At 35.0% G+C, this 116,160-nt stretch overlaps 3 protein-coding genes across 3 annotated transcripts; 1 reads left to right on the top strand and 2 right to left on the bottom strand.

Moving 5' to 3' along the window:
• Positions 1-1,071: 1,071 nt before the first annotated feature.
• Positions 1,072-10,575, bottom strand: LOC127876552 (lysosomal Pro-X carboxypeptidase-like). The gene is made up of 9 exons (XM_052421876.1): positions 10,365-10,575; positions 9,790-9,930; positions 8,336-8,437; positions 7,587-7,768; positions 6,924-7,081; positions 6,236-6,408; positions 3,205-3,366; positions 2,372-2,559; positions 1,072-1,747 (listed from the first exon to the last, which is right to left on the bottom strand). Exons 1-9 carry the CDS (start codon positions 10,497-10,499, stop codon positions 1,555-1,557), a joined length of 1,434 nt encoding a protein of 477 aa, XP_052277836.1. The 5' UTR covers positions 10,500-10,575; the 3' UTR covers positions 1,072-1,554.
• An 88-nt stretch (positions 10,576-10,663) lies between these two features.
• Positions 10,664-22,531, top strand: LOC127876566 (signal peptidase complex subunit 3-like). The gene is made up of 5 exons (XM_052421892.1): positions 10,664-10,858; positions 16,016-16,089; positions 16,543-16,619; positions 18,019-18,134; positions 20,196-22,531. The coding sequence occupies exons 1-5, from the start codon at positions 10,716-10,718 to the stop codon at positions 20,326-20,328; spliced, it is 543 nt and encodes a 180-aa protein (XP_052277852.1). The 5' UTR covers positions 10,664-10,715; the 3' UTR covers positions 20,329-22,531.
• Positions 22,532-25,686: 3,155 nt separating this feature from the next.
• On the bottom strand, positions 25,687-115,107 carry LOC127876532 (cadherin-related tumor suppressor-like). The gene is made up of 19 exons (XM_052421823.1): positions 109,495-115,107; positions 77,178-77,373; positions 75,919-76,262; positions 69,963-70,167; positions 52,622-52,806; positions 51,400-52,318; positions 43,383-43,569; positions 41,987-42,237; positions 41,603-41,784; positions 40,489-41,106; positions 39,272-40,050; positions 38,501-38,592; positions 36,513-37,883; positions 34,483-36,221; positions 34,152-34,261; positions 30,983-31,290; positions 30,429-30,640; positions 29,646-29,763; positions 25,687-29,367 (listed from the first exon to the last, which is right to left on the bottom strand). Exons 1-19 carry the CDS (start codon positions 114,655-114,657, stop codon positions 27,527-27,529), a joined length of 14,820 nt encoding a protein of 4,939 aa, XP_052277783.1. The 5' UTR covers positions 114,658-115,107; the 3' UTR covers positions 25,687-27,526.
• Between the last annotated feature and the right edge of the window lie 1,053 nt (positions 115,108-116,160).

Here is a 116,160-nt window from a genome sequence, read left to right on the forward strand (position 1 = left end):
TGCACACTTCACTGCCGAGGCTTGTGTCTAAACAGTTTGAATTGTCAAATAATGTACACAAGGAGTCGAACAGTGCATTCTCATGATCAGTTCCCCTGGATTGACAGGCTCATGTTGGGCGGTGGGACCTGTCCCTGCTGCGACACATGGTTTCAGTATGGTGATCACGCTTACAGTGTTCGCAATTGTGGCAAAATGCTGGGCATTGAGTACGGCGAATATGTGCTTTACTTTGCTTCCCGTGTCCTCGTTTACCACAATTTGAGCAAACCTCTAAGTCAGACTGTCCCGATACTTTCTGTGTTTTCTTGTAGGTGCGTGCAACATTGACCGTCTCTCGATCTTACAGGCGAGATGCAGAGCGTTTGCCTGCTTCCTTAGCCTCCACAAACTGAAAAATGTCCTCAAGGCTCATGTCCTGGTTTTTATCACCGAGGAGATCCATTTGGATTTCAGGATCTGCGAGTCCTCTGCTTAACACATCGGGCATAATGGCTTCTGTATAACTAATGTCAATATCACACCCAGGGCATTTGATTAAATACTTGCATATGTTTGCTTGACCCTGCAACCTAGCGCCCAAACCTTGCACAGTCTTGTCCCGATCTTGACGCATATTATGTAGCGTGACGTGTGCCACCATCATGTTTTCCTCGCGGATTGCCAGTTTACGAATTGCAGCAAGTACCTGAACCTCTGTTTTATCGGTGAGGCTTCCACTGGCTCTTGTGATGTCCTAACGTAGAGGTTTGTCAAAACACTCAAGGAGTTGTATAACCTTGTCTCTACCGGTAACCTTTGTAGCATCGACATAGTCTTTCCAACGGCTTTAAAAATATGACCAATCCTCACATGTACCTGCGGTGGAGATGGTTGGTCGTCGTACGCGTTCAATTTTTGCAACAGCTTCATGGACAGCTGGTGGTGCAGAAGGATGTGCTGCGCTGTGTGCTGTTATGAGTGCTACTACGATCAGTGGATCGACATCTGGAGTCTTGTATTCACAACCTGGGAATGGACACTGTACCTCTGGCATGGTTTTAGTATCTTGATCATAAATAAGAATACGTCTATTTGTTCGATGAACTTTAATGGTCTCTATCAACAATGATCAAAATCTGAAATGATAGGAAATAGCAATAATAGTATAAAACCCTCTAGTAAGGTCTTGGAAAAGCTTGCTTCATTGCAACACAAAGATTTTAAACTTACCTCGCCCCAGTTAATCAAAGGTGTATTGGCAGCGTCCACCAAAACATAATATCTTCCAAACAAAACAACTACGGATTTGTAAAAATTGCATTAAAAACATATTAAATAACACCTTCAGGAAACAAAAAAACAACAATTTAACTAGTGTGGTATATGAGTTCTGGATTATTTCCTGAATACTTTTAACAATTGTCATTGACGTTATGGAGTTGGGTAGAATTCCTCAATGCAGTTACTAGGAAACAGACTAAATGGGTTACAATTATAGCACTATGAACGTTGCCAAAGTCAATCAACCAAAGGGTCACAGCTGTAGTCCTTCCTGACCACACTCTGATCTGGTCACAGCTGACCGAGCCACATTTTGATGAGGTTCTTCTCCTGGATGCGGGCGGCCACCACGGCGGCTGTGTCCAGGGGGTTGGAGGCCCGCAGGTCCAGGTGGTGGGCCCCATCTGGGATCACAATGGGTATGAGGGTCAGCGCTGGGCTCTCCAGGACCCCACCCGATGACCATGGGTCAAGAAGCCCGTTGCTGGAATGTGCAATAATTTGATGTGAAAGCTGCATCAATTATGAATAGCAATTTTGGAGTTATGCAACATAAACAACAAAGTTATGTGTGACGGTATGAAGATATTTTTTCATATTTTAGGCATACTTTTGTTACTAAAAATGTTGGCAAATATTTTCTGAGACAAAATTCTTACATGGGCAAAATGTCGAGTTGATGCCTGAAAATATTAACCCATTCATGCCAAGTGGACTCTCCCATCCTTCTAAATTGGATCAATTTATTTACAAAATTAGGGATGTCTACCATATTTATTTCTATATTTAGAATATTGCATATAGAAATTCCTTTAAGCAAACAGCGCAGACCCAGATGAGACGCCGCATTATGCGGCGTCTCATCTGGGTCTACGCTGTTTTCAATGTCCTTTTTTCAGGACGCTAGGCATAAATGGGTTAAATGTATTGACTTATACCAATGTTCATTGAAGTTAAAATCTAGGATTGAACATGTTTCACACATGGTAGTCTTTATTTACTTGGAACATAGGCAAGTATGAAGTAAGCAATGAGTACTTATTTCACAAATAACAGTTTAATTAAACATCAATTATTAACCTGCAACATTACAAGTACAGTAACTCACCTAAATATAATGTTGCTAGCATACTGGAGTTGTTTCCCCCAGTATTCCGTTGTGATCCAGTTTTCCTGTGGCCTGGTCTTCCATTGCTTGTAACACTGCTCACTGAAATCTGTGAAGTTCCAGGATTTAGGCTCAAACATGTCTGACTCACCGTCCGCACACATGGGCATCACCATTTCTGTACAGCTCTGAAATAGTAACCATAGTAACACATGCTGAGTTGTGGCTTCATTGTCATATAAATTTATTGTAGGAAAAGGGAATCAGCTTTATATAAGCCCTCGCGGTAATGATGTGCTACTTGTTGTGTTAGATGCCTAGCCATAGTCATACAGGGATTGGGTACTCCCGAACAGTATGTTATAATCATTGACCACTTGGTAGCTCAGCTCCACCCAGCCCCACACAACCCTACCCTATGACCAAGGGGCTGTCTCTGGATCCTTGTCAGACTTTCAATCTGATTATTTACGATAATTTTACTATTTAGTTCTTTGAAATACTAATGTGGACACATATACAACAAAAAACACAAGATATTCAATGTGAATAATCATAAAACTCTAGTAAATATACACATATGGAACCAAATGTATGAGTAATTTGTTGCAAAATACCAGAATACCAGGCAGTTTGATTAAGTTTTTGTCATAGAAATGTTTGAATATTAATAACTTTAGTAAATTGTCTTTAGATGATTATACATTTATCAACATGCTGCACAATAACAAAAAATATAGTGTGGGAAACAACCTCAACTGTGAAACCACCTCTGATAAACAAGTATGCACAAAGTATGTCAGATATAATGATGCATAATTATGCATGTTCACCTGATATCCCCAACCAAGGTCCCCCAGGTTGCCAGTTGCCTGCTGTGACGTGTTGAGACAGGTAGAGTCACCTGTGTAGTTAAAGTAGATGTTGGCCGCGTCTGCAACATACTGCACCAGTGCCTCTCCCTCGGCAGGCAAGGACAATTTGTTGCATACTGCCTGAAAGCCCATAAATGTACATACACTCAAGCCACGCTCTCTCTAGCAAAATGGGTTTAATGCATGTGTGTAAAGTGTCGACTCATATTAGCCTCACATTAGCCTGAGCAGTCTGCAGAGGTAATTAACCCTTTGCATGCTGGGAAATTTGTCGTCTGCTAAAATGTCGTCTGTTGAATTTCTAAAATTAGCATTTTCTTCGATTTTTTTTCAAAGAATACTATCAGAATAGCAAACAGTTTGGATCCTGATGAGACGCCACATTCTGTGGCGTCTCATCTGGATCCAAACTGTTTGCACAGGCCTTCAAAATTCGGTTCCCGCACTGAAAGGGTTAAGGGACAACAATTTCCTCCTAGACTAGATTTACATTTAGAAGAAACTACTTTTAACGTAAAAATTCCATAAAAGCAGAGTGTTGTGCCCTTTATTAGCCTGTGCGAACTGCACAAGCAAATCTCAGATGGCACCTAACTTAAGCCCAGTTTTTTATCAGAACAAGGAACAGATTGTGCTAGCTAGAATAATATATTAAAATAGGCCTGTTTCTAAACAAATAACAATATATAATAATTTTAGTTGATCTTTTTCAAATTTAATCACTCAAGAATGCAGGCTTATTCAGTTGTCATCCTTACATCAACAATAATATTAAACGCCCCCACGAAACAAAACATTTTGGCCAAGTTGAAAAAATTTATGTACGTGAACTAACTAGAACTCTGTCATAAAGTGACTTATATCTCCTTCCCCTTCTAGAGTGTTAACAAGGTTTTACTATAGCTAAATAAGGAAAAATGCCACGCCCCTTGGCGGCCATGTTTTTCAACCAACCGGCATCATTTTTGAAGTCGTCAAAGATATTATTGAGATGAATCTTCTGACCAAGTTTCGTGAAGATTGGACAATAAATGTGGCCTCTAGAGTGTTAACAAGATTTTACTTTAGCCATATATAGCCATATATGGAAAATTTCCCCGCCCCTTGGCAGCCATGTTTTTCAAGCAAACGTAACCATTTTCAAACTCATCCAAGATATCATTGAGACCAATCTTCTTACCAAATTTCATGAAGATTGGACAATAAATGTGGCCTCTAGAGTTTTAACAATGTTTTACTATAGCCATATAAGGAAAAATGCCCCACCCCTTGGCAGCCATGTTTTTCAAGCAAACGTAACCATTTTCATACTCATCCAAGATATCAATGAGACCATTCTCCTGACCAAATTAATTATTTTCATGAAGATTGGACAATAAATGTGGCCTCTGGAGTGTTAACAAGGCAAATGTTGACGGCGCACGACGGACGACAGACAAAAGGCGATCACAAAAGCTCACCATGAGCACGTTGTGCTCAGGTGAGCTAAAAATGAGTGAAAATCTCTGACCCGGCCCCACCCCAACCCCCATAACTTTTGACCCAAGGGTCAGATCAAAATTCCAAATAGTGCACTGTGGAACATATGCTTATAGCTACCATGCGTGTAAGTTTCAAGGTTCTAGTGCTAATAGTGTAGGAGGAGATAGTGGCCAGGACAGACGGACGGACAGATGGCGGAGATAACCACATAATATATTTCAAAATCTAAACACGGACCCTTAGTTTAAGGTCAGGTCACAGGGATAAAAAATTGTATGCCCATGGAAAGGTCTCGTCCAGATACACATGCGTACCAAATATGAAAGCAATATCTTTAGGGACACAGACGTTATGAGCTTTTTTTGAATCGCTGTCGCAGATTTCGAAACCTGAACGCGGACCCCCAAGTTAAAAAATTTCATGCGCATGGAAAGGTGTTGTGCAGATACACATGCGTACCAAATATGAAAGTAATATCTTAAGGGACACAGTAAGTATGAGCCTTTTTCGAATCCCGGTTGCAGATTTCGAAACCTGAATGCTGACATCAAGTTCAAGGTCAAGGTCACAGGAGTAAAATTTTTTATGCGCATGAAAAACAGTTGTCCAGATACGCATGCATACCAAATATGATAGCAATATCTGAAGGGGCACAGTAGTTATGAGCCTTTTTCAAATCGCTGTCCCAGATTTCGAAACCTTAACGCTGACCTCAAGGTCAAGGTCACAGGGGTAAAAAATTGTATGCGCATGGAAAGGTGTTGTCTAGATACACATGCATACCAAATATGAAAGCAATATTTGAAGGGACACAGTAGTTATGAGCCTTTTTCAAATCGCGGTCACAGGAAAATCTCTGACCTGACCCCACCCCAACCCCCATAACGTTTGACCCAGGGGTCAGATAAAAATTCCAAATAGTGCACCGTCGCACATATACTCACAGCTACCATGTGTGTAAGTTTCAAGGTTCTTAGAAGTCTGATAGTGTAGGAGGAGATAGTGGCAAGGACGGATGGACAGACGGCGGAGATAACCACATAACCCCCACTTTTTCTCCGAAAAGCGTGGGGATAATTATTAATTTAATTGCATACAAAATGTGGAAGTATTTTGCTCCACTGTCTTGTAACATGATATGTGTAAAAAACTAACCAACAAACCTATTCACATAGACTCCCAGTCTGTTGAGCATAAATGATCTGTTTCATGCAAAAATGGTTCTTATGTCATATACAGCCTGCATACCGGGTAGTCTGGTACGTGTACCAGCCTGTGCATTTGCATGGTCTGGTCAGGACCTGGGCTGACTGCAAATGAGACCAAGAACCTTGCATGTTTCTATGGCAGACAGGGTAGCTCCTGACGACACTTAGCCTGCAGGTTTGGAGCTACATTGGCCATATATGACGTAATACCAATATCTGCATAATGCGACTCAAATATACATAGCAGTGTATACAAATCACATCTTAAAAAACATGAGCAAAATAATTTGAGCAGCAACCTTCACTGGCCATGCAGGTAAGTTTTCCAGGAAGTTTGCAGGGTATGGGTAGTTGACCATTGCCAGGTCTGTCCAGGCATCGGTCAGCCATGCCTTGAGGTCATCAACGTCAGACTGATGAGACATTGGCTTGCACAGGTTGAATACGCTGCTGAGGAATTTCCGCCCTGAAGCTGTGATGAGTAGGCACAAATAACATTGACATGTTATTTTATAGTGTAATGAATATGAATTTTTAAATTTCATCTTTCAATGGAAACAAGAGATGTGTTAACTGTTTGTCAGAAACACAATGCACCCTAATGCGCTGCTTTAAATTTAAATTTACCTTTGACCTTGAAGGTTGACCTTGACCTTTCACCACTCAAAAGGTGCAGCTCCATGAGATACACATGCATGCCAAATATCAAGTTGCTGTCTTCAATATTGCAAAAGTTATGACCAAGGTTAAAATTTTGAGACAGACACACAAACACACACACACATACAAGTACAGACAGACCGGCCCAAAACAATATATCCCCGATCGTTCGATCTGGGGGCATAAAAAAACGTAATAATTCATTATATAGGTCAACATTTCGGCAAAGCTTTATTGAGGTTTGCAAACTATCACTGTTCTTACTATAGATAAACCATATAAGTATTCATATGATGATGTATTTCATTCGTATACAACAAGACTGACTAGTTCCTCCGATGCTAGTGATAGTGGCCCAGGAGTTGCGTACATTCTCCACACAGATCTGCGACGCCTGTTTGAAAGCGTTGGTAAGAACTTGGTTGAATGCCTCACAGGGAGTTATACCAGTAAACTGCCAGATAGGGGCAGACGCTGCTAGGGCACTGAAACCAGTAATTATTTTACATTTAATTATGTTTTCACAACAAAAGCTCTCACTAAGTTGAACATGTACCACTAAAATTCATGTTCTACATCGGCTTTTGACAGCTTTCTAACTTTTGAACAACATGTTTGCAATTATATCAATTCATCAACTGAACAGAAGAAAAGAATTACATGCATATGCTTATTAACTTTAACTGGTAAATGAATGGCAACTAATACAGAAGTACTTCTTGTAAAACATGTACTTATTTTAAACCATATGGCAGGACTGGGGTTTACTAAGTTCAAACGCCAGTAAACAAAAGTTCCAGCAAGTAAAAAGGTTTTTGAAATTACTTTTGCCATGGATAAATCAGCAGTTGGGAGGAACATTCACAATATCATACCTATGTTTGCAGAACACGAGAAAGACATTTATAATCATATGTTATTAAAGGGGAGAAAACAGGGAAAAAAACAGGTCCTGAAAGGCATGCAATTCAAAAGCCAGGTCGGTCTTACCCAACAATCACATTGGGATACTTGATCCTCATCCAGGCAGATAGCATGCCTCCATAGGAACCCCCGAAGGCCACCACAGAGCTATTTGCAGCCCCGGGCAGTGACCGCTTCAGCTGACCAATCAGAACAGCAAAGTCTGCAAGGGCCTGCTCTGAGGTAAGGTAGTTAAGGTGGGTGTGTGACTGGAAATATCACATTGATGACTTTTAAAAAACAACATTTAAATACATATGTTGTTGAAATATTTAGTAAGTAAAACTGTAGATTTGTCACCAACGTGAGTAAGACCTCCATTGCTTTGTCAGATATGTTAAGTGCATCTCTGCTCAGTGATAATCATATGCAGATCAATTTAGATTTTTCGTATTCACTTTTCAAAAGGTTGCACCTAGATCTGGCACGTGAGAGCTGCACACTCCTCGGTCAATCATAAATCCAGTGTGCAGCCCCAAAGCTTGATAGCAAGAGATCAATTGGGTTGAAAAAAGTGTCTTGCACATCAACAATGGTGATGACATATTATACGTTTAAATATAGTCACTGAGAAATATTGAAGAGATTTTTTTAACAAACGTTTAGCATTATATAATATACCCTCTCCCTGTGGGGGTATAAATATTCATGAGAACTATAGACCTTGATAAAGTAACATGATTTAAAAAAAAAAGAAATTTGACTTTTATTTAGAGCAGAAATAGGACAGAATTTGTGAGACTAGTATCAACACCTAGAATCTGAATGAACAGTACCTTGAATGTGTCTGGCCCATAAGGTAAAGATTCCCCATAGTAACGGTGTTCAGCAAACACCAGCAGTGCTTTAAACTCTGCAGCTATGTCCCACATGAATCCCTGAAAATACAAACAAAAATTTACAAACTATCTATATAATTTCACAAGTAGGACATCCTTATCAATTAAGAAATTATTACGCTTCAACTCCCGCTCGGCTGGTGGTAACTCTGAAAGAATCCAGAGATGATATGATCAGGAAAGCTGGCATAGAGACAAGAACAGTAAGAAAGTGGCCAGCCAGCCAGGCAGTAACCCAGGCAGAAAGCAGACTGAGGCAGAAGGACATTGTTGGAACAACCACTAGTGGGCACCAAGGCCTTGGAGTCTCAACATGTCCCAGATGGAGCCAAGCAGCCAGCGGAGAAAAAAGAAAAATGGTAGTTGATGAAGTGCAGAAGATGGAAGAAGAGGAGAGAAGATCTAGAGATGTAGCCATGGGTTCCCAGGGAGCATGGACAAAATGGGACACCACACCGAGAAAGATGACATGGGACCAGATCTGGAAGTATGAGCCTTTGCGAATCAGCTTCTTACTGCGGACGGTATATGATCTGCTACATTCACCAGCTAACCTACACAGATGGGGAATACAAGACAGCCCATCATGTAAACTGTGTAACGGAACTGGAAGCATGGAGCACATACTATCTTCATGCAGAACAGCACTCACGCAAGGCAGATATAGATGGCGCCATGACCAAGTACTTCGCGAATGTCATTATGACCAAGTACTTCGAGATATGGCAGACATTCTTGAAAGACAGCAAGGCAAAAGAACAACATCTTCAGTACTGGACGAAGCTGACAATTGGAATATGGCTTTTGACCTACAGAAGCTTGTCTTTCCAGAGGTAGTGCAAACCAATATCAGACCCGACATTGTCATCTGGTCCAACACTTTCAAAGCACCTGGTGATGATTGAATTGACAATCCCATGGGAAACAAGGTGGGAAGAAGCCTTTGAAAGGAAGAAAACCAAGTACTCTGATCTCATGGACCAATGCAGACAACAAGGATGGAGAACATGGCTGTTCCCTGTTGTAATAGGAGCAAGGGGTTTCCCAGCCAATTCACTATGGAAGATGCTGGGCGCCATGGGACTCAACGGCCATGAGAGAAGGACTGCTAAAGGCAGACTAGAGCGATCAGCTGAAAGGGCATCTAGTTGCCTATGGTCTCGAAGAGGTGAGAGGAGCTGGAAGCCAGTCACCAAATCCTACCCAATAAAAGCACAACAATTTTATACTTATTTAAATATATGGTCTAACTTACATATGTATAAGATGTTGACTCATATAACTATTTACAGATGATTAGCAGATTGATTTTCTTTCATCAACCTTAGCATCAATAACATCCAAACTCAATATGAAAATTTATATTAACACACATGTACAAAGTAACATACTGTGTTGTTGCAAAACCATGTGATATCCCCTTCATTCCCCGTGTAGAAGAAGATGGGACCTCCGTTGGCATTCCAGTACTGATCAGCAATTAGATACCGCTGTTTGTATGTATCTAAATTGGCAAACCCAAAATGGTCAATCTGGAATCAACAAAGTAAATTCTCATTAAAAAACTGGGGTGAACTTACAGAATATAATATGACGTGTTAAGCGTATGCAATTTGCTAAAGAGGTTTGACCCTTCAGCACAAATTAAATGAGGATTTTTGTATGTTTTTCTTAAAGCTAGTTTGACAAAGTGTTCCATGAATAGCAAATCATTTGTTACACTAAAGTAAGGTCATTCTGAATCTGATCTTAAAGACATGTACTGTCTGTCATAATTAGACATTTGTACAATTAAAAAAATCAATCACGGACATATTAAACATTAATTGAGAAGTAGTTGAAATTAAATGGTTAATACGGGGGACCTATACAAACACAACGTAACATATCAATTTTTGTATAGATCCCTGGTTAATATTTTTTTTTAATGATAAAGTATAAGGTATAAACATTATAAAACATTTACCTGTTGTACGAAATATTCTGTTTTATACTCATAATCTGATGCGGTATTTTTATTTTTGAAAGATTTTGGGATGATAGACATGCGACCATATACACCGCATAGCATAACAGTTAATAGAAAGCAAAAATAAATCATTTTCTGTTTAAGTGCTTTGCTGTGCTAAATGACAAGTCACATGTATGTCACGTGACGATGATAACTCCAAATCGTAAAGCGATTTTTGTAAAGCGTTAACTGATTTAGATTAGACTGGTTTACATTATTTAAGTTTAGTTATATTATTTTAAAGATATACTTCATTTGAAAATTACCAGTCAATAGACACGTACACTTCCTGTTCAAGAGGAAAACATGAACACAGCACTGTCGAGATTAAATACAATATTTGCCTTCACGCTTAGCGTGATGGCAGGTTTGACATTTCTCTGCTTTCTATCAACGTTTTTTAACGAACATAAAGCAGACGTTGCAATCAACACTGGCAAAGTTATTGTGTAAGTGCTTTATATATTTTAGCCATATGCCAAGATTGTAGTTGCAATAATACAACTCCCAGCTATTGACCCTCAGGGTCGCTGGGAGTTGCAACTGACAACCCGATTTTCCATAGAAACTCGCCGCCCAAAATCCGGGCGGCAGTTTAATCTGAAATATTAGCCACATCAACTATTTTCTGGCATTAATAAACACAAATAGATCATAAATATATCCATAATACCCCAATAAAAACAACTTACATGATATGTAATGCTTGCATAATATTGATATAAATCCAAAGTTTCAAACACATCAACGGTTCTTATAAATGTATGTTTTTGCAGTAGACAAAGCCGGGCAATTCTGAATTAAAAAATACGCTATAGACTATCTCCGGAATCCTCGGCGAGATAGATCTCATGTCTAATCTACCAATCGTAATATACCTACTATCACCAGACCATCCATAAGATAGATCGAAATGGCAATTCAAAACTTCGGCTTTCGGTTTGATAACGGTTTTTGTATAAAGTTTTTGTTTTGAGTATTTCTCGACAATTCACTCGCAAATTGATATCGATAATATTAATATATTGTGTTTGTTGCAATGTATTAGGTTGATTGAACTCGATTTTATAGACATACGTGAGATATAATTTTTTTACATGAAAAAATGGGTTAACAAGAAGAACTCTGAGCTGTACGTATGAACTTATAAAAGCTCAGAGCATTCAAGAAGAACTAGCCAAGATTGCAACTTTACTCTTACATTTGTCTTACTTTGTAGAGTATAGTCTATTTGATACCACAAAGGTTTGCCGTAAAGGGTTGGGGTTAGGTATCGATTTGGTCTCCATTATATGCCAATTTATTAGGTATCACAACCCCCTTACTCAGTCCATATGAACAAACATTCAGGGGTACCGGACTTTGAGAGCCTTTGATAATTTTTGCTTTGAAAACTCTATTTGAACCCCTTCATAAACAAAACTGCAGTTTTCTGCAGCTGATCAGTGCGCATCCCTAAACTGACGTCGATCATGACAAATTGAGTTAAGCAATTAATAATCTTCAAAAACACATACAATTTACCTTTATGGCACCTACAGACGTTATCCTTTGCATGCACTATAAAAAAAAAACATAATGATGTTTCAACACACTATTTTTGTTGACATTTTCATGATGAAATTTGGAACCATATAAAATGTTTAGCATCTTTATCGACTTAGGCTACATCACAATTCAAAAGATTGATGCACTGCTACCTGACCAATAGCTACACTTTAAGCCGGCAACATTGCTACATTTTTTTACTATGCTGAATAGAGAGTACAAAAGAAAAACAAAGTATAGTAAAAGCAATTATTTTGTGCGTTAATAATACCATTTGCATGGGCATGTGGTATAAACAAGTAAACATTGATATGTTTTTGCAATTTTAATGTCTCTTAGCCCTTTGGAAAATAGATGGTTCATTGCAACTCAAATCAATCCTTTGGGTTATAAAGCTGAGAGTTGAATTATTGCAACTTTTTTACTGTAGACTCTAGTTTCAATAATCCAACTCCCAGCTACTGACCCTCTGAACTGGGAATTGCAACTCCCAAAAGCTGTTTTTATTGTGAACCATCTGTCACAAAACTTTTTAAGGCTATATCTCAGAAACTTTATTAGATATCACCATGCAACATCATAGGTGTATAAATATCAAAGAAGAACAGTGCCATGCGCAAAAACCATAACCAACACTTTCTTTATTTATATTAAGATGAAATTTATTGGCCTTTTTTTTTTTATGATGGAACTTTTTAGGGCTTTATTTCAGATTTGATACAATAGTACCAGGTTAACTTATTAGTAATACATTTCATCAAGCATCAATCATTCTTTTAACAAAGCTTTGAGAGTTGCATGGATAATGTCTTTGAACAATATCAATTCACACCCACATCATCTAACCTCATTTTGACCTCAATATTGGCTTGCTTTTGTACTTGTAACAGGGTGATACTAGCATATTACCTCCCTGTATGTTAGGGGAATTTCATCCCTTTAAAATGTTCATTCTTAGATTAATTATACTTATTGTTTATATATAATGTTGGTGTGAACAACATTATACTTATTTTCTAATTGGGTAACTATTTGAAGTATATTGTTGTAGTTAAATAAAGATTATATTTTATTATATTATCTTTATATAAAAATGTAAATTTAGGTCGGCCTTCCCACCAGTTGGGCAAGGTAATCAGGTTAATTCTAATGAATAGTTCTCTGTACTCATAGTACAGCTATATTTTACATGATTACATACTCTGATATTAAGTATAGTTATAAGAGTTGAAATAAATGAGTTAAAACAACTATTTACAATTTATAACAACCTTCTTTCTGGATAATTTTATAAATACTTTTGCAATATTGAAGATAGCAACTTGATATTTGGCATGCATGTGCATCTCATGGAGCTGCACATTTTGAGTGGTGAAAGGTCAAGGTCATCCTTCAAGGTCAGAGGTCAAATATATGTGGCCCAAATCGCTTATTTTATGAATACTTTTGCAATATTGAAGATAGCAACTTGATATTTGGCATGCATGTGTATCTCATAGAGCTGCACATTTTGAGCGGTGAAAGGTCAAGGTCAAGGTCATCCTTCACAAGGTCAAGGTCATCCTTCAAGGTCAAACATCATATAGGGGGACATTGTGTTTCACAAACACATCTTGTTTGGATATGTGTTGATTTTTTATGCTGGCACTTTGTAAATATCGGTGTATACCAACATCATATGGATAAAGGAGTAGACACAATTAGTACCAACATGCAGTACAGTTTTTATTTGTAAGCTCGACTATTATATATGAAATATATACAGTGAAGCTTTCCTACTCACCCCGGCGTCGGCGTGTGCGTGCAAATGTTAAAGTTTGCGTACCACCCCAAATATTTCCTATGTCCCTTGACATATTGCTTTAATATTTTGCACACTTCTTTACCAACATGACACCAACCTATAAACAAGAGCAGACAACTGTATCAAACATTTTGTAAGAATTATGGCCCTTTTTTCACGTAGAATATGCATATCAAGTATTTTTTAAGAATTATGGCCCTTCTTCCATTTAGAATATGCATATTATTGATAAATCTATGTTAAACTTTGCGTACCACCTCAAATATTGTCAATGTCCCTTGACATATTGCTTTCATATTTTGCAAACTTCTTTACCAACATGACCCAAATCTATAAACAAAAGCAGACAACTGTATCAAGCATTTTGTAAGAATCATGGCCCTTTTTGTCTTAGTAACTGAATATTTTGTTAACTTTTGTGTTTAGATCCACTTGACTTCTAAAGTATCAAAGCTATTGCTTTCAAGCTTCAAATATTTTCTTACTATCATGAGGGTTCTGTACCTTGCAAGTTCAATTTGACCTTGACCTTTGAATGACCTTGACTCAAGGTCAAGAGAATAAATTTTAGATAAATTGCCATAATTTCTTTATTTATGATCAGATTTTATTAAAACTTTGACAAAACAACACTTACCTAAATACCACAATGGATTCCACCCAAACAATACCCCACGCCACAACCCAGAATCCCTGCTCCCCCACCCCATTTTTTTCTTTTTTTTTTTCCTTTTTTATTTTTGAAAGATTGTCTAATAAATGACCCCACCCCACATTATATCCCCCTCTCATCCCCCCCTACCCAACCCAAAAAGAATATTTTTAACCAGGTTTTCCGAAGGAAAAAACTGGTTATTAGATTGGCGAATGCGGGCGGGCTGGCTGGCTGGCGGGCTGGCTGGCTGGCGGGCTGGCGGAATAAGCTTGTCCGGGCCATAACTATGTCGTTCATTGTCAGATTTTAAAATCATTTGGCACATTTGTTCACCATCATTGGACGGTGTGTCGCGCGAAATAATTACGTCGATATCTCCAAGGTCAAGGTCACACTTTGAGTTCAAAGGTCAAAAATGGCCATAAATGAGCTTGTCCGAGCCATAACTATGTCGTTCATCGTCAGATTTTAAAATCATTTGGCACATTTGTTCACCATCATTGGACGGTGTGTCGCGCGAAATAATTACGTCGATATCTCCAAGGTCAAGGTCACACTTTGAGTTCAAAGGTCAAAAATGGCCATAAATGAGCTTGTCCGAGCCATAACTATGTCTTCATCGTCAGATTTTAAAATCATTTGGCACATTTGTTCACCATCATTGGACGGTGTGTCCCACGAAAGAATCACGTCAATATCTCCAATGTCAAGGTCGCCACGACTAAAAATAGATTTAAAAAAAAAAAAAAACTTACAAAGGGGGTTAATTTTTTTTGGTCATTTCAAAAGTTCAGTTTGAGTTTTCTCCCTTTATCAGATTTTTTTTTCACAATGAAAACCTGGTTTTGTGACAATTTTGTCCCTTGTTTTCTTTGAAACATGGTTAAAAACAAACAAACAAATATTTATTTATTTTATTTTTGAAGGACCATCCAAACTTCCCACCAATGGTATTGCTATCATTGTTTTATGTGACTGTCTTTACAAATGTTCAATAGATTGTGGAAAATATACCTGAACTATTACCTTGACCTTATGGAATAATTTGAACAATTTCCCCATGATGGCTTACGTTATACTGTCAAGCACTTGAATAGTCGAGCGCGATGTCCTCTGACAGCTCTTGTTTTGACAAACTGTTAATTAAAAAACAAGAATTGAAAAGTAATGGACTGGGACATCATGGATTTGTTCCCACATAAACAGTTTCCTTATTTCCAAAGACTGTAACTACTCACATAGGTGGAATGTGTCCTTCCTATGTTTATGTCCACATTTCAATAAAAATTTCCCTATTATATAATATATGCAAAGGTTGCCAATGATGCAACTGCTTGCAACCTCTATCTAGATTTTTATAGTAATTGTTCTTGTATTGGTTTGCCTGTGAACATGGAATAAATTTCCACAATTTAAAAGATCAATTTAAACTTGTTAAATAAAAATCCAGAATTTATGTTTTGTCAATACTGTTATTCTTGATATATTTAATCCTAATCATTCTTAGCCTTATTGTAAATATCCCACATAATTTGATACTTTTCCCTCTTTCGACAATTAATCCTTATATGAATGAACATATATTTTGTATAATTTCAGAAAGAATGTTCCAGACTACAGTGCAGGCAGGGAAAAGAATGATCTTGGCTTTGTTGTCTTTGATCTCCAAACTGATATCCTTTTTTTAGACTGCCCATGGCTTTTGACTACATTTTGTTTCTAATGATTGAACTGAGTGAATATTGTTATATCTCTTCAGGATACTCTCAAATATTGTAAACTTTAAGAAGATAACTTGTTTGATGTTGGCAATCACTGGGTTCCACATCAGACTCAGGACTGTGTTTAACCTTTTCCCGCTCAAAAGCAAAGTGAAACCAGCTACCAGACTAAAGACAGAACAGCCTGCGAGGAACTCTCGGGCTGTTTAGGTTTAATGCTGTTTGCTGCTCATCAGTACCTCAGGGTCGGAATTGAATCTTTTAAAACTTGAATCTAGAAAGAAAGGTCTTAAATTTAATTCAATTTTCTTAGGGACTACAAATGAGTCAAAGTGCTTAACTTAGTGTTAAAGGGTTAATTAGTACACACATAATAGCTGTTGATGGTTCCTTGACTGCATGCACATCTCTCAGGAATCTTCAACTGGAATGTCAAGCAGCTGTTCCTGTATCTGTTTGCCGAGTACGAGACTGAGGACCATGTACGTATTGTATGCTTGTAACCAACGCATGCGAAAGTTAAACAAAATCCTACAGGACATGAAGTCCGAAGTCCGGTAACATTTGAAATTTACAGGACCTCACCAGATTTGACCCTACCTCATTCTACGAAATACAGTAAAACTTAATTAAGATAAGTTCTTCTATAACTTGTCATTATGGCGAAATTTAAATTATTTTAAAGTAAATAAAGTTTTGTAATTTTTACGCCCCGGATCGAATGATCGGGGGTATATTGTTTTTGGCATGTCTGTCTGTCATTTTATATGTCTGTCTGTCCCAAAAAAAATTAACCATGTTCATAACTTTTTATGCCCCCCGGATCGAATGATAGGGGGTATATTGTTTTTTCGGCCTGTCTGTCTGTCATTGTATGTGTCTGTCTGTCTGTCCCAAAACTTTAACCTTGGACATAACTTTTGCAATATTGAAGATAGCAAATTGATATTTGGCATGCATGTGTATCTCATGGAACTTCACATTTTGAGTCGTGAAAGGTCAAGGGCATCCTTCAAGGTCAAAGGTCATTTTTTTCTATAATAGCTGCCGTGCTGCTTCAAAGCCCCGCAGTAGGGGGGCATTGTGTTTCACAAACACAGCTCTTCTTTATATAAACTATTTAGTATAGTATAGTATAGTTATAAAGTATTTTTTGGACAGCAATATTAAACCCTATAGGACTTGGTGAAACTTAACAGCAGTTTTAAATGCTTAGTTCCAAGGTCCAACGTTTTTCGCATGGGTTTCTTGTAACATTATGATCTCATACAATAAGTCAATCAACACAATTTGATCTAACAGAGTGAGAAAAAATGCTGTATGACGTAATGAAAACTGTTAGTCAGTGGGAGAATCTGTATGGAAAGGCGGAAGCTCTACAGAAAACGACTGATTGACATAGCTACAGGTCCAGAAGAAGAATAAATGATCCATATTCTGAGTGAAATTCTCAGCTGCTTACTTTAGTGTTACATTATGTAATGTCCTCCCTTACTCTGATTCACATAAGGCAGTTGTCCGTTGCTGTGTGCACCAAGTATTGGCTTAGCTGTCTCAGGAATAATATGACTGACATAGTGTTTAGCACTGCAGAAAATCCAAGTAAAAAAAACACTTAAAAATAACAGTGAACTGGGCTCATACTTTTTTGTATCCATTCAAAGTGAAAACGTTATTCTTGAAACAAATTAAATGTTACCAAAAAACTCATTTTCTGGCTGTTTCATAATTTATATTTAAATGTGTAAATGAAAGTTTCCCTTTTAAACATAAGCGTGAAATGTCCCATTTTTTAATTTAATCGGCTTTGATACCGTAGTGCATTTAAGTGTGTTTCTTTAAAGATAAAATCTAACAATTTCACATTCTCGACTTTTGCAGAAGTTGAACCAAGTTGTGATATGGGACAAGATCATTAAGAGAGGAGAGAACTCAGTCCTTGACTACAAGAAAGCCAACACCAAGTACTACTTCTGGGACTTTGGCAATGGTCTGAGGTAACACTGTGACCGGTAGCAGGCATTGGTACCATTTAAAAATGTATGAAGAGCATAATGTGGGCTTATTGCATGTTTGGTACAATACACTGTAACTCCAATATAACGTGGATAATGGGATCCAAGTCTCAAGACAGCGATATAAACGGATTCACGTTATAAGTTCTGAGCATTCATAAATAATTGCAAGGTTGTGTTGTCATTTGCCAATACATGCATATAAACCCTAGAGTATAGATAACTGTATATACACCGCTTTTCTAATGTGCGTATATCCGATTATCCTATATAATACTACATCAATTTAAAAATAAATATTCTGACCATTTATGACGATAAATGTGTTTAAGAATTTCATAAACACAAACATACGCCATTTTTCAGAAGTGTAAAGTGAACGATTTAATTTTATACAATCAATGGACGAGTGAGTTTTAATTAGATTGAATGCAATAGGAATTAGGATAGAAAGAAATGTTTTATTGAGTCATACTCAGTCATGAAAACTACGTGCTTCTCTGGGATTTCCTGAAAATCGCGCTAAAATGAAAGTGAATTTCTGTAAACAATTACCCCACGTTTGGATGAAACTAATCGTCTTGATTGCTTATTTAATTTCTATTTGCCTGTTACGTTTTCAATTGCATTTTAGCACACAATATTTAAATTTATATTGTATACAAATAAGAATGATTTGAAACATGTATCGTAAAACTTGTCAAAGCTGTCAGTTATTAAAAAGATTGATAGCACATACACAAAACACTAGCTATTTTCACACCTTGATTGCACCAAACAATAGATAATCACGCTTAAACTGTAACATTTTCCAGTAATTGTTAGTCGCTTATCAATTAAAATTTAGCCATTATACAATAAACACATTGGACGCCAAACGCTCTAGGCCGAAATGGAAAGTTGGAGAAAAAAACGAGATCCAAGACCCACCCATGTCATATTGGACTCAGCGTTATAATGGAGCGCATTATATTGAAGTTACAGTGTATGCGTTCCTTGAACTAAGAGATAGTGAAGTGTTGTCCTTGATAAGTATGAGCAGACTGCACAGGCTGATGAAGGAAGAGGACGTATTGATTCCAACTCTCTTCCTTACCAGTATCAGATATAATTTTCATTATTTGATGTTAACTGTACATTATTTCCGTAGCTTGTTTTCCATCTTTCATCAAATCTGGCTTTGCTGAGGCAACTTTTCGTATGGTATATGCATTTTATCATTAAAAACAAAGATTGTTGGGGGTATACTGGTATCAGGCATTTTGTTTAGTCAGTTTGGTATGTCTGTTTGTCGGAAGGTTGGTCTCTAACTCTGAACATGTGTGCTTCGTGTCATGAGTTTCTCTCGCAGTCTCTCAGTTAAATCTTTCCCACTTAGATATGTATTTTGACGCATTTGTAGTCCCTAAGAAAGTTACATTTAATTGAAGACCTTTCTTACTAGATTCAAGTTTTAAAGGCTGTATTCCAACCCTTAGATACTGATGAGCAGCAAACAGCATAAAACCTGAACAGACTGCGTGTAACTCGCAGGCTGTTCTTGTTTAATGCAGTTTGCACATAGCCATTTTCACTTTGTTTCTGAGTGGGCAAGGGTTAAATATGTAGATGTAATGCTTTCAAATTTAATAATTTCATCGTTTAAAGTCTTTGCACATTTTATTGCCAGATTGCTTAATTGACTATTTGTATATGCATTAATTTTAGTGTTTGTGTAAACTTGCCTTAACCCATTTATGCCCAGTGGACTCTCCCATCCTTGTGAATTGGATCAATTTATTTCCAAAATAAGGGATGTCTAGTATATTTATTTCTATATTTAGAATATTACTTACTACAATTCCTTTAAGCAAACAGCGTAGACCCAGATGAGACGCCGCATCATGCGGCGTCTCATCTGGGTCTACGCTGTTTGCAATGTCCTTTTTTCAGGACGCTAGGCATGAATGGGTTAATTGTTGCTTTATCTTTTCACCATCTTAACCAAGGTATAAATAATAAAGTAATGCATAATTTGTTTAAAATAACATACTTATTTTTCAGGTCGAATAAAAATGTGACTCTTTCCTTGTCATGGAACGTGATACCAAATGCTGGCACTCTTCCAAAGATTCAGGGGGTAGGACAACACAAGATAGAGTTCCCAAGTGAATACAGTCCCAACAGATTCCAATGATAGCTCAATTCATCTATAGTTAGGATGACTTGATTTTTTCTAATTACATTTTACATCTCTGTATAATACATTTCCAATCCAAAATGCAATGTTTGAACAGCAAATGTGTTTTTGTGGTAGGCTTGGGTAGGAAACACAATGATAGCTTGATTATGATGAAGGCCACAGAAAGTGACAAATATCTGCAATATGTACATTGCGTTTTAAAATTTGAAGTATGTTTTAAACAACAGTTACTTGTGAACTATAGCAGATGAGAACCCTCTGTGATCCATCTGTAGGCAAATTTAAATTTATTTTAAATGTTTAATTTAAGAGCCAAATCATGCGAAATTGGGTCTTATGTCATATGCGGCCAGCATTAGCCCAGTCTGGTAAGGAGCCACCCTGTCCACTAATGAGACTAAGAAACCTTTTGTTACTCCTGAATGAGATTGAGCAGACTGGGCTTGAGCTATGCTGGTTGCATATGGCATTAGACGAATTTTGGGATGACAAATAATTTTTTCCTAAAAGAGCCGATATAAATTGTTTCAAAGCGCAACAACTGTTTTGTGATTGAGTATTCAGCTTACCTTGAGTTTATTTATGAATCTTTCATGGCAGTAAGGCCATAAATGATTTTCTCTTTCATACATTCTGTTGACAGCATGCACCTAGATCTGATGGTCTTGTACATTAAACATTATTGTCTTAACTTGATTGGAAATATATCAGTAAATGTTATCTGTGAAAGAACCACATCATTTAACTTCATGTTTTGAGGTTTGAAAGAAAGATGCAATTTGATGAATGTTGATTTCTCTTTAACACTTTTGCATGTTGCCTGCTCATTTATCTTTATTTATTTGATGAATTACCATTGTTTTATAATATCTGATACTTGTATTATTTTTTTAATTCACTGCTGGTTGCATAAGCACTTCATGAAATGATAGCTTGATTGATAATTGAAATTTATAGTAACAGATCAAGTGAAACAAAATTTTGCAAACGCCATTTGTTAAGATCTTAGGAAATTCAGACACCACAAACCGAAGAGATTACACAGAAATAAATAAAGACCGTGCTATATTAGTTAAAACATTTTTAGTGCCTGTCAGGCACAGATTTTGCATCAAGTATCTTAAATCAGGTACAAAAATAATGTCAATTCTGGGTGCTTTTTCTTATTTTTATCATCTCATTTTACGTGAAGTAGACATCGAGTACCGTAATTACTCTTAGGTTTTCAGACTATAAAAAATAAGAATTTTTCTCTTGTCTGAAAATTTAGATACGGAAAATTATTTTTTGAAGACAATGTCCGAAAATGTATAGGCACCCTGATAATATACAATTAGCATTGATGTTCAGATATCCATGTGTTTAGAAGCAACCAGATTATCTTAATTGGCACAAATTGATATGAGAAAGTTGTTCCTTAAATGATACAAAAAAACATGGTTCTTACTACCATCATTCTAACTGAAGCCATGGGTGAAACTATAGTCTGTAATCGGTACAGATTCCTATTAACTCAAATTTAGAAAATGCAATTGTCCACAAACTCTTGATTTCTTCTTCCAGGTTTTTTTTTACGGTTGTCTAAGTGTAATATGTCCCCAGACTAACCAAAATTGGTAGAATTTTGATAAAATGCATCTTTCCAAAAATGTGTAGTGATTTAAGTTTCTGAAATCTTTGAGTAGCTATGATATGTTTATATTCTTGTTGAGGAAGGATGTATGTTACTCATCAATTCAGTTCTTATGCAATAAAGCATACCCATTATGATTAGTTGTAACATGTGTTTACTTCAAGGGACTGAATTCAGTACTTGTGCAATTATCAGTTATAACATTTGTTTACTGCTATGATGTTTCAGAAAAACAACAGTTATATAATTGTTTCTAGTTAGAGTATGTGAATTGTTTTGTATTTGATAAATGTTGTTCATTTAAAATATCAGTAGCGGTTTAAAAAAGTAAGCATTTGTTTTTATGGTGTTGCTAATTTGAGAAATCTCTGTGCATGTGGGTAAAATGTGTTTGAAGCATTTTGAATGTTAAAAGATGATTGTATTATTTTCATGATGTTCTTAATTATTAAAATTGAATGTTGTTGGAATTATGCAGGTTCCATTTCGAAAACTGAACATTGTTTCATGAAATTGTAGATACCAATAATATTTAAGTAATAAATTGATGTGAAACTTTCAAAATCTTTTTTTTATGTAATGTTGTTTCGAACCATGCACTAACAAGTACAGGGTTCTTGCAGGAATTGGGCATCTCTTATAACTTGCTCTTTCCCCCCGTCACCCAACTATCAAGTCTTCACAGGCTCACTGGGGACGACACTTTTCACCTAAACTGGATTTCTGTTTAGAAGAGACTTCCTTTAAACAAAAAAATCCATAAAAATGAAGTGTCGTCCCTTACTAGCCTGTGTAATCAATCTTGGATGACACTACGCACATGTATTGCGTCCGAGTTTCCCAGTGACGCTCTTATTGTGGAAATCCTGTGCACAATAGCTGCAGAGACAGAATGTACACCTGGCTGAATAATGTCCAGTGTGAGGTCATTGTGTATAAATGACTTAGAGAGGGGATATTTTGGAGTCGCTGGCAGCTTGTCGGTAGTTTTCCGTTTAACCCTGTCAGCTCTGGAACCGAATTTTAAAGGCCTTTGCAAACAGTTTGGATCCAGATGAGACGCCATAGAACGTGGCGTCTCATCAGAATCCAAACTGTTTGCTATTCTTTTAGTATTCTTTGAAAAAAATCGAAGAAAATGCTAATTTTAGAAATTCAGCAGATGACATTTTAGCAGACAACAAATTTCCCAGCATGCAAAGGGTTAAATGATATAAGTTTGTGGAGTAAACTGCTTTCACATTTCTCATGCAATTAAATTGAAACTTCACATCATCACCATAAAGTGTAGATGTGCAAAGCTCTTTTCATGTCATGTGATTCTTGCATTCTGGGAATATTTGCCCATTCACAAAGCAGGGTTTGGGCATTAATAAGTTTTGTGTCATAGCTCAGGATTGTGATGATGCGATTGTATGGTTTTCGTGTTATCTAATCTTTTTGCTTTTTCTGGTATTTTCAAAATGAATACACAAATGATAGGACAAGTAGGATACCTAGTAAATGTTGATAACCACTCAACAACCACTTTAGCCAGGGATCTGTTCTCCCTTGCTGCAAAATTAAACTATATAATATACTCGCCTAATATCCTCTATTTATCACACGCCATACCCTGTTTCACATGTAATATAACCATTACATATTTTTATGCCCCCTTTCGAAGAAAAGGGGGCATATAGTGATCTGACTGTTCGTCTGTCTGTCTGACCGTCTTTCCATCACACTTTATGTTTAGGTTTCGAAAAATGCTCATTACTTCTATGTCCCTTGAGATATAACCTTCAGATTTGGTATGCATGTGTTTATGAACAGGGCCTTTCCATACGCACAAAAATGTTTACCCTTGTGACCTTGAAATTAGGGTCTGCGTTTATGTTTCGAAATCTGCGTTTAGGTTTCAAAAAATGCTCATAACTTATATGTCGCTTGAGATATAGCCTTCATATTTGGTATGCATGTGTTTATGAACAGGGCCTTTCCATACGCACACAATTTTTTACCCCTGTGACCTTGAACTTAGGGTCCGCGTTTAGGTTTCGAAATCTGCATTTAGGTTTCGAAAAATGCTCATAACTTCTATGTCCCTTGAGATATAACCTTCATATTTGGTATGCATGTGCATATGGACAAGGCCTTTCCATACGCACACAAATTTTTACCCCTGTGACCTTAACCTTAGGGTCCGCGTTTAGGTTTCGAAATCTGCGTTTAGGTTTCGAAAAATGCTCATAACTTCTATGTCCCTTGAGATATAACCTTCATATTTGGTATGCATGTGCATATGGACAAGGCCTTTCCATACGCACACAATTTTTTACCCCTGTGACCTTGAACTTAGGGTCCGCGTTTAGGTTTCGAAATCTGCATTTAGGTTTCGAAAAATGCTTATAACTTCTATGTCCCTTGAGATATAACCTTCATATTTGGTATGCATGTGTATATGGACAAGGCCTTTCCATACGCACACAATTTTTTACCCCTGTGACCTTGACCTTGAAGTTAGGGTCCGCGTTTAAGTTTCGAAATCTGCGTTTAGGTTTTGAAAAATGCTCATCATTTCTATGTCCCTTGAGATATAACCTTCATATTTGGTATGTATGTGTATATGGACAAGGCCTTTCCATACGCACACAAATTTTTACCCCTGTGACCTTAACCTTGAACTTAGGGTCCTCGTTCAGGTTTCGAAATCTGCGTTTAGGTTTCAAAAAATTCTCATTACTTCTATGTCCCTTGAGATATAACCTTCATATTTGGTATGCATGTGTATATGGACAAGGCCTTTCCATACGCACACAATTTTTTACCCCTGTGACCTTGACCTTAAACTTAGGGTCCCCGTTTAGGTTTCGAAATCAGCGTGTAAGTTTCAAAAAATGCTCATAACTTCTATGTCCCTTGGGATAGTCTTCCTATTTGGTATGCATGTGTATATGGACAAGGCCTTTCCATACGCACACAAATTTTGACCCCTGTGACCTTGACCTTGAACTTAGGGTTCGCGTTTCGGTTTCAAAATCTGCGTTTAGGTTTCGAAAAATGCTCATAACTTCTTTGTCCCTTGAGATATAACCTTCATATTTGGTTTGCATGTGTATATGGACAAGGCCTTTCCATATGCACAACAATTTTTACCCGTGACCTTGACCTTGAACTTAGGGTCCGCGTTTAGGTTTCAAAATCTGCATTTAGGTTTTGAAAAATGCTCATAACTTCTATGTCCCTTCAGATATAACCTTCATATTTGGTATGCATGTGTATTTTTACCCCTGTGACCTTGAACTTAGGGTCCGCGTTTAGGTTTCGAAATCTGCATTTTGGTTTTGAAAAAAGCTCATAACTTCTATCAAGCGTTTTTAGGGGGCATAAGTCATCCTATGGTGACAGCTCTTGTTTTTGCTTATTTCAGTACATGTTTATAGAGAATTTTATAAGTGAAAGAAAAGTCAAAACAACCTAATACTACGCAAGTGTATAACATATCTTTGTATTATGGTACTTAAAGCTATAAACATTTATAGAACATTGGTTACTTTTGGTGCATGATCAAATATTTATTTCACTCTTGTCCATAAAAAAGTATATTTTCACTAGAAGATCTGCCACAGGTAAAAATATTTTTTCTTTAACCACTCAAATTGATCATTCAATTAAATCAACAAATATCGTGTATTTATTTGTCATAAAAATTAACACTAAATAACACAACTAGACAGTTATTTTGCAAAATTTTATTTTTATTTGTATTTTTCAAATTAACATATTTAAATGATAATTGTTCCATATTACAGAACAGTAGACAAAATATAATTAAATAAACATATTCAGATCTATATAACAATACATAGTGACATTTTGAATGACAAATGGGTGAAGGAAAATTGTGAAGTGAAACGATGACACAATATGATCAAAAGATGGATTTGAAAAAAAGAGGCATTGCAGTTATTGCATAGTTTTCTTACCTGAAAATTAAACAGAACTGACAAATTGACATTTTAATATAATCAATAAAAATACATAACACTTTATTTGTCCTCTTTCATTACATATATTCATTTCATTTTAGCATTGCTCTGTGAAAAGGGGGTTTAATGTATATGCGTTAAGTGTCGTCCCAGAGACTGCAAGGGGGTTTAATGTATATGTGTTAAGTGTCGTCCAAGAGACTGCAAGGCTATTCAGGTATGAAACTTAGAAAATATTATAAAAGCGGAAAGTGTCGTCCCTGATTGGCATGTGCAAACTGCACAGGCTAATCTGGTACGACACTATGAACATGCATTAAATCCCTTTTTCACAGAGCACGGCCCATTTATTTGAGTTTCTATCCACTATTTATTACTTAAATCCTTTATAACAAGCCAATACAATGAATTATGACATCATTTCACAGTCAACAAATATTAAAATGGAATGTCTTAAAATAAGAGGGTAGCACAAATTAATCAACAATAGTTTTGTTTTGTGTTCCTCACCCACAGAAACATAAACAAGTTAATAACAATACATTTTCACTTTCAGCATGTCAAAAATCAATCTCATGTAAAATAACCCCTTCAGCTTTCATTGTTTAAGGAAATATCACTAACAAATATGGTACAAATATGATTCAAACGCTGAAAGCATATTAATACCTCCTCACAATGAGCTAGTTTTCCCTATCTAAAATAATGCTCATATAAAATGATCTCGCCACCAAACCTGCTTGGCAGGACATTATATACAACTGCCTATGTACAACAAAGACAACGGTGGTACTAAATGATTATGCTAGTGAATAAGTTACATAAACAGCAAGTAATACTGGTTAACACAACAACATTAATACGCCAATAACAAGATGCATAACACATTCAATCGAAAGATCTTTTGAACATGAACTTTGATTGACATTATCAAAAAATTTCTAAAAGACAAATTATTGTGTTCCAATTTTTTTTTCAAACAATTACTTGTGTTGAATTCTATAAAATGGCAAATGGTTGGTTTTTACAAAAAAATCTAAATATTTGTTTTTTTTTATACTTAATTTATTAATAATGCGCTAGGAAATTTTAATGTTTCTATAGAATAAAGCACTTATATAAGTTAATATTATACAACTAGCATTTATAACAATATACTGCATATTGTTATGATATTGCTGCATTTTTTTTCATTATTATAACAATTGGCAAAAGAAAATATTTACAATTTTGATATATATGATACAAATTCTGAATTAAAACTTTATTTACATTGTTATCCACAAAGCCTTGCAGATGCATCTCCATTACAATTGCTAACAATCTTAACTTATCAAAATTTTTGTACAAAATAATTGCATCAAATGTGTTCTTTCCTGAGCATATATTTAATTATAATGAAAACTATTAAAATACAAAATTAGAAAAATTCAGTGGAAAAAGTATTACTGAAATGATTAAAAAATCATAACCTGGTACAAAATTAATTACAAATTTACTAGAATTTCATTTTTAAAACAGCAAAATCAAGACTGAAAGTATCACATAATATAAAAAAATTATAATAACATAAAAAAGTCAACAAATATTAGACATATTCCTCCCGGTCTGTGGATTTCCCTTCGACTTCACTGAAGTCGGCACTTTCTGCATCTGGTAACATTGCAATATCTGTGAACACGCCCACCAACTTTTCAAACTTAGGCCCCCAGTTCAATAAATCATCCCAACTGAATGGGTTGCTGACACTCTTCCCAGTACTCTGTCCTAGGGTATTTTCCTCAGGTGGCCTTTCAGTGCTGGAAAACGAGTTACCCCCAGAATCCAAACCATCGGATTTAAAGTTTTTGTTATGATAAGCACCATCTTCATGTTCATTTTCTTCCTTGATTTTGGAGAATATTTTTGCATCAAAATCATTTCTTGGTTTATCATTCTCATATTCAAATTCTGAGCAAGTGAAGGAATCATTAGCACTGCCATCAGAACTCGACTCTGGTGGTTCTAACAGAACATTTGTATCTTGATAATGTTTCAACGGCTTTTTCATTTGACGAGTATTATTTTCACTGGAGGTCGAAAAAGCCTCCATGAGACTAGCAGGACTTTGCCTGGGTCTTGCATTAAGTCTGTCCACTTCTTCTTTAGTTAAAAATTTACTATTTTCATAATTGGGGTTCAATAAATTACCATTTGGCTGTCCATTAGGCAGCATTTGACGACGAGGTTTGTTGGGGGTGGAGTTCGATGCTTTACTCCTATGACTAGCAACGCTGTGCTCAGATGTTGTTCGACTGCCGCCGTTCAAATCTGTGACAGGCATATTGTGACCTCGCACCATGTTTACGTGAGTGAACGGACTCTGGCGCACATTTGGACTGGTTCGGGACAGCTGGTTGATCGGACTGTTGCGCGACACGGGGCTGTCCCTGGCAAGATTGTTCATAAACGGAACACTGGAGATGTTCGGACTGTCTCTAGCTACTCCGTGGGAATGATGACTGTGGTTACTATGATTACTTTGACTTACATGCTTGGAAGAATGCTTTGAATGATGGGAATGATCTGAATGAGCCTTGTTTTTCCGGCGTTGTCTGCCGCCGTTGTCATGGAAGTGTCTATAATGATCAACAATGTCTATATCTGACGGAGCTATGCTACTTGCATTATCTAGGTCATACAGCACCGGCATTTCACTGTTCAGGTCCCTTAGATGGGTCACATCACTGGCATTGTCAATTATCACAGTTCCATCCTCTAAATCCAGAGGCATTGGAGTTCGCCCTATTTCTGAGTTAATGATATCAGGCTGCACCAGATGACCATTCATGTGTCTCTGATAACCACTGCTAGCCAATTCCTGATTGATGTGGTTTCGGATGATAAGCTGATCAATGTTATTCTCACCATAGCCAGAATCTTGATTGCTATGCCCACTGCTGTTTGCCCCTTTACCCAGGGATCCGTTCTGCCTGGCTGCCTTTGTCCCCTTCAAACACTGCGCTCCCCTTTTCCTGAACACCACCAACAGGATCACTATGACTACAGAAATGACCGAAAAGAACACAATCACCACTATGATCCCAACAGTTAATGGCGCATCTGCTTTGGGTGCGCAGGCTATTGCCTCCCCTTGTATCGTGCATTCTCCATCACAGGCATTGGTACAGAGGTCAGAGCATCCATTGTCGATTGATTCAGAGGCCGTTATCACATAGTTTGCAGTCTCCCCAATTAATGGCAGCTGTTGACCATCAAGTTCAAATGCAGACAGGCACCCTGGGAAGTCCTTGAGGTTCTGGTTTTCGACCGTGATTGTGGACGGAGCGCCACCCAGCGTGAGGGTCTCCACATCAGGGGAAGTAAATGCGAACATGTCAATGGGAGACTTACTGGAGCTGCCATCCAGGGACAGGTTTACTTCCCCTCCTGTTGAAAATAGAGGAAAAAACATTTGATACAATTATTTATAATCTCACTTAAATCTACACACAATTGGAGAGCATCTTGAGCAAAATAATAAAATTAATTGCTTACTTAAACAGGTGTATCAGTATATGACATTCATTTCCCTTGACTAAATTAATAAGACAGGTTTCATTACCTGACTTCATTGAATTTATGATTGTATTTTTTTTTGTAAGCAATATTTTTTCCGTTTTTTCTGTCAGGTACTTTCTTAATTTCGTTCATCTATGGTTACTTACCATTCAATACAACTGTAGCATTTCTCCACTTTCCATCTGACACCGATACGTCATCTACAGTTATGGATTTGGAGCCACCATATTGAGTCACTGTGAACTTAAGTTTGCCATCAAAGACCTGGAAGCAAAGTTATAATATGGTCCTAAAGTTTTGTCGAGAGTATTACTTTATTTAAAAGACATTCAAACCAAAAACTTCATCTCCCATTATTCATTAAAATATGTTCTTAATAAGTGTTCTACAAAGTAGATAAAATATTGAGAATGTCATGCCGATTAAATATAGAGAAAAAGACTAGTGTTCTTTCGTCTACAATCCTTTTATTGATAAGTTTGTTGAAGTCATAAAAAAACAAGATGCTGCATTTAAAAATACATTGGCCTCCAGTCGAAGCCTTTTCAGTATTGATTCATTTGCCCATTTGAATATGTCAAAGTTCAACAGTTAGTCATATCAAGGTGAAAACTATCCATTCAAGAATAAAAGCTTTGAAGCATGTGATATTTATGTTATAACAAGTGTATCATTTTGGGTAAACCAATAATTTGGTACTTCTGAATTAAGTCCAAAATCCAAAAGCATAATGGATGTTATAAAAACATATCATCATGGGTTTATCTCTTGTTAACAAAAGAATGCAAGAATGAAAGAACAAAAGGGCAGGACAATTTCTATAGCCTCTTGGCGACTAAGATGTTGGTGGCATACAAATCAACAAAATATTTCTGATTTTTTTGGAAATGTCCCAAAAATTACAAACTCAGAACATCTCTGACACTTACAGACAAAACACATAATCGTCGGCCAGCGAATGTGTTTGCATATAGGAGCAACCCATTTTTTGCCATGGTGCGGAAGCGAATCTTTACACTTGAGGTGGTTAGGGCCCGTCGGCGTCGGTTGCCGTCGCTGTCCAGGAGGGCATCACGCCTGGCTCCCTCACGCATCCTTACAGTTATGAAGGTATCAGGGCCCACTCCTATAGGCTTAAGTGCTGTTAAATATAACATTTTACTTTTTAATACATTAGACTTTTCACTTAAATATTTATTTTATTTACTTTGAAGATTTTTTGTTAGAAATGGATCCATTAGCTGTTGGCAGCTGAATCTAACAAACATATCAGTGAAATTGATGGATACTCCCAATGAGAGGTTTGTAAATATATCTGAAAGTTTCACTATACAAAGATAATTATATACAAACTAATTAAATTCGTTTTAAAATGGACAAATATTGTCAAACTGTTTAATATAGAAACATGTTCAATGCTGAATACTAGTATTCCAGAGCTTTAATGATGCCATATGGCGCAGAGCTTCTTGCGTACACTTACCTGTCTCACAGCGTGAGCCCATGAACGCCGGGGAGCACTGACACACTGGTCCTGTCCACTCAGGCACGCACTGACCCCCATTCTGGCAGCTGAAACCCTGGCAAACATCGGTGGCGCTGGTTCGTGGGCACGTCTGTTTTATCCCATTCTCTCTCAGGCTCTTCAGCTTCAGGAGATTTTCACCATTTATGCTCATGGACTTGAGGCAGCCTATGAAATCGTGCGTGGATACTTGTCCAGTTCGGTTCAGAATCGTCTGAATGGACTGCACGCCGCCAATCATCAATGTGTGGCTACCGGATGCAGACCTGTGGATTTAAAAATATATTAACATTTTTATGCAATAATTAAGTAACAGGTATAGAAATTATTACTATATAAATTATTATATGTAAAAAATGGTTGACGGTTGTAATTTGATATCCTAAAACAACTCAATTCCCTACAGAAAATAAATTAAACACTGAACATAAATGAACGTCATACAATAGACAATAGGTTTATATTGACACTCTTTCTGGAATATTTTTATGTATCTTTATTTTTAGAGCAATCATGGTGTTTTGAAGATTTTTTGTCTACCCTAATTTTAAACATAATTAGATTTTCAGACAAAAAACCAGCTAGATAACAAAACTATTCCAGTTCAATGCATTATTATATTGACATAGGATTTTCCATAACGTTTATGCCTAAAGATGCACAAATATTAATTGTATCATATTATCTATGGAGTAATCACACCAGAAATTGTTTCCTCTCTTACAAAGTATTTTATCTAACAATTTTGATCGTTAGGGATAAAACAATAAATATAACAGTAAAAAACAATAACATGCAAGACTTCAATAATTATCCATTAATACTGAACATCTGTTAACCAAGACAGATATTTAATGGCTGTGTCAAACACATGAACATAATTTGTTTCAACAAAACAAGGACCTTAATCAAAATACATCAATTTATTACAACTACTGTTTAAGATGTGACATGTTTAAATAGTCTGAACAAATTTCTATCATTCAACCACAAAACTTGGCTATTATCTATAATGTCTTTCAAAGCACACCTTCAGTCCAGCTTAATCCTTAAATATACCCTGTGCTCTAAACCCAAGTCTGAGAAGTAACCAAAATGGATTTAACTCACAAAAACACTGAGATAAATGTTCACTGAATCACACATGTCATAACCATATGGATCAAAGGTGAAACAAAACATTTTGATGCTATGAATCCACAGCAAGTCTTAAACAAACAGAGTGGATTGTAACCTAACTACTGAGGAATTTTGGGGAACTCATGTGACATTGGAGTACTGTGACGGCTTGTATTTTTGCATCATTTTTAACTTCACAAGTGCCATTTACTGCAGAAGAATGTCTAACAATAGTCTGAAGATGGGGATGGAATGTTAGAAACTTACATGTAAAACTGGGCTATTATGAGTATTGCTTGTCATTTCTACGTATTTATACTACTAGTGTCAACTGAAGTTTTCCAGTAAATATTTGTGTTGCCAATCATTTAAATAACATATCACAGAACTTTTCTTGTTATGTTTTTTAACTTTTCATGTGGATAGTCTGAATTTTTACAAAACTTGTACATTTAATGCTAAGAACAAATGTTGTGCTAAGTATTGTGGCACTGTTGAATTTAAAAGTAAAGATCACCTGCAAAGACATTCTAAAAAGATGCATGCATTTTTTTCTATAGATTGTGTAACAAAGGCCAACATCTAATTTAAATCTGCAATCAGCAACTTTCAACAAAAGTTATTACCATTACTGCCAAAAATTATGTTAAAATTTCAATAATATTTAATTTTAGTTGTAATTTGTAGCAACTAAACAAGAGCAAGCAAATTCGTTGAATTGATATCCCCCGCCAACATGCTTCTGGAAACAAAAGTGTTGTATTTGACACTTGGCTAAAAAAACATTTTTTAAAGATACAAAGGGCCATAACTCCGTTATTAACAGATGGTGTACAATGCAATTTGGCGTGCATCATCCTCTTATCCATATATATACTCATACCAAGTTTCAATGAAATCCGCCAAAGCACTTCCAAGATATGGCTCCGACACAAAAGTGCCGGATGGAAAGACAGACGGACGGACAACGCCAACACAATATCCCTCCGCCTATGGCGGGGATAATTAGCATCAAAACCGTATATAGCAGTTTAATAATTATAAGTAACAAGATGCGTTTGTGAAACACAATGTCCCCCTATATCACGTTTGACCTTGAAGGATGACCTTGACCTTGTGAAGGATGACCTTGACCTTTCACCACTCAAAATGTGCAGCTCCATGAGATACACATGCATGCCAAATATCAAGTTGCTATCTTCAATATTGCAAAAGTATTCATAAAATAAGCTATTTGGGCCACATATATTTGACCTCTGACCTTGAAGGATGACCTTGACCTTTCACCACTCAAAATGTGCAGCTCCATGAGATGCACATGCATGCCAAATATCAAGTTGCTATCTTCAATATTGCAAAAGTATTTATAAAATAAGTGATTTGGGCCACATATATTTGACCTCTGACCTTGAAGGATGACCTTGACCTTGACCTTTCACCACTCAAAATGTGCAGCTCCATGAGATACACATGCATGCCAAATATCAAGTTGCTATCTTCAATATTGCAAAAGTATTCATAAAATGAGCGATTTTGGCAACATATATTTGACCTCTGACCTTGAAGGATGACCTTGACCTTGACCTTTCACCACTCAAAATGTGCAGCTCCATGAGATACACATGCATGCCAAATATCAAGTTGATATATTCAATATAGCAAAAGTTATTGCAAAATGTTAAAGTTGGCGCAAACAGACCAACCAACAGACCAACAGACCAACCAACCAACCAACAGACAGGGCAAAAACAATATGTCCCCCACTACTATAGTGGGGGACATAATTAAAAATAACAAAACCTAAAAAACAACTCAAATCAATTTGTTTTTAATGAATAAACGGACAAAGATCATGCCAAGAGAGATTTCACCTTCCATGGCGATTGTGGAAGATATTTTATAGCAGGAGGCTCCAGTCTGGCATTCATATCATAGACAGTTTCCATCTAACATGGACTGGTTGTGGAGGATATGTTATAGCAATATGAACAGGACTGTTTCCACCTACCATGGATGGGCTGCTGAAGACATGTTGTAGCAGGAGGATCCAGTCTGGCATTCATCACAGGCCACCCGGTCTTCAGGGCAATTGTCCACCCACATTCGCACTGTCTGAAACTGAAAATCATTTGTTATATTAACGCAGTTGTCAGCAAAGAATATAATTAGACCTAACATAGTGCACATTAAAAAAAAACAACTTAATATTTGATGGATCTGTGTACTTAAATATCATGATTTTTTTCGTTAATGCGATCCAAATTGCAGAGCTTCAATAACTGGATAATTGCGTAACTGGACATAATTGCAAGATATGAAGTGTTAAATTGCCAACTTACCTCTGAATTCACCGTGATTCTGACCCTGAACCAGCCTCCAGTGCTGGTGTCCTTGGTCACAGACAGACGTAGGGGCTGGGAAGCCCCTGCAGCTCTGTAGGAAAAGACAACCATGTCCCTGATAATTTCCAGAGCCAGGAACTGAGCTGACTCAGTGTTTGCATACTGGTACAGCAGAAGGGAACGACTGCTCTTTGTTGCAAAGTCCACCATGATGGAGGAGAGTGACTTGATGGACAGGTATTCCATGTAGGAGCTCTCATAGAAACCTAGGCTGGAGCTGTCACAGGTGTCGCCGTAGAAGCCATAGTTGCACAGGCACACAAATTTGTCTGGCTGGTTCAGACACTTGCCATTTTTGCATGGACTGGATTTGCAGAAATTATCCCCATCTTGGCATTGCTTTCCAAAATAACCCTCCGCACACTTGCATATGAATCCTCCAATGGTGTTCATGCATGTCCCACCATTTTTGCAGAAGCCGGGAGTCCTGCATTCGTTGACGTCTTGGTCACACTTCGAACCAGTCCATGTCAATGGACAGCTGCAGACTGGTTTGTTTAGAGACGAATTGCAGACGCCACCATTCTGACAGAAGATATCGCCGCATGGGCTTGCTGGCTGGCTACAATCTGGACCTGTGAACTCTGGCACACATTTGCAGTAGTACTCCTGCTGGAAAGCAGGGTTTGAAAATACAAAAAAATCTGAATCTGCGATGTGATTTGCTTCTTGCACAGTGATGTGGCCAGCACACACGCCATTGTTCTTGCAGTAGTTACTTCGGCAACCTGTGTAATCAAGACTAGCAATAAATTTCTGTATTTCGGACTCAATGAAAGCCTTTGAATTTTGCAATTTTCCAATTGCTTCTTCTTTATTGTACAAATCTTTATCAATTTCATTGGAAATAACCATGTAAATGAGGACTCCCTCAGACTCCAGACCAGTCAGACCAATGATGTCAACCTTATCTTGGGGTTCTAGGTTGCTCTTCAGGGCGGCCACAAATTTTGTGTAATATGACTTCATAAAATCTTTTGGTGTTACATCAACAATGTGCATTATGGTTGAGTGCTCCAGTGTGTTATTACTGAACTTGTTTACAGCGACATTTACATCGTAGGTGACCGCACCATTTACACCGTCCCCACCACTGATTTTAAGATGGTATTCCGCTTCATTTGGCTGCCCGTTAATCATCAAGTTACAAGCACTTGGAATGGTAAAAATGTCCGCATTACTGTTGCCATCAAATGTGCAAGAGTATGTCCCAACTTCATCATCATCCAGGGGGCGAACATCAGCGACAGCATTAGTGGGCAGCAGGCCTTCATACATTGATAAGTAAAGATAGAAAAAACGTGGTTTCGGAGGAACGTCGTTAACATCTTGGACAACAACCTTGAATGTCAAGGTAGAAGTCATCTGACCGGCATCACTGACCAGGACAGGAATGGTAAACTGGTTGTCGAGTGATTCTCTGTCTAGCATTTTCTTTGTTTTGACGTCACCATTTGGAGCAATTGTGAAAAAATTGTAGGCGTTGTCACCCCCTGGTTTTGTGCTGTATGTATATGGTCCCTGGTTGCTAGGGCTGTCAGCATCACGAGTGTACTGGGTTAAGGTCGTTACTAAGAAGGACGGGGGCTGGTTTTCCAATACACCAGCAGTGAATTCCACAAAGTATGGCCCATTGTCGTTGATATCCTGGATGTTCACTTGTACTGTGGCTGATCCTGCAAGAAACAACACAGAAAAATATGTTTAAAAGATTTGGTCACATTATTATTCAATGCTACATCAAACTTTCAAATATTATAAGCCAGGCATCTCATCTGGATCATGTTTACTAACCAGTAATGCAATAATATATTACAAAAACAAACAATTCCTGATCTTTATTACATATTCTTATTGAATAGTTCATGACTTTATAATAAAATAATCAAGTACACCCAAACATTACAATAATTTTTTTTTACACAAAAGGCATATACTAGAGCAGAACGCCAGATGCAAATACTTGCCTGTTTCTGGCGGTGAGCCTGTGTCAACTGCTCCCACTGTCAGGTTGTATATGGCCACAGTCTCTCGGTCAAGGTTGACAGCAGAAGTCGTTGAAATCACCCCGCTATTGGCTCCAATCTTAAACATTCCTCCGACATTACCAGCCAGAATCCTGTAACTGAACTTCTTGTCGGCTATGTCAAAGTCTGAATCTGTGGCAGACACGGTGGTAATCGTAACATCAGCACTTTTAGTGTCTTCAGGTATATAGGCTTGGTAGATGGTCTGCGTAAACCGTGGGGGATCGTTCGCATCCTGCACCATGATTTCCACCGAGCAAGTATCTGTGTCATTGCCTTTTACGCTGCCCCAGTTTTTAGCCAACACTTTCAAAGTGATTTTCGGTGAGGACTCGTAGTCAGGCTTGCCGGAAACCAGAATGTCACCATTTCGTGGATCAACTCTGAAGCCCTTTGTGTTACTGTCCCCAATGAGAAAATAGTTGACCACGCCATCGAGCCCTGCATCAGTATCCTCCGCCCTAACACGTCCGACAGATGTGCTGACCACTGCAGATTCACTGATTGTAAAGTGGTACACATCTTGAGTGAAATGCGGTACGTCTTCGTTGACGCCTTCCACGTTGATATCTAGAGTCATGGTGCTCTTGTGAATTGCATCGCGATTGGACGCCATTATCGTCAGCGTGTACCTCTGTTTGGTTTCATAATCAAGATCTCCTTTAGTGGTGATGATTCCGGTCGTAGAGTCTATCTGGAAAGTATTTTGATTAACAGGTTCCACAATCGCATATTCGATATAAGCATTTCCCCCAGTGTCAGCATCCACTGCCTTAGCCTGGTACACAGATTTACCGCGGGGAGAGTTTTCTTCTACATAAGCAAGGTCCATTGATAAAGCAAACAGCGGGTCATTATCATTTACATCTTCAAGCTTCACCAGATAATCAATAGGTGTTACTAAAGGAATCAACCCCTTGTCTTTTGCTGTAATCACAAGCTGATAATCCTTCTTCTTTTCATAATCCAATTTATTCTTTACTCTAAGATCACCTGAAGATGGGTGCAGTTCAAACAGATCGTCTCCATTTCCCTGTGATATGTAATACTCGACCTCACCATTCAATCCCAGATCATTATCTCGCGCCTGAAAGGTTTCTATCAAGGAGCCGACAGTTTTGTTCTCAGGAATGCTGATCTGACGGCTGACTGGGGCCACAAACTGGGGATTGTAGAGGTTTGTGTCCGTAACAACAAGATTAACCGGTACCACAGCAGAAAGGGGCGTGGCACCTTTGTCCTGGGCCTTCACCACAATCTGGTACTCTCGGTTCTTGTTGCCTGACAGGCTGCTGTTCACGGATACAATACCTGTAAAAGGAAGGAAAAACAGTCCAATGAACTGCTTCATGGGAAAATGGTCTTTTTGGTCGTATGTGGCAAATCGTAGCTCAAGACCAACCTTCGTAATCGCACAGTCTGGTAGTGGAGCTACCATGTCTTCTTTTGAGACAACAAAACCTTGCCTGACTTTGTAATGGACAGTGAAGCTCAAGATCAGACAGAGCTCATGTTGGTCTGGAGCTACGCTAGGCCCATACAGCATACAACAGATTATTGCAGGTCAAATTTTGTTCTTTTAGAAATACTCAGTTAGCTACTTAAGTCTACACTATGCTGCTATATTGAAGATCAGTTTATTTCAAAGTAAACCAGTTTTATCAAAAATATGTTTTCTTCTTTTTCTTTTCTGCATACTAAAAAAATATCAATATCTCTTCGATGGCTACTAAACAGAATATCCATTTACAGAAAAGTCTTTTTTTTTTACAAAATCCTTTTCAGTAACCTGCTTGTATGGCAAGAAAGTATTTCTGTAATATATTTCACTATATACCAATATATACTAAAAGCTATAAAACTAGAACACCATAATTTATAACCAACATAATTCACAACAATACAGCTGTAGCTAGTGAGTTACTTACCAGAGACTCTGTCAATGGAGAAGAGGCCAGTTCCATTGCCGGACTGAATGTAGTACTCCAACTGGGCATTCACCCCATAGTCAAGCTCATCTCTGCAACAATAAATAGATGAATAGATGCAACAAGTGTCAGGTCACTTCATGGAAAAAAAACTCACAAATTTTAGGTGTTGACAAAGGGAAATGAGAAACATTCGTTTTTAATAACTACACACACCCAATGAGTTTACAATTTTGTTTACAGGATTATTTTTTCCACCGTCAGAAAATTAAGTGTTAAGAGATGAACAGCCTGTTAAACATTTCGGTTCCTTGCAATGCATCAATCTCAATATTCTTAAGGATTGATATTCGAAAAAAATTCACAAAATAATTACATTCTTTAAATTCAATATCAAGAAGTTTGTTATCTTCGAAGGTTCGGACTGTTAACCCTTTAACACTCAAGACACTCTGAAAATGGCTTTATGCAACCAGCATAAAACCTGAACAGCCTGCGAGTTACTCGTAGCCTGTTAAGATCGTATGCTGTTTGCTGCTAATCAGTATCTAAGGGTTGGACATGAAGCATTAAAAGCTTGAATCAATTAAGAGGTCTTTTATTTAATTTGATCTTTTAATAGACTACAAACAATGTAAAATATGCATATGTGGTTAGACGTGCATGGGCCTAAACTGTTGTCCCATATTATCAGAGGGTTATAAGAGACGACACTTTCCGTTTTAGAAGGATAGGACTGCTAAGTGTTACAAGGAGGCACCGAGTCAATACCTGGCCTTCACAGTGATGATGCTGTTCCCAATGGCTGTTGACTCCGGAACTGCACTGCGATACCTGGGCTGATCAAATACCGGAGCGTGATCATTGAAGTCCATCACATTGATGAATATAAGCTGCTCTGAAGACCTCACAGGCGTCCCTAAGTCCTGGACAATCACTATCAGCTTATGTCTGTTTGGCGGCTCTGTGAGGTCATACGTGGGGTCAAAGGTCAAGACCTCTCGGGAGGTCAACAGCCCGGATGTACTGTTCAGGTTGAAATAACTGGAAGACAGCTTCAGCGAAAAGTATGAAAGGTTGTTTGGGGAGCTGATGTCCGCGTCCGAAGCCTTCAGATAACCTATCTGGGAACCCACTGGCATCATTTCACTGAAGCTGAATGAGTAAGGAGGCTGAAAGACGGGGCTATTGTCGTTGACGTCCGCAATATCAACCTGGACATTACCCAGGACATCATGGGCACTGTCAGTGGCCCTTACACGGAGTGTGTAGGTGGAGACGGTTTCAGCGTCCAAGGGTTTCAGCAGGGTTATGTTGCCACTGGGACCGTCGATAGCAAACATCCCGTTGGTGCTGTTTGGCAGGGAGTAGGTGGCCACGGCATTCTCACCAATATCATTGTCTGTGGACGTCACCCGTATTACAAAGCTGCCGACTGGCATGTTCTCTGGGATCTTTACTCGGAAATGCTCAGCAAATGATGGATTTTCATCGTTTTCATCCAGAACGGTGATTCTCACAGAGGTTGTTGAAGACCTTGCAGGGTTTCCCTAAAAAAACACAATAGCGCGGATGTATGAGCGTTGTTCTGGGACATTATTTTTTGTTTAAAGAATGTCTTTACTAAGTGAAAATTCAGTTTAGGCAGAAAGAGTTGTCCCTGATTAGCCTGTGCAGACTCACATTCATTAAGCCCAGTTCTTCCAGAACAAGCTTGTACAATGAAACATTGTCATCCTCTTTTTAGTGCTTTTCTTACAAGTATTGCTCACAAAATATTATCAACAATTGAACGAGAAATCACCTAAATAAAGGATATTTGGTTTTAATAAAATTACATCCCCATTAAGTCCCAATAACAATATGTATCAGAAAATGTTTGCATCAAAATTGTGTTTCAATCAATTTTAAAGAAAGCTTTTAATATGCTTTTTACATGAAGATATTTATATATACTGGAATCTCATGAGTTGGAATAGACATCTCACCTGGTCTGTAGCAATCACTAAAAAGCTGTACTTGTCCACTTTTTCTCTGTCAATGGTTGTATATGTTCTTATCTGCCCAGAAGATGTGACTTTGAAGTACTGAGCATCTGTGCCTGATAAAATGTAGTTTATATTGCCATTGACTCCAGAATCTGCATCAGTGGCACTGACAGTATAAATAGAGGTACCGAAACCCCGATTTTCCATCACATCAATGTCATACTGTGTGGACGAGAAAACGGGGCTGTTGTCGTTTGTATCTTCAATCTTTATCATGACTTTTGCAAAAGCTGTTGCTGGGGTATTCCCATCCTGACGTGCCTCAATCCAAAGATGATATTCCTGGAGAAGTTCATAGTCAATGGTTCCTGCCGAGTAAATACGCCCTGTTGAGCGTTCGATTCCAAACGCGTCATTTATGTTCCCTCCAGCGATCGCATAGTTTATTGTGGCGCCGTTTGATGACTGAGCAGTGACCATGGTGACAGTTTGGTTAGATGACACATTTTCTGTCACGTTGATGCCAGTTGCGATTGTGTTGAACGTGGGAGGGGTAACACTTGAGGAGCTCGAGACTGTCACAGTCACTTGGGCAGTCGCTGACAAGGGCTGAATAGCCTGTAAAGACAAGGGACGATATACGTACTGTGATCATATTGAGAGAAGTTCAATGCAAGTATTTTTACTGCAAATAGTTTATTAGAAATATGTAATGCTTGATTGTATCATGTAATTTTTTCTATAAACAGCAGTTAATAAGTTACATTAAAAAATTCTACTTGACCAAAAAAAGATACCTCAGGTATATTACCAATACTGATCATATATGAAAATTATATTAAGTAAACTAATTGGTATTTCCAGTCATTGAAATAAAAGGTTCAACTAAACACTATTAAAATTATTACTTGACACTATATGAGCTTCATAAAATTCAAAAATTTGTCTCAGGCCATATGCATTCTCACATTCTGGTCAGGAGCTATCCAGTCCACTAGACCTTGCATGCGTTTATAGCGGACAGGGCAGCTTCTGACCAGAATGCGCAAGCTCTAGCTACACTGGCCATATATGGCATAAGACTTCTTTTTGCATTTCATATTAGTTTTCTTACCATGTCACTGGCTATCACATTCATGTTGTAGGTGCCAGCACTGAGGGTTTGTTTCGCGGTGATCACTCCTGTCTTATTGTCTATATTGAAGTTCCCTGCATCAGGTAAGGCTAGTGAATATCTGAGCAGTCTGTTGTTGCCAATATCAGCATCTGTCGCTGTTACACCAACAATGAAGGCTCCTGAAAAATTAAGAAAGGATTAGAATGTTAGCATATAGGATAAAATACTATATCACACAAATTTTAGTTTAATTGATTATAGACAGAAACATATATTTCGTAAATTGACTCTACATTATGATAAAACATAAAAATAATACACAAAACTTCAGGTCTAAGCATGAGAAATTGTAATTGAGAAAGTGAAAGACAATGAACGTACCAGTGTTAACAGGAAGTGCCAACGTTCGAGAGTAGTTCTGCTGTCCGAACAATGGACTGTTGTCGTTCACATCCTCCACATACACACGGACCGTTGTTGTACTGGACAGGGGTAGAAGACTGGTATCCATGGCAACCACCTCCAGCGTGTAGTCAGGCACCTGCTCCCTGTCTAGCACTGCCTGGGTTGCTATGCGACCCGTGTTTGGAAATATCACAAATTTCCCGTTCATTGTGTCCTTCAAGCTGTACCTGTAAGACGTGCATAGAAACATATTAAGTATGGCAATTTATTTTATGATAAATAGTGCATTTAATCATTTATCTTTTCACATGTTTACATGTTTCATTCAATGTGCTGCAATGCTTCCCCACCCCACCCACCCCCCAAAAGCAGTAACATTAAAACTGTGTTTGATTTCACATAAACCCATGACCTTTGCAATGAACAAGACAGTTTGTTTAAAAGCTTACTACAAGGACTTCAAAGCTAAAACCCAGCCCTTATTTCATCAATTCGCATTCACCAATTTTTGCAACAACAAAAACGTCTGAAACAAGGCTGGGCCAAGTTCTTATTTAGAAAGATAACTCATTGGGATCTAACATATTTCTGTCACTTTGACAGGAAACAGATACAGTTTAGTATAATATATTGTCTGAAAATGTACATATCAAGACAAATTTACACAGCACTGTAAATCTTCACCTGTTTTTCACCGAACAAATTTGCCAACCACTTTAAACATTGAACGTTTTCAAGCACCATAAGCTGCAATAGGGCTGGCAGTTAGATGGTGATCAAATATCGGGGCAAATAAAAACGAAATATCAAATTTGAGTGTCTCCAAATGCACTAAACAAATACATTTAAATTGAAACTTAATCTGACAGGAGGCTATTGAGTAGAAATCAGTTCATCTTGTGCAAATAAAGTAAACATGAGCTATGCTGTAAATATGCTTTGTCATTCCATATAAATTCATAGAAGTCTGGTAGGGTACAATAAGTGTATAGGTGCAATCTCTACACATACGATTCTTTTAACTGGGACAGAGAAAATATCTATGTAATGTGCCAGTTCTACACCTTGAACTGAGTCAAGCATTGCCCCCATCTAAAACACAGCAACAGACTTTATGTCTTAAAGAAGCCCATATGTCTCTAGTATTTATAAATTATTTGTGAAAACTTCTGTGCGCAAACATAGATTATTTTATAGATTTATACAAAACTAAAAAAAAAAAAAAGCAATCATGTTAATGTCTTAAAAGATACTAAATCCCCACTAAGGTATATATCAGGGGGCGGGTATTAACCATTGTTTCTGATAGACAATTATATGGCAGAGTCGTCAACTCACAGACCTCAAAAGAGTGTTTGCCATTCCCACTTACACTATCTGCTTGTTGACCCCCTCGTCCAAATCCGAAGCATGCACCGTGACCACGGTTGCATTTTGTGGAAGATTTTCGCTGACGCGGGCCACATATGAACTAGTTCCATCGAACACTGGAGGATTGTCGTTCACATCCTCAACGAAAATCGTCACTGTGCATGTGCCTGTATTGCCGCGGCCATTACCTATAAAGGGAAACAACTATGAATAGAACCTTTCATAAAGACTACATTTGAAAATATTTTTTTAGATAATTTTATTTTTCGTGCTTGAATTTTACAAAGGTAATTAATTGTATTTTACTGATGAAAAATAAACACATTTAAATATATTCTGGGTGGTCTGTAAACTTGGTTCTTTAATTTCTTTTTTTTTTCTGAACAATATTCAAATTTCTTAAAATCTCACCTATTATTAAAACTATAAATGAAATACTAAAATGTATTGTATTTTGGGGCATTTAACAATACACAAACTACTGCGGATGACATCTCTACATTTCTAAAGACTTTTTTTCTACACACTACATAATAATAACTTGTTTACACAATCTTTATACAGACAGTGGGATTTCTGGCTACACAATTTGGGACATCTGCACTTGCCACTACACACATATATCATACATGATAAATAAACAAGAGGACCTTGGTGGGTCTTTAAAGCTCACCTGATTTAACAGACACCCACCGAGTTGAATACTTGACCTGGGGATCTAGGTTTTGACCCCACTTGACCCAGATTCAGACATAGCCTTCACATGGTCAAAGTAAAAATTCTGACCAAGTTTCATCAAGAATGAGTCATAAATGTGGTCTCTAAAGGGGCAAAGAGACAGCAGTTAACCCTTTGCATGCTGGGAAATTTGTCGTCTGCTAAAATGTCGTCTGCTGAATTTATAAAATTAGCATTTTCTTTGATTTTTTTCAAAAAATACTATCAGAATAGCAAACAGTTTGGATCCTTATGAGACGCCATGTTATGTGGCGTCTCATCTGGATCCAAACTGTTTGCAAAGGCCTTCAAAATTCGGTTCCCTCACTGAAAGGGTTAAAGAGGAGCTCAAACAACCAGCTTCAGAATCTAAGTACGAATGTACAGATGGACAGACAAACTGACTGACAGGTATGCTTAATACCTCAAAATCCATTAAGGCATAAAATGATACCCCTGGAAGGGATGCTAACTAAAGGTTGACGACCCACACCAAATGACAACAGAAGCCGGAAATAGTGTGATCACAACAGCTCACTTTGAGCACTATGTGCTAAGGTGAGCTAAAAAGTACTAGAAGATTTCATAATAAAAACGAAGCTTATACATTTAAAATTGGCATATGCTGTTCTGATAATTTTAACTGAATTGTGATTATAATTGGCCAACAATAAGACAACAGCAAAGATGGTCTAATTTATGTTTTGATATATAATTTTTTAAATCCAAAATATTTAATACCCGGTATGATAAAAAAAAACAAAAAAACTAACAAACATAATTATAATCAATGTAAATATTAGTAGATTTTTAAAATAAGAGAAACAAAATCACAAATAAAGTTTGAGTAGTTATAATGAATGATTTTATGATCTGATGACTGAATTAAATTATAGCAAAATTTAATAGATTTCCTTACAGAGTTATTTCTCTTTCACTGCTGAGTTAGTTACTGACCTATAGAGATATATATGGGATATTCCTACATATTTACAATATTCAATGACATAAAAAGAAAACAAATCTATTAAATGTAATTCTCATTTGAAAAAAACTATTAACCATAAGTAAAATATTTTACAATCTAATCTCAAAGGTTTAGACGAAAATCTAGATTTTTGACACTTTATATCCCTATATTTGCACAGAATAATGGTTTATTTGATTTGTTCAAATGCAGATGACTTGCACTATTTCCATGTTCATATTTGTGTTTAAAGATTTTTTTAATAATCAGTAACATTTTTAATAAAGACAAGCAGATGTGAAAAAAAGCAAGTCAATATGTGTCAAACACAGAAGAAAAGTCTTTGATCCCAAAAACTATTATAGCTAATTTCTGAGGGGTTTTCTCAAAATTAATAAAACAGTGTCTAATAGTGGCGTTAAGGAAATAGAAGAGATTGACAGATCGAGATTGCAAAGAAGCTTTAAAGAGATCTGAATTAACACCTTACCATCTGCATACATTTGTTGTAAAAGAAGAAACAGAATATTAGTGTGTTTGTTCAATGACGAAATAAATATTTCACAAAAATCAATTAATTTGAGCATATAATCACACACAAAACCCTATCAGTCCATACTGATATTTCAGGCAGTCATTATCTGCACAGATTTCCTCATTCAAATAAAACTTGCAGACAATATTTGCTTAAGAAACGGTCTGTATAGGCCCAATAAAAATGTTTAAAGTAATACAAACAATATCTTGGCAATTTATCATGTCTGCAGAGCTCCATATCTACACTCAAGATTCCAATTATTTACTGAGCTGTGTAACATTTAAATACTCAAGTAAATATATAAATGATACGGTGACCAAGAATGGACTCTGAGCTATCAAAAACTATCAAGTTCCAAACAAAGGCCTGTTATGCAATACTCAGGTGTTCATGCTCTCCAGTTTTTACAAGTAATTATAGTAATTTTCATCAGAAAATGCACAAAATTAACCATTTTGTATTTACTATTTCAAACTTCAAGAACTTTGAAAAACATTTTCATCAAAAAGGTGTAAATATATAATTATTACAAGGGCTAAAACATTAGTAGACATTTTTATCACAATTTTGGATGCCAATTACATGTAATTACACATTTAAATGTCATTTTAGAAACATCACAGGTCAGGTTTTAAAAAGATTTACTCAACAAATACCAAGCTTTATACTTTATATTTCAAAAGTTTGTGTATCAAAATAAAATAATATATCAGGACAACATTAATATTAAAATTATTCAAGATTGCTGAAATGTTAAATATTTTGTCAGAAAGATCATATATCTAATTAATTTATAGGAATACCATGAAATCCCGATTATTTGTCCACTTTCGGAATAAATAGCCAATATTATATTAACCTCATTAAAATGGTCATGGAAATCTTCCCAAGTTATTGTATCTTGAATGTAACAGAAAGACGTTATATTTCAACACAATAGCCTTATTTTATCCAGTCTGTAAAAGAAATGTCTATTCTGATAATTTTTGTGAAAGAATTGCAATTTATTTACAATCAGAACCTAAGCCCCTGATAACTGGACACACAGCCTGGTATTTTCAATGTAAGCTCTTAATATGTTTGATCTCTGTAGATATACCACAAGGAAATCTCTGTAAGCCACTGACATGTCGATAGCTCTACAGTTTTCACTGTAAACCCTTGGATTTTTTATGCAAAATCTCTTGAGCTATTTTTAAATATTATATTTTGTCTAAACTGTTATCCTTATTTTTTAAAGTTTTTATTTTGTTGAAAAAATATATTAATGACACATTCTTAAATTATCCTTGTCTTTATTCAAGCATATATTTCAAATAAAATTTAGTAATTATTTATATAATTTATTTATAAATATATAACCTGGTCAATAAATCTTATAATTTTCATTGTTCAATGTTAATATGCAAATTAATGAATAAATGTAATTCAGTATTAATACCTAAATTTACATATTGACATGAAACAATTAAACAATGTAAGCGTACAATTTCAAATAAAATTTTATTCTTATTTATGTAAATTAATCATAAATATATCACTTATAGAACTAAATAATCGTATTCTTTCCATTGTTTAATATAAATATAAATGCAAATTAAAGAATTAATGCGAATGATGAAAATGTTAATTGATAAATTAATTGAAACTTTGAATACGATTTATTTTCTATGTTTAAGTTTTTGTTAGGAATAATTTTCAAAACAAACAATAGTTTCTATATGCAGAACATTTTATTTGCTAGCCATATTTATCATGTAGGTGTCTAAGACTTTATTTAACCTTGCAAAGTGTTACAGGAGTTCTCTGTGAATTATTTATGCATATTTACTTTGTTCAGATTATAGTAGTCTGTATAGTTAGAGACCACTGTCATTAACTGACTAGCTCGGTTAATAACAGTCAAAGTGGACTTCAATGCGGTAATATTTTCACATACTAAAATGAACATTTTTCTTTCATGATTTTAATACATGCATACCTATTTCTACACTGGGTTGAATTATTATCTAGAAATTAGCAAAATCTTTAATCTGCTATATAGTAAATCCTTGCATAGATATTTAATACATGACAGGCTTTCACATTTTAGATCTTGTTCAAGGAGAACACAAAGTTACCCTTAAATGGATATATATCAAACATAATTACCACACTTAAAACACAAGTCATGTTTGGATTACTCATGAAGCATCAACAATCAAATCAACTTATTAGGCATTAAAATACAGCGCTTACATGAACTACATGACTGTATAATTATGAAAAAAATTTGGGAAAACAAAATTTCTCCTAACAGGGCAGGATTCAATCCAATCAATTTAGATTGCTGTTTCCAATCCTTCCAAAATTTCCATGGGAGCCATCAGGGGGCCACAACAAACATGTTCTACATCAAATCTCCCTGTTGGGATGGAAATTGGAGACCAAATTTCATCATTAAGCTGTCAAATGTGGGACTTCAGTATTTCACATTTTGTTGTTTATTGCTGATCTTGTCCATGTACACATTGATTATACACCATTAGATAGGACTCAAGATATTGGTTTTTGGTGATCAATCTCTCAGTTGTTGGAAATACCAATAATTTTGATCAAATTAATGGGTATGATTTTAAAATTCTCAAGTTTGGATAAAGCTTTTTGAACAAATTATATTATTCTGAGTGAAAAAGGGCCCGACGAAAATAGACTGCAAGAACGATTGAACAAGGTTACAATTTAACATAACAAAAAGAATAAAAAAAATAAAATAATTCATAATAACATTTTTGTCCCAATTGATTCATTATTAAAACATGTAACAGGATAACATGCGGGGGATAACAAAATTGCTTTCACTACTGAACACACATTGACATTTTTTCGGTACACTGATCCACTAAGATATTGAAATAGGTCTCTATTGACATTCAGCCCCCACCACAAAATCACTTTTTTTTAAATAAAATGCAATTAACATCCTTCAATTTTCAAAACGAAGCCCATTCAGGGTGATTAAGCGAGGACAATAGAATCAAGCCCAAGTAAAATGACCAAGTCCTGACGGTTACCATGCACCGTTTGTAAAGGACTTTACGGCCCGTTTATTTCTTCCGTCCTTTCTCGAGTAATGACAGCCCCAGTAATTGCCCTCCTTTAGTGGGCAGATTGAAAAATTTGAGATGTCCAGTGGCCACAGGCAACCGTTTTCTCGAGATGCTGATAATCGAGTCAGCGGGACAACCTATCCTGTCCAGCGATGTCATTGTTAACTGGGTTCATTCTACCGTATAATTAGTGGATTTTGTCAGATTTTACTATTGTCAAATAATCTTGACCTAACCCATGCATTGACATTATTTTATTGTAATATGCTTTCAATTGAAATGCAATAAAAGTCCCATGTCAAGATATACCTGAATTCAGGTAATAAAATATGTAAAAACTGGTTACCAACTTTGTATAAATGTTATTATGTACAAAATAATTGCAGTCTACATTTTTTACTTCCAATGAATGAAAACTGGTCTGAAAAGAATGCTCAGAATGTAAATATCTTTCATCAACATTTACAGCTCAATAGTTTGAACAAAACGTAATGACCTATTAATCCATAGCCCTTATGAAAACAATGGCCATAATCAAATTCTGTCTGACCACAGTTCTTTTTTCAGCGGCTAACATCTGTGACCATTTTCTATTGATTTTAGTCACTCAAGTAACCCCTAGTTTATTTATCTACCATTGTCCATTGTAGCCAGGATATTCACTGAACCTTAATCTGTTACTCACTCCAATAAATTGTTTTTCTTGTTCAAACATTTTTACGAGCCATTCAAACCCTTGTGCGAAAATTTAAGCGGTTGATGTCGTGTTTCACTGTTATAGAAAATATTTACATTTCTTATGGTACAAAGAAAATCTTGAAACAAAATTGGGTCATTTCGCATAATTGCAACAAGAAAGTATCAACTGAGATTTATGAACTTAAGTATTGCTGTTTAAGAATTGACTCAATTACATAATTTATTATTTAACAAACAGAAAAAAACAAATAATGTAAATTGATTAAAATTGTATCCTGGATTATTCTTCATCTCTATGGTATGAAAAAAACAGCTTCAAAAATGATGTTGAATGAGGAGAAAACAAGTAAAGCTCTCATGTTAAGTCGCGTCACATACAATCATGCGTATAACATGCAATTAAACATTAATTATGAAGTAAAAAGTCTCATTAACAGTCTTCAAAGCAGCCTATCCATTTAACTGTGTAATTATCAATCATGTCTTAGGTAATTCATTAACGACACTAGGCAGAAGGACTTCCCAACTAGCCTGGGGGAAATATTTTTTCAAAGGGATTTGAATTTTGGATGCGATGACACATCTTCAAAACATACAGCCTTCCGGCTAAGGATTGTATGCTTAGTATAATGCACATGTTTTTCTTAGATCAGTATCCGAAGTATATTTAATTATTAATCTATTTATTTCTATCCCCTTCTTTGAGAAGCAAAAATACATATTTTTAAAAATAAGAAAATCTGTTATATATTTTTATTATTATAGTATTTCATAAAAAAAGATTGTTTGGTAAATTTATTTAAAATTGTTTTAGTAAACTGCCTAAAAATAAGTAAAAATGTTAATTAAACAATTTTCCTCTCCTTTTTTGAGGTTATACCAGGGATAAAATATTTTCACATGTTCCAGTACTTAACTTTTAAATAAGCATCCACATGTAAAAAAAGGTTGTATGCCATATTCAGCCAGCATCACTCCTGACAAGACTGCGCTAATGACACGCTAGTCTGGATCAAGCTACACTGACATATAGCATATGGCCCATTTTTGCATGACCCAGCTCAAATCATTCACTTAATCCATTTTACATGTTAAACTTTAGTATCTTTTCTCAGCTTTTACATTCTCACAATGACAGACAGGATTTTGCATGAATACATTCAAAAATATGTTCCCGGTCCTATTTTCATTTTATTGACATGTTTTCCGAGCTATTGAAAATTTGTTAGGTTTGGTAAATGTATACACTTTCATTTTCAAAGGACTTTTCATGAGTGAATAAATAATTATCTGATTTCATAATGCCCTACACTGGTTCAACTTTGCAGTTTCTTTTCACCAAGGGATTTATCTATTAAGCCTTAAAGATTGAATTTGATGTATTAATGAGCACAAGCACATATGACCAGCGTTCATATCAAACACGGTATGAATAGTTTAAAGTACAGGTAAACTAAGTATGAATGTTCTAAGTTTGAAACTGGTTTTTTTTTGTACATGCATGTAAAAATATCTTGAGAAAATTATGAACATTAAGTTACATTTTGAGAAATATTTTGCAGAAATTCTTGCAAAGATGACTTTCTATATTATACGATTATTTGGAATCTAAAGCAAATAATTATTTAAAAAAACATTGAAATTAATCCATACATTAAAATGCACAAAATTAAGCCAATGATGGTATCCTTCTTTTACTGAAAATCAAATTTAAATAAAAATTGTGTAGCAGCAACACAGTAAACCAGTATGAAAGAACCACCACCCTTCAAAATCAAAATAAAATTTACTATTATCAAATATAGATAAATTCATTGATGGTCATTACAATTGAATATGTGAAGTAAAATTTTACTTTTTGATACACAAGAATGCAATATTTTGGCACATTTGATGATGTTGTTTTTCCTGATTTTATTTTAGTTTCTGAAGGGTGATATTGCTTTAAACAAGCAAGAAATGAATTATCATTGATCACTACAAATTCTAAAACATCAGATGAACTCACCTGAGTCTGTTGCTACCACTGTAAGCACATAGGACAAGGCCCGCTCTCTATCAAGACTCTGTAAGGCCATGATCTGTCCCGTCGTCTGGCTGATGTTGAACAGACTCAGGTCGCCACTCTGTATCTTGTACTGGAGCTGATTAAAAGGGGCAGAGTCCGCATCCTTGGCGGACACCTGCAGAACGAACACAGGACGGTCCATGTTCTCCCGAACGTATTTCACGTATGGTGAATCGAGAAAGACTGGTTCATTGTCGTTGACATCATCCACTGTGATTGATACAGTGGCTGCCGCAAAGCGGACAATGCTGCCACGGTCTTCTGCACGCACAAACAACTTGTAGCTCGACACTCGCTCGTAATCCAACTTTTTCTGCACTCGCAAAGCGCCACTACTCTGATCTAGACTGAAATCTTGGTTCTCGTCTCCCGAGAGCACAAAATACCTCACCATGCCGTTAACTCCCACATCTTGATCCGTTGCAGTTACCTTTAGGAGTATCTGACCTACATTTATGGCGACGTCTTCGCTTACTCTTGCCAGGTATGTTGTTTGCGAAAACACTGGGCTATGATCATTTTCGTCCTCAATGTTAACTACAAGATCTTGTGTGCTTGAGAGAGGTGGGTTTCCATGGTCACGCACCGTGACCACCATCGTGTAGTTCTGAGTTGTCTCCCTGTCCAGGTTGGTGTTCACACGCAGCCTTCCATCAGACGTGCCAATAGTAAAAGGAGACACAGGGCCAGATTTTGAAGCAATGCTGAATGTGAGGTCGGCATTTGCTCCTGCGTCACAATCATGAACAACCACTGTATGGACTACAGTGGTTAGGTTTGTATTTTCAGTGACACCTATTACCGCTGGTGACTTGAACTCGGGAATGCAGTCGTTCACATCCTGCAGAGTTACCAGCACCTGAAAGGCAAAAATAGTGTTCATATATCTTTAGAATGTATGCTTATTCTCTAGAGTGTATCAAATCCAAATGTCGGATTATACCTTCAGAACTCTGATGTGAATAAATATGGTTATAGTCCCAAACAAGTTGTAGAGGTCTTTTTTGCAATTAAATAATTATAGCATTTTCTAAATTCAAGAACTGTAACTAAGGAAATTGTGAACTTGTGAATAACAAAGAGCCATAGAAAAAACTATTTTTTTCAGTAAGAATGAAAAAATTGGGAAGTTAATGTATTTTTCATGATTGTTTTTATTTACCTGTACAGTTGAAGACTTCATTTGCGGTCCACCACGGTCAGTTGCTGTAACAGTCAGAGTGTAGGCCGGAGTGACCTCCCTGTCCAGTCTAGAGGCAACAGTTATGACTCCTGTGTAGAGGTCAATCTGGAACTGACGCTTGTGGTCACCTCCAGTCACGTTGTAGGTAACCATGCCATTGTCACCTGGAAAAGAAACAAGATGATGGTAGAAAAAACAATTGGGAAGGAATTATTTTGACTAACTTTTGAAGGTAGACTTTTGACATAACCTTCAAAAGATTTGGAACTAAAGTGCTGGCCTTTAATCTACACATTCTAAATAGTCTTAAATAAGCTATAATAAAAATACTGCAAAATCGGCCCAAATAAACAGGACTGCTGTTATATGTCAGACTTTTGATATTTTTTTAACAAAATTCTGCCAAAAAAATACATGTTATGAAATACTGTTTCATTCAAAGGCATAATTAACTTGAAGATGTATGGCTTGCCTTTAAAATATTAATAAGACATCCATTATCCTCATAAAATTCCTTTGTTCTCAGTCAACCCCAATAGAAGCCATGTCGAAGTACATGTAACTTCCATTTTACATTCAATTAAAAAATGCCGTGACCAACTTTATAGAGCAAAGTATTAATGAACAACGATCAATAAGTAACTCGTTTGATGTGAAGATTTATCTAATGCTGGACATAACGAGGATGTCAGACAGGAAAATCTTATTACGACAGAAGAGGCATTGGCAGAGCCCGGATATTGATGTAAAGGTGGTCTCTTCATGAGCTGATCCACTAGCCAGGGCCATTGTTGACCAAAATGTCATGTCCAATGTATGATCAGTACGAATTATGCAATAATCAATGTCGCATGATAAAATACATGTATCAGTACTTTTGGCACAGTACTCATGGGCGCTTACGTTATACACTACGATAGACATGATCCTTAAGAACTACCGTCATGCCAGTATCTTGCACAATCATTGTAACACAAAGCAATGCATACTGAGACATCTCATTCATCTGTGGGGGCCTTTCGCAATATTGTCTGCAATTCAAATTATGACAGTTTATTGGAAAAAGGATTCTAAATTCAATATATCATCATTTGTTGCAATCTTCTTTGGTCGTAATAATAGTTATTTTCACATTTGTAGCACTTCTTTATAGAGGGTGCGATACATAAAATATAGGCAATATGATCATGCACTTCTATTGGGCAATTATCAACAATGGTCAAACAATTAGTTGGCAATATTATAATATCCATTTATCGCCAATAAGACGTTTGTAGTATTTTATAGAGATTGTTATGCAAATATATTGTCCACTTAATGAAATAACTTGACATAATTGTGCTCATAAACATTTGTTAACAATCAAGGCTCCTTTACCAAAGGACTATTTCAGAAATGAAAGTTTTGGTTTATTCAATTAAATGGCAATAAAATATCTAATAAAATAAAGGATGGGTACATTTTCACATATCTTTTAATGACATGCCGATAATTGCAAATAAATTGATGAAATTTTGTAATTACAAAGGAGATGATAAATTTCTCAAATTCAGACGTAAAACGTGTATCAAATACTCAACAAAACCGCTTGATCTTAGCATCACAAAGGCTTGATGAAAAGAGTCGTTTCTTAACCCGTAATCTTCTTTAATTCATGCCCAAAGGTGGAATTTGGCCTGGTAATTTTTGCTAATACCCAAGTTTTTGTCAATAAAACAATTTATTACTGAATATAGAGTAACACTGTTGATCTTAATGGCCGCAGGATGTTTAAAACCTCGTTAATTTCTTGTGAGAAAAGCTCCAAAGGTATAGGTACTTCTTCCCAAGGATTAGAATTTCTTAAAAGCATGGGTGATAAATTTTAGCAAAACACTAAAACTCTGATCAAAAATGTTAACAGAAAGAACACTTCAAAGTTACAGTATTGAATAACCCTTTCAGAGCTGGAACCGAAATTTGAAGGCCTTTGCAAACAGTTTGGATCCAGATGACGTGGCGTCTCATCTGGATCCAAACTGTTTGCTGTTCTTAGAGTATTCTTTGAAAAAAAATCGAAGAAAATGCTAATTTTAGAAATGCAGCAGACAACATTTTAGCAGACGAAAAATTTCCCAGCATGCAAAGGGTTAAGGTACAAACATTTATATATGAGCCATTAATTTATCAATCACATTTCACATATCATTTCATCTTTGAATATGCAATTTGTTTAATATATTTTTAAACTATAAGTTTTTTACAAGCAGCCACATTTTATTAATATGAATCCATCAAAATAGCTTAATGTAGAACATAGGCTGTCATCAAATATTACCCTTCATAATGTATAAACAATTTAAAATATTTTGTGACATTAAAGTTAATCAACAGCCGAGCAAATTGCAGCGTAAAATTTCACAATAGGAAGAATAAATTATTATAGCTTTCATTAAAACAAGAAAATGCTGACGATGTTTGAACATAAACAATGATAATTCATGACGATTTATTGTTCGCAACAATCATTTTGGTATGTGGAGAAAATTTAGAAGGGACCACAAAAAAAAAGGTTTAAATTAAAATATTAAAAAACGATAAAAACAATTACACTCTGACTGTCATTAAATGTAATTCCTTGAGGATTTTTTTTCTCTTATTCACTAAGATTGTTTTGTACAAAAAATCCAGTTCTATAATAATTATGTATGCAGAAAAATTTAGTGATGCAACATTTATTTAAAATAATGCTGCATTTAATTTCAAACACATTTTAAAATCAAATCTTTATAATTCTGCACAGACATTCTTACATTCTATTGTTCCCAGTATGTTTATTTATTTTGATTGTATAAGCCATGCATGGAATCACAAACGCATATGTCATGCTCAGCTTTCATATTATGCAGCTTTCTATTTAAGCGCCCAATGTTTAAATACAGGATTAGCTGTCACGTATGAACTATTTTGCCTAATTCATAAAATACACTAAATCAGCTTTTATGATGGTCATAAGCAGACAGTAGTTAACCCAGAAACAGTAAGAAATCTGTTTGAAAAAGCTATAAACAAATTAAACATCAAAACCTGAAAAAACTTTTTCAAAAATATTATAATGTTTTGACCTGATGACGTCCAAACGCTCAGACTATAGCAGCCCTAATAGTTCATAATTGTTATGGTTCTCGCAGCTATAATAGAACCAATCTATACACAGTTATCAGTCATATTAATCATAAAGAATGCTGATGATGTCCCAGTCATCAAATATTTATTGGATTTGAGTTTAAGGATCTGATGAAATTATTGGTCATTTGTAAGATTTATTATGTCAGATGAAAACCATTTTACATCAGAAAAAACATTAAACAGAATGCCTAACAAAATATTTTCAATAAATATGACGTTAAATATGGTACACCTCAGGTTAAGAGAAATTTATGAGAAATTTATAAATATTTTACTGACCAACAAATGGAATGTAGGGCAACATAATAAAATATTGCCCACATTTATAAAAGTATACATACAGTCAATCTTGTGGATGCGACCACTTGTATTAAGCGACCTTTGTCTTATGCGACCATTTTGAAATCCCACGGAGTTTTTTCGCTATATTATGATATTGTATGAAGCGACTTTTGTCTTACGCAACCAGCGACCTCTAATTTTTGTGTATTTTGATCTTCGAATCTTGAATTAAGCGACCACTAGGAGGTAAAAGTGGTAAATCTATTTATCTTTCAGGAACAAATCCGTGTTAATTGTTTATCTAAGCCGATAAGATGTACTGTTACACCTCTGCTTTGTTTTCACACCAACCATACTGATTATGCTTTTTCTCATTGACCGGTTCTGACCGGTATTTTTGTAGACTGCGTATCAATTTATTGAGTTGAATATAGAGGAACGTATTACGCACAGTCTACAGCTTAAATAGTTAACTATGTGGAAAGTTAAGAGACAACACCGATTTTTCTCGAGTGAAGATAACAGGTGCAGAAACAATGCACTGTACGCGACAAACATTTCCTGAGAAGTGCGGAAAATAACCTATTAATCGGCAACATCTGTCGAAATCCGTACATTACCAATTTGTAATTATGCTAATTAGTAGATATTTGTTAGCCAATCACATTGTTATTTACTTAATAAATTTTCCAATCCTGTTTGTTTTGTTTTCAATTGACATGTTTTAATTTTTTCAGCTCATTATGTATCATAATTGAGTCAGATTTCCTTAAGCGTACATGCAGAAATTAAAATGTCAAAACAAAAAGTGTTAACGTTGAACGAGAAAATTCGGGTTTTGGAATTGTCAAAGAGGAAAAGTGCACGTAAAATCGCTGATGAGTTTGGAGTCGGTAAAACTCAAATTTAGAACATTCTTAAGCGTAAAGCCAAGGTGCTTGAAGACGTGGAAAATAATGTGTCAGGTAAAGAAAATGCGAAAAATATTTCCTTTTCTATGTTGTTTTTGCAAATAAATATGTACACACAATTCATTTATAATAAATGATAATTTGTAATAAGTGAAAAAATAAAACACATTATAAGAAAAATATTGTTTATGTTTTGTGTTTATTTTCATTTTGTTATAAAAGTAAACATTCTTCCAGAATGGCCTTTTTTATTTAAAGACCATTTTTTAAGAGACCGCTTTTAATTACTCCCTTGAGTGGTCTCTTAATACAAGATTGACTGTATAAGCATCTTTTTTTAAAATAGATCCATCTCTTTTCCCTGAGTGCCTATCTGGTTCATATTTCTGTCAGGACATCAGTTTACATTCTGGGTAAACAAATATTAAGATAGGCTCCCGATATAATAACAAGTATAACAAACATTTCTTCTGGAGACTCCAAATCGCCTAAACATACATCACATACATAAGATATCAAAGCGCTTGGAAAGGCTCCTGACATGTATCTGTGCCACTTCATTCACACCTCATACTTAATCTTCTAACTGAAACTCACTTCAGCCTGACTTGAAGAGAAATCAATCTTTCTCTGTAAAATGGCAATTTTTATCCCATGAATTTTTAACAAATAAAAAATTAAATTCTTATGACCAACATATAAAGTAATAATATATAATTTATTATAATATGTTTTTATATAAACATAATTATAATTAATATAGTATAATATATATCTATAGAGAGAGAGAGATATTATTTTTTGCACTATTTAACGCAAACTTTTGGTAACTTACATTTCACATTAATTCATATAAAACAATCATCAATTATTTGTTAAAAACACAAAAAGGAATTGCACTAAGATAGTAAATGAAATTCAAAAAGAAGCTAAAATTATATATAATTCTTTTAGACAAATTGATCATGCTGAAAGAGTCATTCAATTAGCGCAACTGTTGAAATCACATTGCCTGCTGTGGGCAAGAACCATCTGCTCTTGGGAAATTATCTGAGTATTACTTAATTCCTCTACAAAAACAATTCTAAATAATTGCTAATTTACAATAATAATGAATTAAATCAGTCAAATATATCAATTTAACTTCATTTCAGGTACATAATATAAAACATACATATCACAAGTGTAGTTTGAGCAGAATTTACGCTATTGTCATGTCAGTTTCATGTCAATTACACTTGGCATCCTAAGCACAAACATATTTATGATAAATAATGCAATTAGCTATAGGGCTGGAATTTACTCCCAGTGTATTGTACATTTAATTTATTTTACACACCTGCATTATTGCATTACGTGACAATTACCAATTGCCAAACATGGCAGCTGTTTCAACAGAAACCATGAACTGGAAATTTAGGAATGCTATAATTTATTGAATACAAAGGTATACTGTATACATATTTATTCAATAATCTAGAATTCATGTTGGTGAATTACTGGTCATGTACGTATGTCCGGCCACTTTTGGGACTATTTAAGAAAAATCTTTAGTGTTAGGCAACTGGTTGAAACTAAACTTCACATATATAATCCTGGGTTCAAAACTCACCTAGCATGAAAATTTAAATAGAATTAGATCGGTGAATGTTACTTAATGAACAGAAAATGATGACATGTAAACTATCCATTTTCGTAGGTTAAATGTACCTAAAAAATCGGCCACTTTTTAGTTTGACCTGCAGATAAAATTACAAAGCAATATCTTGAGACAAATGTCCTCAATTTCAGAGTATTAATCAATGTTTATACTATTAAAATTTTTGACTTGAAATTAAAAATAAATGCGAAATAATTATACCAGTTACTCCCCCTACCTATTTTAATAAATATAAACAATGGGAAACTGTTAATTCACAAAAAAATATTTGTTTTTAACGTGTTTAATTATTTTTTTCTAACATAGCTAAAAAAGTAAACACATCTTGTTTAAAAAGTTGACTTCAGTGTTGATTATTAGTAAACGCTTACATATAATATTAAAACATGTAATCTAGTAATATTCTTATCAAGGGAGGTAATTCAGATATTAAAAATTTATATTTAGGTTCTGATTTTTATGTTTTGAATATAATTTTTTGTACAAATAATTAGTAAAACTTTAATTAAAGTTTATTAGATAAAATAAAAATAATTTTATCAAATATATTTGTTTCTTATATGAATATAATTGTTGCAACATAAGATGACATCACTTTCCCCATGAGCCAAATATTTCCTGCTATATTTGTGACATTTTAACACAAAAGTTTACAGTGATATGGTTCTTACATTTGCAAAATATTGAGAGTGCGGATGGTTTTCATGTTGATTTTTCTAAATAAAAACAAAATATGTGCGTTAAGATCATGAAAATGATTTTACACAGGTGGCCGATTTTTTCCGTACAGGCCGGAATTACGTACATGACCAGTAATCAAGATTTTAAAAGTGCATGAGAAACTTATCTTTTTTCCTTAGGCTGAATTTAAAAACCAAGTTGATAATGATAGTGACTGATTATTGGTCACAGGTCCTGCACTGATGATGCCTTAATAATTTAATGACAGTGATGATGATGATGATGATGATGATGACAATCATGATAGCAATGATAACACAGTGATGATAAAAGTGGAACCATCATCACAAAAGTTTTGCTTTCCAGACACAATTGTTACAATTTGCCCCAAAGACTAGACTACAACTCATGTGTCTAATGTGGGCTCTGCCAAATGCTTATTAACATTCTGGAGGGGTTCCAAACAGCAGCACAGCTAGTGCCTGAATAACAAGTAAATTCATTACCCAATGCTATTGTTAATATGCAATCTATGATGAGCAAGCATACCTAGGGGACAAAAACTGTATGACAGATGTTGTAGAGAGATACATATAAAGCTCAGGTTTACTGGAATCTAGGTTAATTTAGATCTGTAATCTATAGAAAGCAGTTAAATATGAAATATGAACTACAATGTAAAGAGGAACGTATCTGATCTGTCATGCTTTCATATTATATTAATTACTTATTAATATACAAAAAAAGTTACAATATGATGCACATAAAACTTGCTTTAGCAGGATACATGGAACACTTCAAATAATAACAAGACTGATCAAAGTTATATTTTTTAATTAAGAATGTTAATAAGCAAGAAAGGGTTTTGCACAAACTCAAGCCTGATGGAAAGAAATCTCATGGATAAACAAGCACTTAAGAAAGCAAAATGTCTGCTATTACATGATAATTGCTACTGCAGACAAGCCAAATTAATCATCCTAGAAGAGAAACTGTTTATTTTGGCACTTATGTTTCTGTCATTGCGGGTTGGGGTAAACATCTCTTGAAGAACAGAAGAGTTATCACAGCGGGAGAAAGTCTTAATGCAATATATCCCAGAATATATGTATCGGTATTATGCTATACAACACCAAGAGGCTGGTCTAGGGTTTACAATTAATGGAAAGCAGTATGATTCTGGGGCTTTAGTAGTTTAAACATGAATTTTAGCTATAAAAAGCATGTCTATGAGTTGTGAGAGATAACAAGTTGTAGCTCAGACTTTCTTGACAGATTATTAATATGTTCATACTTGGATAACACAAAATAACATGCGTTCTGAATATGATTGATCCTCCCATCTCAAGCATACATGTTATCAGTTTAGTATTCAACAAAGCAGTTGTAAAATAATTAATGTTTCACAAGGAAATTAGAACACAGAGAACTGCACAAATTAATGTGTAATTCATTTGCAGTTGCCATGCATAAGGCAACCAGATAATTGTGCAACATCTTGTACTTTTTGAACATCAGACCAGTAAAATCACTTTTAATAACTTTTAATTCATTTCAAAAGGTGACAGTGTTTTTTTCCAGACTTTAAGCAAAACTATCAAAGGTGGGGGGGGGTCCAAATATATAGAATTTCATTCCATTAAAAAAAATCACCAAATAATGGCAAATAATAACAGCAAAGATCCACCTCTCCTGCCAAGCTTGACACAGGGTGGGAAGCTTCCTTCTTATACAACCATTTGTCAATGTCAGTGCTTTCGACAAATTAATTTTCAATTAGGCACATGAAATATTTCGGATACCTGGTTGCTAGACATTAGATATTTTCCATTAGGGATACTTTAACAGTTAAATAATGATATCTAGAATTACAGAAAAAATAAAGGCTATTCAATGTCCCAGCGGAAAGTAAAGGTTTGATCTTGAATGAAAATAAAAGAGGCTAAAAACTGTAGAAAGTTCAGAGGACTTAGTGGCCATTTTTTGCCCAAAATGTCATCATGATCGCTAATTGAACGATTGATGATTAATTGAACATGGATCACTGTCAACAGAAGCTTGTCACCACATGGGTTTAATCAGGGTCAATAACAGCTGTGTCACCAGACTGGAATGCCTTTTCACCAAGGGGAGCATAGTCTTGATGATCAAAACATGAGACCCGGTCCAAAATCTGCATTGTCATGTTGTCCAGGTAGTGCTGGGCTGACACTTCTGCCTTGACAGTTTGTTAAGCCAGACAATGAAATACTTTACATGCCAGATTATCTCACTGTAAAGAATGATGGAATCCAATCATTGTGAACAAAATATAACTTAATGAAACAAGTTTGTTAAGCCAGACAATGAAATACTTTACATGCCAGATTATCTCACTGTAAAGAATGATGGAATCCAATCATTGTGAACAAAATATAACTTAATGAAACAAGTTTGTTAAGCCAGACAATGAAATACTTTACATGCCAGATTATCTCACTGTAAAGAATGATGGAATCCAATCATTGTGAACAAAATATAACTTAATGAAACAAGTTTGTTAAGCCAGACAATGAAATACTTTACATGCCAGATTATCTCACTGTAAAGAATGATGGAATCCAATCATTGTGAACAAAATATAACTTAATGAAACAAGTTTGTTAAGCCAGACAATGAAATACTTTACATGCCAGATTATCTCACTGTAAAGAATGATGGAATCCAATCATTGTGAACAAAATATAACTTAATGAAACAAGTTTGTTAAGCCAGACAATGAAATACTTTACATGCCAGATTATCTCACTGTAAAGAATGATGGAATCCAATCATTGTGAACAAAATATAACTTAACGAAACAAATTAATCTCTTAAGCTACAAGACACCCCCTGTCTTTGGAGTTTTGAAAACGCTAATTACAGAAAACTGATTTAAATTTGCAACCAAACAAAACAACACATGATTTTTTCCCTAACAAATCATGTTATTATTGATATGTAAACAGTTCCAACCAAAGACAAAAGTAATGGTTGAATTATTTGCACAAAATGGGATCATATTTATTATGAATATGGCATGTTTTCATGGCATGAATTTGCAGTAGTACAGCCCCATCATAATGAGAGAATGTACTCCCCGTCATTAATTTGTAATAAACATGCACTGGAGTATGAGAATAATGTTGTTCTAGTGGTCTTTAATAGCAAACACATGTCTGCAAGGGGGCCATGCTAAAACATGGCACAACAACACGCATGTGTCACAGACTGAGATTACAAAACCTCACCCACCCCCTGCCCCGTGCTAGCAAGGACGCTACCATACAATTATGTGCTCTGCAAAGGAAATTATTAGGATTATGGGCTGAAATTAAGACATTACTCTTGTCATGAAAAAATGTTGAACAGACACAAAAGTATTTTGTAAGGACTTTACCAGCAAAATAAAGGTTGAGACTGAGGTAATATTGTATCTGATAATGTCACGTAAATAAGATACAACAATTCCAACCTCAAAGCGATAGTTATTTCAGGTAAATGGTATGTCTAATAGTTTAACAAAATAAAACCAATGGCAAACTAATATAGTTTTATCATTTTAAATGGTAATATATATGTAATGGCACAGACATTAAGGCTTCTGTAATTGATAATTCAAATATTGTAAATAAAATTGATTAACCCTTATACAATTTATAATTGTATGTAATACAATTTATAATTGTATGTAAAAAAAATGAAACAAGATGACATAAGAGCCCCATCATGCCAAAACTGTTCTTATGACATAATGAGTTCAGCGTTATTCAAAGACATCCTGCCAATTTGGGCAGTCTGGTTAGGAGCTTGCCTATCAGGTGAGACCACAAAACCTTGTGTGACTAATTGCCTATCAGGTGAGACCACAAAACCTTGTGTGACTAATTGCCTATCAGGTGAGACCACAAAACCTTGTGTGACTAATTGCCTATCAGGTGAGACCACAAAACCTTGTGTGACTAATTGCCTATCAGGTGAGACCACAAAACCTTGTGTGACTAATTGCCTATCAGGTGAGACCACAAAACCTTGTGTGACTAATTGCCTATCAGGTGAGACCACAAAACCTTGTGTGACTAATTGCCTATCAGGTGAGACCACAAAACCTTGTGTGACTAATTGCCTATCAGGTGAGACCACAAAACCTTGTGTGACTAATTGCCTATCAGGTGAGGCCACAAAACCTTGTGCGACTAATTGCCTATCAGGTGAGACCACAAAACCTTGTGTGACTAATTGACTATCAGGTGAGACCACAAAACCTTGTGTGACTAATTGACTATCAGGTGAGACCACAAAACCTTGTGTGACTAATTGACTATCAGGTGAGACCACAAAACCTTGTGTGACTAATTGCCTATCAGGTGAGACCACAAAACCTTGTGTGACTAATTGACTATCAGGTGAGACCACAAAACCTTGTGTGACTAATTGCCTATCAGGTGAGACCACAAAACCTTGTGTGACTAATTGACTATCAGGTGAGACCACAAAACCTTGTGTGACTAATTGCCTATCAGGTGAGACCACAAAACCTTGTGTGACTAATTGACTATCAGGTGAGACCACAAAACCTTGTGTGACTAATTGCCTATCAGGTGAGACCACAAAACCTTGTGTGACTAATTGCCTATCAGGTGAGACCACAAAACCTTGTGTGACTAATTGCCTATCAGGTGAGACCACAAAACCTTGTGTGACTAATTGACTATCAGGTGAGACCACAAAACCTTGTGTGACTAATTGACTATCAGGTGAGACCACAAAACCTTGTGTGACTAATTGCCTATCAGGTGAGACCACAAAACCTTGTGTGACTAATTGCCTATCAGGTGAGACCACAAAACCTTGTGTGACTAATTGACTATCAGGTGAGACCACAAAACCTTGTGTGACTAATTGCCTATCAGGTGAGACCACAAAACCTTGTGTGACTAATTGACTATCAGGTGAGACCACAAAACCTTGTGTGACTAATTGCCTATCAGGTGAGACCACAAAACCTTGTGTGACTAATTGACACAGAAGCTCCTGACCAGACTGTGTAAATGCTACTGAATAAATGTAGAGCTACTCAGGCCCAATATGGCGTAATACCCATTTCTGCATGATGCCGCTCATAACTACTTTATATTTTTGCAATGTCACAAGATTATGTTGACATAAAACTTTTAAACTTGGAAACGCCTACGCTTTAACCAGTGCGGTAAAGTTGTGGAAAAAAGTAAATTGAAAAAGTAAAATCTATTAACAAGCGAGATTAATGAGCCAGTGAACAGAAATGGGGACAATTTTTATGTATCCATACCAGTGAAAATAACACAGTAAACCATCTGTATGATAATATTGCCATCTTGTTTGAGTCTCCAGGGTAACAAAACAGTGATTTATAACACAAGATATCATCCCAACTTTGAAGTTTCAAGTGTTATAAAACAAAATTGTACCTGCAATATAAAATACAAACGTAAATCTTGAACTTAGTGTGACTACTGACCCATTACTGTCACGGCATCTTGTTTGAAATGTAATGCTACAACATCATTTTAGCGTAATAAAACATTTAGTGTAAGTTCAATACTATATAATGATTGTGCTTGCATTGCAGAATGCAACATAACACCAACAGCAGCATAATATCATAACAAAATATGATAATTTAAATGATGAGGCAAAACATCAGAAACTCGGGAAATTGACCATTTTACCATTTCATTAAATAATATGGAAACAATCTGTTTAAGTGTGTTTATTATAGTATCAGCAATGTGTCAATATTCCTGGTTCATTTTAGAGAGGAATGATGTATAATGAAAATAGAAATGAAATGAAATTAATAAGTAATAATTCTTATGTAATTATCAAATGTTGATATTTCGTTTGATAATATCGTAGGTTTCCACGTATAGTGCGCAGTGTTTTACCTCTAAAATTCAAATTAAAAAGCTGGTGTGCGCTATACATTGATACAACGCTATCCTGGCTGCTAAATTGGTAAAAAATATGTTGTGTAATCGTAAATAATCAAAATGGCCGCCATGTTTTTTTTCCAGAAAACTACCACCCTATAATGGTACAGACTGAGGGGCCATTGTCGAAACAACATGAAGTCGCTACTGGTAGATATGAATGCGGTAGAAGAAGTTTTGGTCAAAAATAAATTTGTTTGAATAAATTTGCGGACATTTCTTTGTTTAAGTTTTTACACTTCTTTATTGATGAATTCCGATGGGGATTGTTGTCGACATTTCGGAGAGCAGGCAAGGGTAGGTGCGAACGAGGTCTTTTTTGCGGGTAACGGTAGGTGTGAAAGGGGGTCATTTTGCACTTCGTAATTGGCAGATGTTATTGAGTAATATGTGCCACGACTTGTTAAGATGCTAATTGACATTTGAGACACTAATTTACTCTTGAGAACGTGAAGATATGCAATTGCATTTTGTGCATATAAATATTAAACGTTCAACAGTGGTGTACCTCAACAACTGTATCCCAGTGTCTCCCATGCGACATTCAAATTTACCAGTAATGCCCATGCTTTCTCCGAGGAAAAATCACACGATGTACACTAATTCTTATTTTCTCACGTTTTTCACGAAATGCACGTGGACTGTTAATCTTTTGCTAGAAAATTACAAAATTGTCAGAAAAGTATCGTGCTATGCAACCCATGCTCCTAATCATAATGACGCTTCCTATTTTGAATGCTTAATTAAGCTTTCAAATGCCACGGATTATTGGATTGTGCAATAGTAAAATGGCGTCCATTTTCGGTCCGATTTGGTGGTTTTGTTTTCTATAAATATTTTTTTCTCCATTTTTGCATTTAAAAAACAGCCTGCGCGCTATACACAGGAGCGCACTATACGTGGAAACCTACGGTATACTGAAATGTATTAAAGATGGACTTCTCGATTTAAACTTAAGTATGAATAATAACAGTTACTTAGTAATATTCATTATTTACAAGAATATGCTTACTGTTCTGATTTGTTTAAAGTGTGAAGATGACATAAGCATAGGAGATATTGTTTTTAGATACAGCATTCACAAAGCATTAACATTTACCTTTCTCTCATTGCATAGCTATACATAATTATGTATACCAGATGGAAACAATTAAAAGCCCAATGTTGGAAGGGCATTTTCTGAAAGCTTTCAAGACGTGTTTATGTCATTCCAAATTGTCAAGATATTTCGCATGGTTTTGCTCAGTGCATAATCGCTTTTATTCAGTGATTGCATCTACATCTGTCAAGAGGAACAGTTTCCAGGATATAAAACAGAGTCTAGACCTTATCATGTGCGACCCACGTGAAGCAATATGCTCAAAAATCATAATTTTGAATTGCTTTCATATTAAAAGAGTTCATTATGTCAGAAATAAAACTTGTTGATAATCATAAGCTAGCATTTTTCACTGTCTCAATATAATCTATGGATTTAAAATTAAGTACTATATGTAATTTTAGTCACTGTTTCTCCAGTGGATGATTATACTTAATTTGGCTTAAAAGTTTAAAATCAATATATTAGATAATAAAGTGTGTGTTCAGGTTTTTAATCAACCTGCACTGTAACAGACACCATAGGTTTAATTGCAGCCACTGGTACTTCATTATTTAATTATATATATTGATCAGTTTAAACAAGAAAGCCTATCATATTTTTTTCCTGAAATACAAATGCAGACAATTTTGCAATTAAAAATCAATTGCAATACTTCACTATTGAAAAACATCATAACAGACTCATTGAGGTTAATACAAACTTGCCTAGCCCTGATGATGTATACTAGGGATTCATAGAAAACAATTTTCCAGCGATTTGATATTGACGCATGTAATAGCCACAACAAGATTTATGGGGTTATATAACCATCTTTATCATCGGACCATGAACATTTCATGGCAATAGATGGCAATTAAATCTACGCATTCCTGTCACGCCCCATTTCCAACAATAGATGCCTACGTGTAGGTAAGGCTACAGAAGCAGAAGTGCTTTGTGAGTTTCTCCAATAAAATGATTTCAAATTGAATTTATGTAATTGGTAATGTCATCCTAACCGGATCACATCAAGATAGCAATTTAAATGAAACTCAGATATCAGTTATTCATAAATATAAGTCTATCAGGTTATCAAAATGTCTTATCCATGATTTATGATCTTAAATGTCATTTTTTTATTCAATTGCTGCAAAAATAAGAGATCATACATTTTCTCTGTAACTGAATATTGATAAATGTAATCTTAATATTGTCAAATGCATGAAATTAACAAACAAAAATTTGTAGGTGTTTGCCATAACCTTGTGCGACAACAGGACAATCTTCGTAATGTTTTCAAGTTGAAACAAAAACAGCGTAATTGGCACCTCTACAAAGTAGAACAACCCACAATCATTTATCATGACATGGCCAACTAATGGTTGTTACATCAAGGAAGATACAAAAAAGCATAGTGCTTGCATATAACATTTAGTGCTTGTAGAGAGAGCCTAGCACTTGCATACAACACTTAGTGATTGCAAAGAAAGCCTAGTGCTTGCATATAACATTTAGTGCTTATAGAGACAGCCTAGCACTTGCATAAAACACTTAGTGATTGCAAAGAAAGCCTAGTGCTTGCATATAACATTTAGTGATTATAGAGAGAGCCTAGCACTTGCATACAACACTTAGTGATTGCAGAGAAGGCCTAGCACTTGCATACAACACGTTAGTGATTGCAATGAAAGCCTAGTGCTTGAACATGGCACTTAGTGATTGCTAAGAAAGCCTTGCACTTGCATATGACACTAAGTTATTGCAAATAAAGCCAATTGCTAGCATATAACAAGTAGTTTGAATATTGCTTGAATATAAAACTTAGAGATTGCAAAGAAAGCCTAGTTCTTGCTTATTATTAAAAACTTAAGTGATTGTAAAAGAAGCCTAGTGCTTGCAACTCTTAGTGATTGCAAACAAAGCCTAGCACTTGCATGTTATTAACCACTTAGTTATTGCAAAAAAGCCTAGTGCTTGAAGAAAATACTTAGTGATTGCAAAGTTAGCCTAATGCTTGCATGTAACACTTAACAATTGCAAATAAAGCCCTGAGCACCAGCAAAGAAAACCTAGTGATCTATGAAATTATACAATTTTTTTTACATTATTTCACATCAGTTGTTACTGATCTCAGTTTTGGTAGTGTGGCTTTAGAGTGTAACAAAGTATTGACAGGGGAAATTGATAATCAGATTATATACCCCAAGGCAAATGACATCTACTTAAGTTTTGCATTTTGTTTTTACAGAGCGTGGAATGCAACTGTACTTACAGGGAAGATTGTTCAAGTGTAAAACAAACTGATCATTTATCTTGTTTCACAATACCTGCCTGAATGTTTCTATACTTAGCCTTACAATAGAAGTTTTCAGAAGACCCATTTAGAGTAAAATAAATTGTGTTGAATTGCTGATAACATTTACGGCGCAGTTTTAAAGGCCTTGTTTTTATCAAAACAGGATGCATTAATTTTGCACTTTACTTAATGAAAGTAAGCCTTTATTTCACAGTATTTTCATAATGTTGTAAGAAATGGGCAATATCATGTAATGAATACACCTGTAACATTGTTTGCAATTCAAATTTTTAAATCACAAGAAAAATTACACAACCTTATTTTTTTTTTAGCTGTAATATTTAACTGTCAGCCTTTTTCTTGCTATTTCGTGAATAATGTTTTTTCTCTTCTCAAGTATATTGATATAATATAACTTACCAATTCATTACACAGCCTATCTATTGTTTAATGAACTTAATTCACTGAAGTTTACATTAATCACCGCTCATTTACATTTTAATGTCCTCTACACACACCACTGGTCACATTTGTCTTCAGGTATCTATTTGTCAATGGATGATCTAATTCCTTTGCATGCCTTGAGATCAATCCATCTTCGATCAAGACACAAATAGTATAAAACACAGGCAACTTCAAAAGCTAAACATTCATTATGTATGAATATTCTTTGTTTTATATCTTAACTTTACTGCACCTCAGGCATTGCATGAATTTAGCCATTAGCTTTCAACATGCCATTACTGGGCATAATGAGATAATGATATATATTAAACAGTGACATTTCAAGGGTGGATAATTCTTTTTTGACACTGATACAATTTATTAAAATCATTCTTCTTATTTGCTTTTCTATTTTAATCCTTTTTCTACTTTCCCTTACAATCAGACAGGCCATGAACTGAACTGTTATAGATTTGAACTTGAACCTAGTGAGTGAGTAAAATCTATAACTACTAAGACAATTGCCAAAGCATCAATTTGACCACTACCCCTTTGCATGCTGGGAAATTTGTCGTCTGCTAAAATGTTGTCTGCTGAATTTTTACAATTAGCATTTTCTTGGATTTTTTTTCAAAGAATACTATCAGAATAGCAAACAGTTTGGATCCTGATGAGACGCCACGTTCTGTGGCGTCTCATCTGGATCCAAACTGTTTGCAAAGGCCTTCAAAATTCGGTTCCAGCACTGAAAGGGCTACAGTTTACTATTTCAAAGACTGCAAGAGGCTTATTTAGATGACAACCTACCTGAGTCTATGTCGGTGGCCCGCACTTGTATGACAGTGGAACCAACCGCCACATTCTCAAGCACTGAAGCAGAGTAGTTTGGGCGTTCGAACTCAGGGCTGTGGTCGTTGGCATCCTTGACATTAAAGAACACCAAGACTGTGGACTCCTGGGCTGGGTCCATCCCGCCATCCTTGCCCACAACTTGTACTGTGTAGAGGGGATTCTGAAACACAGAGCATAGGGTATTTTCAAACACAGAGAATAGAGTATTCCTTTAGTTAAAGTAACACAGAGCATAGGGTATTCTCAAACACAGAGCATATGGTATTCTCAAATACCGAGCACAGAAGATTCTAAGCACACAGCATTATATGAATGAACCTTTTCAATGGTGTAGAGGGAATTCTAAAATAGAGCATACTGAAATCTGAAAAACAGAGCATAGGGAAATCTAAACACGAAACTTTTGCCATTCTGAAACACAGAATATCATATACATGAACACCAGTGGTGTAGAAATGATACTTTAACACAGAGCAAATGGAATTCTGATATACTCAGCATATGCAATTCTAAAACACAACAACACAAACATGAATTCCTCTTGCATATAGTTGAATTCTGATTCTGCAACATAGATCATAGGGGATTTTAAAACAGAGTGAATTGCTTACATGAACACTTCTTCTATGGTGTTACTTAACAATTATGGGATGTAGTCATTTTGTCATTAAAAACTGTATACATAATTTTTCTAAATATCATTCACATGACCTGGCACAGTCAAAGCTACTGAAATACAGAATATCATTAACAAGATACCACCACTACACTATTGAAAAGGGGATTTTACAAATCCTAATGCTCGGATAATAGTGTTGTCACTGTATTCATGATTTGTATGTCTCAATCTACACAATTCTATGCCAATGGTGATTTTTTGTGGATATTCCTATAAAAGCTTATTACAATTATGTATTGAAATACTGTACAGATAAATCATCAGAGAATCTACAAAAGTCTTACACAAGTCATAATCATAATAGAAAAATTGATTTAAGATCCTTCAATGATAACAAGACAGTTATTTTCTCATATTATTATTATAATAAAAATCTTCAAAACATAGAAATAATCCATTTAAATCTTAACAATGATACACAAAATCAGTGACAGTCAATCACTCTTATCACTAATGGTCTCTTTGTAGCTTGACCGAGACCACATTTACAAATTTACGTGATGACACAACATTTAATCTAACATCGCTCAATATGCAGATGATAGCAAAGTGTGAAAAGGAATTTAATACTTTTTTTTTATTACATGAAAGAACTGTAATTGAAAAAATATCTGTCCTGATGCTTATCTGACAAAACTCGACCAGAGATTTATTATGTAATCAACAGATTTTCTTCATGATTTTACCTCTCTGAGACATATCAAGTGACATTGTATCAAACAGATCATGATTAAAAAAAATTATATGTTCATATTCAATATCTGATACATGAAGATAATGATAATTGAAGACGATTTTTCCCACAATTATCTGCATGCAAATCGCCGATTATCGAATATTTTTTGATAACAAAACTCTTGCCAAAGCAAATTAAGTAACACTCCAAACATACTTTAATGCACAATGTAAGTTACTCATGATGTTTAAACCTTTAATTGCAATATTCTTTTGAGCCATACAGATTCATCGAAACAATGAATTGTATTTGTAAAAATATGCAAGACTTTGTTTGAACATATGGAGAAGAAATGCTCATAAAAGGAATGTCTTCAAACGACCAAAAACTTAGACAATGACACTTTTATATTTCAACTTTCACCTCATCTATTAGGAGTTATTTAAATAACAAGCTAATATATACAACACTTTAAAACCTTAATTACATACAAACATGCCTGAATACCTTAATTACAGAAGAAATCGCTGTCGGCTAGGACAATATTGTCAATTTCTACGAGTCTTTTGCCAAAAACAGATAGACAGTTAAGGTAATTTCATCTTAAAAACCACCCTTGACCTAAGCATTCTTTTTGTGTGACAATCATGTATGTCAGAAACATTTGCAAAAATAAAACCTGTGAGGAAAGTTTTAAGTCCTGTCAAATTAACACTGCTTAAAATGTTTTGAATGATGAAATAGACAATGCGAGCCGTGAAACGCATTTGCCACCGAAGATTAGAGATTACAGACATTGTTATATACAATCATTTTAAGCTTACAGACGTGGCAATGAACAATGGAATTAAAGATACTTAAAATTCTTCCCATGAACCTCTTTGTGTGTTGAGGTACACACCTTCATCTGGCCATGAAATGCATGAAAAAAATTTTTTTTTTTAATTGGTCAATTATTTGAAGACATGATCACCTTGGGTGATAAAAGTGATACGCCTAAGCTTTGTCTGTTACTAATATTGTCTGTTTTGGTAAAACTGTTTGTTTCTACGTCACAATGATTTCTGTATAATAACAGGTAGCGTATAATACCTTAAAGCGTTATATGAATATAAAATACTCCGGTATTACCGCTCATTATAGGGCAGGTAACTAGGGGTGCCATAATCCCTTTCTGAAGCACATTCAACCACAGTGAACCATGAAAGAGGATAATGTTGCCTGCTGTTCCTTATTTCTTTATGCATTGTTATTTGAACTTACACAAAAAGGTATTTAAATATCTTAGTGGCCACTCAAGGGGTGGTCAGGTGAAAAAAAGGCCAGATAACATGAACAATTATACTTCAGAATGTAAAATGATAAACAAGATATGTGTTCGTCCCCTACTGTGCATACACATGCATGCCAAATATGAAGTTGCTATCTTTAATATTGCAAAAGTTATGGCAAAATGTTTAAGTTGGAGCAAACAAACAAACCAACCAACAGACAGGGCAAAAACAATATGTCCCCCACTATAAAAACACAACAATAATAACTTGCATGAATGAACCTGAATGGAAAATAAACATTATTAGGGCTGTTTGTAAAACATGCATGCCCCCCATATGGGCTGTCAGTTGTAGTGGCAGCCATTGTGTACAACGTTTTTTGTCACTGTGACCTTGACCTTTGACCAAGTGACCTGAAAATCATCTGCCAGTCATGATTAATGTACCTATGAAGTTTCATGATCCAATGCGTAAGCATTCTTGAGTTATCATCCGGAAACCATTTTAATATTTCGAGTCACTGTGACCTTGACCTTTGACCTAGTGACCTGCAAATCAATAGGGGTCATCTGCCAGTCATGATCAATGTACCTATGAAGTTTCATGATCCTAGGCCTAAGCGTTCTTGAGTTATCATCCGGAAACCATCTGGTGGACGGACCGACGGACCAACCGACCGACCGACAGACATGTGCAAAACAATATACCCCCTCTTCTTCGAAGGGGGGGCATAAATATGTAATGACAACAACAACATTAACTTTTATATGACTATTGACAAGGGAAAGTATATTTTCTTTACTGCTATGGTTCACTAGATCATGACAAATTTTATTGCATTATCTTTGCATTTCTTGTGCCACTGTGTACAAATACTTGCAAAAATGTTATAACCACAAAAGAAGTATAAGGTTAGAAATAGTTGTTTTATGTGTCACATTCACAAAATGCACTGACATAACAAGCATAACCGCACAATTATTGCATTTCACCCTAGCCTTTTGAAGAATAGAACTGTGATAAAGAAGAAATTAATTTTTGCTGTTCAAACAAAATAGAATATTTTTGCACTGAAAGAGTTTCCCAGTACAAACTGCATTTGAATCTGGCATTTTAAGTCCGTTTATGGCAAAATATTGAAAATAAATGGTAAAACATTGTTATGTTGCCATGCACAAAAGTAGATCTCTACTTTATAATCAATGATCCCCAATCCAGTTGAAGACATTTATCACTGATTGAATTGAATAAATGTCTTCCCTGGCAGAAATGTTGGCAATATTTAAATAAATGTCTCTGATTTTAACAATATTTTATGGTTTGGGTCAGCACAACAAGTTAATTAATAATTGAGAATACTTTTTAAAGATTATTAGCAGTCTATTGTTTGTTATTAATAGACACACTGGGGAATCCATAGCACAAAATCACAAAATATTTGTAAATATTACGTCTACAGAAAATACACCATAATATACTGCTATGAGCACTTTTTTGTTTCTATAGAATGCACATCATCATAATTAAGATACTGGTATTTCATTAAATAAATCATAATAAAAATATGAGATGGTGTCATTTTAATATTTTTAACAATGAAAATTAAGACAGGATATAAATGCAGATGAAATTTTAAAAGTTTAGTAAATTAGAACTTTGTCAAAAAAATTACGCTTGCAAGTGCAAACACTTCAATGCAAAAATGTATCTATCATATCAGAGTACAAAAAAGGGTCAAACCAAGGAAGGAAGAAGCGTTAAAAGAAAGATTAAGACAAATGAAAGACTTATGTTCACTCAAGAGGTGTGAAACTGTACCAGAATGCACATCCCCGGCGCAACATCTATGTTCTCTGTCGTGAGATAGCGAACACATTTCCAAAGAACAGGGTAAAAGTGTACCCAGGCCATTGACTGAAAATCCCATGTCTAGAAAAAATGCAACATTTCATTTTGATACAACTCTTCATCATTGAAGGCATTTTTATTTCTAAGTTAACTGACTTTTTCAGTGAGATTATGAAAAAAATCACATGACAGTAAGGACAGGTTCAAACATCATAAATGTAGCATTCACCCAAATTCTTTACCATAATTAAAATAAAGAATATTCTCTTAATTTGAAATGCAGACATGTTTTTGCATTTAAATATTTACCAAGAGAACTGGCTGTATGGTTTTGATTGTGATGTTGGAAACTTGTAAATAACAAAACATCAATACAAACTGTTTTATCAGAGAAAAAGCTATTGTTGTGTTTTTTTCAAACTTTGGTCCATAACTCAACTAGGCGATTACAAAAGATAATTTTATCAGATAACCTGCGGGTTATTCGTTTTAAGAACGAAACTGTTTAAATTCCAATATATTATTTTATTTCAAGTCCTGTCTTTGACAATCAATATCTTTACATCTTTAATTATGGTTTATATATTGATTTTCTTCAATAAAAATGCCCTTGGCAGAAATTTATATATATATAGTATCTTAATAGGTATCTACTGTTGTACTTAAGAATATCTATTCAACATAAATCAGTTTGGCTTATCAGACAAAATATGGATCGGATCAATCAAATTAGTGTATTTAATATTTTAATTTCTCAATTTAACTTTCAATTAAACAAACATGCCGTTGACAGATGAAGGAAAATATACTTAATCAATAAAGTAAAATGAAGGTTAAAGTTTAAATGTATCAATTACAAGTGTACTTATATATTTACAACAAAAACTAAAATGTGCAAGCAGTTTCCATATAACTTTTCAAGAAAAGCTTAAGTTCAACAAATTTTCAAAATAAGTCCCGTATTTTATATATATATACCACAAAACATACTTTATAATTTCAATATAATTTTGCATATTTAATTTTAATTTTGCATATTTTTTGTCAACTGATTCTGTATTAATTAACAATTGTTAGTTTTTTTTATTTCTTATTGTTCAATTAAATTTCATAAATTTAACCACTTTGTTAAATAAGAGTTTCAAGAGTCTCAAAAATGTTTCAATAAGCCTTTGGCTTTTTCAAAACAGAAGATAAAAGGTAAAAAGATTTAACCCTTTGCATGCTGGGAAATTTGTCGTCTGCTAAAATGTTGTCTGTTATATTTCTAAAATTAGCATTTTCTTCGATTTTTTTCAAAGAATACTATCAGAATAGCAAACAGTTTGGATCCTGATGAGACGCCACGTTCTGTGGCGTCTCATCTGGATCCAAACTGTTTGCACAGGCCTTCAAAATTCGGTTCCCGCACTGAAAGAGTTAAATAAAAGTTACCTCTTCAAAATCTAGCACTCGAAGCAAGGTGAAGGTCCCTTTCACAGGGTCAAGGGCAAATGTGTCGTTGCCCCACCCAGACACCAGACTGTAGGTCACAAGCCCATTTGACCCTAGGTCAGGGTCATTGGCAAGAACGCTCCCCACTGTTGTTCCAACAGCTGTGTCTTCGGAGATGTCAAAGGAATAGAAGGGTTCAGTAAATTTTGGCGGGTTGTCGTTGTAAGCGCGGACGTTAATTCGTACAACGCAGAAGGAGGTTTGAGTCCCGTCATTAGCTGTGACATTCAGTGTGTACTGCGGAATGGTTTCTCGGTCCAACGGCCCAGTTGTGACAATTGTACCTGAATAATGGACAGTGCTTATTAAAACTCAAGAATAAAGTTGATTAGTTTTGTATAACATTTAGAATGGAGTAAAAAAGAAGAATTGTATGCTTCTTACATATAAATTACATAATAAGAATGTTACTTTATTTTTTCACATTGTGCAAAATATATACAACTAAGTCATTTAACGAAATAACTGTGAATTATTCTGTTTACATTCCAAATAAAAATAAAAATAAGATAATCATCCGACATAATCCCCCCCAATAGTTTCTAAACAAAAATAGACAAGCGAGGCAATATAAAATGGCATCTTCAATTGTACCATTAACATACTTTAAAACATGCACTTTTTCTTAAAACACGTTTTTGTTTCCTATAACCATTATCAGCAAATCTCCCGCAAAAGTTAGTTCGGCCACATTCTCAAACTTCCGAAACTTCCATGCTTTTTACATGATTATTATTTATTATGTTTGATATATTTTCATGTGAGATCTAGACATCTTCCAAGCAATCAGGAGGTCCCAGATCTATAACATGACATCTTCCAAGCAATCAGGAGGTCCCAGGTTCAAGCCCAATCTGGGACAGTTCTAAACATCTCCGAAAACACGAAGACAAAGACTCCAGAGTGCCAAAATAATTATTGTCAAAAGATGCTATTGAGTTAAAATAATTCCGTTTAAACCTTTGCATGCTGGGAAATTTGTCGTCTGCTAATATGTTGTCTGCTGAATTTCTTTTATTAGCATTTTCTTTGATTTTTTTCAAAGAATACTATAAGAATAGCAAACAGTTTGGATCATGATGAGACGCCACGTTCTGTGGCGTCTCATCTGGATCCAAACTGATTGCAAAGGCCTTCATAATTCGGTTCCAGCACTGAAAGGGTTAAACAGAACTACAATTCAGACATAGGGTACTTACCGTCAGGCTTTATCTGCAGGTTGGAGTCAGGTGGGTTGACAAGTGACAGAGACATTGTCCCGATGGTGTCCTCGTCGTAAACAGTGAGCTTCGTGATCGGGAATCCTGTACGCACATTCTCGTCTACGTCCACTATGTAGAAGCTGCTGGAAAACTTGGGCGGAGTGTCATTGACATCCTGTAGTGTAACCTTTGCCTGAAAAAAGTAATATAAATAACAGCATGACTGATGTTATGTTTACACAATTATATTCAAACCTGATAATATAGTAGAATTCTATGATTTGAACTTTGAATTCCCTCTTGTTAAAGTTTTGTAAAGTTTTCTAAAATTAGCATTTTCTTCGATTTTTTTTCAAAGAATATTATCAGAATAGCAAACAGTTTGGATCCTGATGAGACGTTCTGTGGCGTCTCATCTGGATCCAAACTGTTTGCAAAGGCCTTTTATATTCGGTTCCAGCACTCAAAGGGTTAAAGTGGGTATATACGATCTTGTCAAATATTTATTAATTAATATAAAATGTGTAAAAAACTTATTATACATATATTTCAATATAAACTAAAATTAAAGTTAAGAAGAACATGTGTCAAAAAATGCTAAATAAGCCAGAAATTTAATTCTGAAATCGAAAAAGGCTGTACAGCCGAATTTGCCAGCATGTATATAATGCATGTACGATGTGAATCTAAATTTAGTTTAACGGTTCATTTGAAATCCCCGCAGCGATATCAATTAATACGACACACGAACACTTAATAAAAATACAAATGCATCGGTTATTGTAGTAAAATATATACGAATTATCTTCGTCACAATCAGCTTGGGGCGCTAATTTGTATTTGCTGCATTTTATGAAATTCGTCTTAAATGTATCATTTTGCTTGCATATTGTGTGTTATTATAACATATTTGTATCAATATATTACAATTCAACACATATAAAAATCGTATAATCTGGCTTTAATCCTTACAGTGCTGGAACCGAATTTTTAAGGCTTTTGCAAACAGTTTGGATCCAGATGAGACGCCACAGAATGTGGCGTCTCATCTGGATCCAAACTGTTTGTTATTCTGATAGTATTCTTTGAAAAAAATTGAAGAAAATGCTAATTTTAGAAATTCAGCAGACGACATTTTAGCAGATGACAAATTACCCAGCATGCAAAGGGTTAATCATAGTTTATCAAATTAGGTGATTGCTTTACATCCAATAGCCTGCCATCAGTACTTATACATGTACATGTATTATCAGTAAGTATAAACTATATATTTAATGCTAGACAATTGACAAGATTTGTTGATATACTTTTGATTGGGGGTGGGGGTGGTAAGGGGGTAAAAATAACTACCATAGACTATTTTTTAATGAAAATAATACATCAATTTAGAAATGAAGCAAAATAATAAAACCCAATGGTATAGTAATAAAGATGTCAGGCATTCACATATTTTAATTGGTTTTCATCATAACAATTAAATCTCTTTGAAATGACATTACTGTTTATATTGAAGTGTGTGTGTGTGGGGGGGGGGATAATATTTCGGATGAAGGTAACCGTACTTCAACTTTTTAACATTTTCTATTAAGGCGGCACTTCTTTGCAAAAAGTCTCGTCTTTAAGCACTTAAGCTTCCTTACTTATACAATTCAATACAAAATCTTGGCAAGGAACACACTTTGATTTCATTCTCTTTATCAACAGTTCTAAAAGCCAGATATAGAGAGTATAAATTAATCAATTTTGTACATGAGCACTGAGTATTATTAGTAAGTTAGCAGTGGCTATTTAAGCATACCTCAAAATCAGCTTTTGGATTAATATTAGTTTTCAATCTAAATCTTCTATTCAATTCTTTTGCGGATTATTGTATTTCAGTACTCGAGTTACAAGGGCCATGAAAGGTATCATGATTACATATTTAATCCCTGTTTTCTAACTTGATAAGTACCTTTTAATAGTGAAATATTCCCAAAAAGTTCATAATAGCTATTTAAAACGCAACCACATCAGCTAAGAAGCAAACAAAACCATATTAAAACATTTCTTTTTGATATCCAAACCCTGCATTAGAAACTGAAGCTGCAACCAGGTTTGAAATATGACCAAACAATGGCTCGAAAAAACACTTAAAACACGAACCTCAAATGTAAATGCTTTGTTAATGAATTTCCCTAGTGTCTGCCGAAGGTAATCAAATCATCCAGGGGTGTAAGGGTCTAAGTCTTTGAACTGGTGTCATGGTTTTCAGCCGACGAAAACACCTGACTAACACATACCTGCATAGGTCAGGGTTTAAACACCTGACTAACACATACCTGCATAGGTCAGGGTTTAAACATCTACTTCGCATGATCATATCCATCTAGGTTTCACTTTATCATGAATATTGAAGCTCAATATCATTAAAAGTCTACAAATTATAAAGTTATTTTGAGTCTCATTTCTTGGATACAGAAAAAAGCTGAAAACTTACAACTCTCAATGCCACTGTGACCTCTCACATCCCAATGATTCAATACAAGGACAAGCCATAAATAAACATTCAAAGGGGAATCTGCATACCAAAAACTATTGAAGAAACAATTTTTTTTTCAAACAAAACTTGTATTGTGTATGTGCTATCATTAAATAATTCAACATAGCGTGTAATGAAATGAAGAATAAGAAAATCAACAGACAGTTAACTATGTATCTTTGAAATAAATTTTACTATAACCATATATTGTGATCCAAGACATAAGACAAAATTAAAAGCAAGAATAAACAAGAACAATTTAAGACATTTGTGTAAGAGGTGATTTATGTATTCACAAGCTGCAAGAAAATCAAACAAGAGCACCGCCTTGCCGGTGCAGACCGCTCATCTATTTTCTTTTTAAAGGTGAAGGGACTCTCATTTTCAATCACAAAGAAGGGAGGGGTAGAGTGAAGAGGGGTGTATAGTGTGGGGGCGTGGACATTTATTACATTAGCTTCCAAAAATGCGAAAAAAAAATGCAAAAAAAAAATTCAGGGGGGGGGGGGTGGTGGGTGGGGGGATTCTTGGGTGCGATGGTTGGACCGTATTTCAAACATAAAATAATAAAAATAAATATTTGTGTTTTTTAACCGTTTCAAAAACAAGGGCTGTTTGTAAAACATGCATGCCCCCCATATGGGCTGTCCGTTGTAGTGGCAGCCATTGTGTGAATACGTTTTTTGTCACTGTGACCTTGACCTTTGGCCTAGTGACCTGAAAATCAATAGGGGTCATCTGCGAGTCACGATCAATCTACCTGTGAAGTTTCATGATCCTAGGCAAAAGCGTTCTTGAGTTATCATCCGAAAATCATTTTACTATTTCGGGTCACCTTGACCTTTGCCTTGTGACCTCAAAATCAACAGGGGTCATCTGCGAGTCATGATCAATCTACCCATGAAGTTTCATGATCCTAGGCGTAAGCATTCTTGAGTTATCATCCGGAAACCATTTTACTATTTCAGGTCACCGTGACCTTGACCTTTGACCTAGTGACCTCAAAATCAATAGGGGTCATCTGCGAGTCATGATCAATCTACCCATGAAGTTTCATGATCCTAGGCGTATGCGTTCTTGAGTTATCATTCAAAAAACCACTTTACTTTTTCGGGTCACCGTGACCTTGACCTTTGACCTAGTGACCTCAAAATCAATAGGGGTCATCTGCGAGTCATGATCAATGTACCTATGAAGTTCCATTATCCTAGGCCCAAGCGTTCTTGAGTTATCGTCTGACAACCACCTGGTGGACGGACCGACCGACAGACCGACCGACATGAGCAAAGCAATATACCCCCTCTTCTTCGAAGGGGGGCATAAAAAAAAAATTGGGGTGGGGTGGAGTGAGGGGGGGTATAGTGTGAGGGTGTGGTGGTCATATGTGAGATGTCACAGGGCCCTCAATCTATCAAATCTGCCGCCGAATTTCGGCGGCAGTCCCCCACCTGAAAAGTATACTTTTTTCCCCTTTTGGGGGGAAAAATTCCCCCTAAAAAAAAAAAAAAAAAAAAATTTTTTTTTTTTTTAATAGAAAGATGTGTCTCATGATTATTATATCTCAATTCTATTTCAATTTAATCTTTTCAAACATACTAAATTATGAAAAATGCAATGAATATAGTGCAAACATGTACAAATGAAATAATGAGAGAGTAAGTAAAAAATCCCCCAAAACGGGAAACGCCGTTTCAAAAAAAAAATGGGGGGGTGGGGTGGGGGGGTATAGTATGGTGTGAGGGTGTGGTGGTCATTTGTGAGATGATCTAAAAAAAAAAAAAAAATTAGGGGGGGGGGGGGGGAATTCGGGGGGAAAGAAGAGGGGTATTCTTGGGTGCGATGGACGGTATTTCAAACATAAAATAATAAAAATATATATTTGTGTTTTTTAACCGTTTCAAAAAAAAATGGGGGGGGTGGGGTGGGAGGGTATAGTATAGTGTGAGGGTGTGGCGGTCATTTGTGAGATGATCTTAAAAAAAATAAATAGGGGGGGATTTGGGGGGAGGGGGGAATTCGGGGGATGGTTTGGGTGGAGTCTATTGTGGTATGTCAGGTAAGAGTAGTTTTGTCAAAGTTTCAATCAAATCTAATCATAAATAAAGAAGTTATGGCATTTTTAGCAAAATTTAATAATTTGACCTTGACAGTCAAGGTCATTCAAAGGTCAAGGTAAAATTCAACTAGCCAGGTACAGTAACATCATGATAGCATGAAAGTATTTGAAGTTTGAAAGCCTTGATACTTAAGAAGTAAAGTGGATCGAAACACAAAATTTAACCATATATTCAAAGTTACTAAGTCAAACGAGAGCGCCGATGGCGCTGAAAGCATAGTTGCAAGATACAGGGAAGATGCTGCTGAAGTAAATGTTAAGGTCAAAATATACTAAATAGTTTCCTTATATGTTTCGATATAAAAGCGACAACTTCGAGCAAAAATAAATACAACATTTTGCACATAGAGACCCCCATAACCATACCTTTTCTTGACGGGCATTCTTAGCTTAATCGATTTAAGCAATAAAACAGATATTTCATGTTCAAACCAAAAAAGAATTCGACTCAAATAAAAAAAAAATCTAGTGGATTGTAACATTTTGCAGTGCCATTTTTTACTTTAATCTCCAACTTTATCCTATTTCAGGGATTTAGTAGTGAACACCTATGCTTACCTTCTCAATATCTCCAAACGATAAAACCAGAACAACAGTATAAAGTGTATAACATGCCTTCGAGGAAAATATGATGATTTGTTTAGAGAGTACAGCCTTCATGACTCGATTATTGAGTATATTGTAACCTTAACGATTGCTGACATCAAGAGTCGCCCCCCTTGTTACCAATATGTTCTATTTTTAGAAACGGGAATTCCAAATAGTGACGAATGTGAATGGTTACAAAATGACATAACTATGAAAATAAATACGTAGAATTACATTATTTCACGCATACCATTATGCAACCATCCGTTTTCTTTTCCGACTTGATACATTTACAGATTTCCATTTAATATTTTACAGACACAACACTCGTCCAGAATTCGCGCGAATCCATTAAATCCGATGCCACATTTAAACCGTTAGCTCTACTCGTAACGTTAATTTCTGGCTAAAAGTAAGTCATTTTAACTTCAATTAACACATCTCTATTATTTTCAAACTCTACTTCATCAAATCCATAGAAAGGCAGGTCAGAATCCATGTCATAAATCAGAAAACATTTGACCTCTCACAGAACAGTAAACAAAGGAAATAGAAATTAGGTGCGAGGTCACTATCAACAAGAACAGAATTGTTTTACGAACGAAATTTGTTTTAGTTTCTTAGAAGGTTTTTTCACGTAAAACGGTCTTAGAAAAATTCACTAAAAACGGTGTCAGCAATATTCTTGGAAGAAAACGTAAGAAAAACGTTTCAAAAAAAAAGAGTAAGAATTACCATAAACTAAATTAAAAAGATATTTCGTCTGATTTTTGATCAGGTAAGGCTTCAAAATTGACAACCATTCGATGTGTGTTTTCAAAATGTCGTATATACCTTAAGCATAGGTGCGTTGCACCTATGCTAAAAAGGGCCATAATACCGTAAAAATGACAACCAGAGTTATGCAACTTGTCCTTTTACTGTATCCTTATGATAGTTTGCGAGTGTTCCAAGTATGAAAGCAATATCTATGATAGTTTAGGGGTAAAGTGGACCAAAACACAAAACTTAACAAAATTTTCAATTTTCTAAGTATAAAGGGCCCATAATTCCATCCAAATGCCAGTCAGAGTTACATAACTTTGCCTGCACAGTCCCCTTATGATAGTTCATAAGTGTTGCAAGTATGAAAGCAATAGCTTTGATACTGTAGGAATAAAGAGGACCTCAACACAAAACTTAACCAAATTTTCAATTTTCTAAAATTTTCAATTTTCTAAGTATAAAAAGGGCACATAATTCTGTCAAAATGCCAGTCAGAGTTACATTACTTTGCCTGCACAGTCCCCTTATGATAGTTAGTAAGTGTTGCAAGTATGAAAGCAATAGCTTTGATACTTAAGGAATAAAATGGACCTAAACACAAAACTTAACCAAAATTTTCAATTTTCTAAGTATAAAAAGGGCACATGATTCTGTCAAAATGCATGCCAGAGTTATCTAACTTTGCCTGCCCAGTCCCCTCATGATAGTAAGTAAGTGTACCAAGTTTGAATGCAATAGCATTGATACTTTCTGAAAAAAGTGGACCTAAACGCAAAACTTAACCAAAATTTTCAATTTTCTAAGTATAAAAAGGGCACATAATTCAGTCAAAATGCACGCCAGAATTATCTAACTTTGCCTGCCCAGTCCCCTCATGCTAGTAAGTAAGTGTACCAAGTTTGAATGCAATAGCATTGATACTTTCTGAGAAAAGTGGACCTAAACGCAAAACTTAACCGGACGCCGACGCCAACGCCGACGCCAAGGTGATGACAATAGCTCATAATTTTTTTTCAAAAAATAGATGAGCTAATAAATGAAGCTAAATTGGTAACACCTCAGTAAACCAGCGGCCAAGTAAGAACACTAATTGACAACATATGGAGGCTTAATTGATCAATCAAACACAGGTTTTATGACAAATACCCTTTAAGGTTGTCTCTTTTATTTGTTTCCTCAATACCTTGTAAATTGCATGCACCATATGCTGCCATAAAGGTCCAATTTTTTATTGTGAAATTAAATACACAAATTGACCCGTAATTGAATAAAAATGCATTGAAAATGCTGGAGAAGAATTCATAAATATTCATTTATTAACAATGAAATTAGACATGTAAAGCATGCACCAAATTAAACAATTGTTATTTTTATGGTTTTATAATCACATAATTACCAAAGAAATGTTCACATGTGCACACATGCTTACTTGTATACACTAAATAATGCACAAACTGCTATTTTTAACATAATAATTTAGTAATGTCTGCCTTAGAGATAGACAATCATTATTGACTGAACATATTAGAGCTAATTGTTTGTCTTTTGTATAATTATCCTCTTTTATAAAGTACCACTCATGCCTTAAGATGTTGCAAATAGCAGACACAAACCATTTCATCTGGTTAATGTGACACAATGTACCATTAATGATTATGAGTTTTGATTAGTTGCATGTACACTGCATCCACATAATGCATGCAATGCTAAGGAAAAATCCATGGAAAGAATAGGCATCTGCATGTTTTACTCGGAGATATGGGAAACTTTTGTAATTATCCCAAAGGCTCCTGAAAATGCTATAAATCTTGTCATCTCGCTATTTTATGAGGTTCCTCCGCTTTAAATGAAATTCTAAATGTAGCCTCAACAAACATTTAAGTTACATTTGCCACAAACAGTTTCATTTCAATTCAACACATAATACATTAACATTTAACAACTTTGAAAGCATTCACTTCAAAAGCAATAAATTCCTGTTGCACAATTTGCCAAGTTTCTTTTATTATTTTCAGGCCATTATGCACCATACAGTAAACAATAAAGGGGCTTGCACATTCTACAAAATCTGCATAAATTTGCATGGGGCAATTCAATCGGAACAAATGTTCTCTTGTACAGCAAATGAGGTGTGAAAAGTACATGCCCAAACCTAGGGATCAGGGATTTGCCCCTGAAATCCTGTCACCAGATACAAACCCTACCACCATCTGCTATGATATTTGGGGGCAATTTGGGGATTTCAGGGATTTGTGGTTTCAATGGTGGAAACTTTTCTAAACCTTAGATATGAGAGTACATCTCACAAATGAAATCTGACATTTGATAATGGAAACAGTTCAAGCATTGTAGGGGTTCTCATAAAGGGACAAATATCTTCCATTCATGATCCTTAACAATTTCAACAAGAATAACCTCCAAACCCAAACTCTACAGTTATCAAGATCTGAATATCAAAGATAAGAATACCAACGGGTCACAGATTTAAGACATTTTGGGTCATAAATATTAACATCTCATTACCCTTTCCTGAAAACAAGGGAGTTTTTTATTACCACTTACCAGTGATTAACAGAACTATATTTTTCTCCATATCAAAATATGAATCAACAGCACAATAAAACCTATAGTTATATAGGAAGGCATATATATATATATAAATATATATATATAGACATATATAGGAAGGCACAAAGATAATTCTGACCAAGGTGGTTGTGCAAATGTCATCCAGAGTCAATCACAACACCAGAAATTTATCCCAGGAATAATGAAATTAACACTGAGAACAATCAAATATCATTCTGTAGCTTAAGTACTAAAATAATTGCGACCTGGTCAGGGCAGTGGATTTTCTGCAACCTTTAAATTGAAAGATATTACATCTGTGACAAGGCATATTGTTTAATGAACATTATTGTGAATTTTCAAACACTGTCATATAATTATTTGAAAAATGAAAAACATGCAAACTGATCTTTTTATCATACATTTTGTTTCATTAGGATGTGTAACATTATCAAAAATTATGTTTGACAAAATATCTACTAACACCAGTATGATCTAAGCTTTTGTAAGCTTCATCTTTCGATTTGTGACAGAAACCTGCGGCATATACCAAACATATATTTTTCATGTGTATATTCTTTTAACACAAACTAAGCATCAACAAAACAAGAGCTGTCACCATAGGATGACATATGCCCCCTATAAACGCTTTGATAGAAGTTATAGCATTTTTCGAAACCTAAACGCAGATTTAGAAACCTAAAAGCGGACCCTAAGTTCAAGGTCAAGGTCACAGGGGTCAAAATTTGTCTGCGTATGGAAAGGCCTTGTCCATATAAACATACATACCAAATATGAAGGTTATATCTCAAGGGACATAGAAGTTATGAGCATTTTTCGAAATCTAAACGCCGATTTTGAAACCTAAACGCGGACCCTAAGTTCAAGGTCAAGATCAAAGGGGTCCAAATTTTTGTGCTTATGGAAAGGCCTTGTCCATATACACATGCATACCAAATATGAAGGCTTTATCTCAAGGGACATAGAAGTTATGAGCATTTTTCGAAACCTAAACGCAGATTTCGAAACCTAAACGTGGCCCCTTACTTCAATGTAAAGGTCACAGGGGTAAAAAATTTGTGCGTATGGAAAGGCCTTGTCCATATACACATGCATACCAAATATGAAGGTTATATCTCAAGGGACATAGAAGTTATGAGCATTTTTCGAAACCTAAACGCAGATTTCGAAACCTAAAACGCGGACCCTAAGTTCAAGGTCAAGGTCACAGGGGTAAAAAATTGTGTGCGTATGGAAAGGCCTTGTCCATATACACATGCATACCAAAATACCAAATATGAAGGTTATATCTCAAGGGATATAAAAGTTATGAGCATTTTTCGAAACCTAAACGCGGACCCTAAGTTCAAGGTCAAGGTCACAGGGGTAAAAAATTGTGTGCGTATGTAAAGGCCTTGTCCTTATACACATGCATACCAAATATGAAGGTTATATCTCAAGGGACATAGAAGTTATGAGCATTTTTCGAAACCTAAACGCAGATTTCGAAACCTAAACGCGGACCCTAAGTTCAAGGTCAAGGTTACAGGGGTAAAAAATTGTGTGCGTATGGAAAGGCCTTGTCTATATACACATGTATACCAAATATGAAGGTTATATCTCAAGGGACATAGAAGTTATGAGCATTTTTCAAAACCTAAACGCAAAGTGTTACGGAAAGACGGACGGACAGACGGACAGTCCGATCACTATATGCCCCCTTTTCTCTGAAAGGGGGCATAAAAACATTATGTTGAAATCAAACATTATCTTAACACCATCCTCCCACCCTTCAAAAACAATACACAGATTACTGATTAAGAACTTGAAGGTCAAGAAGACAAACTGCTTCTGTAAACAGTCACATTCCCAAAACATTAAAATGCAATTACCATCTACCACACAAATCAAAATTAATGACAACCAAGAGGATCACACACCACAGCTAAACAAATTGATCAGATAAGCCTGAGGTCTTCTGTTTCTGATTATACTTTCAAATACAGTAGTTAACTGACCATTGCTCCTTTGACTGGAGGCCAGACTACCCCACCCAGGGATCATGGCTGGTGTCAAATTCAATCAATCAATATGTCTGGAAATTAATAAGCCAGGCAAAGAGATCACAGGCAAGCAAATTAATTCTCCACACAATCAGCTTATGTGCCAATTTGTTCATGGGCTACTTGGGACTATAAATTTGGTCATCTGGAAAAAAGAACAGCTACTCCCCCCCTGAAATGTGGTGATTTGTTGGGAGAAGCTATAGGGCTTGACCTATAGGCAGTTGTCTGATGGGATTGATGGATGGAAATAAGTGTGTGTGTTTGTTTTGTAAAACATAATGAATATTAATGAGTTTCCTTGTAATTGCTTTGTAGGTAATTGTTGCGTGTGACTGCAGATTTGGCCTTTGGCAATAATCTTACTCCCACTACCACATGCAGCAGTTTATTAATATATCCAAGTTTTGTTCAATCCTCATTTCTCTACATTGAAAGTGTTAATTCTAGAATTTAAATTAAAATATACTGGGTGGATGGTTATCACATAAATACAAGACTAACACTGACAAGATATTTGAGCACAAGCAAAGACAGACAAAGATGTGGATGAATGCATAATATCATTTTCCATCAATTGGAGAGATACTGTGCTTTTTGCCAGGGAAAATGTCACAATATTTCAATTAGAACCAGGTCTGTAATTGATTCATCATTTGACAAGGCAATTACAGTTTTTGTCATGTCTTCAATGGCCATTAGCAGACATCCAAATTGAGGGAAGACACCAAACTACATCCCTTGAGAGAACATTACCATAACTCAGTTAATATTAATTCACTTGCAAGAGAACTTTCCAAAAAGCATTATTTAATTATTTTGTAAAGTCTCTGCATAAGAAGGCAATTTCCTTCAGAGCAATCATGTGAAAATCTTGCTAAAGGACAAGAGAATCTTCTATATGCCTGGTTTATTTTTTCGGAATGTGCCCTTATGCTTCATTAACAGTGAATGATAGCCTCTCAAACTACACTCCACTAATTTGTAGGGAAATGACTAGAAGGTTGCATTTCTACATTGTCATCTCTTCTCATATTCAAACGTGATGCACCTCCCTTATATAAGGAAAGCTATTTTCTATGAAAAATATAACAACTCACAACAACATTTCTGCAACCTGTTCAACAAATTCCCAACAATCATGGTGTAATTAAAGCAATAAAATTTGTGATCAATAGACTGCCTGCCATATAAATCTACAACAAAACCTCCACATATATAATTCATGGCCTCTTTACCGTAGAAGATACCACGTTTTTGTGCATTAAAGAAAGAGTTGAAATAACAAATAATATTATTCACTTTAATAAAATATGTATGAAATGCGTCCTAAACTTAATTGAATGCTTCATGCGTGTAAAACAGACTTTACATTGCAACGTAATGAAGATTTCAGTAGTATTGACAACTGTCAATCTTTCTTTTAACAAAAGTGACATATTAGGCAAATATTTGTCAGTAATATAACTCAGACCATCTCAGTATTGTTTAACTTAAAAATTCCCATTGACTAATATACACAATATGCACAAATAAATTTCTCAAGTGTAAAAGTGACGTAAAATGTTGAACAGATCGATGTCAATAGGCCAAAACAAACCATAACAGGGCTTATACCACGGTAATACTTCTAATCTTTGCTGACAACATAGAGAAGTTATAAAAGCATTCAAGTTGAAGAAAGGGTGATTGAATGAAAACATATTGTGCTTAAGAGGCACGGTCAACAAAAGGACTCCAAACTGTTTTCGATTTACCTGCGTGCTTGATTTAACAGCATTTCAATCATAGTACCAGCTCCCATAAAATGTCAAAAGATACGCGACAAAAGCATGTTTACAATCTCTTAAAAAAAATCGCGAACATCTCTGCAGTATATGTATTTAAAATTATGAAATTTGTGTTCACTGTATGCACATAAAGTGGAAGATCATGGTATGCTTTGTGCAGCATTATTTGCACAATTTAAATTACTGTGTGCCAACCTTCTATCCATTCACGTTCACAGCTAAAAATTAGGGTGCACATTATTTGTATACCCGAATGATTTTGTGACACTTCAAACTTAAGAATGTTTCACGTATAAGTTTTGGTCTGCCTCAAAATTTATATCATTGTGTGTACATTTTCAAGTTCCAGTCTCACAGTGCACAAAACTTTCTTAGTACTTAGACCATTGGCATTTGTGCTCACCTCTTTTTGAGTTGCACTGGATCAAATTAATTTGGATTTAAACAAGAAATATCTTTAAAAAAGATATACGGCGTTGATTGTGGTCGATGTTTATGAACGATCAAAAGTTATCTCTATGAGATAAAAAGTAGCGGATGCCTTTTTTCTGCGCAGTTGTTAGCTACATCATAAGCAAATCAATTACGGGGTGTTGCGCCAGATTTCGTGGCTTATTTTGCTTTATGTGAAATTATTACTCAGATATCTATATTTACAGAATAGAAAAACACAAGAAACATGAAAATAAACGAGTGCATATAGGTCAGCCGACAATACTCGAATCTTATTTAATTGCATAATTATAGTATAGCGAATTATTGTGGTCATGCTTAATAAACTGGTCTAAATGGATAAATATTTCTAATTAATTTTATCAAAATTCGTCCTTATCATGCAAATTTTGAAACCATATTAAAAATCGATGATTGACATACCACAATAATATCGCCGAATATCTTTATTTAGTATCTTTCTGATCAAAACAGACTTCAAGTGCACAAAGTTTACGAGACGGCGTTTATATAAAGATTTCTGCAACTGACCGCAAACTGACCTTGATACCTTGCGGATTGGAATGCAATGCATTACAGTCACTACGTTATTGTCAGTAAGACACAATGATCGCAACCCCTTTTGCGAACTCCGGTGATGAACTGTATATAATCTCTGACTTTCACAAAATGACCGCGTATTGACCCGAAACCTCGCGGGTTGAAATGCAATGCAAGTAAGTACTAAATATGACAACATAGCCTTTAGTTAAACGCTTTTGCGCTGGTAATTCTCTGAAAATAAAAGGTGAACGCACAAACTGTATTTATGTCGAAAATTGATTGTAAAACTGTTCTATCTATTGGGCCTTTTCATTAGAGATAAAATTGTTTCATGCAGTAAAACAGTGTTACAAAGACGCGGATATGTTTCCAATGTTCTGGTGTTATACTCAAATCAGCCAATGGAATAAATGAAGTGTATTCATTCGTACCTAGCCGCGGGAAATTTTATTTGAGTATTATTGGACACTTACAAAGGTCAAGTCAGGGTGAAAAGCTGGCTTATTCAGCTTACGCCGAAAAACAACACCTTTGATCAACAATAGGGAAAAATGGTCCTTAAATCTTATTGGGAACAGCACCATTTACAGGTATCAACTTAATACAGGGGAAAAACACTATGAAGAATTTACAATCCAAATTATTGCTTTAGTCAGAAAAAAAATCATGATGTCTTTTACTTTTGTACAAATAATTAATCATTAATAAGAATGTGTGCAAGTATTCCCTAGAATTTGCTAAGGCATAGGGGGCATGCCCACCCATGAGGAGCAAGCATGGTGGATGGGTCAAGTATTTAGAGTTTATGTAGACACAACAACAAACTGAATATTGAGTTACACTTATATGACGTAAATAAATAAAATAATGTTAACTGTCCATGAACAGAAAATGGGCCATTGACAAATAGAAGAAAAGTGTTCATGAACTGTTCATGAACATCAAAACCTGAAGAACTTGTCAAGAATTGTGTTGTTCGTGAACTATTCATGAACACTTCATACCATTAGCATTCAAGCATAGTTCATGAACACTTCATGCCATTAGGTTCAAGAATAGTTCATGAACACTTCATGTCATAAGGGTTCAAGAATAGTTCATGAACACTTCATGTCATTAGGTTTCAAGAATATTTCATGAACACTTCATGCCATTAGTGTTCATGAACTATAATTTCAAGAACATTTCACAGACATGGCCCATTTTCTCTTCACTGACTATTAATGAACTTGGTTCATGAATAATTCATGAATATTTCACGAATTATTCATGAACTGCATAAGAATTATTCATGAACTGCAGAACAACATTTCGCAGGGGCAGTTATCAAGCACTAAATAATAACACATTGTGACAAGTTGCAGAAGTTGGATATCTGCTGTATAAAAACTAGCAGGATGACATTTCATCTGCAAGAACTGTAAATTGGTTGTTCCAGTCAGTGGCTAAAAGGCATTCATAGCCTGTGTAGTTGAGGTTACATGGTTTAGGAAATGAACTATTTATATTTTCATAGTCCAATTGGACTATAACCAGGGAACAAATTTAATAACAGTCTTATTATTGTGATGCTAAAATATAACAAACAAGAGATGTGTTTGTCAGAAACACAATGCCCCCTACTGCGCCGCTTAGACATATGTTTTTTGACCTTTAACCTTGAAGGATGACCTTGACCTTTCACCACTCAAAATGTGCAGCTCCATGAGATACACATGCATGCCAAATATCAAGTTGCTATGTGAAGAGACATAGAAGTTATGAGCATTTTTCGAAACCTAAACGCGAAACCTTAACGCAAAGTGTGACGGAAGAACAGACGGACTGACAGACAGACGGACGGTCTGATCACTATATGCCCTCATTTGGGGGCATAAAAAAAAGCTTTCATAATATTTGAATGTACATCTTTAAAACTGTTTAATACACCGCTTAAATTCTACATTTTCATAACTTTTTTTTTCTTTAAAATATATTGAAGTTTTATGTAATTTGTTTAAGTTCTATTTGTTACTTATACTTAAAAGTACACCTTTATCATAGATATTGATGATGAATGTACACATGTTACATTATGAGGGATTCATGCATAATTTAGCAGAACTTGTTCATTTACTATTCCATTTGGATAGACATTCTGATTTATTCATAAAAACACAAAACTGAAACCACCTGGTCCAGGTTACACGCAATTACATCACTATGGTAATGCACATCCAGCCATAAAAGTGACCAAAAAACATGTGCAAATGACCGCCAAGGACACTGGTCACATTTGGACAACTGGACATGAGAATTGGTGATAATGACCGTGAGGTAACATAACTGCCCGTGCAGACAGGTGTCAGAAATCATCAAAGCTGAGCTATTAATGTGTGGTCAACAATGTACAGAATGACAAGTGGACATTAATTTTTCTTGGGCTCGTATAATGAATGTCTTTTAAGGCCATTAATGACAATAGGCCATTTGTCCTAACAATAAAAACACTGCAATTGATCACCGTTTGATGCATATTGATCATCGATTAATTGTGCACATTAACGCTTTTATTTGTTGTTGTTGTTTTTATGCTGTATTTGTCTCTTATAGTTGGACTGATAAAATAAATTTCACGGAATCATTGATTGATAAAAAAAATAACTCTTCGTACTTAAAGTGTATCAACCGTTTATGAATACTCTTTAAAATATTCACTCGACATGTGTAACAAGTAAATTATATTAATTGAACTTGTTTAATTTACTAAACATGATGCCAAGCACTCGGTCTGAGGTTCTGCATGGATATTTAGAATTGGGCGAACAGTCTACTCCATCTGGGTAGCAGGAAACATTTACATCAGTTTTCTGAAAGGATCCAACTGCTTGAAACTAAACAGATCAACTGCAGTAAGGCACCTTGCATTATCTGCATAACAATATTAGCACTGCACCAGAACTTCCTGGGAATCACCCAAGTTGTGCCACAATCTGGCAGGCAAACTATTTATGCTGTAAGCTATTATTTTTTCTTATGGAATTTTGTTCCCAGATTTCTTAGAGAATTTTGTTCTCAAGAGTTATTTCTTCTAAAGCAGCAAAACTATCACAACAATTCTTTGTACATTGTTGTAAAAGTCCTCCTAATACAAGACTTAGTATGTTAAATCTTGTAGATGATTTGAAGGGATTTTGGAATGTTGGAATGACAGGAATGGACCAATCATTTGAGAAAGATATAGGATTTCAGCACTTGGAGTCTGTTATTAAGAACTGTCAGGTAGAAACATGGCACAGTTTAGCTTACAATTACTCGTGTTTTGTATTCTCATTACTTTCCTGTCATTTTAAAGACCACATATGGTTCAATTGAAATGGTGCACTTTCAGACATTGTCCAACTACAAAACTATAATAAAAAATACAGATTTATTTAAAATAATGTTTTTTAAATGCTGCAATTGAATTGTTTCATATTTCATAAAACAATATCTCACGATCTCTTAACATTATTATGTTATATTTATAGTAAATTTCTAATGATACAGTTAACAATACAAGTATGTTGATAAAAAATACATCCTATATTTCCCTTTTCCATAAAGAAAAGATATTTAACGTCAGAAGATAACAAAATAATGTATAGTGCTTCTGCATTTAAAGTCGATTGTGTACGTAATAAATACACAAAATCATGTGAATAATTCATCAACTTGTACTGTCCTAAGCAATACATCACAGTAATAGCTCTAAACAATTGACAGCCGTTAAGTAATGGCCTATTCTTAACTTTAGCATGTCTAGAAATATAGCAAAACATTAACAATCAAGTTATACACATTTATTGCAAAGCAAGGCTTCATTTTATGCAGGAATGTTTCTATTCTTCTATGAAATCTTCTAAGTCTGTTCATTCAACACAACAAACAACCTCATCATTCCATCATTATCAAATTTAGTGTCAAAATATTAAAAATACAGTATCACATTGCCAATCTGGGTGTATTATGCACTTACTGAGGTTCTTCATAAATTATGTCTAGTGCGCACTTTGTAAAACTGGCATGGAGTACTTTAAATGGTGCAAATTTTGTCAACTGGTAATTTTCATTGAGGTTCAAAACACAATGCATAATATCTTAAAATAGGATAATAAATCAATTTGGGGATGCATTTATCACATTCAAGATCTCATTTTTAAAACAGGATAATTGAAAAACTATTTTGTTGAAACTGAACTTGTGAGGTATAAGGTAAAAGATTTTCAATTACGACAATAACATAATATTATTGACATGCATTTATAACTGTTCACAAACAAATCACTACAAGTGTACTGGAAAGATTATATCCACAGAACGACAGTCCCATTAAGTCAATTACTTTTGGGCTAATTCTGCGAGTACTACAGAAACCGCAACAAAAACCCAGCAAATGTCCGACCAATGGAAAGAAAATTAAGAAATTCAAACCATGAATGGAATGAACCTGATAACCTATCGAATGAAAGCCCTTAATTCACTTGATTTTTTATGACAATTAAATCCATTTGATTGGATCAATAGCATCCCATCAGAGGGATAACCTAGATAATCAAAATTCTCGCATTACAAATGATTAAAGCCATTCAGCGTAAATCAATTCTTTGGGTCTATAATCACTAAGGTAGGCATTCAATCTGTGCGGTTTCTTACGACCTATGACCTTCCGGGCTCAGGATCAATGACGTGGGACGCCGGTTTAGCCTTAGACTGAACTTGCTCACTGACCATTCTCAATTGGTCATCCATGACATGGACATCTAACCTAAGAAACTGAATGATACCATAATCCAAAGCTTTATATTTAAAAACCATAATTTGATTGATAATTTAATAGTAGTTGCATAATGAGTAAAATATTATAAATCAATTTGATAATTAAATTTTGTATTTTTGATAAAAATACTGGTCACAAAGTTTTAAAGTAACAAAAATTTATTTAAGTCAAATTATGCACTTCAAACATTTTCAATGGTACAGTTTTCCCTTTCTAAACTGTATTGAGCTATACTTACATAAAAAAATACTGGAAATTAACATTTTTTATCATTTCATCACCTCGCTGAATTAAAGCAATTTGTTGAAATAAAATGAAACTCTGTCATGTCATAAAATCAATTAAATGTTAGGCTCGAAGTACACATTTTATTAGCTTGGTCTGAGCCGAGTATCAAATAACGAAATTTAACTAAAATAAAACACCTTTATGTGACATACAATACCATGTAAATATACCTGTTACAACACCTTGTTAAGTCAACATGAGTCATAATGCTTTGGGAATGACTTTACTTCTTTCTCTGCCTTTCTCTTATTTGAAGTTTAAACATTTATACCACAAAAAATAACCTCAGCATTGTATCATTTGATGGGCACGCACTGCCATCAAATTGGGTGGAATTTATGGGTAAAATATTTTTTGCATAAAACTGTCATAAAACGCTTAACATTTGTTCTATAAAAGCTATCAGTGCCCACATGAATTAACAATGAAACTCTTTAGAACTGCCATTACAAAATGCATTAAAGGGATCTTTTCACGCTTTGGTAAATTGACAAAATTGAAAAAAGTTGTTTCAGATTCGCACATTTTCGTTTTAGTTATGATATTTGTGAGGAAACAGTAATACTGAACATTTACCATGGTCTAATATAGCCATCATATGCATCTTTTGACGATTTTAAAACCTTAAAATTATAAAGCGTTGCAACGCGAAACGATTGAATAATTTGGAGAGTTCTGTTTTTGTCGTTATATTTTGTGAAACTACGAAGATTGCTTATATAAGGTATAAAATACGTCAAGCATGTGTACTCGGCGGAATAGCTCAGTAGGCTAAAGCGTTTTTACTTCAGGACTCTGGCAGGACTCCAGGGGTCACTGGTTCGAAACCTGCTCCGGGCAATGTTCTTTTCCTTTTTTTAATTTTATTCTTGATTTTTTACTGGAGCTTTTACGATCCAATGTTTACATTTATCGATATAAAGCATTTAATGAATAAGTTAAAAAATGCCAAAATCTGTGAAAAGGCCCCTTTAAGTGTCGCTGTCTTTAGTGCTGCCAGTGTTAAAAATAATCACACTATAAAAAGTGATATAAAGATTCTTTATTAGTTATAACATATTTTAGACATGAAACAGTTACTACCTTAAATGTTTTTAAATAAAGATGACTTAATTGCAATTTTTAATTATGCACTGCATTATTGATGCACTGGTATCAAAATTCAATTTTTATATCGGTTCTCCGCATTCCACTCTGTTCGTCCTTACAATATTAATAACAGTTTCCCAACTGTAGGCAAAGATTTGACAAATTTACATGAAAAATTACCTGACAAAAAAGCCTAAAATTTCAAACTAAAGGTGCTCATATTTTTTTCTTTCATTAAAATCTTTTCATTCTCTGATAGTCCAATCTCTGTTATCCATGTATTCAACAGTTAAATAAATAGAGAATTAAGGTAGGTCTGAAAATAAAAATACCCATTATATGGATTGTGTCATATTTCATGCAATAACAAAACCTAAGTTTTTGTAACTAGATAATGTTAAACATCCATATGCCCTGTCACAGCGGTTCTATTTAAAATCTGTCAAAAGAAATCAATCGTGTTTTAATTTTCCAACCATTTCAAATAGAACATCACATTCATCTGTGAAAACATACCCTCTCTTGGTGTGTTTCATTTGTAGTTAAAATGTTAAAATGCCTGCAGGCATATTTTATGAATCGAATGTTATCAATTACATTTGCATAGATTTTGAGTTATGCGATAAAATAACTTAGATTAATTTGTTTTAGTGAAGCAAAGATGTGGACTTGAACACTTAAAAGAGTTTATTCAACTTCTTTACTTTTACATGTACTCATGAGGTGATTATCACCATTGGACTGTGGCTTTTTAAGTTTTAACCCATTAAAATGTATTGAAATAGTTGTTTATTATTATCAGTTATTATCAAAAGACTGCAAATACTTTATACATACATACCCATAAATATAAATGTTTAAAGTAACATGGTAGGAAATGTTATTTAATTATATACACAGAGCTCCAGATAAGGTTCTGTGAAATTCTTAACGTTACTACCAGATTTTCAAAAAGAATTCTTAACTCTGAAATTTTATTCTTAACATTACTACTAAGTTTTGGAAAATAATTCTTAACTTTTCTAAATGACCTAAAATTAAATAATAATGGTTATTTTCATGCAAAACATCAAAATAAACATACTAGCAACTTTAATTACACGAGTTCAACAGTGTCTATTCAGTATTATACAATTTTATTTTTCAAATACCTTCATATGCCCAAACTGTGCTTAGATTGCATGCCTTCGATGATTTTTACATATTTCACAATTAAAACGGGTCTCCCCTTCAATCTTTTCAACTATTAGCCACTGGAATTGTCCCTTCCACTTGTTCAATATTTTTTTTGTTTAAGTTTGGACCCATCGTGTCGCGTTTTTTTTAGCTTTTCCAAATGTGTTGGCAACTGAACATACAATATCGTATAAGATCTTTTCTATAATTTCTTTCTTAACATTGAACTTCGGCTTACTTTGCGTACAATAAGTTAAAAGCGTGTTTTTGCACGCTTTGCAGTTTTTTAAGGCCAGCATTGTTTTTTGACAGATAGACTGTACACGCCGCTTTTATTGGAAAAAAAATGCGCTTTGTTAAACAAACCCGATAACCATTCTATATAAGCACCGAAAGATCTTTAATACGCAAAAAGAACTCAATAAAAATCGATACGAACCGATGTAAAAATAATATTCGTAACTTGATTTTGTAATTCTTAATGGTACGACAAGATTTTAAAAAGAATACGTAACGGACTTGAAAATTATTCGTAATTATAAAAATACAACCCTTATCTGGAGCTCTGATACAAATTTGATATCATTATTGCTGCTTTTATCTTTTTATAGTATTTTATACTATACAAAAACATCCAATTAGTACTATTTTACTGAACATTTAGTCACTGGGTCTTCTTTAAAACATTTCCGTTCAAATGATAATGGCCTGAGAATTCATAGCCCCAAGAATTCAAAATAAAATGAAAAATCAACACCTTAAAAGGATGAAAAGGAAACAATGGAAAGGCGCAAAATGACCAAGAACACCCAGCAGTTTTCAAGTAGAGAAAAAATTTAATACAAGTTCATAAAATGATGGATAGTGAGTCCTGACTGGACACTAAAAATATTCTAAATAAATATATAAAATTCCTTTGTCAAGAATTTGCCAATTTTATGTTTGTATCACCAACATTGTGTTTGTCTTCTTAACAAACCCCAATAGACCCGTTTCACAATAGGCCAAAATTGATAAGAGCGCAAAGTCACGTGGCTCGCAGAACTCCAGAACGAGGCTGAACGTGTATAAATTTCCAATACTCCAGCGCAACGCCGCATGTGATTTCAGCCTTTCACTCTTTTGAACATTCGGCGATGTAACGACTTAGAAAACACAATATGACATTGTCAGAATAAGTTATAAATATGTAATTTACATTATAAGTGTGAATACATTAAATAAATTGTCTTGATTAATTTAATAAAGTATTTGTTTTTCTCCATTTTTTCACACATTTGACACGCTTTGGTAGAGCTTTTTTATCGCGCTGTTTAAAAAAAAGATCTATCTTGTTTATTGATACATCTGTGGCTAAGTAGCCCCTGTGTTCCGGGTAAACCAATTATCTCGTTATGATCAGATACTGTGCCGACAAATACTAAATAACAGCATGGTGTCATAAACCACCTGTGGTAGATGCCTGGTCATTGAACACCATGTATGGTACCCCAATGTCTTATTGTGGTAGAAGTATTACGTAGTCATCTCTAAGACTAATGTAACACCAAATACTCAAACTAAATACTGTATAGATATTAGCCAGTTTTAATCATAATAATACAGTAAATGCTGGACATTTGTTCTAGCCTATTTTTCACACAGGCGGACATTCGTCCCTATGTTTTTGACAACCTGAACATTCGTGCCTTCGTTATTTTGACAATGCACAATGCACATATAATGGTTTCTACATAATTTTGACAGCCTGGACATTTGTTCCTTCGTTATTTGGACAGCCCTGAGATTCGTTCCTGAATAATTGCTATCCCGGTCATTATTATCACATTTTATCAAAATAATATGGCACTTTTATCCAGTATTTTAATATGTCGTTATTGAAATAGTTAAAAATAATGTTCTCATATTTTGTGTTTATTTTATATTGTGTATATTTAATATTGTTTTAAGATTTTATCGTGATCATGATAACGTTAAAAATAATCGAATATATCGACTTACACTGAGATATGTAATTTGCCAAAATGCAGAATTCTGGGCGTTAAAACTATGTAAGAGTATATACATCCCGTCTGTCAAAATAATGTTGGAACGATTGTCCGGGATGTCTACATAGCGTGGGAATGAATGTCCGGGTAGCTAAAACAACATATGAACTAATGTCCACCTTGTCAAAATTAGCATAGGAACAATTTTCCCTGTGAAAGAATATTCAGATACATAATTAAGTGCTTAATACTTTTTTATACATTTCAAATATTTATTAGCTTTTATGCTTAACACGAAACCTATTTATAGCGGGTACCGCTAAAATAAAACTCCGTCCTTACATAGTCTTATAAAGAGTGTTTGTTAGTGTATGGAAGAACACAATTAAAACAAGAATTTTCATTGACCACAACGGGGTTAATGAATGTTTCCGAAAAATCAAGACACAAACACACACAAGGGAGATTTATGACATGAGGTGGCATATATTTATCACTCATAATCACGTTTAAAGAGAAATCAAGGTGCATGCATAGACAGATCAGTTCGCTCCACGTTCGTTTTTTAACCTGTATAAAAGAATTATTCACATTGTATTTTACTTTAAAAGAACATTAATAAAAGTTAAACGAAAAATGACACAACATTTAACATGTGCTTTGCATTTTCTATTGCCTTTTTTTATGATTGAGTAAACACACATTTTACACGTTCGATCCTTCGTGAAAAATATTACAGACTAACAAACATACCATTCAGAATTTAGGTTATATAATAACCTTTTGTATTATACGACTTTTGTATATCTTTGTTTTGTGCAATTATCAATGTTTATTCTTCAGATCACATTTGCTCTGATGACAATGGGTATCTTGAATTTGAATCAAGATTAAATAGAATGTATATACACGTATACACTAGTGGTACTATATACTATGGCTTTGAAATATGACTTGGGTGTGAGAATATTTATTTCATAACCCCTCATAAATTTATTGACTAAACAACACATCCATGTATGAATATGTTTGCCGTAATTGTTACCAGTGTCATTGCTCATGAAAATCCAAAATGAAATTAATAAAATTCAACTGGTTTATAATCATCGCTATGCTCCGCCAAAGATCTATACATGTTCAGCCTCGTTCTGAAATTCGACGCGTCACGTGATATCTAAAAATAGCAACAGCGGTAGTATTGTGAAACTGGTCTATTACTTGTTATTTTATTGATTCAAGTGCATCAAGTCATTGTTGCTATTTTATTGGTTTAAAATAATACTTGCTACTGTGGGATTGAAAATCAAATTGTATGTTCTTGTAAATGCAGATAATTTATTTATTACTGTTACTTTTATATGCACTTAAAACATATCAAAACTGGAACAACTGGGGAATTATTAAAGAGTTTCAATGAGAGCACAGAGAATGAATAAAACATGTTGAACATTAAAGTTATATTTTTTAACTAGATCATAGCTAAATTGACATGTTACTAAACATGTGCTTCTTGTGTAAAAAAAATAACAACAAGTTCATTGAAGCTGAACTTTAACAATGACTAAATGAGTTTTCGTATTAAGTACCATGTATTCTGACACGAATCCAAACATATGTCAATTTAAAAATTACATTATGACATTTGAATTTAAGACCTGTCAAATTCTGAAAATTAATATCTGTAATATGTATAATTAATAACAATAAATAAATCCGAAAATTGTACAAAATTCTCAAAGCACTTAATTAGGTTCATATATGCACCAAGATTGAGCCTTTTGAAAACTAGCACAGTTCACCATCCGTTGGCATTTACTATGGCAGGTTACTTAGTTCATTGGGATTAAACAAGTTGTTTATTTACAAAGTTATTACCATAATTGAGATGTTGGGCACATATTCATTGAACATACCAACTAGACCTGAATGTTGGCTCAGTTAATGATATAGTATTCTTTTCTTTAATTAATTATCTTTACATTCAGGGTCATGCACAATAAATTCTTGTTATTTTTAAAATGCGAAGTATTGAGGCACATTTGTGTTTCTCATGACTAAGTTATTTATTGAAAAACACCCAGCTGAATTAGATTTCCAGATGAGCTGATAAAACCAAATTAGATTTCAAACAATGGGTCAAGTATTTATTTCATCAAGGTAGAACAAAAGCAATCATTACTGAACGCTTCTAAAAGATTTTTATGCAACTGTATCACGATATATTAAACAGTTAAAAAAAAAATCCAATACAGACCTTCGACTCCACTAGAGTAGTATTGTGGAAACAGATAAATAATTTAGAACCTCAAAAGTATTTTTTTTCTTTTAAAGGGAAGCCATAATCTGTGTATACAGGAAAAATAATACTCTCAAACTTAAATAATGATACCCGTGTTAGTTAAATCTGCAAGTAATAGGTAACATTAAAATGTCAATAAAATTTACAACATAAGCCTATTTCATGTTTACTCACAACCTGTTATATGACTTGGAGTGATGGTAGAAGTAAATCATTCAATCTTTCAACAAGCTAGTTATCTTTATTGTATTGTTTGTGTCAAATAGCAAAATCTTTAGAGGCACTTTATTGCAAATACAAGATAAAGCAAAATCATTGCTTCAGTCCTCACTTTTCTGACATAACTACTTGAAAACGGGGCCAATATCCTACCGCAGTCTTTGCAAGCATTTTAGTGCATGTTAGCAATTTATGCATGCAAATGGCCTATAATGTCAATACCTAAAAGAAACCTTTGAAAAAATTAAACGATGCAAACTTTTCATCATAAGTCATTTTTGCCAAAATGTAATTTCTTAAAAAAAAAAAAAAGACCTTCTGGGCGCACACAGAATCGTTTTAACTATGAATGACATAATTTTGAATAACTGTTTAACGCCTTTTTTGTTTGGATTATTTTACAATTTACATTTTTAGCAAAACACAGGTTCAAATCTGTACATTCCAAGACTCTCGAATTTCCTTGTTTTAAATCTTGAACAAAACTCTCTGAAATCTAAGCATGCAACTTTAGAAACAAATGTCCCAAAATACAAATAATCCTTTGATAGGGATCGGAAAGACTTGGTTCAACTTACGAAGGTGGCTGAACGCCATGTTTATAAACCATAATTGTTACATAGATTCGATCATCTATAACTTCCTCTGACCCACGCTCTATCTATTTAAATGTGACCAAGCAGAGAGATGTGATACGATTACATCAAAATTGACAAGATATGAATCATTTTGAAACAATCTCTAATTCAAATATTTTAGGACAGCTGCCATCTTTTTGCCTCAATCTTGCAAATATAAATATCAAAAACACAGCCTTTTTTAAAATTCTTTAAGACGAAAATAATATTAGTTGAATTTTCGATTCTGTTTACTTATTTATATATGCTGTTTATATGCTATTCATTGGGGGACTTTAAATACCACACTGTCTAGCAATTTTTAGACATTAAAATACAATAAAAAAACATCTTAATGCTCGAACAAATCTTAATATGCCAAAAACGTCTTATGAAACTAAATTATGCAGACCCGCTTTAAAACAAGAATACAAAAAACTCCTTCATGCCAAACATTAATATTTCTTTTTTGAAAAGATAAAAAAAGTCCCAATATTTCGTTTTTATTTTTTGGTCATTGTCTGTGAAATCCACTTGAAAACCTTTAAGCCTTTCAAAATATTAACGTATTATGGAAATCAACTTTTCTACCCACAATGCAGTTTCAATGCTCCAGTCACTTCAATCGGAGACATAAAGATCAGATAATGCTGAAACTTTACCTCACCTCATTGTCACCACAATGATCCATATTTTGTGGAGAAACTTTACTTTAACATGCAAACCCAAACTTAGGAGTAATAAATCCTACCCAAACCATTTCACCCACATCAAACTGTTTCAAGATATTGTTTCAAAAATGCTGAATATAATACTGGAGCCTGAGATTCATAATCATTGTGGTGGACATATGGGAACCACAGTCCTTTTGACAGCCACCAGCAAATGTCGCATTAACAATTGGCAGCCGGCTAAACTTGAAACCTGCCTGGTCAATTCAAAATATTTTGTTCTATGCTTGAAATAACATGTACATGTAGATATATGAGCCATCTATTACATTCAAACATTTTGTTCTATGGTCAATTCAACTGCATTAATGAATACCATAGCAACCCCATATTTTGTTTCTGAATTTGACAAAAACAAAGACAAGACAATGTCATCATGTTTTACAAAAATAAATAGAAGAAATAATTGGAATTTTATCTCAGTATATGCATTCTTGAATAAATCATTATTGTTTATCAAAAATTTATTTCCACAATCTAATGATCTAAATAGGTTTGATTTACTTCAGTTAACGGCAAGACTTTAACTATAATAAATCAATCCCAATAGTGGGTAGAAATTGGATTTTGTGTGGTTTCTGACAAAATACTATTGACCACAAAATCAATTCTGTTCACCGTAATAACTCTTAGTTTTTGGACACATAGAAAGATTATTTTAGAAAGTTTACAGACAATATGACAGCATACTTATCCATGATGTACAGATATTATTGTGTATAACATCACCTACCTGATGGCTAAGCATTTGATATATTGTAATATGAACTTTATGCTATTGTACTAAACAAACAGTGGAATTTTGTGTGTAATATTTTCTTTTATTATATACCTGTTTAATGCTTTTAACAAAATACAGGTTGTATCAATCGTTGAAATAAAAAATCCCGTATTTCGCTACTTGCTGTTTCCAATTCTGTATTACCATACTGGCCGGACTACTTCGACCCATTTAATGACGTCACATTACACGCACCGAAAATAGAAATATTTTATATTACGAAATATATTACGTAGTACATCGTGTGACGTCATTTCTGTGAAAAAACACAATAGTTTTATCTAAACTTTGTAAGGACATGTCGGACGTCGTGTGTAAACTATGTGTTAAAAACGTATTTTGGAGTGTGTGTTTATCATGCATAAATGTATATTTCAATAGAAATACAATAATATAGTGTGGTTTAAACTAAGTTTGATAAAGACATGGAAGATAGAAGTGGAAGTGCATATCGTTTTAACGTTTTTGTTATAAACATCGGATTAAAGTTGTCAACTTAATTGTTATAAAAATTGGATTAAAGATGACATTAAGGTAAGCGTGTCGGAAACCTGTGTTTTCCTGGTTGGAATGTTTACACGTTTATTTACATATACTGTATTAATACGCGTCTTAAATAAACTATGGCATACCGTTTTAGTCATTGTTTTGTCAGTTTTGTTAAAGTAAAAAATACATTTGTTAACGGTTTTCCTTAGTTGTTGTATATAATAAAAGGAATATTACGCTAGGCAATTGTTCCAAGAGTTTGTATCACTCTCGTGGCTTGTGCTATTTCGCATCACACTCGAGGCTCCGCCTCTCGTGTGATACGTCATCACACAAGCCACTCGAGTGATACAAACTCTTGGAACAATTGACTAGCGTAATATTCCGTATGTTTTGTTGAAGGTTGTCTTGAAAATATTCAAATAAGGTGTGGTACATTTGCAGCCTAGTCTGGGTGTCAGAAAATATAAAAATACTTATTTTGGTTAAAGAGTGGGTATACAAAAACTTAAAGCAATTACGGTAGTAACATATGACCATATTAGTATAATATATTATAATAAATGTTGCCTTCCCCTTTTTCGATAAGACATTAATTGTTCAAGGTTGAATGACAATTATCACCGGATACTTTCTATTGGAATCTCTAGCCATTCTAGTCTTTTCAGAAATTAGTGTCACTGGTTGCAGGAAAAATAATGAGATTTGGCAAGTTTGTTTTATGTTTAATAGTTTCAGGTTTCTGAAGGGTTGGACAAAACAAAATACTTTTCATCCACATTAGAAGGTCATGTTTCAACCATTAAATAAAAGATGGTCTTCACAGTTCACTATTATAATTAATTTCATCATGTTACTGCCTGCCACACCACTGTAGGGACAAAAGATTGTGTTGGTCTACCATCACAAATTGAGCGTTTTTTTCCTTTCAAAAACAAATAAATATATATGGTAAAATGTTTTGTAAAAGATTTAAATGTTTTATTGTAACCTGATCATGTGAATGTTAAATGCTATATATTTATTTGAGTTTTAAACTTCTTCTTCGTACAAAAAACTAAGGTAACTTTTTATTTTTTTAAAGTTGAGAACAGTTACTGTTGATTTGATAAATTAACATTAATTACTGTGCAAAGTTGAATGAACACATTCAGACAACCAAAATGATGATCAATTTGACTGTGTTGAAAGGGACCATTGTTTGAGGCCAAAATTATCTTCCCAAAAACAGGTTGATTAAATAATTCCTTGCAGTTACATAATGCTCAAGCCTTGAACAATGTTTTGTTGAATCCACATTGATTGATATTCATACAAACTGTCAGACAGTTGTTCCTACCTGTTAATACAGATAAATGATTAAGATAATACAGGCTGGGTTATTAATAACTAAATGCCACAGTGTGCAGATGCTTCACTTCATTAAATTTCACTTTAAATGTTATTTTCAACACTTAATGTTTTATATTACAGTAATGTTAAAAGTTTTAAATTAAAGAAAAGCATACATCAGCTACCAAATGTATTTCCTGATGTGTATCAGCTATTTTCATATGAAAACCAGACCAACCAAATCGAATACTTCAGCCATTAAATAAGCTGCACACTTGAAAATAAATACAGAGCAAGAAATTGAAATAAATTTACTGCAATTTCACCGCATTGGGCAATTATTTTGTAATCATATCTTCAAAACTTTCAAGGCATATTTTTATTACTCTTCAAAACAGACCCTCAGAGATGCTTCAAGTCATTAGATATTTCTTCTAAACGATTATTTCAGTCTGAATTGATCTTTTTATCTATTGAAATGTTCCACATACAAAGAAAAACTTCTGGTAGCTTTTTGCAAATTCATGCTCTTCAGAACAGCTTTCACCTATGAAAAGTATTTTTATTTAATTTCAAATTAAGTGTAAGAGCGTGGTAAAGCTTTAAGAACGTGTTATTGAAATCATTCAGTTTTGTTATCAAGTGATAAATATATTGTTATCAATTTTAAATACAGTCCAAACTGAGCAGTAGGTGACAGACCGTCTTAGGGAAGTCTGAAACGTGTCAACATGGACTCGGGTTCCTATCTCACGTAAAGATAGTCCCGCAGTTTCATTGATTTTTGAAGTAGTCGTACGAAGGAACTTTTAGGTGACAACAATGGAATTTAAGCTGTTGTATACATTAAGAAATGATTCATGTTTGGCCAAATAGCCAACCTGCATGGAAACACAAAGTCATTTATTCCTTCTTAATTCGGGTAAACATCTATCTGCGGGTGTTAGAAGTCAAAAACAAACTTAATATAGGGGAATTAGATGAGCGTTTAGAAGGAAATTTCCTTAAAACGGAAATCAAGTGACATTTAAATGTATGCTTAATAATATGGCCACCGTTAAACATTATCAGTTTGTTGACTGAAGATTTCATATATATCGATGAAAAGTTATAAATAATTAATAGACAACCATAAGGTGTTCGCATCAAGATTCATTCTAAGCTTATTAGTATTTCTGACATTTTGTTCAATATTTGAAGAATCTCCACATAAGATCATTTGTATGTGCACAACATGTGGCCATGTTCACTGAAATAAGAGTTGGATATGCAACTAATGACTTGCCTCATTTGATAATTTGATGTTGCTTCATGACATTTTGTTAATCATCACTTTTTAAAGATTAATAGAACAAGCCAAAAATGACGTCAAATGATTTTGCTTTAAATTGGATAATCAAATATACATCTGTCAATTAGAATATCTCAATAGTGAGTAATGTAAGAAATATTCCCGATCACTCCAAGCCCTTGAACAGATTAAAACATCCCAGGCATGACTATACTCCCAATCACTTTGACCACTGGATATATCAATCTTTCATAGATTTGTTAACAGAGTGACAACTAATTGGAATGGCCAATTTTAGCCCTAGGGTCAAAACCAACAGGACATATTGACTGGTGTTTCGCAATTATTACAGGTGTGATACACTGCTTGGACATAGGTACATACAATGACATTGTTTTCACTATTACAACCAATTATCAAAAGAAGCTGATATATAATATCAAAGAAACATATTCTGAATACAAGATTGTTTTCTTTGATGTTAATCCATGTAGTGTGGGAACAGGACCATCTTTAACATGACTAATACCTGTTTAATAATGGAAAACTGTTATTTACTGCTGTCATTACAAAAATTCCTTAACTGCCAAAAACTAACTGTTAGGGGAAATAATCAAACTGTGAATCTTTCTAGATATTATAATTCTTATATATTTAAACTATGGCTTAAAGGGATCTTTTCACGCTTTGGTAAATTGACAAAATTGAAAAAAGTTGTTTCAGATTCGCAAATTTTCGTTTTAGTTATGATATTTGTGAGGAAACAGTAATACTGAACATTTACCATGGTCTAATATAGCCATTATATGCATCTTTTGACGATTTTAAAACCTAAAAATTATAAAGCGTTGCAACGCAAAACGATTGAATAATTTGGAGAGTTCTGTTTTTGTCGTTAAATTTTGTGAAACTACGAAGATTGCTTATATAAGGTATAAAATACTCCAAGTATAAGTACTCGGCGGAATAGCTCAGTAGGCTAAAGCGTTTTTACTTCAGGACTCTGGCAGGACTCCAGGGGTCACTGGTTCGAAACCTGGTCCGGGCAATGTTCTTTTCCTTTTTTAAATTTTATTCTTGATTTTTTACTGGAGCTTTTACAATCCAATGTTTACATTTATCGATATAAAGCATTTAATGAATAAGTTAAAAAAATGCCAAAATCTGTGAAAAGGCCCCTTTAAACATTAAACAAAACAAATAAAAAAATGTGTTAACAATTACAATAAAACATTTTTTTAAATAAAAATAATGGGATAACCTAATATATTTTTTATAGGTGAACATAAAGAAATAAATTTTTAACCTACATGTACCTAATATTGAGCTAAGTAGTATTTAACCATACATGTAATGATGTATGCTATGTGAATATTTCAATTAAATATTTCTGATAAGATGCTGTACAAGGCGTACATTGAACATTGAAATTAATTGTTTTATCAAAGTGATACACATATCATTATAAATCAAATGTATACATGAACAGATAAATATGAAAGTGAATTATGAATTTTGAAGAAGTAGATATAGATAATTATAATAATCACATGAGGTTATTGATAAGTAAAAATTATCTGCATGTAATTGTCATATAGTCCTTCTAAAAAAACAAATCAAAACCAAATGTATTTAAAAGCCTCATAATAAGTTTTAACATAAAATTGCTGTTATATCTATGTAAGAATCTGGAAACAAAACCATAATACATGAACACTGAAAGGTAAACAAGTCTTTGCTCATGTTTTTTGTCTTAAAAAAAAATCTGTAGTATTTTAAAATTTAAATATTAAAATACACAAAGACACTTACCACAATAATGCTTGTTCTGGGCGTAGAACCCTGGGTATCGATGGCGTAGATCTCAATGTCGAATTCTCCGCCCATTGTCTCTCTATCTAATGGACCATTTGATGTCAGCCTTCCGGTTTCCTTATCAACGTTAAATATTCTCTCTGCTTGTAAGCCATTATCTCTACGAGTTATATTTGTAATGTAGTATTCAACATTGGAACTGAACCTAGATGTGGCTTGAACAGTAAATATATCTGCGTTTTGAACATTTTCACGAAGTGTACCACTATATGAGGCATTTTGAAAAACAGGACCTTGGTTGTTGTTGTTGGTGACCAAAACCGTGACTGGAAACATTATGGTTCGTTGGCTGGGACTGCCATAGTCATTTGCTACAATGGTCACAGGATATTTCACAGGATTCTCAGGTAACTGCCTGCTCAAGAGAAATCGTCCTGACCCGCTTTCCATGGAGAAATAATTTCCACTGTTGGGTGGAAAATTAAGAGCGACCTTACCATTGCTGTCTTTGTCCTTGTCTTTAGCAACAACAGTTGTTATGTATGTATTTGCTGGAGTCGCTTGGGGAATCGCTATGGCAGTGAAAGAAGTAATAGTCGGGTCGTTATCATTGACATCATCAACAGTTATAGTGACCACGGTCTCTGTGGTCAAACGCTGGGATACATCTATTGCCTGGTCCACAGCAATCACTCTAAGTTTAAACTCGCTCGCAACTTCCCGATCTAGTTCCTTGTCAGTATAAATCTGCCCGCTAACTTTCACAATTTTTAACTGATCACCAGGGGGATCCTGATGTTTGATCTCGTAAGTAACTTCGCCATTTTTATCAGAATCAACGTCACTTGCGCGTATGGTGCACACACTTCCTGTCAAACTCTCAGCAATATGACAAGAAAGTGGTTCATTTTGAAACACAGGGCTGTTGTCGTTCACATCTTTGACATTGATAGTGAATAGTATGGGATAAGCCAAAGGAGGAAGACCATGATCAGTGGCAGTGACATTCATTCTGTAAAAGCTCTTCTTCTCAAAGTCTAGCTTTTTCTGGAGGTATATTTTTCCAGTGTGCACGTCGATACCAAACATACCATCATTGTCTACGCCTGACAAGGAGTAAGTTATTACAGCATTAACACCTTGGTCAATGTCAGTAGCAGTGAAATCTGCAACAAGAAAACCTGGTTTTTCATCTTCACGCACACTGGAATCCATCTGAGATTGAGGGAATAGCGGTAAGTTATCGTTTATGTCCTTAATGGTCACTAGAACCTTACACGTGGCATTGTATTGTACCTCACCTGAGTCCACAGCCAGAATGTCAAGTTCATAGAAGTCCACCTTTTCTCGGTCCAACTGCGAAGTGTTCAAAATAATCTGCCCATTGAAATTGTTAATAGTGAAAGTCCCATTACCATTTCCACCGATTATAGCGTAAGTTATGACACTGTTGACACCAGAGTCAAGATCTTCTGCCTTTACGTTTGTTACATTGGAATACATTGGTGCATTTTCAAATATGCTGGTAGTGTAGACACTTTGCTTGAAGGTGGGTGGGTTGTCATTGACATCAAGAATTCGTACGCGAATGGTTGCAGTATCATTCAATTGATTTAGGCCATTGTCTCGGACCACGACATCAGTCTCTAGAGTATAATCTATTTTTGCAAGCTGTTCTCTGTCAAACACTCTGAGGCTTCTTATTTCTCCAGTTTGGGGGTCAATTTTGAAATCTTTCTGGTGGTCCCTAAAGTAGTATGTCAAATCTGAATTTCGACCTATGTCGGCATCTGTTGCCATAACTTGACCAATGTAGCTACCAACACGACGGTTCTCTTGCAAAGTAAATAAATAAGTAGCATTTATGAAAACGGGTTTATTGTCATTAAAGTCAGTGATGTGAATAGTGATGTTGAATTCTGCACTTCGTGACGGTTCGCCATTATCTCGTGCAACAACGCTCAATTTGTAAATATCCTTGGCTTCCCTATCTAATGCTTTTGCAATAAACAAATATCCATCCGGGAAAATGCCGAAGACTCTGTCTTCGTTTCCTCTTGTGATATTATAAGTTAGTCGACCATTTTCACCTCTATCACTATCAACCGCATTAAGAAGCAAGAATCTGCTATTCACTGGATGGTTTTCAACTAGGGATTTTTCAACGGAGCTTTGGAGAAACTTTGGTGTGTTATTATTTATATCTTTCACTGTAATAGTTACCTGCTGGGTGGCAGAAAAACTTGGGGAACCTGCATCCATAGCAACAACTGATAAGGTCACATAATCTGCATCGAGCATTTCCATTTGCTTGTTCAAATAAAGAAGTCCAGTGTCAGACTTTATTCCAAACATTGCATTGTGATCTGTCACCAAGGAATAAGTTACTAAGGAATTTGGCCCTTTCTCATCAGCATCACTGGCACTAATAACAGTGATATAGTGTCCCACAGGCCTATTCTCTAGAAGATCCACTTCAATACTTGGAAACTCAAACTCTGGTGCATTATCATTTACATCTTTCACCACAATGACCACACTGGTTTCAACAAATTTCCCACTTCCAGTAGCAACGACCTTTAATACAAATCTTGCACTGTTTTCCCGGTCTACAGCTTTGCTTCTTACTATAGCGCCAGATGCTGCATTAATGCTGAAAATGCTCTTCGGGTCTCCTCCAGTTATGAAGTAGCTTATTGCAGCACTACCTATGCCTGATGCTGTTACTGTTCCAACTTGTTGTCCAACATAAATTGGATTCACGCTTGTGCTGGGGTCTTCTGTAATTTCAAAACTGTAGTTGGCTTTCTCAAATATTGGTAGGGAGTCCGAGACTGACAGAACAGACACACGCACTGTGGCTGTAGCTGTGTACTTGTTGAACTTATCTTTAGCAAGAACGATAAGGTTGTAGACACTTGTCTGATCCTTCTTGAGCATATCAGTGGTTGTTATCACTCCAGTAGCGGCATTGATGGCAAATTTGGGGCTACTCACAGAAAATGAGTAAAAGATATCTGCATTTTCACCCAAATCCAGGTCTGTGGCTGTAACTTTCACGACCTCAACCCCTTGACCTTGACCTTCAATGACCTTGACATAGTACAGAGTTGGGTAGAACAGAGGTGGATTGTCGTTCACATCAGTCACAACAAGTATCACAGTTGCTGTTGAAGTCAATGGTGCTGGTCCTTTGTCATTGGCAATAATGATGATGGTGAAGTTCGAGATTTCCTCCCTATCTAAACCCTTCATTGTCGTTACAGCCCCAGAAGCTGTATTTAAGTGGAAAGTGCTCGGATACATATATTCAACATATGGATGAAATGAATAAACGAGACTACCATTCAAACCTGAATCATTATCTTCTGCTGAAGCAGACACCACTGGAGACACACTACCTTGATTTTCCTCCAAGCTTTCATAGAAAATATTTTGACTAAAACGGGGTGCCATGTCATTTTCATCCCTGATTGTGATACGTAATTCAGCATAGTCTGGTTTTAGAGCACCATCATGCACGGAGATGTTCATTCTGAAACTATTGGCTACTTCATAATGGAGTTGTGACTTTGTGGTAACCAATCCTGTTTCAGGGTTAATGTGAAACCAGTCTGGATTATTTCCACTTTCAATTCTGTAGGTGAGCTTTGCATAAAGCCCTGTATCCTGATCTCTAGCGTCCATGCTTGCAATAAAACTGCCAACTTCTGTCAACTCACTTATTTCTATATTTATGGTTTTATTTACAAATACAGGAGCAAACGTATTGATGTCATTCACATATATCACAATCTGTTTTACAGCAGTTCTAGGTGGAGTTCCTTTGTCTTTTGCCTGAAGTGTCAAATTGTAAACTTGATGCCTATGCATGTCTAACACTTGATCTCCATTCACAAAAAGCAAGTAATTTTTGCTATCGAAAGCTTGTAGCAGAAAGTGGTTAAGTTCATTACCAGCAATAATGCTGGCATTGGTCTCACCGTTTATCCCATCATCTTTGTCGGTCACAGTAATTCCTGCCACTTTTTCCCCATTGACGGCATTTTCGTTTACCCTAGAAAATTCTGTAGAGTCCAGTGGCACGTATTTCACAAATATTTCAGGGTCATGATTATTTGTATCTATAACAGTGATGTGGACAAAAGTCCGTCCAGAGTATGGCGGGCGTCCTTGATCCCTAGCAACTACAATCAGGTCACACTGACCTTGACATTCAATGGGTTGTGCTGCTGTTCTAATCTCACCGGTTGTATTGGAGATAGTGAACTGATCTGCTGGTGTTTCAAATTCGTAGATTACTTGTTGGTTAGCCCCAATATCTTTATCTGTGGCAAGAACTCTTTTCAACACTGTCCCAATTGGGTCCGTTTCGTTAACTTCTATAAAATAGTTACTGAATTCAAATGCTGGAGCGTTATCGTTTTCGTCAGTTATAGAAATGCTCAATGTTGTAGAACCAGAAAGCACAGGACTACCATTATCGCTGGCTTTTATGACCAGTGTATAAGAACTGATGGTTTCGCGATCTAAATTTCCAGTGGTTTTCAAAAATAATATAGGGCCGTATAACTCTGGATTGAAAACAAGATCAAATGGACCATTTTGGCCTGATATTATTTCATATGTATTAACTTCAGAATTACTACCATAGTCTCTATCTGTTGCTGTATCAATTCTAAATGTGGAACCAATATTGGAATTTTCCCTAATGTCTAATTTAGAACTTTGTTGAGGAAAGGTGGGTACGTTGTCATTCACATCAATGATTTTGATGTGCACTTCCACTGGATGATTGTTACCAGCACCACGTGCAATAACTAACAAGCTAAACTGATTTCCGACCAGGTTTAACGTTTCACGGTCAATGCTTACTTTTGTTGTTATGCGACCTGTATTTTGATCTAAATTAAAATTTGTTAAAAAATTAGTATCATCTGTGGAGTAGGTGTATGATGGTAGTTCACTAACAAAGCCCACTACAGTGCCTGGTGGCTGATTTTCGGAAACATTTAAATATTTATTGGTTTCTAAACCAGGGCCCTGCCCCTGTGCTAATTTGAAAAAGAAATGCACAAGCAATATAAGTGAAAACAATAAATTCACCATCCTTTTGTTTGCTCTGCCCAAAGATGTCAAATGTCCACATGATTTCGTCATTGTCGAAATCTTTTTCTCTTTTCCAGGCTGCTTTGACCACCTTAAGTGGCGGCACACATCAAACACTTCTCAATTACAACATCATTTCGGTAATTTCTTCATCTTAATCCAATTTTCGGATTAACACACGGGTATGTACTCCATTCGTTGACAAAACAGAAGCTTGTCCGAACGGTTGTAACTCCCGAGTAAACACTGAAATCCGAAGATCAAACAACTTCGATGTCTTCATACACCTTTATCACCTGTAGTTTGTTACCAGATATTGTTCATACGGTTCCATAAATCACGTCTGTTAACTACAAAATTAACAACATAACATCACGTGCGAAACAATAAAATATAATTCACAACACAAGTCCTGATTTACTTTAATTCACATGTTGTATGTCTTCTTTATAAAAACAGTTAAAACTTGAAACTGAAACACAAACACAACATATCAGTTTGAGCACGCTATTTCCAATGTAAATACGATGAACCGTGACGTAAAATAAGCTCCGCCTTTCAACTGTGATTGACAACCAATGGAGTTAACCGAGGGACCTTCTCAAAACTGTCATGTTATATCAGGGGACGCAACTTGACTTGAAAACTGTTTCAGGTTCTTTACTAAGTTACCTATCTTGATTTGTTTTTATAAACCTGACATCAAATAAACGTAAAACTTTTTTTAAACTGAGGTATGAACAAAGTATTTTACACCATTCTTTAATTAATTACACATTTAATTAGATTTCAGTCTTTTATGTGTTTTTTCCCTCTAATATATAAACGGAATATAGGTTGCTCGAATATAATAATTTACCGAGAATAATGTATCTATTATTGATAGTGAATACCATGCATTTTTTTTCAAAGTAGTAAATATAACGTTGACCGTAAGGAATTTCAATATCACTGGAGGAGATACTGTGCATGACTTTCATAATGTGATGGGCAAAAAAGATAATGACACACTTTTGAAATTATGTATGCATGTGTATTATCTTATGAACAAAATGCAATACGTTGATATATTTTATATGAAAGATGATGTGTTTGCAACTACAATCAATGGCATTTACTAAATAAACTGAGTTGAGTTGAGTAAAGGGTAGTCAATGTGCATTTCAATGTATTTAAAACTTAAATACTGTTACTATTGCCATATTGACAGACGATTATGCACATAAATCACCATGGGTTGATTATTTTACTGCAAGTTATATGAAATTGTATAAAATTATAATACTTAATTATCTTATACATTATATGCTGTCGATTTTATTTTATTGAATCACGAATTGTTTAGACCATAATTAAACTACAAACACATATCAGAAGACAGTGAGATGCTTATTATCCAACGATAACCTACAATGGGAACGTTTTTGTGATTTTATGATCTGAACAATATTTGGATTAGAACTGAGAATAAAATTTTAACAGGACTTCGCACTTCTAACATAATACTGTTATACTTTTAATTTCTTGATGGCGACTCAAGCGTATGGAAGACAG

The sequence above is a fragment of the Dreissena polymorpha genome, chromosome 4 (genome assembly GCF_020536995.1).
Source record: "Dreissena polymorpha isolate Duluth1 chromosome 4, UMN_Dpol_1.0, whole genome shotgun sequence".
Classification (NCBI taxonomy): Eukaryota; Metazoa; Mollusca; class Bivalvia; order Myida; family Dreissenidae; genus Dreissena; species Dreissena polymorpha.

Bases quoted from the DNA above. Each gene is read 5' to 3' on its own strand.
- LOC127876552 (XM_052421876.1), bottom strand. From the start codon at position 10,499: ATGATTTATTTTTGCTTTCTATTAACTGTTATGCTATGCGGTGTATAT. The intron at 8,438-9,789 runs GTATGTTACTTT...TTGTATTTTCAG, and splicing joins CATGGTTTTGCAACAACACA to GGATTCATGTGGGACATAGC. The intron at 3,367-6,235 runs GTTGCTGCTCAA...ATGGGCTTTCAG, and splicing joins TACCTGCATGGCCAGTGAAG to GCAGTATGCAACAAATTGTC.
- LOC127876566 (XM_052421892.1), top strand. From the start codon at position 10,716: ATGAACACAGCACTGTCGAGATTAAATACAATATTTGCCTTCACGCTT. The intron at 10,859-16,015 runs GTAAGTGCTTTA...GTATAATTTCAG, and splicing joins AACACTGGCAAAGTTATTGT to AAAGAATGTTCCAGACTACA. The intron at 18,135-20,195 runs GTAACACTGTGA...CTTATTTTTCAG, and splicing joins GACTTTGGCAATGGTCTGAG to GTCGAATAAAAATGTGACTC.
- LOC127876532 (XM_052421823.1), bottom strand. From the start codon at position 114,657: ATGACGAAATCATGTGGACATTTGACATCTTTGGGCAGAGCAAACAAA. The intron at 42,238-43,382 runs GTAAGTGGGAAT...CACGTCTTACAG, and splicing joins GGGGTCAACAAGCAGATAGT to GTACAGCTTGAAGGACACAA. The intron at 29,368-29,645 runs GTAAGTAACCAT...TATTTTCAACAG, and splicing joins TGCTACAGTTGTATTGAATG to GAGGGGAAGTAAACCTGTCC.